Raw genomic sequence first — 138,604 nt, 5'->3', positions numbered from 1 at the left:
GCCTCGCTTGGCACCCAGGCCTCACTTCCGTACAAAAGAGTTGGTATAATCATGGTTCTGTAGAGCCACATCTCCGTGGCAGGCTTGATGTGACAACATCCCCACGGAGGCCACGGACGGTCCCGACACACAGCATCAGCTGCAACTACGCGCACATCCTCATCTTTCGGCATCCTCCAGGTTTGTCTGTGACACTACCCAAGGATTTGACAGTGGCCACCTGCTCAGTGTCCCAGCGGACAGGTGAATACTGATCTGGTTGTAATCTGGAGCTGGAGGCTGCTGGATGGGATGGCCAGGGACATAGTTTTATCTGGATTATAGCCAAATCCATGCTCATGGCCTCTTGCCTGACCAGATCGCCCGTCAGCTGCTGCGGCTCCCCAAACTGAGCCAACAAGACAACGTCACCGCCGTATTTGAGATCTGGAAGCAAAACAGAACAGCTCAAGGCCACTGACAACTGCCTCCTCAAGTGCATCCATCAACCAGCCCATGCCAGGGTTGAACAGTGAAGGTGTCAGGACACGGCCTCGCCAAGCTCTGGGGGAGACAGGAAACCAGGCTGTGCACCTGCCATGGACTGGAACGCAGCTTTCTGTTCCATTACAGAGCTCTTCTGTCAGCGGCATGACCTTGCAAGAGCTTAGGGAAGGAGACTGAAATGCAGCCTCTGTGTTGCTGTTGGGAGTCTGTAGTTCACTGAGTGATCCCTGGACACCACACGCTCCCAGGAGTAAAAAAAGGTTCCAGGTAAATAATGTATTAGGGAGAGAAGTTAACACAGCTAGGCTGAGGCCATCACCACCAGGCCGGCCCCCACATGCAGGGGTGGGTATAAAGATGCCTTGGAATGCTGACTATGTAGGGAAATATTGTCGTCCTTTTACAACACTCGGCTCAAAACCAGAGAGCAGCGGTTTGTGCACCATGGACACTAACAAAACCAGCGTCAATGCACTCAACGGGAGAAGGAGGCTTTGGCCTGAGACCATGGGCATAAAAAGTTTCATGTCTTTATTTCTGGGAGGCTGAGTTATCTGAGACTGACCCTACACCAGTTATTGCCATCGCCAAAAGGGACCAGCCCCACCTGCTGCCCCCAGGAACACAGAGATACCATTCGTAACTTGGATACAGCCCTGGGGGAGACGCTGTAGAGCCTTTGATAAAAGTGCTGTGGAGTGGAGCAAAGTCCCGAGCTCGATTTTGTACACGGCAATCGAATGGAAACCCTGTCCGGGGTCAGATGAAATAGGGACTGTGCTTGCCAGAGCTACTGCTCAGGATGAGACCCTACAAACCGTGATCCAGGCTATTCACACAGGGTGGCCAGCACAGCATATTCCTAAACTCCATCATCACTCACTCTCAGTACTAGATGGGATTTGTTTAAAGGCACCAGGATGGGGAGTCCTAAGGTGCTGCAGAAAAACCTCACATCTTCCATGGTTCCAGCCCAGGCCACCCAAAGAGTTCAGTCTCCTCCCAGCCCAGTAGAGACCAAGGTCACAGTCCAAACCAAGCACGAAATAAAGGAGTCTTTGCAGGGCTTCACTCTCAACCCCTCTGGCCTTAGCTCACCCCTCCTACCAGAGAACCCTCTGCTGCGGTGAGAAGGCCATCGGTAGCACCCAGCGACGAACAAATGGGCCCCTGTGAGGGCCTACCTTCCCGCCAGGGAGGCTTAAGCAGGCAGCAGCCCGGCTCAGCTGTAGCCACCCTTCTAGCCTGCCTGTGAACTGCGACTCCACAGTGCTTCCCAGCCAGCTCCCTGCGGAGCTGGGGGTCCCTTTTAGCCCCTCCCTTCCAGCCCGGCACCCACTGCAAGCGCCATGGGCGGATCTGACTGGGCTCCCAGCAGCAGCCATGGCCAGGTAGGGTTTGCAAACCTTCCCAAAGGTCCATGAAGGTCATTCAGGGATGGACAAATCGAAGAGACGTTTTCCACTGGCCTCCCCTGAACAGCAATGGTGAGGGTGGGTTAGGGTTTGTTGCATATGCCGGAAATAGAGACCCAGCCAAGTGCAAGAGCCCAGGTTGGTGGCCCAGGGAAAACTTGGAACAATGTGGACATGGATTTGTTCACCTTGTCTAGGGGGAAAAGACCCATGTATCCATTCTAGACTATTGGTCTCACTTCCCTGAGCTAGCCTGGCTAGGAGATACTACAGCTAACCAGGTGATTGTGCATACACCAGCTATGTTTGCAAGACATGGCATCCCTGCTACGGTGATGTTGGACAAGGGGCCATGGATTAGGGCCAGGAGTTTGCAGTGATGTCTGGGTTCAGACATGTAACCGCCAGACCCCATTAGCCCCAACCCAATACGTTGATGGAAAATGCCCAGTGGGACATAGGGACCTAAATGCCTTTGAGGCTCTGTGCCTTTAAGAGTTGAGCTTCCCAGACAGAGAGTCCGGGTGGGGTCTGTGGAGCTCTGTGGTTATGCCCAGCCAGCTGGAATCAGACATGGAATAAAGAGACCATTTGCAAGCTCCTTAAGCAGGACGTGTGAACACCACAAAGGAAGTGAATAAGATCAGAGGCTGAATCCTGGGCTGGTTACCTCACAGAAACCCTGTTGTCATGGGGACTGGAGTTCCCAGAACAAAGTCCTTCCCCCCAAGTGCCCCTCCCTGTTCTGGGGCAGAAGACCCAGTGACGATTCTTCCTTTACAGGGTGAATCTAGCCTGTAGGAAAGCTTGCCCATTTGGGGCAGAGGGAAGCAGCATCTCTTCACTTGCTGGGTCTTAGCTTCTCCCAATAACTTCCCACTCCTCTCCTCCTCCTCGTAGGCATGTCAGCTAGGACCTGTAGTCCAATCAGCTGCTCAGCGTTTCCCCACCTGACTTCACGCCCCGCTGCAGCCCCGACAGTGATCATGGCATCCCAGCATCCTGGAATGCACTGCCACCCCCATCTCCCTGTTTGCCCCCTCCTGAGCTCTGAGCAAGTGCTTGCCTAGTAGAGACGGGGATGTACCAGAAGCTGTTAAGCTGTAAGCAATTTGCACTGTATGTTTGTACAGCCCCTAGCACAATGGGGACCAACGGGATAGAGGCCTTTAGGCACTACTGCAATAGACGTGTTAAAGAAGAGGAAGATAGCCAGGTAGGTAGGTAGGTAGCAGCTGGGCTGTGGTGACCAGCCCTGTATACATAATAACTGTTCCCAGGAAATAAGGTAACATGCTTGCAAAGTGCACGTTGCCCCTGTCCCAGCAGATCGGCTCACAAAGAAGAGAACCTGCCACTGCTGGAGAGTGGCTCATGCAGTTACTTCCTGAGCGCCAGGAGTACAGGCCTGTGCTTTGGTGGGGACGGTCTCAGGTTTAAGCCCTGCGGATGAATCAGGCACTCAAGGTGATCACAGCTTAGGTGTTGAATTAAATGTTTCCGGAGGGCTGTGTCCATTTCTCCTGGTTGAGAGTCAGAGGCCCTGAGATCCCAGATGTGCCAGACCCTTTTTCATTTCTAATTTCCATTGTTTGTGAAACTCCCCTAGCAGCTGCAAAATTGTGCTGGACCCCCGCTAAGGATTCTCGCTGGTCTTACGTCACCCCCAATATTTCTTCATCTTTCCCAGGTTCTTCGCCAAGCTAGAAATCAGCACAGCTGGGTCGTTCTTCTCCTTGCTTCTGCCTCCCCGAGCCTGATCCCGGAGGGCTGGCTGCAGGGTGGGAAATGCTTTCCAGTGACGCCTTATTCACATGGTCATGGCAGACCCATCCTTGTGTGAAGCGAGATCCAGCTTCGCTTGGAAACCTTTGCCCAGCCCAGCTTAATCTGCAGTTACCAGCCATCCGCCACTTGAGGCCACTGCAGGGCTCTGGTTACTGGAGGAGAAATGTGAAGGTCAGAACAGTCTGAGGGTGTTCATCAGACTCTACACACACAGACTCACTTGCATGCAGCTCCCTGGGGGGGTGGGGGAGGCATGCAGGTAGGTGGCGTGGTGCGTGAGGGAGATATTGTGGTCTGGGTTCCGGGGGAAACTCTGGCTTTTGCAGAAATGCACCAAAGCAACGTTTACATCCGAGCAGAGCAGACATGGAGGATCAGTGTCTGAAAGAGAGAGCAAACTGCACAGGGTCGAGCTGCTCCCAATGTGGGATTTGAACCTGTGCGCCTGGTATTTCTAGGCAAGCCCGGCCTGATACTTTAACAGGGAAGTGCAATAACCCAGCTGGAGCCTGAAAGCTGCCCTTTGCCGCCACCCTCATCTCTAAGGGCAGCCCAGGGAGACGGCCAGCCCAGCGACCGCCAGTCCATCGTAGGAGCAGCCTGTCAGTGCTGGCAACATGTCTCCTTGTGTGTCCAGTGCTCTCAGGCCGTGTGTTAAATAGCAAACAGTGTGAACGGGCCTTCCGGCCACGGACGCTCTGGGCTGCCCCATGCTGCCATCTCCTTCCAGCACAGCTCTCACGCCTCCTTTCGGAGAAAAGGGCGCCCTGGGACACCTGTGCTCCACCGGACGTAGCAATCTGCCTGAAAGTCACCTTGGTTTTATGGTTGCTCAGAGCCTCAGATAGCTTGTGGCAGGGGAGCTTTGTAACTGGGCAAATATCAATTACGGGCAATGATCAGGACCTATGATTTATTATCAAGTTGGAGAATGCGTCTGAAATCAACAAGATGAAATTCAGCAAAGACAAGTGCAAAGTACTGCACTTAGGAAGGAAAAATCAAATGCACAACTACAAAACGGGGACTGACTAGCGAGGTGGCTGCACTGCAGAAAAGGATCTGGGGGTTTTAGTGGATCCCAAATTGAATACGAGTCAGCAATGTGATGCCATTACAAAAAAAGCGAATACCAGCGGGGTTGTATTAACGGGGTATCGTAGGTAAGAGACAAGAGGTCATTGTGTCGCTCTGCTTGGCACTGGGGAGGCCTCAGCTGAAGTACTGTGTCCGATTCTGGGCACCGCACTGTAGGAAAGTTGTGGACAAATGGGAGAGAGTCCTCAGGAGGAAGGACAGGACAGGTCGTGCTGGTGGGGGACGAGCACTATATGTGAAAGACAGCATAGAATAAAATGAAGTAAAAATCTTAAATGAACCAAACTGTACCATAGAATCTCTATGGATAGTAATTCCATGCTCAGCTAATCAGAATATAGCGGTAGGGATCTATTACCGACCACCTGACCAGGATGGTGCTAGTGACTGTGAAATGCTCAGGGAGATTAGGAAGATCCCGACCTGGGATATTCTATCTACTACCCAAGATCCATAAACCTGGAAATCCTGGGCGCCCCATCATCTCAGGCATTGGCACCCTGACAGCAGGATTGTCTGGCTATGTAGCCTCCCTCCTCAGGCCCTACGCTACCAGCACTCCCAGCTACCTTCGAGACACCACTGACTTCCTGAGGAAACTTCAATCCATTGGTGATCTTCCTGATAACACCATCCTGGCTACTATGGATGTAGAAGCCCTCTACACCAACATTCCACACAAAGATGGACTACAAGCCGTCAAGAACACTATCCCCGATAATGTCACGGCTAACCTGGTGGCTGAACTTTGTGACTTTGTCCTTACCCATAACTATTTTACATTTGAGGACAATGTATACCTTCAGATCAGCGGCACTGCTATGGGTACCCGCATGGCCCCACAGTATGCCAACATTTTTATGGCTGATTTAGAACAACGCTTCCTCAGCTCTCGTCCCCTAAAGCCCCTACTCTACTTGCGCTATATTGATGACATCTTCATCATCTGGACCCATGGAAAAGAAGCCCTTGAGGAATTCCACCATGATTTCAACAATTTCCATCCCACCATCAACCTCAGCCTGGTCCAGTCCACACAAGAGATCCACTTCCTGGACACTACAGTGCTCATAAACAATGGTCACATAAACACCACCCTATACCGGAAACCTACTGACCGCTATTCCTACCTGCATGCCTCCAGCTTTCACCCTGACCACACCACACGATCCATCGTCTACAGCCAAGCTCTGCGATACAACCGCATTTGCTCCAACCCCTCAGACAGAGACAAACACCTACAAGATCTCTGTCAAGCTTTCTTACAACTACAGTACCCACCTGCGGAAGTAAAGAAACAGATTGATAGAGCCAGAAGAGTTCCCAGAAGTTACCTACTACAGGACAGGCCTAACAAAGAAAATAACAGAACGCCACTAGCCGTCACCTTCAGCCCCCAACTAAAACCCCTCCAACGCATTATTAAGGATCTACAACCTATCCTGAAGGATGACCCAACACTCTCACAAATCTTTGGAGACAGGCCAGTCCTTGCCTACAGACAGCCCCGCAACCTGAAGCAAATACTCACCAACAACCACATACCACACAACAGAACCACTAACCCAGGAACTTATCCTTGCAACAAAGCCCATTGCCAACTGTGCCCACATATCTATTCAGGGGACACCATCACAGGGCCTAATAACATCAGCCACACTATCAGAGGCTCGTTCACCTGCACATCTACCAATGTGATATATGCCATCATGTGCCAGCAATGCCCCTCTGCCATTTACATTGGTCAAACTGGACAGTCTCTACGTAAAAGAATAAATGGACACAAATCAGATGTCAAGAATTATAACATTCATAAACCAGTCGGAGAACACTTCAATCTCTCTGGTCACGCAATCACAGACATGAAGGTCGCTATCTTAAAACAAAAAAACTTCAAATCCAGACTCCAGCGAGAAACTGCTGAATTGGAATTCATTTGCAAATTGGATACTATTAATTTAGGCTTAAATAGAGACTGGGAGTGGCTAAGTCATTATGCAAAGTAGCCTATTTCCCCTTGTTTTTTCCTACCCCCCCACCCCCAGATGTTCTGGTTTAACTTGGATTTAAACTTGGAGAGTGGTCAGTTTGGATGAGCTATTACCAGCAGGAGAGTGAGTTTGTGTGTGTATGGGGGTGGGGGGGTGAGAAAACCTGGATTTGTGCTGGAAATGGCCCACCTTGATTATCATACACATTGTAGGGAGAATGGTCACTTTGGATGAGCTATTACCAGCAGGATAGTGAGTTCGTGTGTGTGGTTTTTGGGAGGGGGGTGAGGGGGTGAGAGAACCTGGATTTGTGCAGGAAATGGCCCAACTTTATTATCATGCACATTGTGTAGAGAGTTGTCACTTTGGATGGGCTATCACCAGCAAGAGAGTGAATTTGTGTGGGGGGGTGGAGGGTGAGAAAACCTGGATTTGTGCTGGAAATGGCCCAACTTGATGATCACTTTAGATAAGCTATTACCAGCAGGACAGTGGGGTGGGAGGAGGTATTGTTTCATATTCTCTGTGTGTATATAAAGTCTGCTGCAGTTTCCACGGTATGCATCCGATGAAGTGAGCTGTAGCTCACGAAAGCTCATGCTCAAATAAATTGGTTAGTCTCTAAGGTGCCACAAGTCCTCCTTTTCTTTTTGCGAATACAGACTAACACGGCTGTTACTCTGAAACCAGGGAGATTAGAGAGGCTATGAAAATTAAAAACTCCATAACAATGGGAGATTTCAACTATCCTCATATTGACTGGGTACATGTCACCTCAGGACGGGATGCAGAGATAAAGTTTCTTGACACCTTAAATGACTGCTTCTTGGAGCAGCTGGTCCTGGAACCCACAAGAGAAGAGGCCATTCTTGATTTAGTCCTCAGTGGAGCACAGGATCAGGTCCAAGAAGTGACGATAGCTGGACCACTTGGTAATAGTGACCATAATATAATTAAATGTAGCATCGCTGTGGTGGGGAAAACACCACAGCGGCTCAACACGGTAGCATTTAATTTCAGAAGGGGGAACACGCAAAAATGAGGAGGTTAGTGAAACAGACATTAAAAGGTCCAGGGCCCAAAGTGAAATCCCTGCAAGCTGCATGGATACTTTTTTAACACACCATAATAGAGGCTCAACTTAAATGTATCCCCCAAATGAAAAAACACAGTAAGAGAACCAAAAGAGAGCCACCATGGCCAAACAACAAAGGAAAAGAAGCAGTGAGAGGCAAAAAGGCATCCTTTAAAAAGTTGGAAGTCAAATCCGAGTGAGGAAAATAGAGAGGAGCATAAACTCTGGCAAGTCAAGTGTAAAAATAGAATGAGGCCGGCCAAAAAAGAATGTGAAGAGCAACTAGCAAAAGACAAAAAACTAACAGCAGTTTTTTTTTAAAGACATCAGAAGCAGGAAGCTGCCAAATAGCCAGTGGGGCCACTGGACGATCGAGGTGCCAAAGGAGCACTCAAGGACGATAAGGCCGTTGCAGAGAAACTAAATGAATTCTTTGCATTGGTCTTCACAGCTGAGGATGTGAGGGAGATTCCCACACCTGAGCCAGTCTTTCTAGGTAACAAATCTGAGGAACTGTCCCAGATTGAGGTGTTCTTAGAGGAGGTTTTGGAACAAGTTTATAAACTAAACAATAATAAGACACCAGGACCAGATGGTATCACCCAAGAGTTCCAAAGTTCAATTTCAAATGTGAAATTGCAGAACTACTAACTGGAATGCAACCTCTCATTTCAATCTGCTTCTGTACCAAATGACTGGAGGAGAGCTAATGTGACACCAATTTTTTAAAATGTATCCGATGAAGTGAGCTGTAGCTCATGAAAGCTTATGCTCAAATAAATTGGTTAGTCTCTAAGGTGCCACAAGTCCTCCTGTTCTTTTTGTGAATACAGACTAACACGGCTGCTACTCTGAAACCTGTCAATTCTTTAAAAAGGCTCTGGAGGCGATCCCAGCAATTCCAGGCCGGTGAGCCTGACTTCAGTACAAGGCAAACTGGTTGAAACTACAGTCAAGAACAGAATTGCCAGACACATAGATAAACATGATTTGTTGGGGAAGAGTCCACATGGCTTTTGTAAAGGGAAATCCTGCCTCACCAATCTACTAGAATTCTTTGTGGGGGTATGTGGCGAAGCGGGACTGTTCTTAATGTTTCCTCTGAATATTGTGGGGGTGCCTCAGTTTCCCTTATGCAGTTCTTAAGTTCTTAAGTATCTAGGTGGTGTTTGATTGTTGCAGAGCCCTAGAGGGCAGGTGTGTGCAGGGGTCTGGACACAGAGAATGGCCGACACCCTGTTTCCTGGTGACTGATGGCCTGGGCCCTTCCCCCCTGCAAGGTGAGAGCTACAGGGTTGGAGAACAAAGGAATCAGGTGACCTCCTGGCCCGGGAAAGGGACAAAGCCCAGAGGAAGGGGGACTGGAGAGAGTTTCAATTTGGGGCTGGCTAGGGACGAGGAGTGAAGTGCAGATGTGGTTGGCTGGCTCACTGCCCACCCCCCACTAAATGGACCCAGCTGAGGGGTCCTGTTCTCTGCACCTACAAGCTCTGTGTTAGACCATGTTCCTGTCGTCTAATAAACCTTTTGTTTTCCTGGCTGGCTGAGAGTCACGTCTGACTGCGAAGTTGGGGTGCAGGACCCTCTGGCTTCCCCAGGAGCCTGCCTGGGCAGACTCGCTGTGGGAAGTGCACAGAGGGGGCAGAGGATGCTGAATGCTCCGAGGTCAGACCCAGGAAGGTGGAAGCTGTGTGAGCTGTGTGTCCTGAAGACAAGCTGCTCATAGAGAGGAGACTTCCCCAGAGTCCTGCCTGGCTTCATGGGGAGCAGTTCCAGAGCATCGCCCGGGGACCCCATGACAGGGTCAATAAGCATGTAGACAAGGGTGATCCAGTGGATATAGTGTATTTGGACGTTCAGTCAGCCTTTGACAAGGTCTCTGACTAAATACTCTTAAGCAAAGTAAGCTGTCATGGCATAAGAGGGGAAGTCCTCTAATGCAGTGGTTCTCAACCAGGGGTTCGGGGCCCCTTGGGGGGGCCCTGAGCAGGTTCCAGGGGCTCCGCCAAGCCAATGTTAGACTTCTTGTGGCCCAGGGCAGAAAGCCCAAGTCCCACTGCATGGGGCTGAAAGCTGGGGCCCTGAGCACCGCCATCTGTGGCTGAAGCAGAAGCCTGAACAACTTAGCTTCACGGTGTCCTCTGTGAGGTGGGGCCCTGAGCAATTGCCCTGTTTGCTACCCCTTAACACAGGCCCTGGCTTTTATATGCAGGAAACCAGTTGTTGTGGCACAGGGGGGTTGTGGAGTTTTGAAAGCATGTTTTGGGGGCCTCAGAAAGAAAAAGCTTGAGAACCCCTGCTCTACTGGACTGGTTAAAAGCTAGGAAACAAAGGGTAGGAATAAATGATCAGTTTTCAGAATGGAGAGAGATAAATAGTGGTGTCCCCAGGGGTCTGTTCTGGGCCCAGTCCTATTCAACATATTCATAAATGATCTGAAAAAGGGGTAAACAGTGAGGTGGCAAAATTTGCAGATGATACAAAACTACTCAAGATAGTTAAGTCCAAAGTAGACTGTGAAGAGCTACAGAAGGATCTCTCAAAACTGGGTGACTGGGCAACAAAATGGCAGATGAAATTCAGTGTTGATAAATGCAAAGTAATGCACATCGGAAAACATCATCCCAACTATACGTATACAATGATGGGGTCTAAATTGGCTGTTATCACTCAAGAAAGATCTTGGCATCACTGTGGATAGTTCTCTGAAATCATCCACTCAATGGGCAGCAGCAGTCAAAAAAGTGAACAGAATGTTGGGAACCGTTAGGAAAGGGACAGGACAGAAAATATCCTATTGCCTTGATATAAATCCATGGTACGCCCACACCTTGAATATTGTGTGAAGATGTGGTCGCCCCCATCTCAAAAAAGATATACTGGAACTGGAAAAGATTCAGAAAAGGTCAACAAAAATTTTAGTCTCTAAGGTGCCACAAGTCCTCCTTTTCTTTTTTTAAAAATGATGAGGGGTCTGGAACAGCTTCTGTATGAGGAGAGATTAATAAGCCTGGGACTTGTTCAGCTTGGAAAAGAGACAAATAAGGGGGGATAAGATAGAGGTCTATAAAATCATGACTGGTGTGGAGAAAGTAAATAAGGAAGTGTTATTTGCCCCTTCACATAACACACAAACCAGGGGTCACCCAGTGAAATTAATATGTAGCGGGTTGAAAATAAAGATAAGGAACAGCGGCAAAGAGTCCCGTGGCACCTTATAGACTAACAGACGTATTGGACCGTAAGCTTTTGTGGGTGAAAACCCACTTCGTCGGATGCATGTAGTGGAAATTTCCAGAGCCAGGTATAATTATGCAAGCAAGAATCAGGCTAGGGATAATGAGGTTAGTTCAATCAGGGAGGATGAGGCCCTTCCTCCATGATTGAACTAACCTCGTTATCCCTAGCCTGATTCTTGCTTGCATTGAACTAACCTTGTTATCCCTAGCCTGATTATTGCTTGCATATTTATACCTGCCTCTGGAAATTTCCACTACACGCATCCAACGAAGTGGGTATTCACCCACGAAAGCTTACGCTCCAATACATCTGTTAGTCTATAAGGTGTCACGGGACTCTTTGCCACTTTTACAGATCCAGACTAACACGGCTACCCCTCTAATACTGGAAAGATAAGGAAGTATTTCTTCACACAGTACACAGTCAACCTGTGGAACTGTCTGTTAGGGGATGTTGTGAAGGCCAAGACTATAACAGGGTTCAAAAAATAACTAGATAAGTTCATGGAGGACAGGTCCATCAATGGTTATTGGCCAAGATGGTCAAGGACACAAGCCCATGCTCTGGGTGTCTCTAAATCTTTGACTGTCAGAAGCTGGGACTTGACAACAGGGGATGGCTCACTTGATAAATTGTCCTGTTCTCTTCACTCCCTCAAAGGCATCTGGCCCCGGCCACTGTCAGAAGACAGGATACCAGGCTAGGTGGACAATTGGTCTGACCCAGTATGGCCATTCTTATGTTCTTAATTTTTAGTTCCGTGATCAGTTCCTCCTTATCTTTAGTACAAGCTCTCATGTAGAATTCCCCCGTGTTGGTTACAACACTTTTTAAGTTAGAAAATTATCACCTGTAACACTTAGAAATTCCAAGGATGTTTTCGTACTGGCAGCGTGAGACCTCCAGTATGTGTCACTCAAATTGAAGTTCCCCATGAGCACACAGATCAGCTGGTAAGGAAGTGGTCATCCTGTTCCCTAATGTGATTGGGTGGTCTGTAGGAGACACCAATTAGTACCCCCTCTTGTGCTTTATCTGTTAGGACACTGATCCATACGCATTCAAGATCATTTTCTTTCAAGTTATCAGTGACTCAGAAACAGGTAATGCTATTTTTGACATTGAGTGCCACTCCCCCTCCCCTTTGGCCCACTCAGTCCTTCCTAAATAGGTCATAACCATCAACTTTAACACTCCAGTCATGGGACTCAGCCCAGCAGGTGTCAGCAATACCGACTTGGTCACATTTACACTCATCAATGAGCAATTCCAATTTCTCTTGCTCGTTACCTGGGCTCCTAGCATTGGTGTAGAGCCAATTCAAGAATTTCCTCTCCTCGTGTCCTTTGGCTCCTTGGTTCATTCTGACAGGTTTCAGAGGAACAGCCGTGTTAGTCTGTATTCGCAAAAAGAAAAGGAGTACTTGTGGCACCTTAGAGACTAACCAATTTATTTGAGCATGAGCTTTCGTGAGCTACAGCTCACTTCATCAGATGCATACCGTGGAAACTGCAGCAGACTTTATATATACACAGAGAATATGAAACAATACCTCCTCCCACCCCACTGTCCTGCTGGTAATAGCTTATCTAAAGTGATCAACAGGTGGGCCATTTCCAGCACAAATCCAGGTTTTCTCACCCTCCACCCCCCCCCCACAAATTCACTCTCCTGCTGGTGCTAGCCCATCCAAAGTGACAACTCTTTACATAATCAAGTCGGGCTATTTCCTGCATAGATCCAGGTTTTCTCACATCCCCCCCACCCCCATACACACACAAACTCACTCTCCTGCTGGTAATAGCTCATCCAAACTGACCACTCTCCAAGTTTAAATCCAAGTTAAACCAGAACATCGGGGGGGGGGGGGTAGGAAAAAACAAGAGGAAACAGGCTACCTTGCATAATGACTTAGCCACTCCCAGTCTCTATTTAAGCCTAAATTAATAGTATCCAATTTGCAAATGAATTCCAATTCAGCAGTTTCTCGCTGGAGTCTGGATTTGAAGTTTTTTTGTTTTAAGATAGCGACCTTCATGTCTGTGATTGCGTGACCAGAGAGATTGAAGTGTTCTCCGACTGGTTTATGAATGTTATAATTCTTGACATCTGATTTGTGTCCATTTATTCTTTTACGTAGAGACTGTCCAGTTTGACCAATGTACATGGCAGAGGGGCATTGCTGGCACATGTACATTGGTCAAACTGGACAGTCTCTACGTAAAAGAATAAATGGACACAAATCAGATGTCAAGAATTATAACATTCATAAACCAGTCGGAGAACACTTCAATCTCTCTGGTCACGCAATCACAGACATGAAGGTCGCTATCTTAAAACAAAAAAACTTCAAATCCAGACTCCAGCGAGAAACTGCTGAATTGGAATTCATTTGCAAATTGGATACTATTAATTTAGGCTTAAATAGAGACTGGGAGTGGCTAAGTCATTATGCAAGGTAGCCTGTTTCCTCTTGTTTTTTCCTACCCCCCCCCCCCCCCCCCCAGATGTTCTGGTTTAACTTGGATTTAAACTTGGAGAGTGGTCAGTTTAGATGAGCTATTACCAGCAGGAGAGTGAGTTTGTGTGTGTATGGGGGTGGGGGGGATGTGAGAAAACCTGGATCTATGCAGGAAATAGCCCGACTTGATTATGTAAAGAGTTGTCACTTTGGATGGGCTAGCACCAGCAGGAGAGTGAATTTGTGTGGGGGGGTGGAGGGTGAGAAAACCTGGATTTGTGCTGGAAATGGCCCACCTATTGATCACTTTAGATAAGCTATTACCAGCAGGACAGTGGGGTGGGAGGAGGTATTGTTTCATATTCTCTGTGTATATATAAAGTCTGCTGCAGTTTCCACGGTATGCATCTGATGAAGTGAGCTGTAGCTCACGAAAGCTCATGCTCAAATAAATTGGTTAGTCTCTAAGGTGCCACAAGTACTCCTTTTCTTTTTGGTTCATTCTGTTCTCCACATCGTGATTTTGTGTTGAGTGCTCCAATCTTCCCTATTTTTACCATCCCCTTTTGCTGTTAGTTTAACCCCTTCCTGATCACTCCAGCCAGCCTGTTCCTGAGGCGATTGGTCCCCATTCTGCTGGGGTGAAGGCCATCCACCTATAATGTCCCCTCTCCCCATAGAAGGTGGATCAATGCACCACAAAACCAAAGCCCTCCACCCTACAGCACTTATCTGGCCAGTGATTCACGGCCAGAATCTTCTGCCTTCAGTCTTCCTTTGTTCGAGGGACAGGAAGGGTCTCAGAGAAGACGGCTTGGACATTCTTCTTCTTCTGCATGCCTCTGCGTGTCTTGAGGTCATCTACTCTCTGCGAGATATCCTGTGACGCAGTGATGATTTGACGACCACCCATGGAGCCTTGCCTGTCAACTTCAGAAGCTTATCTAATCTTAGTGACATCTTGTATCCTGGCCCCGGGAAACCAGCACACCATCCTATTGTCCACCTGTCCCTTGCAGAATGTTCTTTCGGTTTTTTTGAGCATTGAATCTCCAACAAGGATCATCTGCCTTCCTTGGACGGTTGCAGAACTTTTTGTGGATAAACTCTGTTTTCGTATAGGTTGGGAAGAGCTGCCATCTGCAGTTGTCCCGTACACCTCTCCGTTTCCTTGGACCTGCTGGATTCTGAGAAGTATATTCCATAGTTCCCATATTGAGGACCTGGTATTGATTGGAAACATCTAGTGTGAAATTCCTCCTGCTTCTCTTTTCTCTGGGGGCCACAGTCTATCTAGCCTTGTCTGTCTCCACCTGTGTTGAATGCTGCCGTGACCTCCTGCCTCTGGTGGTTACGAACTGCCAGGCCTCCTCTCTGATTCTCTCTCTTATCAATTTCTTTGTGGCCAGCTCCATTCTTCCTCGAACCTGGGGTACTGGTGTTTCCCAAACCTGCGGGTCTAGGAACTCCTCAGCTTCTCTGGTTCTTAGTATAGTATAAGCTTGCCTCTTCAGTCCAAGAATCTTTTCTTCCAGCACAGCTACCAAAATGCACTTCATGCACAGAAAATCCCTTCTGGTCTGAGGTAGGAAAGAGAACATGGCACATGTGTTGCAGGTCACCAATTGATGGCCATCTTGATATCACACTGAGCCCCTCACACTTTCTCCAAAGCTCCCCTGTTTGCAGCTCTCAAGTTCACCTAGCAAGTACTCTATACCAACTCTCCCTTGCTTAGTTCAGCTCAGCTCCGCCCCTCACCCCCATGAAGTGATTAACTACGGTGCTGATCAAAGCTCCCAGGCTCGCTCAGGGGCCTAGGGCCCAGTCACGCAGCCCATACACAGAGAATAACAAACAGTCAAACACACAACCCACAGACATGCACCAGTCCATGAAATCCCGCTATCTCCAAGCTACTCCCTCCAAAACTCTCCAGTTAGGTTTAGAAAACCTGACCTGCAAGGAAAGGATAAAAAACCTGGGTACGTTTAGTTTTGAAAAATGGGAGGCTGAGGGGGGACCTGATAACAGTCTTCAGATCTGTTAAGGGCTGGGGGTGGGGACCGGCTGTGCTCCGGGGCCACTGAGGTCCGGACAGGAAGCAACAGGCTCAACTTGCAGCAAGGGAGCGTTAGGTCAGAGATTAGGAACAGGCTGGGGAGTTAAGCTCTGGAACAGGCAGCCCAGGGAGGCTGTGGGGTCCCCGTCCCTGGAGGGCTGGAAGAACAGGCTGGACAAACCAGGGCTGGTCCCGGGTTCCTCGGCCCTGCCCCAGCGTGGGACGATGAGGTCCATGGCCTCTCCAGGCCCCTCCAGCCCTGCATTTCTATCACTGTATCCACTGTTTCTCTCACTGCCCCTTTGCAACAGAGCCTCCCGGCTATCCCAGGGACTGCCCGGCGACCCACCGCCATGACCCCTTGGTATGGGGTGACCAGGTGTCCGGTTTTGGACATCGCTGCGGCATGTGCCCTGCGGTGAACAGTGGTCTGTCTGTCATCCCATCGCCGGCTCCAGGAATTGGAGGTGTGTGTATCCCCGTCTCCGAGTGCTGGGAATGGGGCTGCACCCCCATCCCCCCTCACTGCATCCCTCCCTGTTCCCACCCCCTGTCACTGCTTCCCTCCCCGTTCCCACCCCCCTGTACCCCATCCCCCCTCACTGCATCCCTCCCTGTTCCCATTCCCTGTCACTGCTTCCCTCCCCGTTCCCACCCCCCTGTACCCCATCCCCCCTCACTGCATCCCTCCCTGTTCCCATCCCCTGCACTCCCATCCCCCATCACTGCATCCCTCCCCGTTCCCACCCCCTGTACCCCGATCCACCCTCACCGCATCCCACCCCATCTCAACGCCCCTGCACTCCCATCCCCCTCACTGCATCCCTCCCCATCTCAACATCCTCACACGCCCATCCACTGTCACTGCATCCCTCCCCGTTCCCACCCCCCCGCACCCCTATTCCCTGTCACTACCTCCCCTCCCCTTTCCCACCCCCCCCGCACTCCCATCCCCTGTCACTGCATCCCTCCCCATTCCCACCCCTCCACCCCCCCATCACTGCATCCCTCCCCCATCCCATCTCACCCTGCCCCCCACACCTACCCATCCCAGCCCTGTACCTCTTACAGCACTCTCCCACCCATCCTCTCCACCTCCCAGAGCCGCTACCCCCATGTCCCTCACCCCCCACAGCCGTGCACCCCATTCACCTCCGTACACTGCTGCTCTCCCATTACGTCCCTATACATCCCTGTGCCCCCCACATCCTCAGGCACCTGTAGCCTTCTGCAGTGAGGGAGATAGGGTGCAGGGGGGTTGGGACATGGAGGGATGCAGTGAGGGGGATGGGAGTGCGGGGGGGTTGGGACGGGGAGGGATGCAGTGTCCAGGGGGATGGAGGTGCGGGGGGGAGGGGGAGGGATGCAGTGACAGGGGGACAGGGGGATGGAGGTGCGGAGGGAGGGATGCAGTGAGGGGGATGGGGTGCGGGTGGGTTGGGACGGGGAGGGATGCAGTGTCCGGGGGGGTGAAGGTGCGGGGGGGGAGGGATGCAGTAGGGGGATGGGGTGCGGGGGGATTGGGACGGGGAGGGATGCAGTGACAGGGGGATGGAGGTGCGGAGGGAGGGATGCAGTGAGGGGGATGGAGTGCGGGGGGTTGGGACGGGGAGGGATGCAGTGTCCGGGGGGGTGGAGGTGCGGGGGGGGAGGGATGCAGTGGGGAGGATGGGGGTGGTTGGGACGGGGAGGGATGCAGTGACAGGGGGATGGAGATGCGGAGGGAGGGATGCAGTGAGGGGGATGGGGTACGAGGAGGGATGCAGTGTCCGGGGGGGTGGAGGTGCGGGGGGGGAGGGATGCAGTGAGGGGGATGGGGTACGAGGAGGGATGCAGTGTCCGGGGGGGTGGAGGTGTGGGGGGGGAGGGATGCAGTGAGGCGGATGGGGGGGTTGGGACGGGGAGGGATGCGGTGACAGGGGGATGGGGGTGGTTGGGACGGGGAGGGATGCGGTGACAGGGGGATGGAGGTGCGGAGGGAGGGATGCAGTGAGGGGGATGGGGTGCGGGGGGGTTGGGACGGGGAGGGATGCAGTGCCCAGAGAGGTGGAGGTGCGGGGGGGGGGAGGGATGCAGTGAGGGGGATGGGGGTGGGGGGGTTGGGACGGGGAGGGATGCAGTGACAGGGGGATGGAGGTGCGGGGGGGGAGGGATGTAGTGAGGGGGATGGGGGTGGGGGGGTTGGGACGGGGAGGGATGCAGTGACAGGGGGATGGAGGTGCGGGGGGGGGAGGGATGTAGTGAGGGGGATGGGGGTGGGGGGGTTGGGACGGGGAGGGATGCAGTGACAGGGGGATGGAGGTGCGGGGGGGGAGGGATGTAGTGAGGGGGATGGGGGTGGGGGGGTTGGGACGGGGAGGGATGCAGTGACAGGGGGATGGAGGTGCGGGGGGGGAGGGATGTAGTGAGGGGGATGGGGGTGGGGGGGTTGGGACGGGGAGGGATGCAGTGACAGGGGGATGGAGGTGCGGGGGGGGGGAGGGATGTAGTGAGGGGGATGGGGGTGGGGGGGTTGGGACGGGGAGGGATGCAGTGACAGGGGGATGGAGGTGCGGGGGGGGAGGGATGTAGTGAGGGGGATGGGGGTGGGGGGGTTGGGACGGGGAGGGATGCAGTGACAGGGGGATGGAGGTGCGGGGGGGGGAGGGATGCAGTGAGGGGGATGGGGGTGGGGGGGTTGGGACGGGGAGGGATGCAGTGACAGGGGGATGGAGGTGCGGGGGGGGAGGGATGCAGTGAGGGGGATGGGGGTGGGGGGGTTGGGACGGGGAGGGATGCAGTGACAGGGGGATGGAGGTGCGGGGGGGGAGGGATGCAGTGAGGGGGATGGGGGTGGGGGGGTTGGGACGGGGAGGGATGCAGTGACAGGGGGATGGAGGTGCGGGGGGGGGAGGGATGCAGTGAGGGGGATAGGGGTGGGGGGGGCGATGGAATGCAGCGAGGGGGGCTGGGCGATAGAACTACATCTCCCAGCATGCCCCGCCCGGGGAGCCTCGCTGGGGCGCGGCCGGGACTACATATCCCGTGGTGCCGCGGGGCGGGTACGGCGGCCGGCAGGCGGAGCCGGGCGGGGCAGGCTGGCGGGGCGCGGCCGGGACTACATATCCCGTGGTGCCGCGGGGCGGGTACGGCGGCCGGCAGGCGGAGCCGGGCGGGGCACGCTACGCTGGCGGGGCGCGGCGAGCAGCGGGACGCGGCGCCCGGCGCGGCGGGGCCCGCAGAGCCAGGCATGGGCGAGCGCGGCGCGGGCGGCTCCCGCCGCAGGCGGTCCGGACCGCGGCGGCCCAGCGCGGGCAGCCCGGCCGAGGGGGAGCCCGAGCGGGAGGCGGAGCCGCCCCGGGGGGGCCCGGAGCCGGCAGCGGAGCCCCCCGCGGAGAGCGACCCCGACAACTGCGGGGACTTCAGGTAAGGGGGGGCCGAGAGCCCGGGCCCCTCCCCCCGCGGGGGGTCACGGCCCCTCCCCATGGGGCTCCTGTAGCTCGCCTCCCGCGGGGGGGCTGGGCACTAGGGAGGGGTCGATGGGGCCCCCATTGTCTGGTCCCCCCCCCCCCGGTAGCCCGAGCCCCCACGGGGCCCCTCCCCACGGGCCATGGCCTCCGCGACTCCCCTTTGCGTGGGTCCAGCCCCCCCCCCCCGGTGTGCCTTTGGGCCCCTGTGCCTGGGGTCCCCCCCACATGGTGACCCCTTCCAGCTGGGGTGACGTCTGTCCTCCCTTCCAGCAATAGGACAGACCTCGTGCGGCCCCCACATGCCAGGTCCTGCCCCCCCCCCCGCTCCCTAGCGGCCCCCCGCGCCGGGAGCGCGCTGGTGGTCCTGTGTGGCCTCGTACCCCGAAGTCTGGCTCCCAGCTGGCCCCCGGAGGGGCTGTGTGTGACCCTGATGTGAGGGTTGTGGGACCGGGCGTTCACTCTTGAGCCGAACGATGCCCAAGGCTGGCGGCGCCGTGTCGCCGCTGCCGCTGTGTGTCTGACTCACGCGGTTGTGCCCCCGGAGCAGATAACTGTGCCTGCAGATAAGCCCCGAGCATGGTTCAAGGCCCTTAATTAAAAGTCCCTCTGCACAGAGTAGGTTCGTCCCCGTGCTCTGACTGGGTCACGGGGTTGGTGTCTGACTGTGCAGTGCGTCTCCCCTCTTTGGCTTCCACTTTGTTTTATGCCCGGATTTCTAATCTCGGTCTTGCCTTGGCTGCTCCTCTTAGTGTCGTGTCCTGTGTGCGTCCTCTGTACTCCGCTCCCTTCCCAGCCTGCTCCAACAGGGGAGCACCGAGGCTCCTGCCTGGAAAGTGTGGTGAGAGGCGGGGAAGGGGGTCGGCCTTCTAAGGGGTGAAGGATCAGCGTTGTGAGGGAGGCTGGCCCTGACTCGATCAGACCCCTTGCGGCCTCGCCCCAGCTGGACATGTTGCCATTCATCACTTTGTTTACCTTTTTCTGCCAGTTTCAGGCCACATGGCAACACTTGTATCCAGGCTAGCCTGCCTGAACTTCCCTGACATCGTATCCAATGCTGCCCTAAAGCCGGGCTGCTAGAACAGGGCTACTACCTTGCTCTTGCTCACTGCTGGGTTTGATAGCATGTGGGAGGTCATGCCACTTGTCAGGCAGGAGGCCTTTGCTGTAAGGGGTTCCCAGGCCGCAAAGCATGGCCCACATCTTAGTATGGGGCTGGTCTCTTGGGACCACACCCGGAGACCTAGGCTCCCATACTGTGATGCTGGCATTTTTAGAGCCTCTTCTGTGTATTTATAACCTCCTCTCGTGCAAATTGGCACTTGTAACCAGGGAGGAGAAATCAGCATTGACTGGCCAGCTTTCCATGGCTCGTCATCAGGGAACCTCTCCAGGGGCTGCACCAACTGAGTGAGATTGTTTTCAGAGTAACAGCCGTGTTAGTCTGTATTCGCAAAAAGAAAAGGAGGACTTGTGGCACCTTAGAGACTAACCAATTTATTTGAGCATGAGCTTTCGTGAGCGACAGCTCACTGCTTGTGATGGTGGGGGACAGGGCTCTGCAACCCTGGGGCTCACTTCCAGTGCATGTCTTCCAATGAAGTATGCATCTGATGAAGTGAGCTGTAGCTCAGGAAAGCTTATGCTCAAATAAATGGGTTAGTCTCTAAGGTGCCACAAGTCCTCCTTTTCCTTTTCTTTTTGCGGATACAGACTAACACGGCTGTTACTCTGAAACCAGTGTATGTCTTACATTCCTAAAGCTCCTGCTTCAGGGCTTCAGCCAGCCATAGCAGTGGTCAGGAAGGGATTCTCTCGCCGCACCCCCCTGTGTGATGAAGCAGGACTGTTCTTAATGTTTCCTCTGAATATTGTGGGGGTGCCTCAGTTTCCCCTATGCAGTTCTTAAGTATCTAGGGGGTGGGGTAAGGGTGTATGATCGTTGCAGAGCCCTAGAGGGCAGGTGTGTGCAGGAGTCTGGACACAGAGAATGGCCGACACTCTGTTTCCTGGCAACTGATGGCCTGGGCCCTTCCCCCCTGCAAGGTGAGAGCTAAAGGGTTGGAGAACAAAGGAATCTGGTGACCTCCTGGCTCCGGGAAAGGGACAAAGCCCAGAGGAGGAGGGGTGGGAGAGAGTTTCAGTTTGGGGCTGGTTGGGGATGTGGAGGGAAGTGCAAACATGGTTGTCTGGCTCACTGCCCCTCAAAATGGACCCATCTGAGGGGTCCTGTTCTCTGCACCTACAAGCTCTGTGTTAGACCATGTTCCTGTTGTCTAATAAACCTCTGATTTACTGGCTGGCTGAGTCACATCTGACTGCAGAGTGGCGGGGCAGGACCCTCTGGCTTCCCCAGGACCCCGCCTGAGCAGACTCACTGTGGGAAGCGCACGGAGGGGCAGAGGTCAGACCCAGGAAGGTGGAAGCTGTGTGTCCTGCAGACAGGCTGCTCACAGAAAGGAGACTTTCCCAGAGTCCTGCCTGGCTTCGTAGGGAGCAGTTCCAGAGCGTCGCCCGGGGACTCCGTGACACCCCCGCCCTGGTGTATTCTGAGAGTGTATCTGCTTTCTCTGAAGCCTCAGGGAGGGCCATGGCAGGAGATGGGACATTGGGCAGGGTGAGCCAGTGCTCTGAGCTAAAAGAAAAGGAGGACTTGTGGCACCTTAGAGACTAACCAATTTATTTGAGCATGAGCTTTCGTGAGCTACAGCTCACTTCATCGGATGCATCTGAGCTGGCACCAAGTGTCCTCTCTCTTAGGTTCTTGCCTGGCTGGTTCTTGCTCACATGCCAGGGTCTCCTTGATCTATACGTGGGCATGGGAAGGGGAGTGTCTCTTCTCTGCTCTCCCCCCATGGCCCCCCTGGTCAGACTGGCAGGGAACTCGGGGTGGGGGGTTGCCTTCCCTGTAGTGTGTGGGTCACTTGCCAGAATTAGCTGGGTGTCTCTCACTGAATCCATTCCCTGCCACTGGGGAGCCTCGGGCACCAGTGCCCCTTGGTCCCTGCTGTTCTCTGCCTGTGACACACACCAGTCTAGTCTGCTGTGGGTCTCCTCACCATAGCTGGGTTTAGGGTGCGGGTGGCCTGTGATGTGCAGGTCAGACTAGGTGATCTGGTGGTCCTGTCTGGCCTGACACTCAGCCTCTCAACCCTCCTGATAGTGCTGGGTGCCCATGGTGCTGGTCTCTGGATGTTAAGTGACTTTGTTCTCTTCTCTTGCTGGGTGTGAAGTCCAACTCCCTAGGGTGTTCTGTGAATTCACTAGTGGTGGGTGGGGGGAGGAGTTCCCAAACTGCTGGCACGAGCCTGTTTAAATGAACGGTTTCTTCCCAGGTCCCCAGACAGCATGGATGATGCCAGTTTTCGCTCTACAAAACGGCATCCTCCACTCAGTGTGACCTCCTAACATAGTGCGTGTGCAGTCATGCGGTGTGGAGCAAACGAGTGTCCTCTGCCCACCAGGGATTGCTGTGGCCCCTCTGCTGATGGCAGGACCCCCCTTGCCAAATGCTGTAGAGACCCCAGAGCGATGGGTGCTGTAGCTGTGCCTGACGGACCATGACAGTAAGGGCAAGGCTCCCGGCGTGGTCTCAGTTCTGACAACTGGCATGCCTGCCCTCTCCTCTCCGCCTCTCGCTCATTCCTGGCTTTGCTGGGTGATACAGCAGAATCCTGGGAGGTGTCAACAAGACTTGATTTGTCCCTTGAATTTCTCAAGGATTCCCCGAGCTGGTCTGTCAACGGCGATTTCAGAAGTTCTCTCCAAACTGTACAGATCCAGTCTGTGCTGGAAACTGGGGCATCTCTCCTCCACCTTGTGGCCTGGGACAGTGGTACCAATGGGTGGCCTTCCTAGGGTGGGGACCCAACATGTCAGCTACTGTCCATTTACCCTCCATGCTGGTCTTAGTCCTGTCTCCCACCCCGCATGGGAGGAATCATCTGCTCCCACCCCCTTTCTGGGAGAGGGGAGTTTGGCTCGTATGCCTTTCTCAGCCAGCAGAGAGGCAGAGGGAGTGAATCTTGCCCTAAAGCAGAAATGCCAGCAGTGATCCAAGGCCCTGTCTCTTCCCAGTTAGTGTCAGGGAGGGAATGTGGGGAGGTGCAGTCTCAGACCCCACGGGTGTTAGAGATTTTACAGAGGGAGCATGAGCCTGTACAGCTGATGTCAGCCTCCAGCAGGCAACTCACCTACAATAGAACCCAGCTGTGAGGCTTGCTGCCAAATCTGGAGTGCAGAGAACAAAAGCGCATGACTGTATCTGCTGCTTCATCTTGGGCCCAAGCAGGCCGACTTGTGTGCAGGAGCTGAGCTGAAGGTCTAGGATCGGTCTCGCCGGGAGACCGCCGTGGCATTTCTGTAGCTAATTGCTGGCAGTAGTACCAAGAGGCTGCAGCCCAGATCAGGGCCTCGCTGTCTTAGGCCCTGTGTGAAGGCAGCACCAGCCAGCCTCTGCTCTGAGCTCAGGCTGGTCTTAGGCCTGGAGAGAACAAGCGAGTCCCTCCTGGAGGGAGGACAAGTGACTGCATAGTTACTAGCCATGTGTACAGCTTGCTGCTAGCCTTCTGGAGGATTCCAAAACACGTCTCCCCTGGCCCCCATCACTGCAGTGTCTGAACCTCTCAACCGTTCCTGTCTCTCCTCCCGCCCCCTGTATGTCAGGGTTGGGCGGTTACCCCAGTGTGCAGCTGGAGAGCTGAGGCTTTGAGTAGGGGACTTGCCAAAGATCACCCATGGCCTGTGGTGGAGAGGGAAATTGAACCTGTAGCCCTAGGCTTGTGCCTGCACCACTGGGCCATCCCTTGTCGCTCACTTTAACAGCTGGAAGCCCATATGGTTGTGGTGTTGTGGAATCAATGGATTAGACAGACAGCTGCCAGGAATGGTCTGGTTATTATGTAGTCCTGCCTTGAGTGCAGGGAATGGGACCAGCTGACCTCTCGAGGGCCCTGCCAGCCCTACACTTCTGTGATTCTATGTGGCTTGCTTCATCTGCCACTGAAATGCAGCCTTCTCTGGGGTGTTGCACGATGGTGTTTAACAGCACAGTGGAACACGCAGTAAAGAATCTTGCGTCCAAATGACACTGCAAGGGTGAGGGGTGGGGGGAGTAACCAGGGTTGGCGTTCCCCTGGGAATTCAGGGAAACACTGCTCCCTACGGATTGCCGTGGGGTCTCTCGAGACTGGTCAGATCGGCCGTTTTCTCATCTGAAAGACGGCAGCGCTAGCCGAGCAGTTCGGAGCACACCCGCTGTGATGCTGGCTGGCAGTCACCCACCTGCACCCTGGCGGCTCTCAATGTTCAATCCGGCACAGCCGCAGCCGGCTGCCGCTTAGCTCAGGAGCAGATGGAATCGCAGTGCAAGGGGGGACGCTTGCGGGCCACGGCTCATTTAAATGCTAAGTGTCACAGGGCTTGCAGCAGTGCAAGTGTTAATTGTTGTAAGCCACAGCCTTGGCTGTCTCACCTGCTTGGCAAACACGTGGTCTATAACCTGTTCTCTCCTCATGGCTGGCTGGCCACTTCCTGCTCTGATCAGGTTTGGAGAGCAGCCAGCTTTTAGAGCAGTCTCCGGTGCAGCATCTGGGGGCAAGGTTGAGCGTAATCTAACAGGGCACATATATCCCCCTTGCTGGAGGTGCTGCTCCTGGCCACCTGTGGAGGAAGGTTGCAGGGAGAAGTGTCATTTCCTCCATCACCAGAGCTGAGAACTGACAATTCAGTGTCCCCTGGCTTTGCTGAGGGGGAGCAGTGGCCGGGACTCTGCCCTGAGGACTTTGCCCTCACCCCTGTGCTGTGCAGAGGAGGACCCCAGAGGGGGTGGGAAGCAGCCAAGACTCCAAGTGTCGCAGCCTGGCACTAAATGGTGCTGAGGTTAGTGGTAGAAGGGGAGCTAAATGTCTGCAACAAAGCCCAAGTGACTGAAATGTGCCGTGCTGGGGTCTTCTGTCAGCCCCTTGTGCCACAAGCCTGGCTAGAGAGGCAGCCAGTGAGAAGAGCGCAGGGGGCCCTTTGCTTCTGGGGGGATAAGGCCATTTCTTCAGCTGTTCAGTGTCTCTGCCTGTCTGGGACTAGAAATATGGGCATAGGGCAGGAAGGTGGGTGTCTGGGGGGCAGTAAGGCCTAACCTCAGGCTGGCCACTGGAGAAGTAGGCCTAGGCAGGAACAGAGCTAAACGTGTGGGGGCTGGCTAGTGCTGGTGGGCTCAGCTGACAATGCTGTGCGAGGTGAGGTGAATCCAGCATGCTCCATGAGGCCTGGGCGGTGAAAGGCTGATGGGTGGTCGGACTTCGCTTCTCTTGGCAGGGCAGGCACTGCCTAAGGGCAACAGGGAACGGGTGTCGGGTACGAAGGAGCCATTCCTGCAGAGCCGCCTTCACAGGAGCCCTGGGGCATCGGCTCTGTGACGCCAGAAGCACCCGACTGCGGCACAGATGCCTGTAGTCCAGCCGGGAGAGACACTTACCTGTGTCATGATCAAAAGAGCATCTGTTGGTTGGGTCAGCGGGTGCAGAGCCTGTTCGAGGATTACAGGGAAACTTCCACCCTGGAGAGCGAGTCCCAGCCAGGAAGGACCTAACAGGAGAGGAGTCCAAAACCCTACTGGAAGCTGCAGTGCTGAGGATGGCCACTGACTTTCTAGCCTAGTGTGGGATCCTTAATCGTCTTACCGGGACAGTCCAGAAGAGTCCCAGCCCTGGACTCGGAGGCCTCTCGCTGTAGTTCAGGATTCCTAATCCCGTCCCCACCTGATTGTATCTTTCTGGCTCCGAATACTCCTTCGATGGCTCCCTGGGGACATACCCCATGTGCTGCACAGAACACGGGCACAGGTGATTAAAGGTGGCGTGTCTGTGTCCTAGGACGCCTGGGCTCCACTTCAACCCTGGAGACGCACTGACTCGGAGCAAGTTCTGTACCTCTGGCTTTGGCTCTTAAGGAGCAGACACCAGCTCTAGAAATGTCAATTCAGTCTGACTGAATTGTGTCTAAAATAGCAACCAGAGTGCGCACAAGGGGGTCGGTTTGGCCATCTAATAGAGGTATCGTTCTGTACAGTCAGCCAGACACTCCTCTCCCTGGTTGGGTGACTACCCAGACTAGAGGTAAATCTCTTCCCTCCTCCCTGCACTCACTGCAGCCTTTACTGCCCCGGCTCTTGCTCACATGGGTTAGCCTGCCACTGCAGGAGAAAGTTGAGTGTCTAAATTTGGTTCAAACCACATCTAATTTCAATGGAAAAACCTTGTAGGGCTCTAAACTGGCTACCACTCCTCGCTGCTGTGTCCTAGACCCGCAGTGGTGGCTCTGTGTGGCTGTTATGGAAAGGCAAGTCCTCATCTGGCCTCTACCAGTGCAGAGGGGCCTGCTGTCTGCCTTCCCACAGTCCCTGGCTGCGTGCATCTTTCACCGAGCCCTGGATGGTGAGAGAGCAGGCAGCAGCATAGCGTTCAAACGCAGAAGAGTTCCTGAGTGTTGGACCAGGAAAAGGGGCGAGCTGGATCGAACCACACAAATCGGAGTCTGAACTCCCAGCAGCCGGCAGACTCTCACTTGTCAGCCTCTCTCGCTCCTAGTAAGAGGCTCAGCAGGGCCCTTAGCAGTGGCGAAACTCGGTGGGATATCCCTGCCTTAATCCTGGGGATAATCCCAGCTCAAGTACTTTTAGGTAAGGTGATACAGAAGTCGGTTCCCTGCCAATCTGGCTTGGGCAGAGACCTGATGCCAAGTTCTGGCCCCAGCTGATCTTAAAACCCTTGCCCCTGGCCAGGTAGCTGCCATGAGCTGGATTTCCAGCAGACTGGAGTGCCCTGGGCAGGTGCAATCACTGGCCCCAGTCGGATTCCTTGTGCAAGCACAAGAGCCTCTAGCTGCTGCTTCTCGTCTGACCTCCGACTCTCGCTATACAGGACACTTTGGAAGTCCTGGCTCTGCCGACCAGTCCCATGGCCTATGCTGTGCAGGCCCAGAGTGCCAGCCCCATGGCAGGCACACCCCTGCCCTGAGGAAAGGGGGCCATTCCCCCACCACAGGCTACAGCTCGGCTAGTGGTTACCCACGTTAAATACTGCACCCCTGTGAAAGCAGGGCCTCTTACGCCCTGTCCACACGATTCAAACAAGCCTTGCAACCTCCTGGGGCTGGGAGGCCTTGAATCAGCACGATACCACCTTGGGCATCTTCCAGCTACGTGGACCTGTTTGACGTGCAGCCTGGAGGAGGGGTCTGGCTGCTTCCCTAGAGCCGTGACCACGGCACGTTAGGACTGGGTACCACCGTACTCCCGTAGGGCCTGTGCTGCGTGTGGCCGTGTATCCTGGTCCCTGCAGCAGCTCCCTTGGGTGGTGCAGACCTGCCCCGGTTTGCCGCCTGGCGCCCGCACTAGCAGCAGTGCGTGGGGTTCACTAACACTGTTGGTGAAACTCCTCTCCAGGGCTGGGCTTGCACGTAGAGTGGGGCTCCCAGGGGAGGGAATAGCGAGCTCTGTCTCACCGCCTTGCTGCCCAAGCAGGGCTCCGACAGCTGGCCTGTCCCCAGGACAGGGGATTGGGACAAGCATCCCCGAGCCATCACTGATGTGGATGGGGCTCTCCGTGGTCCAGAGCAGGCTGACAGCCAGTGAGCGGGAAGGGTCTTGCTCCTGCTTCCTATTGGCTAGTGGCACGCTCCCCTCCCCGCTCCAGCCCAGTGAATGGCTCCTGAGGCTGGCCAAGAGGCTTAACCTAGTAGCTTAAGAGGTTGTGATTAATGTTAAAGTAACAGACTCCTTGCTTAATCTCTGGGCGTCGGTGACATTGTACGGGTTACGCAAGGGACCGATTGTGTATGGGGTGGGAGAGAGGTGCTTGGCCATGGGTCGCTGCCCCATTGCAGGGGACTGGCCACCCTGAACCTGCGGGAAACGGCACCCCGCTGTGCTGCTTGCTCAGATCTCTGGCGACTCCCGCGGCTCTGTGGAGTAGCTGAGCACTTTCCAGCGGTGTACTTAGCGGGGTGACTGATCTGCTGTGTGTGCTCCCATCTGCTGGGGAGCAGCGCGTGCCGTGCGCGGTCTTGCACAGGTAGAGATTTTGATGTCTCTGCTGCTGTGTATGTCAGCAGAGGTTGGCCCGAGCAGCACCCAGAGCAGAAGGTGGGGAGGTTTGGGGTGGCCCATAGTTCCTGGGGGGGGAGTTCGTTCTGCTCTCAGGAGCAGCTCCTGAAAAAGCTGTCACTCCTAGGAGAGCCCCATGGCGCTGAAGGAGCCAGTGGTCAGCCAGACTCTCCTCCCACAGCTTGAGGCTCTGTGGGGCTGTCTACACAGTAAACCACCCGTGGCTGGGCCATGCCAGCTGACTCAGGCTCATGGGGCTCAGAGCAGTGAAACAGCCCCACAGCCTATCGACTTCCGGGCTTGGGCTGGCGCCCAAGTTCGGGGACCTTCCCACCTCACCAGACTGGGAGTCCAGGCCTCCAACCCAAGCCCAGCCGTCTACTGCAGTTAAACGCCCCGCGGCATGGGCCAGCCGTCCATGTGTAGTTGCTGTGCAGACAGACTTAGATGTGCCGGGCTCAGGTTATTCCCAACAGCTCGGGAAGTTTCAGTTCCCTAACTCTACAGCAGACAGTGCCAGGTTCTCCGCACCTGCCCTGCTGCACTGCCTGCGAGCCCCCAGGGCCCGTTCCGTCCTGTTGAGGTGGCCAACTGCCCCAGTAGGGTGTGGACACTGCCCACTGAACTGGGACCCACCAGCCATCCTAGGACAGTCATCAGATAGCGGCTGTCTGGCTGCCCCAGCGTGGTCCAGATTCCAACCTGTTGGGTTAGTGTGTGGCCTCCAATGTGCAGGTCGCACAAGATACCTGGTGGGTGCTTCAGGCCTCAATCTGACCCAAAAAGTCTAAACCTCTTGTGACCATTCCTTTAGCTTCCTGGTCCTCCGCTCCTGGAGCTCCCCATGAAGCTCCCCATGGGTGTGACTAGCTCTGTGGTCCCTGGGGCAGGTTCCAGTGGCCTGCAGGGCTATGTGGTGGCCAGCTCTGGTTACCAGCTGGGCCATGCCAGGAGAGGGCAATAGCTCCCTCACTCTGCACACGAGCGGTAGCTGTCGTGGTCACGGGTTGGCCTGGGGGATTGGGAATGGGAGGGTGATGTCCCAGTAGGACGTAGCTTGCCCGCGTTGGAAGCTGGAGTGCTGTGATGCGCTGAAGGATGCCTGCAGCTGCTGGGGGCTGGAGCCAGCAGTGGGAAGGGGCTCCCTTGGGAAAGATGGGGTCCTTGCCTGTCACTGGGGCTTGGATAATCTGCTAGGGTCTCTGACTTCTCCCTCCAGGTGTCACAAGGCGCAGGAGTCTCTGCTCAGCTCGTCCAGTGGGTACAGCAACTACCGAGGCATCCTGAACTGGTGTGTGGTCATGCTGGTGAGTGTGAGCCGTATCTGGGCCGTTCGCACTGCGGGGGGTGGGGGACAGCTTCTCCCCACCGTGCCATGGTGTTACTCCTCCAGAGTGCTGAAGGCTGGTGGCTTGGCTTGGCACCTGGGGGCCAGCCTGGCTCTCTGGCACCTGCTCCTCTGGGTGCTAATGCCCAAACATACTGGCTGGCTGTGGCTCCCCTGTCTTGTGCAAGAGACTGCTTTCACGGAGCAGAGCAGCTGGCCACGAGCCAGCTAGCCGCTGCACCTGTAACAGCCTAGCCCAGCCCTCGGTGCAGGGCAATTCTCGACCAAATTGCACCCAAGTGGGTATCGGCAGCAGTGCAGTGATGGAGCCTGTCTGCATGCAGGGGACTGCTGAGGAGCCGTGCAGCAGCTGAAGGTAATCTCCTGCAGCCCAGACCCACTCCGGCAGGTTTCCGAGCTCGTTCGGGGAGTTGTGTGACTGTCAGGAACAGGTGACAGCTCGCAGCAGGTCCGGCTGAGGCTCTTCAAGTTACTGGCTGTTCCTGGCTGGCCTCATGGGAGATCACAAGCTCTTGTGACTAGAGTGAGGGACTAAATCAGGCCCCACTAGGCTCTAGTCTCCGTTCCACCACTGATTTGCTGGGCGCTGGGAAAGCCCCATCCCCTCTGCCTCCACTTGGTGATCTGGACAATGGGGGTTAATACCCACCCATGCTGAAAGGGTTTGACACACAGCTGCCAGTGCAATCCTGCCTCGGGTCTGTGCGTGGGCCACATCTGAACACTATCTGGAATCTCGCGTTGCTTTGAACGTTCTCTCCCCCGGTCCGTGTAGGGGCTCTACGGCCCCGAACGCCAGCTGCGTGGCGTCCCGCACAAGTACAATGCTTAAGTCTGCACCACAGTTCAGCTCGCATGGTCTCCCCTGGGGGTCACATCCCTGGCCGTGCACACGTCGAGTGTTGGGACTGAAGGTGCCCCCGTGACAGAAGCCAAGGGCTGGAGCTGTGCTGAGGCAGCATACGACTATCGGCTCAGCCCCGGGGCTTGGGGATGGGGTGGGAGGACCTGGAGGGGGCCCAGTCAAGGGCTAATCTAGCCAATGAAATGGAGCATCCAGAGGAGCGCTGGACAGGGCTGCTGTCTCCTAGCCCATAGGGGAAAGCTAGCTCCAAGGACCTCTCACCACTACAGTTCAGCTCTATGTGAGTGCAGCGTGGGGGCCAGGAGCCAGCGATGTTGGCAAGGAGCCACAGCTTAATCCTTTGACTCTTGCATAACATGGGTCAGTGGCTTAGGCCTGTGGGATCCCAGCTTGGCACACTAGCAGGGGCACGGCTGGCCTGGGCAGAGCGGCACAGCTGAGGCAAACAGCATGGCGGGGGAAGTGAGGGCCAGCGCCCCTTCCCCCAGGCTGCATCTGTGCAGCCAGGACAGGTGCACCGGGGCCCTGGTTAATCCGGAGTCTGGGTTTAATTTGATTTGCCTGGGAAAGGGAGCAGAAGAGACGTGGCTCTCTATTGTCATAGAATTCACACTTGCTCATGGCATGGGGCAAACTCCCCATTGCTGTGTACAGTGGCAGAGCTGTCAGGCCCCAGGGGCAGCCCCATCCCTGGGAAGGGGATCCTGCCTTGTATGTCCTGCTGGCCCAGTGAACTAGTGAGTGCTCTGCATCTCACCCCTCCCCGACCTGCTGCCACCCTCCCTGCCCCAGCATCTCCTCCTCCTCCTCCTCCTCATCCTCCTCCCTGGCAGAACGGCCCTGGGCTCCATAATGGGCACAACTGTCTACACCTGCTTCAGCACCCGACTGCCCCTCTTCCCCCGGCAGCCAATGGCCTCTGACACCTGCATTGGGGCCTCTGGTTTCTCTAGTGGCCTCTGACTCAACCTGGGTCCAGCTGGGATCCAAGGACCATGACTGCACCCAGTGGCCTAGCAGGACTTCGATCCCTGCCACCGTGCGCCTGAACCAGCCTGGCAGCTGCATAGACGGGATCTCCTACTAGCCCCTGAGGAGCTGCTAGAAGAAACACTTGCTGGCTGAAGGCCTCTGACCCTTTCCAAAGGGGACTGGGGAGTGCGGAGAAGCCGGGATCTGCAGTAATGTTGTGGCCCCTTATCTTGCTCATGACTCACGTCCTGTGCGAGCAGTAGTCCTTGCATCACAGGGTGAGAAGTCAATACAAGCGTGCCCGTCTAGATTGGGACACCGTGGAACAGGAGGCGGGGAGGAGGGAAGAGGCTCTTGGCAGATCTGGAAATGACCGTGCAGCAGTTACAGAAATGCCTTCCTGACCGCGCAGGGCCAGCAGTGGAGGCTGTTAACCCTCAGTTCCTCAGGCACGTGAAGTCTCCTGGCTGTGGGGGACAGAACATGTTCTGTAGCTTCCCACCCCAGACCCGACCAGCCAAGCAGGGCCAGGGCAGACCCCAGAGACCCATGTCCCTGTGCTGGACAAAGCTGACTAGCTTTCTGGCCAGCCCCTTCTACACAAACCCCTGCCTATGCTGGGATTCTCCCCAGCCCCAGTCTGGGGGCTGCACCTAGACCTGACTAACCCCTGCGAGGCTGGGTACAATCACCCAGCCCTGTGGCCTGGAACGTGCCGGGGCAGCCGTATTGATCCCACGACAGGAGTGTGGCCTGTGAGACCCCTGACAGCCCGCTGTTGTGGGGAGGGGAGGTGGAACAGCCTGTGGGGTCTCTCCTGGTGAAGGGGGGTGAGGCTCGAGCTCTTGCAGAGTTTGCCTGTCTCCTTCTTGCCTCACAGGCGCCCTGTGGCAGGAAACTTGGTGCCTAGCCAGTACGTGCTCGCCCGCAGCAGGGTGCTTTGTGCCAGGGCTGCTTGTTCCCAGTGGCTCCCCAAGCAGCTGCGGTAACCAGCCCTCAAGCTGCTGGCATGGCGCCCGTCCCTGTTGCTTCACTGCCGGGTGACCTTTGGCTGTGTGAGTGCCGAGCTGAAACTTGAGCAGCAGCAGGGTGGGGCTGGAAGGGTGTTGGAGCGGCTGCATTCGTAACCCGACTTGGAGCTGCCAAGTGACTGACTCCAGCAGGGTAATCCCTGTGCAGCAAGGCACCTTCGTGCAGTTAGGAAACAAGGGAGAGCTCGGAGCCGAGCGACTGAGCCAAGGAAGCCTCTCCAGGCAATGACCTGCAGTGCAGGCTCCCGGGGCCGGCTGCCAGAAGGGGCTGGGGGGTGGCTCTGAGGTCGGCTGTAGAAAGTGGCTGTCCTCTCCAAGTCGGAACAAACAGGGAGCAAGTGTGGGAAGAGTCTGAACTCCCAGTTGTGCAGGGGGGGACTCGGTGCCTTTGGGGAGGAACCCGGCCGCATATGACCGTGCCCAGCCACCTTGCCCGAGTGTAGGAAATGCAGAAACATGCGCTTGCTCAAAACTTCCTGAACTCCCGGGGTAGGTACTGTCCTGGAGCAGGCTCTGGCTGAAGTGACGTGTCTTGGGCACTGGCAAACCGGCCAAGCTGCTGCTCAGTATTGGGCAGCCAGGTTCCACAGGGCTCAAATGCCCCAACCTGACTCTGGGGCCACATCTCCCCTTGGGGCTCTGATCTCGCTCAGCTGCCTGCCTGGGAGCCAGCAAACGCTGGGCCTGTCTCCCAAGCCGCTGGAGGGGGCAGGTCCCTGCCCCCCAGAGAACCGTGGATGGCCTGGTTTGCACCCCATGGACCCAGCAAAGGTGCCAGTCACTTCAGTCTGTGACTTGCAGTGTGGGCTCTGCTGCTCTCCATCGAGAGGGCAGGGCGGGATTTGACTCGTATTCTGGCGGGCTCTGCTGGGCACAGCATAGCTGCACCCCAAGCTTGCAGTGAGACCCGCTGAGGCCTGTTGGCTACTTAAACTTGTTGCCCTGTAAGTGGGGATTGTGGGGCTCCCTTGGGCCTGACCCCATGCCCTGCGGAGCAGCCTCCGAGGCTCCACTGAAGGATTCGGGCCTGTTACCAAGGAGCTAGCACCCAGCACTCTACAGCACCGGCGAGGCCTGATTGGCACCAGGGACAGACCCGTGGCCAGACAGCTGAGGTCCTGCCTGGCATCGACTGAGCTTGCAGGGGCAAAGGCCTGTCTCTTCTGGGGGGCAGGATGGGAGAAGAAGGGAGCCCAGCGCAGTCAAGAGCAGCAGGCTGCTCTGGGATGCTTCTCGGGGGTGAGTCTCTCTGAAGGGCAGTAACAGGGTCTAACCCCCCGCGCCCCTCCCCAGCCTGCCACTGGGAGTCTGGATCCAAGCCTACTGGAGGCCCTGTCTGCTGAGCCGAGCCCTGTGTGGAATCCTCTCCCTTTCCTTCCGGAGCCGTGCGCAGGCTCCGAGTTCCAGTCACTCCCTGAGTAACCCTGGCTCCTTCTCTTCCAGGTCTTGAGCAACGCCCGGCTCTTCCTAGAAAACCTCATCAAGTAAGTGCTGACCCCTCCTGCTCCGCACCAGGGCCAGGCTGCGGGGGTGCTCTGGCTGGGCAGGGGCTGGCTGCAGACACGCTCCCACAGCAGAGCGTGATGGGACCCGATCACCGATGGGACGAGCAGCAGGGGCTGCTGAGTCAGCTGCTCACAAGTTCTGTCACGAGCTAAAGGTGACCCACAAATCAGTCCCCCTGCCCTGGGTCCTGCCAAACCCCTTCTCCCTGCCCGCCTGAGCCGCACACCAGACGGACCAGTCATGCCATATGGGGCGCGCCACCCCGGACCGGCTCCGGGCGCCGTGTGGGAATGAAGCTGGAGCGCAGGCTCGGAGCGGGGCCTTGCTCTGGGGTGGCCCGGAGCAGCGGATGGTGCTTGACGGGGTTCTGCCTACACTAAGGGTGCAGACTCCAGAGCTCCTGGCGAGCTGCTGCAGAGCCGCCCTGAGTGTGTCGTGGCTGGTCCCCCTACACGCTCCACGGGGCTTGGGAGCGAGGTGGGAAGGTCCGAGGGGAGTTGGGAGCTCCCTGTACCAAGGCCTAGAGGAGAGGGTCCGTGCTCAGGGTGCATTCCGCACTCGGCAGCGATCTCTGGGTGCTCGAGTGCCCAGACAGCACTGTGTCCTGCCCAAGCTTTCAGGGCAGGGCCTTGACCAGTGACCCTGCTCAATGGGACCCTTCTCCTGGCCCTGGCTAAGCTCTGCCTCAGGCCAAGGGCCCTGACTCCTGTGCCCGGGAAACGTCTCGGTAAGCACCAAGGCCAGGCAAGGGATTGGCAAATGTCTACATGCCTCCTAGGAGCATGTGCTGGCTTGCCAGCCCTCCTCCGCCCTGGCACCCGGCGGAGGCAAGTGCATGGCTCTACGCTGGCACCTGTTGGTATTGGTGCCCGAGGGGCGACCTGCTCCCTGCAGGCGTGGGGCTGCACAACTAACCCAGCCTGCTGGGTGCTGAGCTTGAGGAGATTTGACCTTCAGCCCCCAGGGCCTGGACCCTGTAGTGCTGGTCATGGGCAGTGAGGTCTGGCCGCGTTCCCCCAGATACCTGGCATGGGCCCAGGGAGTGTCCCCTCCTGCCAATGCCCCGTCCGTCTGCTGCCCCAGGGCTTGGGAGCCTGCCCCTGCAGTAGCCGGGGCCACCATGCACATGCTAAGGGCAGGGGTGCCACCACGTGGTACTAACATGTACTGCAACTTCTGAAAGCCGCTCCCCATTCTCACCTGTCGGAGGGCCAGGCCCCTTGCCCCCTCCCCGGAGTGGGAGCTCTGACAATACATCATGGCGCTTTCCTTACATCTGCAGCTTGGGACGGTCCCAAGCGCCACTCGGGCCTGTAAGTTCTCATCCTGGGTCACTAACAACCAGCTGCTGCGTGGGCTGGGCCAGTCCCTCGGGCTGAGTGCGGGCTTGGAGTCCCGCTTTGGAACTGGGCCGGGCCTGGCTAGCTAAGGCCACAGCCTCTGGGTGTTGCTGGGCCTGGCAAAGTGCTCCGTGTTCCCATGCCCATCAGGACTGTATGGGAGACCACTGCAGACTAGCTCCGAGATGGGTTCTGGTGGCCTGACACCCAAGAGGAGTCCTGGGAGAAAAGCCAGCCCCTCTGAGCAGGGGGGAGAGCCCCTTTCCCATGCCCAGACTTCTCACTAATCTCTTCCCGAAGGCTCAATGTTTTCCAAAGGCTCCTGAGTGCTAACGAGTAGCTGTGTTAATGGCTGGAGGCCTGCACCTGGAGGGAACAGGTGGCGGCTGAGGGAACGAGCCCTGGGGCAGAGGTCCTGGTGGAGGATGTTCTGGGGATGCCGGCAGTGCGTTGCTCCCGCCTGTTGTATGCCAGGCGTGGGGCAGGGCTGAATGGTCCATGTCTGTGGCGGGTGGGAGGAGTGGAACCGCTCTCCGTACAGGGACCTGCTGCTGACAGATCCCTGGCATAACCGGACGCAGCTCTTCCACATGGGCTCGATCACAGCGGGGACTGAAGCCACCCGGGCACCAGAGCCCCGAGCAGCACGTCAGACCAGTGCTTCCCTCTTGCTCACCTGAGACACGTTTCTCTTACAGATACGGTATATTGGTGGATCCAATCCAAGTGGTCTCCCTGTTCCTGAAGGACCCCTACAGCTGGCCCTCCTTGTGCCTTGTCATTGGTGAGTCTGCAAGAATCCCTGCCCAGTGAGCTGAGATGGGCCCCATAGGAGCTGGCTGCCTCCTCCCTGAGCAGTCTGGAGATGGGACAGGCCCGCGGGACCCCCCAGCCCATCCCCAACAGGCCAGGGCAGGATTGGGCCCTTCAGAGGGCTCTGTCCAGCCCCTCAGCATCACCAGTGTTGGGGCTCTTGCTCCCCAGGGGGGTCACAGCCTGACAAACCCATGAGGAAGGCCCTCCTCCTAGCTGAGCCTGCTCGAGCCCCAGGCCTGCCCTTCATTCACCAGCTGCTGCTCCCACGGAGCAATCGGTGCCCAGATCCTGTCCCCTCCTCCCCTGCCCAGAGCACTAGCGGAGGAGGGGGGGTCCAAAGGATTTGTCCACCTTCCATTGCAAGCGTTCACGCGAGGGCTGGGCCCTCTGCGGTTAACCCACCTGACCTTGCAGACAGTCTCCTCCACCTGCCTCTTGGTGCTGAGCTTGGACAAATGCTGCCAGAAAGCCCCATCGCTGGGAATGAGATCCTTGGCTCGTGTGGGGCAGCCTGGTGTCTGGGCAAGACGCGCCTTTAACCACATCCATCTCGGACCTGCTCCTGGCAGCTGCATTGGCCTTCTCTTCGTTCCCAGTCCGTCGCTAGCTGTCAATCACCTGTCTCGAGCTGGCAGGGCTGGACTGGGCTGGTTGCCGGTGTGCTCTCTGGGGTCCTTCGGGGACACAAGTGCTGTCACGAGGGAAGGTCCTGAGCCAGAAGGAGCTAATGTTGCCTAGGATGGGCGCAAGAGGTCTCCCTAGAACGGCCTGCAGTAGCGATGCAGGGGGCCAACTCCTAGCCTCTGCCCTCTCCTTGCTCAACCCCCTCCCTTCTCCGCCCCGAGAGCAGAGCTGAGCGCTCTGACAAGCCACGACCCCTGTTCTGGGGGCGGTGGGACTCCAGGGACGCTGTGAACCCCTCTCTCATGGCATCTCCCAGTGCCTTCCTGCTCCCCCGAGCCTCCTGTCCAGTCTCTACTGCCCTCGTGCCGGGGTCACCCTTCCTGACCCTGTGCACTGGCTTCCTATCTGCTGCCCTGCGCTGATCTTTCAGCCTGCTCTCCGAGGCTCCGCAAGGAGCAAGGCAGCCGAGCTGGATGCAGCGTATCGCCAACTCTTCACAGCCGAGCTGGGAACTCGAGGCCGTCTCCTCCTGCCCCTGGGCCCGGCTGCTGGCAGCAGGCCCTTGCCTGGCAGTGATCAGAGGTCTCCAGTGCCCTGGGCGACGGGACTAGGTGCGCTAACTGTCTCTTTGCTTACAGTGGCCAATGTGTTTGTGCTGGCTGCTCTGCACACGGAGAGACGCCTGGCAGCGGTGAGTCCCTTCCTCCTGGGCTCTCTTGGCCACGCACGGGTCACACTTATCCTCTGTGGCTGCGGCTGCTGGGCTGCTCTCAAGCCTGTGGCCGGGGAAATAGGAGTCTCCAAGCAAATGCATGGGTGGAAGGGGACTTGAGGATAAGAGCAGGATGATCAAGACTGGTCCTCTGACACCAGGCTGCAGGCGTGGCACTGACAGGCCAGACTAGGGGGGCTCAAACTGGACCCAGTGAGCCCCCGAGGGAATCCCCTGGAGTGCTTGGGAGGGAGGGAGGCTCTGGACTGGCCTTTGCACCAGATGAAGGGGGTGCCCTGCTTTGTCCTCAGTCCTGAAACCAGTAAGTGTCTGTGGAGCACTGACTGGAGCCATGCTCTGCCCTGGCTCCATCTCCTATGAGCATCCAGTGGCAGCCTTCTGCTTGTTACTTGTGGGGGTGGGAGAGCAGCCTGGGGAGAAGTGAGCGGGGGTTAAGCTAAACCTGACAGGTGGAACAAGCCCTCAGGCTGCAGCCCCAAAGCCCCCACTCCCTGGCCCGAATCTTACTTGGCTGGCCTGGTCTCCAGCAGCTGCTGTGTCAGCATCTCCCAGCACAGCTGCCTGCAGGCCCGGGGAGCAGTGCGTGGTCTGTGCTGGGCCCTGCTCGGAATACCTCTCCCCAGGGGATCTTTGGAGCAGAAATCGAACCAGGGCACCTCTCCTTCTCAAAGCCTGAGCCCAGGGCCGCAGCCACTAGGGGGTCAGTAGCACTGTGGGGCACACTAAGCTGTTCTGGGCCTGGCCTGTCTGAGGGGCCGTGGGGCATGTCCCAGGGAGGGAGCGGCTGCTGCGATTCCTGTTCCCAGGTGGCCGCCCCGGCACCTAGCTCTGGCGGAAGCCACAATGAGGCCTGCAGCAAAGCAACCGGGCGGAGGGTGCATGCTGCCTTTTCCGGCTGTGCCGTGCCCCTGGGGCAAGCTGAGGGGAGAGCTGGTCCGTCATGGGTGGGGGGGGGGGGCACAGGAGGGGTAGGACAGAGGGCGCGGGGCTGTTGTACTGGCCTCATGGGTCTCCTGGCTCCCCGCAGGGCTCCCTCTCGGAGAAAGTTGGCACGGCGCTCCATGCTTTCAACCTCCTGACCATCCTGTGTTTCCCAGCGCTGGTGGTTCTGATGGTCTCCTCCATCACTCCAGGTAGGTGGTGGCCCCTCCTGGGCCCTGGTGGTCAGCACTGGCTGCCTTCGGACATGGGCTCGCACTGCAGGGACCCCTGGGATACTGGGGTCTCTGGGCTCGCCAGGCAGGAGCAGGGTCAGCAGCAGCCTGCTCTGACCTCGACTCTGGTGGACTCTGGGGCTGGGGGCCCCTAGGGACAGGCTGACCCGGGTCTCTCATCTCCACTGTGTTAGACGCTCACTAACCAGGGTGGGGCGGGGCTGGGCAGGGCCGGAGAGTTGCCTGGGGAACGCCGTCCCCGCAGCAATGCCTCCCGGGTTGCTCACGCTCCTGGCCTTGTCTCTCCCCAGTCGGCGCAGTGTTCACTCTGTCCATCTACACCATCCTCTTCCTCAAGCTTTTCTCCTTCCGGGATGTGAACAAGTGGTGCCGAGCCCGGGGCCGGGCAAAGGCTGGGCGCGTGCGCTCAGGTGAGCTCCGGTAGTGGGAGGCACAGGTGGTGGGCCGGTGGCTGACGCTGTGAGCTATGCTACCCCGCGTGACTGGAGCAGCAGGGGCATGCAGCTGTTCCCCAGTGCCAGGAATGCTGCTGTGGCCTCCGCTTTGCCGGGAGGGTTATATTGCACGCTAGTGAAGACCCCCTCTCGGGCTTCACCGCCAGGTCTCTCTGTCTCGATGCACGAGCGCGGGGCTTGCCCGTTCCAGGAAGGGGAACAGACCTGGCCACAAATGGCTCTGCAGAGATTGGCACGGCGGCTGGCTTTGCCTGAGTGCGACTGCCATCTCAGCATGGGGGTCTCTGCTCCCTCCCATGTGACTGCCCTCCTCAGGGCGTGGGGCTGGTGAGTCTCAACCGCAGCCCTGCTGCCAGCTGCCTGGCCTTCAGGCTAATGGCTCTTCTCTCATCTTCCAGCTTCTGGGCCGAAGAAAGCCAATGGGGAGGTGGCGCAGAGCGGGGTGCACTATCCAGCTAACCTGACCTATAAAGGTAACTGGCCCTGAGCTCCTGGCCTGCAGCGTGGGGACAGTAGGCTGGGAGGTGTTTCTTGCCTAACACACCTGGACTTCTCAATTCTCTCCCAGAGCAAGGGCTTTTTCAGTAAGACCCTGCTGAAATCCCAGGGCGTGCCAGCTGGCCATGGGCACTGATGGCTGTGTGGAACTGGGCCCAGATCTCTGTCTCGGGAGCACAGGAGGCCAATTCAGGCTGGGGAGAACAGGGCTAACAAGAGTCACCTCCCATCACTGCCACAGTGGGACAGTGACCCAGTTGACCGGCTGCTCGCCCCTATCCGCAGCCAGCCTTCCCTCACCTGCTGGGAGAGCCCTGCTGAGGGTTTAGTGCCTGGGCGTCCCTGAAGGCAGTGGCCCTGCTCCATAGGGCTGTCCCAGGAGCTTGCTGACCCCCTGTACCCACCTCACCCGTGGTCGCTCTGGGCAGGCGGTGTCCATGCTGCTTGTTGAGAACCTCAGTGACTCTCTGCAGGGGCGCTGGGCCTGTCCCCGGGGTGACGCTGCTGGTCTGTTTCAGACATGTACTACTTCCTGTTTGCTCCCACGCTCTGCTACGAGTTGAACTTCCCTCGCTCGCCCCGGGTACGCAAGCGCTTCCTGCTCCGCCGGCTCTTCGAGATGGTAAGGCAGCCTCGGGCCCAGCTCCGGCCTGGATGGGGGCGCTGCGTCCTGCTTGGAGCGCTGGGCCAGTGGCAGTCCCCCTGGCTCAGCAGGCGCAGATCGTGGCCGGCCCAGCCCCTGCTCTCCTTCGGAGAGCAGGACAGAGCTGGCCGATCGGAGGGCTGGCAGCGGGTGGCTGCTACGGCACTGACTCTGCTCTGGAGAGTGGGCTGAGGCGGGTTCAAGGCTGGTGTCTCAGCAGAGGTCTCTTGACCAGGCCCTGGGGGTGGGCGGGGAATGCCTGTGGCTGTAAACACCCCGTTGTCCTAGCTGGTAGACAGCAGCGTGCCCGCTGGGGGGCGGACGGCCTTCGTGCTGCGGGGAAGGACACACCCCTCTAGCTCAGCGGATTCAACAAACCCGGCGTTGCTCCAGGACGCCCATCTCCCAGAGCAGGTTCCTGGCGTGGCCTGTGTGCTGCCATGCTGGGACACAGGCAGCAGGGGCTGGCTCAGACCAGTGTGGCCTGGTGCCCGGCATGCCAGTTCAGTGGGGTGGGCACTGAGGGACCCATATGCCTCATGGGCCTGTCTGCCAGATCCCTCCAGCATCTGACTGGCCAGGCATCCTGCATGGGCCTGTGCTGTGCAGGGGAGGGGGGCCTGGCTGATCTCACCACTGCTGCCTCTTTGTCTCTAGCTCTTCTTTATCCAGCTGCTGGTGGGGCTGATACAGCAGGTACGTGGCTGGAAACGGAGGTGAGGTGGTAGCCAGGAGCCCGCGGCCGCCCGCCATTGCCAGGCGGGCGTAGCCTGTGGCTGACGCAGCATGCGGTGCCGAGGGGCTGGTGCAGAGCGGGCTGGAGGCTGCGCTCTCCTGGCTGAATCGAAGCACGCAGATGCTGCACCATGTGACCGTCGCAGGGAACGGACTCATTAAGAACTGAGCAGATGCTGGTGTCTGGTGCGGTGGGGTGGACCCCTTAGGAAAGCAGGGCAGACACAAGCTCCCTGGTGAGCATCTGTGGCCAGTTTCAGAGTAACGAAGTCGGATATAGGCCCCGGTGGCATGGGGGACTTCAGGTGAGCATGCCATGGGGCAGGCTGGGATCGGCCAAGCAGTGGGGCTGAACAGGGGCAGGGACAGGCGCTGTCTGGTGGGTGACTTACCAAGCAGGTAGTGACCACAGCTGACCGTGCGGGATGTCCCGGATCTTGGGGTGAGGGGCAGGCTTGAGGGCTTGGTGCTCTGGGTGGGAGCAGCCTGACTGTCTAGAGCTAAACTTCTGCTTTCAGTGGATGGTCCCCACGATCCAGAACTCGATGAAACCTTTCCGGGTGAGTGACCTGCCTCCCTTTCACTGTCCGGTCCGGGCTACTGACTCCCTCCCCGCAGCTCCTCGACTCCTGCAAGATCCCTGTTGTGCATCTCTCCTCTCCTGCGGGGCCGTGGGAATGACCCCTCGGTGGGCAGGAGGCGGCTGTCTCCCCCTCTGGGGTTCCTGGCCACAGCCGGGCTCACGTGGGGCCCCACAAGGGGCGGCACCTCAGAGCTCTGTGGAGAAGCTTCATGCCGTACCGCTGGCTGTACGGTGGCCTCAGCTGGCCGGGATTGAAGGCCCCTCTCCCGGCTGGTGGCCAGTGCACTGGCTGACCTGTGGCATGCCCCACGGAGGGTGCATGCTTCCTTTGCTGTGTGTGCACTGAGGCCTGCGACAGGTCAGCAGGGACCCCATCCCTTCCCGCCAGTCTGGTGCCTAAACAGGCCTCGCCCCTGACAGAACCAGGCTGTGGGCGCCTGTATCTGGGAGGGAGCAGGTGGAGTCCTGAAACCAGCCTCTTCTCTGCCCCCTGCCCACTTGTCCTGGCCAGCTGGGACTGATGCGGAGCTCTCCTTTCAGGATATGGACTACTCGCGAATCATAGAGCGCCTCCTGAAGCTGGCTGTGAGTACTGCCGCTAGAATTCGCCTCATACCTCCGGGGCTGGGGACATGGGAGCCTTCCTGAAACCGGCTCCCAGCATGGTCTGGCTCAGCAGAACCTGCTCTTCTGTCCCCTGGCCTCTCATGGGCATTGGCTGGCAGCAATGCCAAGGGGCGGCTGGCTCAGCTCTCTAGCAGGGAATTCCCTGGAATGCCTCTGGTATGAGCTGATTCTTGGTGTCCGCCAAGGGCATGTGCTTGGTCTGTTCAGTCTGTTCCTTTCTCTGGGCAGGTCCCCAATCATTTGATCTGGCTCATCTTCTTTTACTGGTTCTTCCATTCCTCCCTGAATGTCCTGGCTGAAGTGATGCGGTTTGGCGACCGGGAGTTCTACAGGGACTGGTGGTGAGCAGTGACCCATTCGGGGGGCCCATGATGGGGGAGCTGTTGCTTAGCTCCAGACAGCTGGCCCCAGGCCCGTATCCCCTGCAAGGGGGGTGGGAAATCTCCTTGGACTCAACTTGCTATTGTGGCCAGCTGCAGGGAGCTGGTGGCAGAAGACTCTAGCTGCTGTCTCATCCCTGATGGGAGGCGGGACTGTTCAAAGCATGTAGCTATGTAGAGCAGCCATGTGGTTTCACTGTATAGCCCCTGTCCGGCTACCCACCCCCTTGAGTCCCCTGAGCCTGGGAAGATGCTAACATAACACTTCCAGTGCCTTCCTGCTGGGCTGGGAGCCCTCCAAGGAGCATGTGCGGGTGCTGCAGGGAAGAGGCGCTCCTGGGCTGGAAGAGGTACCATCCCATCTCAATGGTCTGTGCTGAATACCTCAAAGAAAGTTGGGGGGGAACCACCTCCAGCTGCCTCCTCGTGCCACTGTGCCATTGACCAGTTCCTCCTGAAGCATAAGGGTTCTGTGGTCATAGCCTGGCTCCCCGGGGGATGGTGGTTGCGTGTTGCTGTCCTCTGAGATCCTGCCAGAGGCCACAGCCCAGTCATGGGGGGTCACTCAGGGTCAGTCTGACCCCAGCAGACCATGTTGTCCCTGCCCGGGGACCCCCTGCCCGCACTAAGAAAAGGAGGACTTGTGGCACCTTAGAGACTAACCAATTTATTTGAGCAGCCAGACCTGCCTGGGAAGCCAGGCGCATGGGAGCTGCTGGACAAACCCTGCGGGTATTAGTCTGAGCGGCAGCTGACAATCAGGGTTGTACTTGGGGTCCCTTTGCCCCTTCCCCTCGTCTGGCTGAACATGACTGGCCAGGCAGCACGGGGTGCCCTTCCCTCAGCCTGGTCCAGCCGGGTCTCCTGGGACAGGGCTGCTGTTAAATGCACTTCCCGAACCTGTCCGCAGCCATAAACAGACACGCCTGCAAGGTCTGCAGCTGGGCTCTTGACCAAAGCCCGCCTCGGGGCTAGCTGGGGGCAGAGGGGAGTGGGGGGGCCTGTGAAAACTCACCTGCCCCAGCTGCTGGGCCTCTCGCTGGGAAGTCCTATGTGGCCCCACGGTGCTGACGTAGTGACAGTCCCCGCCCTGACGGCGTATGACAGGCTGTCGGGAGCTGACTGGCTGTCAGGAGCAGCGGGGCTGTGCTGTTCCCAGGTCTCCGGTGTGCCCACGGCTGGCAGGTTGTTGATGCCGGTTCTCTCCCCCAGGAACTCCGAGTCCGTGACGTACTTCTGGCAGAACTGGAACATACCGGTCCACAAGTGGTGTCTCAGGTACGGCTCCCCATGGGCTCAGCGTGGGCCTCCCAGCCCACTCTGTTGGGGGCGCGGCATGGCCGCCCCCAGCTGCATGTGCTGATCTGGCTGCCCTGTCACGGCCCACCCAGGATGGAGGTGAGGCCTGTGAGCTAATCGCTCAGTGGATAAAAGCCGACTAGAGAACACCCTGAGCTGGGCCCGGCAGCAGCAGGCTCCTGCTGGGGCAGTCGGCAGGGCTGATCAGCGTGTGAGGACGCTCCTGGAAAGGGGCAGCTCCGAGAACCTAGTTCCTTGTTCTCACCGGGCAGGGAGATGCTCCCAAAACTCAATCATCAGCTGCTGCTGCCTAGTTAAATAGCCAGTGCTGCTAACCTGGGCTTTCCCGACTGCTCTGCTCCCAGCCCTGCAGGGCCCACACGGTAACTCCTGATCTTGTGTTCTAGGCACTTCTACAAACCAATGATCAAGAGGGGGGTCAGCAAGTGGACCGCCCAGACTGCAGTGTTCCTGGCATCGGCTTTCTTCCACGAGGTTGGCACCCTGGCTTGCTGCCTACATGGGAGGGAGGGGACTCTTCGCGTCGGCTGTCGGTTTCAAGAGTTGCATAAAAAGAACAGTCATGGCCTGACGGGGGGGAGGGTAAAACTCAAACAGCAGCCTTCCCACCAGCCCGCCCTCAGCGGGACAACCAGCCACAGGGCGAGCCCTCGGTGCGACCGCACCTCAGTCTGCGTGCTGTCCGTGGGAGGAGGGGGGGCTGCAGAAAAGGCAAACTCAGCTCAGCGCTGTCCCCACGGGGACTGCTTCCAGGGGTCTCGTTCTGGGCAGCTGGTTCTAGGCTGGAGCAGTGCTCTGGCTTTGCCATCTCCTGGGCTGAGTTGGGTACCCATCCTGGGGAAGGGAGGACACGGGGCGGGTGGACTGTGGGTAGCAGGCTCAACCATCCCTCCCCACCCCTAGCTGTGGGGGTGGATCCTGGAGGGTGAGCAGTAGCAGCTCCTCACCTTGTGGGGCTTGGGGCCATGCGTGGCGCTGATGCAGAATCTTCTCTCCTCCAGTACTTGGTGAGCGTGCCCCTGAAGATGTTCCGGCTGTGGGCGTTCATGGGGATGATGGCTCAGGTAAGACCTGGGAGGTAGGGAGGTCACCTGCCTCCTTGGGTTTCTGATCCTTCAAGGGAATCTCCATTCTGGCATGCTGGAAAACAGCTCGTGCCCAGGGGCCTTCTCCACTGCACCAAACCGCATGGAACCGTAGGGAGACACCTGCCTAGTGTAAATCTGTTGGCTCGAGGCAGTTGACAATCTCCATGTGTCTTCTGTAACTGCCTCATTCAGTGGCTCCTTCCCAGTGCTCTGGCACCCACCCCCACCTTTGGACCCCTGGGCCATATAATGGGGCCTGTCTGTTTTGGTTTTTTTTAAAAACCTCCCCTCACATGGTATTTGTGCTCTGTTCTGCCCACTTACTCGGGTTGTGACAGCCTGTCTGAGGCTTGGAGTCCAAGCTCTGACTGCTCCTCCCTCCAGATCCCACTGGCCTGGCTTGTGGGAAGGTTCCTCAGAGGCAACTATGGGAATGCAGCTGTATGGATCTCCTTGATCATCGGGCAGCCGATAGCCGTCCTGATGTACGTTCACGACTACTACGTGCTCAACTATGAAGGCAGCCAGTAATGCATGTGGACTCCCTGTTCCTCCCTCTCCTTCCGGTGGTTGGCAAGGAGCCGACCAGGGGTCAGAACCCCCCACTTCCTGCTGCTCTCCGGAAGCCTCTGCGACCGACTGTAACACCAGCACGTGTGCGGAGATGTCATTGTCTAAGGAAGCTGCCTTGTCTTTTTATATGGGTGTGTAATCAATGGGGATGACTATTTTTGTGAATTGAATGTTGGATCAATGCAATATCCTCCCGTGAGAAGCACCAGAGAGGAGGAAGGGCCCTCCAGGTGCCACTGGCCCCTTCTCTCTCATCACTGGTGTTAACGCTCAGGATCAGATTGTTGAGAGGGCATTTCCCAGGCTCCTTTAACAGGGTGTTCAGGGCAGAGTTTAGGGCCTGCCCAAGGCAGCACCAACATCTTCTGAGGCCCTCTGGAGAGCTTGGCTAGCTGAGCCTTCAGAACGTGCTTCTGCGCCGATCGCCTCTAGACTGTTCCCTCAGTCTTGGCAGTAGGAGATGGGTACCTGCCGCCTCGTCCCTTGGGGCTGGCCAGCAGCAAGGCCTGGGCCTCCATGTAGGGTGTCGGAGCTTTAATGTAGTGGCTCCTTTGCTCTGACCGGTGCAGAGAGGCAGCCAGCCAGCTGGGAGCTGCCATGTTTAGGGCACTTTTAAAAGGACTTTCACTGAAGTCTCAAAGTTTGTTCCCATTCCATCCCATGTCCAGACGCTCTGGCTGCCTCCTCTTTAAAAGGCAGCTCTTGCAGAAGGGTCTCCCCCTCACACTGATCCTGCAGCCCTCCTGGGAATCCTTCATGGTACAGCCTCTCCCTTGGGCTGGCCCCTGGCTGCAGGACCAGCAGATGGCACTGGGCTCCTCAGGCATGCATCAGTACTTCCTGCTTCAGCCAAGGGGAACCAGGAGCTGCCTGCTCTTGTGTGAAGCTCCCTGTGTAGGGGAGTCATGACAGTTGCCTCTGGTTTCTGTACGGTGCACGGGTTCCACTTGGGCTCCTCTTGGAGCCCGCCGTAGTCCGTCCTCAAGCACTCCAAGTGCTAGGTGAAGCCTCCCAGGTGGCTGCATGGCCCTCCATGGCTGTGCTGTTTGGAGGTGTGACTCTGAGATGGCAGATGCAATCTGGATTTGTGTTGAATGTCCCCTTCAGGGGGCCATGACCTGTCCATGCAGGGGCCATAGTACTGTGTGGGCTACCCCTGTCTCCAGAAAACTTGCCTGCCCTAGCAACTTCTGACACTCTCTGTCTGTATCTGCCAAACCGTGAATAAAGCATCTTTTCCAAAACGGTCCCATGGGCTTTTTGCTGGGGGTGGGAGGAAGGGAGGCAGCTTAGCTCAAGTGACCAGGCCTGGTGCCTGCCATGGAGATGGGCTTTTCTCAGGGAAGGCCCCAACTGCTTCCCTCCCCCGGTAGTAGCAGCTGTCTCCTCTCCACGGAGCTGGGACCAGTGCAGGCCCATGGCTGCTCTCGCTAGTTCAATCTGCCTCCGTGTCACAACTAAGTGCGGATACAGTGGAGTCGCTGATGCCCCACGGCAGGCTAGCAAGAGGGAGCTGTTTGGTGCAGCTCTGTACCAAGGCCACATTTTCATTCAGTGTAGTAAATACAAACATAATTTAACCCCTGGATCTGATCAGCCAGAGCCCCCTGGTCCCCGTTCCAGACACAGCTCACATAATGTCTCTAGCTCCATCTGCCTGAAGGAAGGGAGAAGATCCCATAGCTAAGGCAGCCTCTTCAACCACAGGCCTCCGGCTTGTGCTGCTGCCATGGCTAAAGATCCCTGCCAGCCCGGACTTCCTCCACGGCAATGACCAGCAGGAGAAACAGGGGTGCTGCATCTGGCTTCTGAGTAAATGCTTATCCTCCATTCCAGGTCACAGGCCCTGGCTCTCATGGGGGACTTCAATCACCCTGACATCCCTTGGGAGAGCAATACAGCAGTGCACAGGCAATCCAGGTAGCTTTTGGAGAGTGTTGGGGACAACTTCCTGGTACAAATGCTGGAGGAACCACCTAGGGCCCGTGCTCCTCTTGACCTGCTGCTCACAAACAGGGAAGAATTGGTAGGGGAAGTAGAAGCAGGTGGCAACCTGGGCAGCAGTGACCATGAGATGGTCAAGTTCAGGATCCTCACAAAAGGAAGAAAGGAGAGCACCAGAGTACGGACCCTGGAGTTCAGAGGAGCAGACTTTGACTCCCTTGGGGAACTGATGGGCAGGATCCCTGGGGAGGCTAGTATGAGTGGTGTGCAGAAAGAACAGCAAATATGGCAGGCGACCAGCTTGGCTCAATAGAGAAATCTTGTGTGAGCTTAGATACAAAAAGGAAGCTTACAAGAAGTGGAAACTTGGACAGAGGGCTAAAGCCAGGTATAAAAACATTGCTTGAGCATGCAGGGATGAAATCAGGAAGGCCAAAGCACAGTTGAAGTTTCAGCTAGCAAGGGATGGGAAGGGTAACAAGAAGGGTTTCTACAGGTATGTTAGCAACAAGAGGAAGGTCAGGGAAAGTGTGGGCCCCTTACTGAATGAGGGAGGCAAACTAGTGACAGGATGTGGAGAAAGCTAATGTACTCAATGCTTTTTTTGCCTCTGTCTTCACGATAAAGGTCAGCTCCCAGACTGCTACACTGGGCAGCACAGCATGGGGAAGAGGTGACCAGCCCTCTGTGGAGAAAGAACAGTTTGACTATTTAGAAAAGCTGGATGAGCACAAGTCCCTGGGCCCAGATGCAAAGAGGATGGAGCTCGGCTGTTCTCAGTGGTGGCAGATGACAGAACAAGGAGTAATGGTCTCAAGTTGCAGCGGGGGAGGTCTAGGTTGGATATCAGGGAAACACTATTTCACTAGGAGGGTGGTGAAGCTCTGGAATAGGCTCCCTAGGGAGGTGGTGGAATCTCCTTCCTTAGAAGTTTTTAAGGTCAGGCTTGACAAAGCCCTGGCTGGGATGATTTAGTTGGGGTGGGTCCTGCTTTGAGCAGGGGGTGGGACTAGATGACGACCTGAGGTCTCTTCCTAATCTGCTGTGATTCTATCTCCTGTGGCTTTTAATCTCCGCTGTGGAAAGGCAAGGCGGGGTGCCCTATTGAAGGGGAATAATACTACCTTACCACTTGGTCACAAGGAAAGTAAGAGTGTCTGCCAAACTGCTAGCATGGAAGATGTGAAAGCCCCTCCAACCCCAGCTTCAAGGTCCACTAGGGTCCATCTTGGCCCTGTAGTAACTGAATGGGGGTAGCAGTTTACTACTCGTATGCACCTTACTTAGTCATGGAGCTAGGGCCAAACTCTCCTCTAATTACCTAACAAATTGCTGATTTTCATAGACGAACAATGCCATGAGTAGCTGCTTCCACTTGTACTCAAACCCTCTCCTGGAGGGTTAACCCTAACCCCTGCCCGTGACTGGAGCATGGGAGGTTGCACCCTGTATAAGGGGCACAAGGCTGGTGCAGATAAGGAGAGGGTGCTAGATGAGAACATGGCCCTAGGCTACCTAGGCCAAGTAAGACAGAGGGGGTGAGCTGCCAGCAGAACTGGGGAGGAGCCCTTATCAGTGACTGTCAAGCAGGAATCTGCAGAGCAATTAAGCTTTTCACTGCAAGAGCCTCCAAGCGATGCTGGGGGTGGGTGGGAGCAGAAGGGAAGAGCACAAGGAGCCCTGAGCATTTCAGGGCAGGGGCAGCTGTCCTGGGCCCAGGCCTGAGCAGTGGTTTTCAAACTTTATTTCTGGCAACCTAGTTGAAGAAAATTGTTGATGCCTGTGACCTAAGGGAGCTGGGGATGAGGGGTTTGGGGTGTGGGAGGGGCTCAGGGATGGGGTGTGGAGATGAGGCTGGAAATGAGGGTGTGGGAGGGGGCTCAGTTTTGGAGGACTGGGGCAAGGGTTGGGGTGTGGGAGGGGGCCAGGGGGGCTCAGTTTGGAAGGACTCAGGGCTGGGGGTGCAGGTTCTGGGGTGGGGCTGCAGAGGAGAGATTTGTGGTGCAGGAAGGGGCTCCAGGTTTAGGGGGGCTCAGGGCTGGGGCATGGGCTAACCTCAGTCAGCGTCACAGTGGGGGTGCTAAGGCAGGTCCAGCTGCAGGTCCCACTCCTCAGTGGAGGCATGCAAGCAGCTCCCCTTGGCTCTCCCCTGTAGGCACCGCCCCCCAGCCCCCATTGGTCAGCTCCCAGCTGGTGCTTGGGGCAGGGGCAAAGTGGAGCCCCATGGCCCCCATGCCTAGGAGCCGGACCTGCTGCTGGCCACTTCTGGGGCACAGCGCGGTGTCAGGACTCACCTGCCTTACTTACCCGGGCAGCACCACGGATGGGACTTCTAACGGCCGGGTCGGCAGGGCTGACCAGTGTGACCCAGTGACCCGTACTGGGCCACGACCCACAGTTCGAAAACCACGGCTCGAGGGAACTGGGGGCGCTGCCCTGCCCAGCAGCCCAGCGCGTAGCGACAGCCTGGCGTACACTGAGTGTGGGACTTGCTCGTGTAAGGTACAATAGCCCCACGCTGGCAGCAGGCATGGGGGGGTCTCGCCTTCCCTGGAGCCAAGGGGGCAGAACACTAGGGCCACAGCTGCACCAGCCAGAGGATGGGTGCTGACCCCGCCTGGGCCGGGGCACACAGACCAGCTGCTCTCAGGGGGCATTAGTGCCTTCGAAACCATTGTACACGTGCCTGAGGGACCCAGTCAGCACCTGCCAGCCCCTTCATTCTAGTGCAGCAAGAGTTCTCCCCCGACCAGCTGCCTCCAAGGCCCCCATCCCTTGGGCGCGGCAGGAGCCAGGAGTCATCTTTGGCACATGCTGGGCCGTGTCAGGAGAGGGGCTATGGGGAGACGGACAGCGCAGGGGGCTGGGGGGAGACAGGGGCTCAGTAGGGCTAGTGGGGCAGGGGCTGAATGGGGGTGGAGGCGCCGGGGTGCAGAACTACATGGGGACAGAGGGTGACTGAGTGGAAGCACAGAGCTATGGCGACAGAGGGACAGGGACACAAGGTTGGCTGCATGGGGGCAGGGAGGGGGTACAGAGCCACATGGCAATGGGAGAAGTGGGTGGCTGAGTGGGACATGTGGACATGGGGTGCAAAGACACATGGGGATAGGGGCAGATGTGCCTGACTGAACGGGAGAGGCTAGGGGTCATCCCAGGGCCTGCATGGGAGAAGCTCCCTAACAGTCCCTCTCTGCTGCCCCCCAAAAAAACCCATTCCAGACTTTTCCCACCCACACCCAACAACCCCCCAAGTTCTCACTCAGGCTCCTTCCCAGCAATTACTTCCCTCTTCCTCTGCCCCTCCGTTACCCCAACTCCCCCCGTCTTTGCACAGTTTCTGGGGGCACGGGAGATACAGTTCTGTGTTTAAATGCATCGTTACCAGAGTTCTGTGTTAATACACCTAGTAAGGAATCTATTTGTCAAAAAACATTTCCTGAATCTTTGTTGTCGCCTGTATCGTTACAGCCACGCTTGCTGACAGGTATTTTGAAATGAATGACCAGCAATAATGGGACGGGTGTTAGTTTGACAAATAAAATATGCAGAATTTGAAAATAGCGTGTGCAGAATTTTTTTATTTTTTGGCACAGAATTCCCCCGGGAGTAACTAATGGAGGGGGCAGCGGAGGCAGAAACCAACGACATACACCCAGCGGACTGGGCTGGGGCCCCCTCCTCTCTCCTCACACAGGCAGCACTAGGGGGAATTCCTGAAAGAACAACAGGAGTAAAAGAACCACAGGGCCATTAATACCACCCCAGAGGGGAGGACAGACCACAGCCTCGGCCCTGTGGGACGTTTCAAACCCCAGTGGTCCTGTTGGATTCTGACAAGTGGGCAGGCACAAGCCGAAATAGGGGCTGCAACCCGGCCCACTCAAGGTAGGCATGTGCCAGGGTCTCCCTCAGGCCAGAAAATGGACAGGCGTCAGGGATGGGCGAACCGCGCCAGGTACATGCCCATGCTCACTGCTCTGTGAAGGAGCCGCCAACTAATATCCCTGGTGGTCCGTGGCATCAAGGTGGAATATAGGCCGGCCCACCGGGGTTCCTCACCCTCAACAGACCCCACCACTTAGTGTCAGGGCAGGACACGAGGATGAGGAAATGGAGAGTATGGAGCATGAGCGTGTACAGATGTGCCCTTGGCACGGTTCGGAAGCAAACCGGCTGCAGGTCACACAGCCGGCACGGGGTTTCAAATCCCTGTGGTAAGCAGGTTCCACCCTGTGTGGGACACCAGCGTAAAAGACTCTTTGCCCTGCCAGGGGGACACACACAGGCCATGGGACCAGCATTTACCCTTCCTACTGCTGACCGTTAAGATAGCATCAGCTAATTCTTGCCCCTCTACCGCTGGGACACCTGCTCTCCTTCTGTCTTGGGGGTTGAGCAAAGAGCTACAGGGATGGTTCGAGGGCTGGAAAAGCTGCTTTAGAGAGACAACTGAGAAGCTGAATCCTATCGCAGAGAGGATTAAGAGGTGACTTGAGCATGGTCTATAGTGGGTAGAAGACTTCTTATAGCTGAGGGTTCTTTAATCTGGCAAAGTCAGAACAAGAACCCACGGGTAGAAAATGAAGTTAGACAACTTCAGACTAGGAATAAGGTGCAAAATTTCCAAAGGGAAAGTAAGTATCTATTGGAACAACTGACCTGAGGACACAGAGAATCCACCATTGCTTGGCGTTTCAATCGAGACTGGACATGTCTAAAGAAAATGCTCTTCCTCCACCAAACGCTGGGGCTTGAGGCAGGAATTACGGGGTGAAATTCTATAGCCGGTCTATGCAGATCAGACTAGATAACACAATACACTCAAACTCTATTACTGCCCCTGAAGCTCCATAGGAGGACTTGAGACTATGCCTGCTTGTTTGGGAGGGCAACCCGGACCACCTGCCTCAGCTAAAAAAATTTAGCAAAAAGTTGGCAGCCTTCCCCCGAACAAATTAAGTCCAAGGCATCCACAGTCCTTCCTAGAAGTGCCAGGAAACTGTGGCAGCCATCGATTGGAGAAGACAGCAAGTGGCAACAGCCTCAGCAGGTCTCACTGCTCTGCACCGTCACCCCAAAAATCTTCCCTGGACAGAGGTCACAGGGGGCAGATCCCTCCCTGCCCTGGGAGGCATGAACGTAGTGGGCTCTGTGAGCCGACTAAGGTGTTCTGGGTGGATCTACCTGCGCTGAGGAGATTACAAAGTGCCCGGCTGCTGAGAGGGGTCCTGGACCAGAGGCTTTTTGCACCTCAGGCTCACTATCACTAGTGGCAGAGAGGTCACCTCTGAAAACTCTCAACGCTGAGACCTCCGCTGCTCACCACTGTCTCCAGCCCCAAACTCTGGAACAGCTCGCAGGGAAAGGTTCCCTGAGAAGACACGGGGTTGAAGAAGGCTTCACTTTATAGCAACAGCTCCCCTCTAGCTGTTCAACCAATGAGTTTGCCGGAGCAGGTGTTTCAGATTCCAAAGCCAAAAAGCAGCAAGGCCCTATCAGTGCTGCAGCACGGCATCGGGACACCAGCTGGAAGCGACTGCTGCCTGGTCCCTGGACCGGTGCTTCCTCCCGGCCTTGGATTCTGAGGAGGGACACAGCCATCAGGACACAGCTGGCCAGGGCTCAGGCTGTAAAACTGCTCTGCAGATGTTTGGGCTGGGGCTGGAGCCCGAGCTCTGGGACCCCGCAAGGGAAGAGGGACAAATGGGACGATGCCCAGTGCGAACACTACGCGCTCAGCTCCCTTGGCACAGCCTAGAAAGCAGACAAATACTAACCAATCGGTACGTTCCGATGGAGGTGAGTGAGCGAGGGGACACGCCAGGGGATTCCAGCTCACTGCCTATGACAACAGAGGGAATGAAGGATAGTTGGGGGTCAGATGTCTAACAATGTGGGGGCAGGTGTGTGCCCATTCCTCATGGGCCCTACCAGCTGGAAGGTTCCCAAGAGTGGGAGCCACACTGGCACAGGATCAGCCACAAGTTACAGGGCTGGATGCAGGAACCACCAGGGTGTTGCTCAGGCCTGTTCTATGCAGGAGGCCAGACTAGGTGATCAGAACAGTCCCTCTTCTGGCCTTAAAATCCGAGTTCTCCCAGAAGAGGCATGACTATGCTCAACCCTTCCTAGTGGCCACCGCCCAAGACACACTCCCTGCCCAGGATACACCAAGCCACACAGAGGTTTTTGCTCAAGTCCCTGGCCCCAGACCAAGCCACTGGCCATGCTGTCCTGTTAGGGACATAGAAAATAAATTTTATTATCCATTTTAAATTTCTACATTGTAGTTGCATCACTAACCATGATCCTCATGAGAAGAATGCAGCTAACTCTTTACCCCGACAGACAACAAGATCAGCCTTTGGCCATAGCCAGAGAGTTTGATATCGTTACCGCACAGAGGGAAAAAGGAACCTATGGTTTTGCTCTTTTTTCATACTCAACAGAAATACGAATAAAATTCCAGAGAGCGCCCCCGGTTCCTGCCCTCTGGAAAGCTGCGGCTCGCAGGTGGCAGAGCGGGTCAGCGCTTGGAGGAATAGGGCAGGAGCGTACGAGGCAAGCGCAGCCTTGGTGGGGCTCGAAGCCAGAGGCTGAGAACTGAGTTCAGGGCTGCACTCCAGCTGCAGCAGGAACTGGCGACCCCAGAGCGTTTGGAGAGGAGATGATGGGCGATGCGGCCAAGCTGCCAATGGGCTGGGATGCAGACATTGAGGTAAGACCTGTGCCAGGGAGAGGGCAGAGAGTCAGGCCAGCAAAGACAGCAAAGGAACAATGGCAGGGAGGGAACAGGCCAGAGGCTGCTCCTCATGGCCCTCCCTACCCCACTCTAGAGCAAAGGCAAGGTCCCCCAGAATGCCAATCCAGCTCCCTGGAGAGGCAGTCAGGTGGGTGGTGTAGGAAAGGCAGTCCTTCCCATCTTCCCTGACCGGAGTCACTCCTCCTCAGAGCCTTTCATTCGAGTACCACAGGGCTCCAGAACACAGGACCCTACCTGCCAACATACTGGAGGAGCTGACAGGTGTGTTACTGGCTGACAGTCCAGCTGAGGGGCCCATCCTGGCTGGATCTTTCGCTATGGGATCTGCAAGGGAAAGGGTGAATGAGACGAGCATCCACGCTCACAAGAGACTCCAAACCCATGGAGAGAGCTGGGTGCTTTCAGAGGGTCTCCCTCACTGTCCTGGATAGCCTGGCCACACAGCAGGCCAATGGGGGATGCTGGCAGGTGGCCACAGACAGGAGAGAAGCCACACCCAGGATACAAAGGTGAAGCTACACCCAACGTGGGGGAGGCAAGTGGGAAATCTGGGATGCTCCACTCCCGTAAGAGCAGCCCTTCCATGAGACGGGGACCACACACTCACTTTGTCGGGTGCCCCCAGGAACGCTGGATATCAGCAGCCACGAAAGAGAACAGGACAGACTCATTCCTACAGCAGTAACGTGCCTGGGGCTCGAGACAGGAGGTGACTCACTCCCTGCCCTGGGGAGTTCATCTTTTCCATCGGACACTGACAACACAGCAGTGTCAGCAAAGGGGAGGGAATCCAGCTCTTGACACAGGGAGCAGCATGTCTAAGGCAATTTGCTTCACCCGATACTGATGGATAATGGTTGTTTTATGGGTGTGGTGCCTGGGTAGAAACGGGCAACGCTCGAGCAGGGGGTGGGGAGAAAGGAGAGTGAAGATGGCTGAGCAGGAAGAGAGAAGGGCAGAGGATCAAGAACTGAACCCTGGGGGCTGCCAGAGGGGCCAAGAGACGCTGCTCAGCAGTCGAGCAGGACCAGGGCGGAGTGGGCTGCCGAGCAGGTGGCACCAAGGAGGCTGCTGCCCGCACACGGGAAGGCGCTGGCCACGCTGTGGCCAGAGTGACACTTGCCCAGGAGACCGGGGAGGCCCCGGCAGTGCACAGCTCGAGGGTGGGGCAAGGACTGAGATCCGAGGGCTGGGAGAGGGAAGGGAGGCAGCCAGGACAGAACGGCGGGAGGAGAGAAGGCGGTGCTGGCATTTCTCCTACGCACAGAAGTACGGGTGCTCCATGGCCTCCCGGGCAGTGAGCCGCGTCTGGTGGTCGTAGCGCAGGAGCTTGTCCAGGAAGTCGAGTGCCTCTGTGCTCACGAGGTGCTGGTTCTCACTGTGCACGAAGCGCTCCCACCGCTTGCGGGAATGTCTGCAAGGGAGACAGACAGCCTGGAACCCTGCTGCTGCACCCTAGCCCATGCCCCTGGAGCTCCCCCCACACTAACGCACGCCCCAGCCATCCCAGCAGGGCTGCAACGCACCCCAGGCTCTCTGCAGCCCCATACACAGGGCCCTACCAAATTCACAGTCATGAAGAACATGTCACAGACCGTGAAATCTGCTCTTGTGTGTGCTTTTACCCTATTCTATAAAGATTTCACGGGGGAGACCAGCGCTGGGGGTCCTGACCCAAAAGGGAGTTACGAGGGGGGGCCCAAGGTTATTTTAGGGGGGGTTGGGGTATTGCCACCCTGCCTTCAGTGCTGGGGGGCTGAAGGGCGGCGGCTGCTGGCCGGGCACCCAGCTCTGAAGGCAGCGCCCCGCCAGCAGCCGCACCAGACCAGGCCACCCTCCCTTCTGCGCTGCTGCTGATGGCGGCTCTGCCTTCAGAGCTGGGCTCCCGGCCAGCAGCCGCTGCAGTGCAGAAGGGTAGCAGTACAGCAACCCCCCCCCCCAACTCCTTTTTGGGTCAGGACCCCTACAATTACAACACCCTGGAATTTCAGATTTAAACAGCTGAAATCATAACATTTATGATTTTAAAAATTCTATGACCATGAAATTGACCAAAATGGACCGGGATTTTGTAGGGCCCGACCCATACGGCTTGCACCCTCCCCAGCATGGTGACACCCCCGTGAACTGTGCAATACTCTGCTTTCCCCGCAGCTGAGACACCACCTTCAGCGCAGCACCCAGTCAGAAACCCTAACTCCCCGAGATGGAGGAACAAGCCAGCCTTACTGCTCTGCTTAATCCCAAAGAGCACACACTTGGTCATCAACTCCTGCTTCTGTTCTCCCTCCGGGTGGCTCTACACAGTCAGCCACCAGGGGGCAGGAAACTGTTCTGGAGGTGCAGGGATGTGGTTATCGCAGCTTCATTTCTGCAGGGAGCTGAGGTCTCATCTGAGGGGCTAGAGAGAACCCAGAACTCGGGCCACACAAATCCCTTAACTCCCCTGAACACAGATGCTGCCCTGAGTCAGAATTTGGCCAGGCACAAGGGCTACCCCATCATCTCTGTGTCCTGAGAGCTTTAGTGTCTCGGTTTTATTACTAAACGAGTTCTTCTGTGAACCCTGCTGCAACAGCCACCTGGAATCATGGGAATGGAGCTTCCAAACTGCAGGGTATTAGATACACCGATTATAGCCTCTCCCGCCCCCCATGTATCTGACCTGCAGTCTCTCTGAGAGACGTCTCTAAGTCGCGTGGAAAGGGAGATTCCCTGTATTTGTCCTAGACAATGTTTCAGCTTTGTCTAACGTAATGAAAGTTTACCAATGAAATCCAAACCCCAGGGCCTCACTTTTACGTCTCCCGAGAAAACAGCCGGCACCCCAGCACCACACTGGGGGATGGTACACACTCAGAGGGAAGAGTCCCCCACTGAGTCACCCTTACCCCTTCCTGCACCCCCCTATATTTGTGGGGGAAGCCAGCCTCAGTTTATCTTTTTGGATCTTGACACAGGGTGGGACATCACCACTAAGGCTGCGAGTCTGTCACGGATTCAATGACTTTCCAGGACTTCCGTGACTTCTGCAGCAGCCAGTGCGACTGACTCCAGGGCTGCCCGGGCAGTCCCTGGGCCAGCTGCACTGACTGCTGCTGGGGCAATCTCAGGCCACCGTGCCACCCCCCACTCCTGAGCACCAGTGGCATGCCACCAGCTGCGGTCCCAGGCCGTGCACCCCCCACCCCACCCCACCCCCACCATCGAGCACCAGCGGTGGCCCCGGGCTGCTCACTGCCCCGGAACACCTCTCCCCAAGATTCAGTCAGGGGCATATAGTACAAGTCATGGACAGGTCGTGGGCCGTGAATTTTTGTTTACTGCCCGTGACCCGTCCATGACTTTTACTAAAAATACCTGTGACTAAATCTTCACTTTAATCATCATCACTCCCTGCAGCAATAGCTAAAGGCCACAGATTAAGAGGCCAGAGTAAAGCTCGCCTTGCCTCGCCTCACCTGCTGGAGAAAAGGCCCCTGGGGTCAAGCATGGCCAGTACAGTGAGACTGCGAGTTACATGCACTGGGGCACAGCTGGGTCGGGAAATCCTTAGGGAGATTCAGGGAGGGAAGGAGAGCAGGAGACAGGAACTCCAGCTACCATGGCACTGCAGCCGGCACCCACCTGCCTAGGATGTCATTGAAACGGGGATCCAGCTCTATGTTGTACTTGTCAATGTAGTCGTACAGATCCTCCGTTCCCAGCACTTTCGCGATCCGCACAAGCTGTGGGAGGGGAGAGAAAGAAGAACCACTAAATCCAACGGCCCGTATGCAAATCCAACCCGTGCAGCCAGGGTCACCGGGCCACATCTGGGCGGTACATGATTTTGCATACCAAGCCCAGCATCTGCGACCCAGCGGCAGAGCACAGAGACAGAAAGCGAGGCCTATCTGCAGTCCAGACCTCCCATCCCTGCAGGCTGGCCTTGCACCACTTGACTGCCTGACCCTGGGAACCTCCGTGCTAAGCACTGCAGGGCCAACACAGAGACAATGTACACGGTGGGGGGGGGGCTCTGCCTTGGAAACAGAGCACGTCTGTAGGGATCACCCCACCCTTCCCAACATTCCTCTGGGGGCTGCCCACTAACGGCAGATTTAAGGCACCCCAGTGAGGTGCCATACACCAGGCTCCTGCTTTCAGAGGTTAAGAGGGTGGGTTACAAGGCCTTCGGTCAGCATTCAACAGAGACGGACCATTAGCATCACTAATGCCAGCACACCCATGTTTACTGCTGCTCCCCCTCACTCAGAGGAGAGGGGAGCCCAGCGTAGGCCTCCTGAGGGCCCACGAAGGACCCTGGACCTGCGGGGTATCTGCAGAGAGCAGTGAGGGGTCTCTGCTCAGCTGCTGCTGACAGCAGAGGTGACCGGCCAGCTGAGACAAGTGAAGGGATACAAGGTACGGGGTGCAGGGGAGGTCCCAGGGCCTGGCTGACAGCAAGGTTTGAAAGGGCACTATGATTTCAGCTATGTCGACACTACAGAGCTGATGCCAGAATAGCCCCCTAGCCTGGACACCGACAGGAAGAGACTTCCAGCCGGCGTAGGAACCCCACCCCCCGGAGCAGCGCTAGCTGTGCTGACAGCCGCTCTCACCTGTCGCCAGGGCTGCCCTTGTCGGCACAGCTGGTCGGTTGGCAGCACAGCTCTGGCGCCAGGGCAGGGGTTATATCACAGCCGTGCCAGGATACACCAAGGCCAGGAGTACGCCACACACTTACCTGGGGGTAACTACATCACTGAGGGGTGTGAAAAATCCACCCCCCGAGCGACGCGGTTACACCGACCTAGCCCCCGTACACAGCGCTGCGGGCGGCAGAGCGTCTCCCATCAACACAGCTCCCGAGGTGGAGCCGAGCTGGTGGAGAGCTGCCTCCCGCCGGCTTAGCGCATCTTTGCCAGACACGCTACCGCGGGCAGCTCCACCAGTGCAAGTTTGCCGTTTAGACTTGACACTGGGGTTTGTCAGCCAAGACTGCCCGGCCCTTCGCTCAACCGGACGGCGCCTCTCCGCCTGTTCAGCGGGAGCAGTAACTTCTGAATGCCTTCTCCAGGCCATTTCAGGGAGCGCTCTCGGCTTCAACGGGCAGAGCTCGAGCGGCGTGGGGGAAGATGGGGGGAACACAGAGCCTCTGCCACCTGTTTAACAGAGCCACAGTCTCGAGCACCTTGGCAGTTGTCTATCGCTCAAAGAGCCAGGCGATGGCTGCCGTTAACACCCCCACCTCAGCCTCGCCCATCCTTCCGACAAAGTCGTTCAGTGTGTCAACACGTTCATCTCCCAAGAGAAACTACAGTGGTGGGAGAAGTGGGTACACACACGGCCCCTGGCATGCTGGAGGGGAGGGGCTGGGCTGGAGGGAGTCGCTGAAATACACGGGGTATGGGAGGGTGGTACACAGGGAGCTTATGGGGGGGATGGAGGGATTCAACAAGCCCCTGCTACGTGCAAGGAGCTCAGCCCACCGAAGCAACAAAGGGTGTAACCAGGGCTTAATTTGTGCCAGGGCTTGCCAGGGCTGAGCCCTGGCACCTCTGAGCCCCGACACCACTGGGCTTGTGGCTTCATGTATGAAAATAAAACAATTGCTTGAGCCCTGGCCCCCCCTTCATTACAAACGAAGCACCGGGAGCATCCCCTAGTTATCCTCGGGCGACTTGCACACATGAGGCTGCACGCACTGGTTGGATACTGTAGGGCTGCTTGGGCAGGTGGTTATTGCCCTGGTTCTCTGGAGGGCCGGTCTGCTGTCCTCGGATTGCTCCGGAGAACTGGTGGCTGGTCTGTATGGCAGCGGGTCTGCTCTAGGGTTGCTTGCAAGTGCAGGGCTGCTGGAGCAGGTATTTTAGAGAACAGAGCACTGAAGCATTTCTTTAGGCCCCTCTCTCATCCACAGAGTCCGACCTGGTTTGTACAGAAAGACAGCTAGAGGGGAAAGGAGGGACTGTGTGGGCTCCTGCGCCCTGACACCCTCAGCTCACCTGGTCATAGTTATCATGGCCGTGGAAGAAGGGCTCCTTCCGGAAGATCATACTGGCCAACATGCAGCCCAAACTCCACATGTCCAAGCTGTAGTCATACATCTGGAAAAGCCAAGGGGAGAGAGGTGGGAGGCAGCAGCAGCTCCAGGCACTCCCAGCCAGCTACCCCTGGCTCCGGAGAGCGATCATGCCCCGCCCTGCAGCACCACAAACCCCAAGGAGATCAGCCTCTGGCAGAGGACAGGGGCTGTCAGCTTGGCTGACAGCTCCAGTTCCAAGATGCCATTAGCCCAGGGAGCTCAGTCTCTTCTTCACAGGCCTGGGTTTCACCTGCATTTCATGTTCTCTCTTCTACCACCTTCCTTTCTCCTCCCAGAGGAGCCCACCCGGCGGTGTTGCACTCGTTTATATTCATTGCTTCACTTGCCTTCCCCACTCACTCACCCGCTCAGCATGGCCTCATCCTGGCCAGGTCCCCTCCCCTCCATTCATGGTAACCCTTTCACCCCTTGGACAGATTCCAGTTTGGTGCCACAGTCTCTCTTCTCTCTGAGAATCAGCCCCAATCTCTTAACCTGCAACACCCCTTCCTAGGGGAAAGCTGCCCAGCCAGCGCTCAGCCCTGCATGGTGTGTCCGGGGGGACAGAACAGCTGCACTGGACCCTCTGCAGCCCCACCTTCTGCAAGTGTGTGTGTCCACTCCCCACAAGGAGACTCAGAGGAACAGGAGCCCTCTGCTGTACAAAGGGTGCACAATCACTGCAAGGACTGACACGGCCAGCAGCTGGCACTGTTCACCTGCTGGGCTTCTTAACGTACCTGGTAGTCTACCAAGAGCTCCGGTCCCTTGAAATACCTCGAGGCCACGCGAACATTGTACTCCTGCCCAGGATGATAGAACTCAGCCAGCCCCCAGTCTATCAGTCGCAGCTGTAGTGGGAAAGAGACAACGCCATTACCGGGCCAGGCCTTGAGCGTCCTGTACACCCAGCACTCTGCCCTTCCCCAGCGGGATCCCAAGGCCAGGGAGACTCTGGAACTGCAGCAGAAAACCAGAAACTTTGCTTTTTCATCTGCTGTGATAATTGGGCCTACAAATGTACCCGACTTGTGAGTGTACCTGTCAAACCTGTGAGAAAGTTTATGAAGAGTCACAGTAACCTAGAACCACAAATGCTGATGGGAAAAGGCGCAAATGGAGACAAAAACTGAATTAGCACAAACAAAAAGGGCCCCTGGCTATAACTCAAGGACTGTGTTAAGATCATGCCTGGTAACCAGGAGAAGGGTGGGACCCGAAATCAGTGAACAAAATTGGAATGTCAGAAATTAGGCCTAATTGGTGAACAAAATAAGGAGGGGAAGGGAGGGGAAGGGTGGGGTTTTCCACCCATTTCTCCCTTTTGGGGTCCTCAAAAGGAGACTTTTTGGGGAAAAGCTGACCTCTGTGACGCTGACTGCAAGACGAGAGGAGGGGAAAACGAAGCTTCACCATCATGGCTGCTGCCCCCACAGGCTACTGGGACCCCACTCGCCTTCATCCTAACCCAGAGAGATGTCCTGACCAGGCCAGGCCAGGCCACAGGGAAACTGATGACATCACCACCTCCACAGACTCTCGCTAAATCCTGAACACTTCGTCTCCCCCTCTACCCCGACATGTCCTTTTCCTTCCCTGCCTTATTTCTTCTCTTTCCTAGCCCTCTCCTTTTGCCTTCTGTCTAATAAGAGTCTAACCTAGTCAGACAAGACTGAATATTTTGTGACCAGAAGGGCAGCTAAATGCAATGCCCTGAACAGCCCGATGCTGCTACAAAGTTTGTCAAGTCTCGGAGCAGCTGATCAAACCGTATGCTGTGCTTGTGTTTTCCAGCCACGAGGTTGCAAGTCAGAGTCAACATCAGAGACAGAAGCTGCATTTGCTATCTTTGCTGCTCTTTTCATTCCCCTTGCGTGTGTGTTTGTCTTCATTTATCTTTCACGAAATGGGATTGGACTTTAGCAGCAGCAGCTCCAGCCCATCTCTACCGACTTCTCTCTTCCCCAAAAGAACAGTCATTACGATCTTAACACCAGCTAAGAGGCTGTCAGACCAGGGGCATTTTCCTTCTAAAAAATCTCTGTCCAGCTAAAGGGAAAGGGAACAAGGGATATTATTAAAATGAAAGCTTTACACCTAACACCTGACATTTCAAATGCTTCAAATGGTTTTCCTTTTTTTCTGTATCCTTCATGAAAGGTTAAAAAGCACATCAGTGGGGTATTTGCCACGGGACTAAGCAGGCAGCTCTCTGCATACCAAACCCCAAACCTTGTTTAACACTGTTTAGTGTTGGACAGTTTCAGGGTCATGTTACACCTTTGACTCTTTGGGCCTATTTATTCCATCTGAATTAACACAACACATCTGAGGATCTCAAAGCACTTTCTAAATGTGAACAAATTCCTAACAAGCTTCACAAACAGCCCCTTGAAATAAGTCAATATCAGCCCCAGTGGGGAAATAACTTGCCCAAAGCCCTGCAGTAAGTCAGAGGCAGAGCTGGGAAGGTGCTATGGATAAACTGAAGGGAAGCTGACCAGTAACAAAGTGACCCGGAGCAGGTGGCCTCACCTCCCCAGCAGAAGGAAGTGGAAAAGCACGGTCCCTGAGAGGTCGGGTAGAGAGAGAACATTCTTTCCCTGCTAATGATCACAGGAGTTTGCTGGCAATAGGTGGTTTTGCCCTTGACACACACCACTCGAGAATGACCAGCACGGCTCTCTGAGCAACTTCCCTTTGAAGTCCAGGGTTTTTTCCAAGGTCCCAGATGGCAGCTCACTACAAAGGCTCTGGAAGCAATCTAAAGTTACATTTACAAGCCCAAGTTACTCACAAACAGGTGGCAAATAAAACAAAGTTTACTAGATACAGGTGTCGTTTTTATGGGCACCTGTATCCCCAGACAAACAGGGGTGTTGAGGCACAGCTGCACATTCATCACCCCAGGCTGGAGCCTGCTGGAGACTAGCTACATCAAGGGCTGGTCAGTCTCCACCCAGGCAAGACTCCACTCAAACCCACTCGCTGCCTGCATACCACCAGCCCCCGTTTTCCCACTGCTGCCATGTCCCTCACTATAGGAAGTGGGAGCCTGATGTAAAACACGGCGAGAGACTGGAACATAGCACCGGGACAGGGCTGTGAGCACATTAGCTCCAAGGGGGTGGTGTCTCAGAGCAGCACGAACTCAACCGCCTCCTCCAAGGGAAGCAACGGTATGAAAACCACAGCTGAGCAAACTGCCGCTAAGTTTATGATCAGGATAGGCAAGGTGAGTAAATGAGCCTGAGGGAGCACAAAGCAGAAGCATGAGCAAATATGCACACGAGTGTGCAAGAGGAGGACTGTTTGCTCTGCTATTTTCAGGAGGTTTCTTTACTGGGACTTGGAAGCCGAGTTTGGAAAACAAAGCTAATGGTCTCTGCTCACTGCTGCATCAGATACCGTGGGTGGGCCTAGAAAGGTCAGATCAGCAGCCACTTCTTTCCTCATCACACTACATCAAACACACACAACTGAGCTATCCGGTGCTGCTCAGCAGCGTCTCGCTCACCCACCCTAGCGCAGAGGCTGGGAAAGAAAGGTACAATTCAACTGCGGGATTTTTGTGGGCCAGCAGTCAAGCCAGCCTGTGGCAGGCCCCATCTTACCTTTCTGTGCTCATGGTCTATCATGACATTGTGTGGCTTGACATCTCGATGCATGACCCCCATACTGTGACAGTAATCCAGTGCCTGGGAACACAACAACAGAGGAGGTGTCACGTCACTGACTAGCAAATCCCCCTGCATACCTAGACACAGTAAGTGCACAGAGATACCAAGTTTAAGGTTTGGCAGCAGGGAGAGATTCACGGGCTGTGCTGGGAATTAGCCATGCAACCTCAGGAACTTCATGGGCTGAACACCCAGGCAGCAGGAAGAGCCATCACCGTTTCACTGACATGAACCCCGAGATCTGAGCTCCACACGGTCTCCGGGCTCTGTTCAGGAGTAAGCCCTTTTACTGCCCCAGATAAGCCCATAGGATTGATCACCCAACCAATACACTCCCATCTCTTGCTTCCAAAACACAACCATCCTCTCTGCATTCCTGCAGGAGGAAAACAACAGTCCTTTGTTATCGAAGTCATTCAGAGGTGGGCTCTGCCAGGATGCTCTATGAAACATCCCAGTCGCCACAGATGGTATTAAAGACTATAAAGTGGTCTGCACTTTGGCTGCCCCTGCTGCACTGTTGCCAGTTCGGGTTCCCAAGCTGACCCTTTGTGACGATGTGACCCAGCAGGGAGGGGGGAGTGTTGACCTGGGAATGTGCCCTGGGGATGGGAGACCTGAGAGCCTATCACCTGAGCCAGGAGGGGGACGGGGAGGTAACACCTCTGCCCAGGAATGTGAAGACAGGCTGCAGAAGGGAGCCTGCTGGGGGGGTTTAGTTTCAGTTTGGGCCTGGGTGGAGGAACACAGGGAACCCCAGGGCTGGGGTCTAAGCTCCCTGCTCCCCCAGAAGGACTTGACTGAGGGGTCCAGGGTGTACCCACAACCTCTGTTTTGGACTGTGTTCCTGATGTCCAATAAACCTTCTGTTTTACTGGCTGGCTGAGAGTCTCAGTGAATCCCAGGAAGAGGGGTGCAGGGCCTGGACTCCCCCACACTCCGGGACAACTGGTAGCAGCAGTGGGATGTACTGCACCCCGTGAACGGCACTTCCTGCAGTAAGTGACTGGGGAACAGTAAAACGAAGGGGGAATGACGGGGACCGGGCATGCTGAAAAGTCAGAGAGAGACGGTTTCAGGGGGCGGTTAACCCCTGGGAGTGTGTGACCAGAGAGGAGGACTTTTGCAGTAACAGGGTCCCCTGGGGGATCGCAGCGAGCGGTCCCAGGGGCGGAGGAGTCTGCAGCTCGACCCTGGCGAAGAGTCGGTGACCTCAAGAAGGACTGGCACACGAGGGGTTCTCCTTGGAAACGGCAGGGAGATGTACGCTAAACGCCTTAAGAGCGACCTGGTGGAGCAGTGCAGGCAGAGGGGGCTGCGCATCGGGAGGTCCACCAAGGAACAGCTGATTGCCCAGTTGGAGGAGAGGGATCGCTTGGATGACCCGATCCCTGTCCCTGAGGGAAGCCGCCCGGTGGACGCAGCATGGGCCCTGCGGCCTGACCAGGCTGGGAGGGGTCAGACTGCTGTCCAGGACCTCCCGAGACCCTTCCTACCTATGCCTGGGGGAGGGGTTGGGGGAAGCCCAGCGAATACCGAGGGCACCCTGACCCCGGCAGCCAGCAGGGGATCCTCCCGGCGGAGCTCCCCATCACTGGAGCGGATGCGGCTGGAATGGGAGAGGGAGATGAAAATGAGGGAGCTGGAGGATCATGAAAAACAACGTCAACATGAGGAGAAACAATGTCAACATGAGGAGGAGGAGAAGGAGAGGGAACGTCAGGAGAAGGAGAAACAAAGACAGCATGAACTGGAGCTGGCCAGACTGAGGAGCAGTGGGGTCCCGGCTGCGGTGAGTGCGGGGGGACCCAAGACTGCAAGGAGCTTTGATAAGTGCTTCCTGGCCCAGCAGAAGGAGGGGGAGGACATAGATAGCTTCCTGACGGCCTTTGAGAATGCCTGTGAGATGCACAGGGTTGACCCTGCGGACAGGCTCCAGTTCCTCACCCCCTTACTGGACCCCAAGGCTGTGGAGGTGTACAGCCGAATGACAGGGGTGGAGGCAGGGGACTATGAACTGTTCCAACAGGCCCTGCTCCGTGAGTTTGGGCTGACCCCCGAGATGTACCGGAGAAGGTTCCGGAGTCAGCGTAAAACACCTGAGGTCACCTACCTACAACTGGTCAACCGGCTGCAGGGATATGCCCGCAAGTGGACAGCTGAGGCCCAAGCTAAAGAGGACCTGCTTGACCTAATCGTACTGGAGCAACTGTATGAACAGTGCCCTTCCGACCTGAGGCTGTGGTTGGTGGACAAAAAGCTAGAGAACCCCCAGCACGCAGGGCAGACGAGTTTGTGAACAGTCGGTCAGGGGGTAGCCGGGAGGAGTCCCAAAAGGACAGGCCCCCCCGATGCAGAGAGAGAGTCACCATGGGGCCTCCCAGCGGGGAAATAGGGAGAACCCCCTCCAAAGGGGAACGCCTGGCGTCAGGCCCCTCCGACCCGCTCGAGGGGACCAACGTGACCTGAGCTGCTATCACTGTGGCCAGAGAGGCCACGTACGGACCCAGTGCACCGGGCTCAGGGACAAACTGAGAAGACCCAATCTACCCAGGGTTAACTGGGTAGGGACTCAGCTGGACGAGGGGCAGATGACCCAGGCAAGGGGGGCTGCCAGTTTACCACCTGCTCAGGAGGGAAGAGTACCCCAGGCCAGCTCCGCCAGAGGGCTGGAGGCTCTGGACTCAGGGTGCTCGGTTTACAGGGTGGGCGCGGGGCTGTCCCTCCGGAGAGAGTGCCTTGTTCCCCTGGAGGTGGATGGGAGGAAGGTCAATGGATACTGGGATACGGGCGCGGAGGTGACGCTGGCCCGGCCCGAGGTGGTGGTCCCAGATCAGGTGGTGCCCAACACCTACCTGACCCTGACGGGGGTGGGCGGGACCCCATTTAAGGTGCCCGTGGCAAGGGTACACCTGAAATGGGGGGCCAAGGAGGGCCCCAAGGATGTGGGGGTACACCACCATTTGTCCACTGAAGTTTTGATGGGGGGAGACCTAGAGGACTGGCCAAGCAACCCCCAGACTGCCCTGGTTGTGACCCGTAGCCAGAGCCGGCGAGGGGCACTGCACCCTGACCTTGGGGAGGGTACCACACCCGAGGCGCAGGACCCTACCCTGGTGGGGAGGGAGCGCCGAGGGGCACGGCTCAGAGAGGCGGAGGCCTCAGACCTGGCCACTGAGGGGGAACCGGGCCCCATCCCTTCCTCAGCCGCTGAGTTCCAGGCCGAGTTGAGGAAAGATCCCTCTTTGCGGAAGCTCAGGGACCTGGCCGACCTCAGTGTGGGACGGACCATGAGGAGAGGCTGCCAGGAGAGGTTCCTGTGGGAGAAGGGGTTCCTGTACCGAGAATGGGCTCCCCCAGGGGAAGTAGAGTCCTGTGGAATCAGGAGGCAGCTGGTGGTCCCCCAGAAGTATTGCCGCAAGCTCCTGTACCTGGCCCATGACATCCCCCTCGCAGGGCACCAGGGAATCCGGCGCACCCGGCAGAGGTTGCTACAGAACTTTTACTGGCCCGGGGTCTTTACCACGGTCCGGCAGTATTGCCGATCCTGTGACCCCTGTCAGAGGGTGGGGAAGGCCCGGGACAAGGGGAAAGCGGCTTTGAGACCTTTCCCCATCATAGAGGAGCCTTTCCAGAAGGTGGCCATGGACATCGTGGGGCCTCTCAGCAGGACGACCCCGTCGGGGAAGAAATACATTCTGGTGGTGGTAGATTTTGCCACCCGCTACCCCGAGGCAGTGCCCTTAGCTTCCATTGAAGCAGACATCATGGCAGATGCGCTCCTGACCATTTTCAGCCGAGTGGGGTTCCCCAAGGAAGTCTTGACAGACCAAGGCTCCAACTTCATGTTGGCCCTGCTCCGGTGCTTGTGGGAGAAATGTGGGGTCCGGCACGACTGGGCCTCAGCATATCACCCCCAGACCAATGGGCTGGTGGAGAGGTTCAATGGGACGCTAAAGATGATGCTGAAAACTTTTATGAACCAGCACCCGCAGGATTGGGACAAGTACTTACCTCACCTGCTGTTCGTGTACAGGGAGGTACCCCAGGAGTCTACTGGATTTTCGCCTTTCGAACTGTTATATGGAAGGAGGGTGAGGGGCCCCCTGGACCTGATGAGAGACGAGTGGGAGGGGAAGGCCACTCCCGATGGAGAGTCAGTGGTGGAGTATGTCCTGATCTTCCGAGAGAGACTGGCTGAACTCATGGGCCTGGCCATGGAGAATCTGGCCAGAGCCCAGAGGAAGCAGAAGGTCTGGTATGACCGCACGGCGTGGGACCGTGCCACCGGGGATCAGGTGATGGTTCTCATCCCCGTGAGAAAGAACAAACTACAGGCCGCCTGGGAGGGCCCTTTCAAGGTCGTCAAGCAGCTCAATGAGGTAAACTATGTGGTGGAGCTGTTGAACCGGGCGCACCACCGCTGGGTGTACCATGTGAATATGATGAAGCCATATTATGCCAGGGGGAATGTGGTGTTGGCCGTGTGTGGACAGTAGAAGGAGCAGGGAGATGACCCTTTAGTAGATCTATTCCCTGGGACCAGAGCTGGTGCCCCCCTGGAAACAATTCCCCTCTCGGATCAGCTAACCCCTGCCCAGCAAGCTGAGGTCAGGGGGGTGCTGCATCCCTACCGACAGCTGTTTTCCAACCAGCCTGGACGCACTAATCTGACTGTCCAACAGGTGCTGACAGGGTCGCACCCGCCGATAAGATGCTCCCCCTTCCGAGTCACAGGGAAGACTGCTCAGGACCTGGAAAGAGAGGTCCAGGACATGCTGGCTTTGGGGGTGATCCAGACATCACTCAGCCCTTGGGCCTCGCCGGTGGTGCTGGTCCCCAAAAAGGATGGGTCAGTCTGGTTCTGTATGGACTATCGGAAGCTCAATGCCATCACTGTATCTGATGCCTACCCCATGCCCAGGCTGGACGAGCTCCTAGACAAGCTGGGGGGAGCTTGGTACCTTACCACCATGGACCTTACAAAGGGCTACTGGCAAGTGCCGCTGGATGCAGATGCCCGGCTGAAATCGGCCTTTATCACCCCTCTGGGGCTCTAGGAGTTCCTGACCCTGCCTTTCGGCCTCAAGGGAGCGCCGGCCACCTTCCAGCGCCTGGTGGACCAGCTACTGAGGGGGATGGAGAGTTTTGCCGTTGCGTATATTGATGACATCTGTGTCTTTAGCCACACCTGGGAGGACCACGTGTCCCAGGTTAGACAAGTGCTGGACCGACTCCAGGGGGCTGGGCTGACTGTAAAAGCGGAGAAGGGCAAGGTGGGGATGGCTGAAGTATCTTACCTGGGCCATCGGGTGGGGAGCGGCCGCCTAAAGCCGGAACCAGCCAAGGTGGAGGTGATCAGAGACTGGCCCGCTCCCCACACCAAAAAGCAGGTCCAAGCCTTTATTGGGATGGCAGGATACTACCGAAGATTTGTGCCCCACTTTAGCGCCATCGCCACCCCCATCACTGAGCTATGCAAGAAGGGGAAGCCAGACAAGGTGGTCTGGACCGAGCAGTGCCAGGAGACTTTCCGGGCGCTGATGGAGGCTCTGGTCAGTGGCCCAGTTCTGGCAAACCCAGACTTTGACAAGCCCTTTGTGGTGTTCACCGACGCCTCAGACACGGGACTGGGGGCGGTGTTAATGCAGGAGAATGAAAAGGGGGAGAGACACCCCATCGTGTACCTGAGCAAGAAGTTGCTACCCCGGGAGCAACACTACGCAGCCATCGAGAAGGAGTGCCTGGCCATGGTGTGGGCCCTCAAGAAACTAGAGCCCTATCTCTTCAGGCGACACTTCACCGTCTACACCGACCACTCTCCCCTGACCTGGCTGCACCAGATGAAAGGAGCCAACGCCAAGCTCCTGAGATGGAGCCTGCTCCTGCAGGATTACGACATGGACGTGGTCCACGTGTAGGGAAGTGCCAACCTGATAGCGGATGCGCTGTCCCGGAGAGGGGGCCCCAAACTTCCCCAGGTCACTGGTCACAGTGACCCCGCTCAGTTCAGTCTCGAAGGGGGGAGAGATGTGACGATGTGACGCAGCAGGGAGGGGGGAGTGTTGACCTGGGAATGTGCCCTGGGGATGGGAGACCTGAGAGCCTATCACCTGAGCCAGGAGGGGGACGGGGAGGTAACACCTCTGCCCAGGAATGTGAAGACAGGCTGCAGAAGGGAGCCTGCTGGGGGGGTTTAGTTTCAGTTTGGGCCTGGGTGGAGGAACACAGGGAACCCCAGGGCTGGGGTCTAAGCTCCCTGCTCCCCCAGAAGGACTTGACTGAGGGGTCCAGGGTATACCCACAAGCTCTGTTTTGGACTGTGTTCCTGTTGTCCAATAAACCTTCTGTTTTACTGGCTGGCTGAGAGTCTCAGTGAATCCCAGGAAGAGGGGTGCAGGGCCTGGACTCCCCCACACTCCGGGACACCCTTGGCCCAGGGGTTAGTGCTCTGCAGCACCGTGCAAAACTCCCAGGTTCAATTCTCAGTCCCAGACTCTCACTGGCCCAGCCCAGTGCCGAGGGTGAGACCTAGGTTTCATTTCTCTCTTGCTTCTCAAGCCCACGCATTCAGATATCCCTTCACAGGGGCCTCCTGTGACCAAGGAGCTGCGCAACGGGATTCCAGCCAGTCAATGGCGGCAATGCGGGACCAGGTGACACCTAGATAAAGCGCTGACACCCCCACTTCACGCTGGCCAGTCAGCTTAGAAAACCCCATGCAAGCCCCACGCTGGCTGCTTGCATCTAACACCAACCCTGATACTGGGCCTGAAGCGGGGAAGGAGGATGGATGGCTTATCAGGGTCACAGGACCTCAACGAGTCAGTGACTTTGGGACCTCCACATCCTGAGACATAGTCCCACTCACCAGCAAACTCTACAGCCTGCTTTATCTGCCCGGGCTGGGATTTACCCGTGAGCGCCTTGTGTTGCTGCTCAAGAAGCCATCATGTGTGGCTAGCAGGCACCAGCTAAGTGGCTGCTGTTCCCTGCCTTTGCATTCTGACTACAGGGAGGAGACGTAGCACCTCACCCCAGATCACTTCCGATTTCGAGCACCCCCCATCACCTTAGGAAGTTAGGGTGCGTCCCCAGGAAGACAGGCGAGGTCCCTGCCCTGCTGCAGGAGTTCCTCTGTCTCGGGGCACTCACCTTTAGGATTTCATACATGTAGAATCGAATGTCGAAGTCAGATAGTGTCTGATACAATTGCTGCAAGCAAGGAATGGGAGAGCAGTTACTGAAACGCCCCCACGCTTGTGCACAGCATCTTGTCGTCTCCTGTAAGAGCTCTGGGGCAGTGACATGCACGTCTATTGGCATGACAGCACCACTGCACACCACGTAGCAAGTCAGGGGCTCGCTAGCCCCCTGCACAACCGCAGGAATTGCACACACAGAGGAGAACTTTCGTGCCCAGACCTCAGGCCCTGAAACTCCAGGCCTGGCCAACCAACTGGGAATGCTCCTGGATGGGGCCCAGGGAGAGAAGCAATCTCGAAGGACTGGGTCCAGACTCAGGCCATTCTGGGCTCTTAAGATGGTAACCCTCACCCTGGTACGTCTCTAGTGCACAGCCCACAGGGCCTGCTTCGTGCCCCAACTGTTACAACCAGGAACGATCAATACCAGGGATCTCAAACTCAAATCAACACAAGGGCCACATGAGGACTAGTACATTGGCCTGAGGGCCTCATCACTGAAACCTTTTCATACAACGATACAAAAGTATAGTCAAAAATGAAAACAATGAAGAGTAATATAGTGTGCTATTAAAAGTCAATGTATTATCTTTTTAAAAACTGTAATGCGAAGAGGGGTTTTAATAAAATATAAACACCTGTAACTATTCCTTATGCGGTCAGTAACACAGATGATGATCCACACTAACAGTCTATCAACATCGCTGTAATGGCAGGAACTTTTAAAAGTAACTATCCATACAAAATACACTGCCACTTTTAACAAACATTCTTCCTAACTACGCACAGCAAAGAATCATACATGCTGAACTTCATACCTCAGACTGCTTGTCTAGTCCATGAGGCCCCGCCCCTGCCCCGCTTCTTCCAACTCCTTCCCCAAAGTCCCCGCCCCAACTCCGTCCCCTCCCTGCCCCTATTCCAACCCCTTCCCCAAATCCCGGCCCCAGCCCCGCCTCTTCTCTGCCTCCTCCCCAAGTGTGCTGCGTCCCTGCTCCTCCCCACCTCCTGAAAAGTCCTAAACAATGCCAAACAGCTGTTTGGCTGCAGGAAATGCTGGGAAGTAGGCAGAGGGGTGCACTCGGGGGGTTGGGTTGGGGGGGAGCTTGGCTGCCAGTGGAGTCGGCCCATATGGCGGGCCGAAGGAAATAACTCTGCAGGCCGCATGCAGCCCACATGTTTGAGACCCCTCATCAATACCAACAGAAGAGGAACTGAACCCACAAACTGGTCAACCTCATATTCCATGGATGCCTTCATCCGCACTCCACTACTCCCAGATCGTGAAATGGAGGTAGAGCAGATGGCCCAAGATGCTCCTGTCCTAGGCCTAGGAACAGGGAAAACTTGGTCCTACTAGATCCTGGCACTGAGGATGGAGTGAGAACATCAGTTCTCAAACTGCCCTGCACCGTGACACCCTTCTGACAACAAAAATTACTACACGACCCCAGGAGGGGGGACCAAAGCCCGTGGGGGATGGGGGGCAAAGCTGAAGCCCAAGGGCTTCTGCCTTGGGTGGGAAGCATGTAACCTTAGCCCTGGGCAGTGGGGCTCAAGCTTCGGCTTCAGCCCTGGGCAGTGGGGCTTGGGCCCTGGACCCCAGCAAGTCTAACGTCAGCCTTGGCAACCCCATTAAAATGGGGTCGTGACCCACTTTGGCGTCCCGACTCACAGTTTGAGAACCCCTGAGGTAGAAGAACCAGGATGGAAAAAGAATGCACGACAGTGCTGAAACAACCCACAGAGGGCAGATGGCACCTGTCTGAGACAAGTCAGAGATGAGCCCCTTGGCACACAGGAAAGAGAGGGGGTCTGACTGTAACATCAAGGAGACACTGGGGTTAAAGGACACTTCCCACTGAAAATAACACCAATGGGGACAGAGAGGGGCCTAACCACTACGTCACTCTCACAACACATACTAATAATAGAATCATAGACGATTATGACTGGAAGAGACCTCAGGTGGTCATCTAGTCCCACCCTCTGGTCAGACACACTTGTTTTTCCATTGTGAACCCGTTGGAGGCCTTGTCCCCGGGTCCGAATAAAATAATGCTCATTTGGCCAACTGCATTAGGTGCCTGTCAGCTTCCTCAAAGCATCACATACAGGCCCCTGCCAGAGACAGGACACAGGGCAGAGGTAGGCTACCCCTCTGAACAGTGTAACAGAGCTGGAGGGATACCAGCAAGATCAATCCAGTGCAGCAATTCCTATCCCATGCATCAAGCTCCTGGGTTCCTCCCCCAGATTTTAAGCCCCTTCAGTCAACAGCAAGAGCACATCCCTGAGGGGGTCGGTGATGACTCCAGGTCACAGAGTCAGCATTTCTCAACCCACCTGCACTGAAGGGTGACAGTAACCATTTCTGTGGCCTTGTTGGGCTCGGAAGCAGAGGCCCGCTCGAGGCCTTCCCCTCCCCTGCATGAGGCAATGAGGGGCTGGGCACAGAAGTTATGTACTGGGCAGGAATCCGAGCATGACCTGATATTACAGGGAACATCTGCAAGTGGCTGGAGGTCACTTACCTTGAAGTCTGTGTTGTTGACATGTTCAAAGACCAGGGCAGGCGTGCGAGACTGTGAGGCAGCACCAGCCATTCCAAGGCAGAGAAAGAAAAGAAAGTGGTTTAGTCCTGCACACAGACAACAGAGCCAGCCAGGGGTTTAGCAAGGCAGATACAAGAAGCAGGTCTCTTGCCCTGTTTAGGGCCCAGAGCCCTTCACTAGCCACAGTGTGCTCCCATCTCAGTAGTGCTCTCCCTCTCAAAGGGTCCTGAGGAGCTTCACACGCAGCGTTACACTGCACACAGCTACACTAGAGAACTGGACTGGAAAGCCACCTGCGCCAGGATCATCTCCAGTTGTGTGTCTAGTGCCCAGCGTTAAGGTATTCCACACACCATAACACAAAAACGCACATGCACACATAGATATTAATCACTTCACCAGCCAATGAAATGCAGCCACCTCTGGGGTGAGATGCAGCAAGTACTTAACAGCAATACTACAAAGCAGTTTAGGGCAGGCATGAAGGAAAACGCTGCATCCAACTGAGGTCTGATTTATCCCAGCGGTGCCCACCAGCACTGCTGCGGTCAGTGTACAGCTCTGCTCCGAGACGCCACCTGGTGGCTCCCAGCTTTGCCCTCTTTTGGCAGCTTCCAGATCCTGCATGCTCAGCTTTCACATGAAAAAACAACTGTTTGGTTGCCAGAAGCACACATTTCCCTTTGACTCTCCAACGCCAGCCAGACTCATCCTGTTTCCCACATCACCACTGGGACTAAGGCGCCTGCAGCAGGAACCGAGCTGGCAAGTCTGCTGTTGATGCACAGGGCAGAATGGAACCCTGCTCACTCCCAGAGTTGCCCTGGCTCGGTGGGGACGGGAGGAGTAAATGCTCCTTTGGCCAGTACCAGAGGCAGGTGTGACAGACAAAGGAGGCTGCCATGGGGCATAAGAAGTGAACAGTTATTCTATTGTCACTTTTCTGATCGTAACCTCACTTTAAGCCCAGCCAGTGCTTCCAACATGAACCCCTCTTTGCAAGGGGTCAGCAAGAGCATGCCATGCTACAAAGATCACATCTGTTCCCTTATTGTAACGTGCTACATTAAAGGTGTCAGTCCAGGAGCAAGTGTCCAGTTCAAGACAACCAGCCCGTCTATAAAACAATCCAGAGCCAGAGCCTGAATAGTCCTGTTTCTCCACCATTCCCAGCGAAGCCGTCAGCTCAGCCCATGCCAAGCGTGGGAAGTGCCACCTAAAGCACAGACAGAAGCATTGGGGTGCAGTATCCTGTAGCCTCACTTGTCCATTAACAAACTAGAAGGGCTCCTAAGGGGGCACCTTCAAAATCAGCTTGTTATTGACCTGCAGGTTAGTGGGCAAGGCAGAGTCGCCCACCAGAGACCCACAAAATGGGACAAGAGAGCAGATGCTCCAAAGGGGAAACATCTCAGCTAATATAAGGTGACCTGGGGATACTCACTCCCCCCCGGACACAAAACCTCCTTTACCTGGGTGCTAGAGGGCTGCACACAGGCCCCGCCTGTTACCCCCAAGGCTCCTGAAACAGCCAGAGGGATCACTGCAGCAGTGGAAGAGTCTTCCCCCACCACCCATGACTAGAGGGCTGAACATATGGCCCTGACAGCTCTCCCTGCCCATAACTCCCTGTATGGGAGGCATGCTGCTGCCACAAGGCCAAGAAACATGTTCCAGCTCAGCCACAAGTCACTGGGCTTGATGTAGGAATCACTGGGTGAAACCATGGCCGGCATTAGTCACTGCAGACTAGGCCACTAGGATTCCTTCTCATCTTCAACCCCTTCCCTTCCAGCCCACGCTCCTTACCACGGGGTCTTTGACTATATCTAGCAGACTGATAATATTGGGGCCTCCTCGGAGATTCTCCAGGATCTTAATCTCACGCTTGATTTTCTTCTTTTTTACTGGCTACAAAAGAGAAAATAAGAGGGTTACCACCAGACAGACCTCACTGGACCTGTTTGCCACAATGACTTGGGCAGACAGCAGGGAAAACCTACATGGAGGATATGGGCTGAAGACAGCAGACCCCATCTAGTCTCTGAAGTGCTTTTCAGTCTGCACTCCTCCCCACGGAGAAGGGAGCTGCCGTAACACGTTGTGTGTGGTGTGGAGCCATTGGAACAATGAGCTGCAATCAGGTTTCATCGTCCTGGGAGTGAGGACACAGTTACTGTTTCTCCTCTGGGCGGTGGGTAGCTGCACTGGTCTCAGCTTGTGGATTTAGTGCTGGATTGGCAGGGCTGCTGTGACGTACTGAGATGGCAACTGAGGAGCCTCAATGCTCACCCACCACAGCATTCATGAACTCCACACACAGCACCACTGAGATGCAGCCATCTCGGGGGAGGGGAGCAGACGTTTCGGCCAAGTATATCATAAGAACGGCCATACTGGGTCAGACCAAAGGTGCCAGGGCCAGGGACCCCAGAGGGAATGGACAGAACAGGGAATCCTCCAGTGATCCCTCCCCTGTCGCTCATTCCCAGCTTCTGGCAAACAGAGGCCAGGGACACCATCCCTGTCCATCCTGGCTAACAGCCATTGACGGCCCTGCCCTCCCTGAGCTCACCTCGTTCTTCTTTGAACCCTGCTCTAGTCATGGCCAACCTCTGCTGCTACTTTAGTTTTAGATCACAGCAACAACAAGGCCTGGTGCATCTGGTAGTGAGTGAGTGAGAGTGAGTGTGTGTGTCCCGTAGCACCTCCAAGTGGGGCAGAGACTGGCACATGTTAATAGACACCCCGCCCAACCTCAGAAGCTATGTCAGTGAGTGCCAGGTAAGTGGATGGTGGAGAAGAGAGGCAAAGAGGGCACATGTGGGGTTTAAATATGAGGAGGAGCACAGAATTTCCCTTCAGTCACCGGGGAATGTGCGCTGATCTTCCTGCCTCTCCCATGGACTCTTCATCACATCAGCTCTCTGAGCTGCGGGTAGGGAGAGGAGGACAGGACAGACAATGAAAAGTTCTCCCTTCCTGTCTCATAACTACAGCCTTCCTCAGCAAAGGATCCATCACCCAAAGATCAGTAGCACAGACCTCAAATGCACAGGGAAAGGGTGAACAAGAAGCACCAGGAGGGGAACAGGATGGGGTTCAAGGCCCCCTGCCCAACATACCCACCTTAAGGATTTTCACCACAACTTTTTCATTGTTCGTGATGTTGATGGCTTCAAAGACTTCACTGTATTTGCCACGGCCAAGTTTCCGCACAAGCTGGTAGTCATCTTGGTTGCTGTACAAAAAGAGAAGATGAAGGAGGAGAACCCAGGTCAGAACCAAACACTGGGTCATTTTCAGAGAGCAGTTCTCCCAAAGATTCTGGTGAGGGCAAGAGAACTGGGAGCTGTTCTATAGCATATAGTGCTTCACAAATGTACCCACAAATCCTAGACCTGGTGAAAAGCAGCTGCCATTGCAAAGGAATACTGCTCTCTTATATACCTCAAAAGGACTCAAAGGGCTTTATGATTAGATACTAACAGAGAACACTTCACTCACCACTGAAATACAACCTTCTCTGGGATGGGACACAACAGCTTGTGACGAAGTGGGACTGTTCTTAATGTTTCCTCTGAATACTGTAGGGGTGCCTCAGTTTCCCCTATGCATTTCTTAAGTCTCTAGGGGGTGGGATAAGGGGGTGTAATTGTTGCAGAGCGAAGGGTCAGTGTACATAAATGGCCGACACTCTGTCTCCTGGCAACTGATGGCCTGGACTCTTCCCCGCTGCAAGGTGATAACTAAAGCTGTTGGAGAACAAAGGAATCCGGTGACCTCCTGGCCCAGGAAAGGGACAAAGCCCAGAGGAGGAAGGGCTGGAGACTGAGTCAGTTTGGAGTGGCTGAGGAATTGCAGGGAAGCCCAGACGGGCATCTGGCCTCCCTGCCGCTGCCCCACCACCCCAAGATGGACCTGACTGTGGGGTCCTGGTCTCTGTACCTACAAGTTCTGTGTTAGACCATGTTCCTGTCGTCTAATAAACCTTCTGTTTTACTGGCTGGCTGAGAGTCATGTCTGACTGCGGAGTTGGGGTGCAGGACCCACTGGCTTCCCCAGGAGCCCCATCTGTGCAGACTCGCTGCGGGAAGCGCACAGTGTGAGAAGGGGATGCTGAATGCTCTGAGGTCAAGCCCAGGAAGGTCGAAGCTGTGTAAGCTTCTTGCCCTGGAGACAGTCTGCTCACAGAGAGGAGGCTCCCCCAGAGTCCTGACTGGCTTCGTAGGGAGCAGTTCCAGAGCATCGCCTGGTGACTCCGTGACACAGCTGCTTAACAGAGTGTAAGTTCACAAGTGTGTGCGCAGATTATTGCTGGAAGAATGCAGCTACCCAGAACCCTGAGGGTAAACACTTCCATGCTGAAGAAGATGGTTTTGGCAATTCAAAAACTTGGCACTCTTCCCTTTGAGAAGCAGATGGAGTCAGGGCTCCTTGAGTCTATTGCCAGCTCCGCCCCCCAGCTACTGAGTAGCCCTGAGGAATACGTCCCCTCTTTGTGCCTCAGTTTTGCCATCTACAAAATGGACAGTTGTGGGCTGTGAGGATTAATTCTTTCCAAACTCCAACATCGACTGATGGAAGGCACTAAAGGAGGGCAAAGATTTACATAGTACTTGCAATGCAATGCTGCCCTCCTCTGTGCAGGGACCTGTCCATTTCTATTGGTCTATAAAGGGTCATGCACGTGTGGAGCACTGTAAAAATAATCTTAACAAGGGGGAATCAGGAAATAATAGGATAAATACCACCCAGAGAACCTGCATTTAAGCTAAATCATCAGGGCCTCATGAAATTCACCTGAGAGGACTAAAGGAACTAGCAAAGCATTGGCAATTATTTCTGGTAAGTCAGGGAGGAAACGCATAAAGCCTCCAAAGATCTGATAAGAGTAAACACGATGGGGAAAGAAAAGGAACAACAGGCAGAGAGTTTGACTTCATACATTGCAAATTACCAGAGTCAATAAAAGGAACTGATCTCTCAACAGAGTAAAACACGGGGAGACAAGTGGACAGCATGGACAAACAAACCAACCATGTCAGGCTCAGCAAATGAAGGAAACATAGTGGGTTGTGTGTGAGAGACAGCAGGGATCAGTTCTTGTTCAATGGGAAACAAGCACAGGGAAGGTCCAGGTCAGTACTAGGAAAAGGTTCATTCTAGGAACAGTCTGAGTGGCAGAACAAGCTGCCAAGGAAGGACATAGAATTATTGTCACTGGAGAGACGCGAGGTTTTGGATTACGCTCCCCGGGGGCTGGCTGGCTCAGGAGCTTAGGAATTGGACAAGGAACCTTTCCTCTCCAGGTCACTGGTCCCAGTCCAGGCTGTTCAGCGGCCGGCATATGAAACGGGGCGGGGAGTGCGGTATATCTCAGTCCCGTTCCCAGTGGACAGAACAAACCCAACACTGCAGTTAGCACTGACTGTTGCCAGTCCCAGCACAGCAGAGCAGGCCTGGTACTAGCTCACATGAAGTTTAAGTTAAAAGCTAAAGCTTATTTTACAGATTTACCTTTAGTCATTAGCACTCAAAGAGCAGCCCACTTCCCCAGCGGTGAGAATTCCCACACTCCAAACCAGCCACTCACAAGAGTGGCTAAGACTCTCCAGACGAGGGTCCTTTTTCAAGCTTACCACCAGCTCCACTGATGCTAGGAGCACTGGGAACCCTGCTATAGGGGCATTGCTGGCTACCAAGAGCATTTTCAGTGCTGTGCCATTTAGATCTGCTCTGAGTGGAGTGACAGGACTTGGTGCTTGTAACGGGGTGGCCACCCACTCCTGCCTGGAAGGGCTCAAAAGAGCCCTGGGAGAGGACCGGGGCTGGGAGCCTTAGGCTGGGCTGATTGGGAGGCAGGTTCAGCTGTGCCCACGCCCCAAACAGACTCCGCTGACCCTATAAAGGGGCTGCTGGGCTGAAGCTCAGGAGACTCTCCCTAGCTTCTGAGGGGGAGGGACCTGGCTGCAGGGACCTAAGCAGAGTACCTAGACTGGAGCAGGGCTGGGGAAGGGCCTGAGGAGCTGGGGAGCTCCAGTCAGGAAAGCCCCAGGCTGCGGCCTAGCATTAGGCCCACAGGTACTGGGGTTGCAGGGGACAGCCCAAGGTCAGACCGAGGCAGCAGGTCCAAACCCAACCTTGCCTGTGATGAGTGGCTTACGCTGCAGTCTGCCCCAGGGCGCGGGGGCTAGCTGGTAACTGGCAGGAGCCTACGACTGAGGCGAGGTAGAGATAGGGGGTAGGGGTTCCCCGGGGAGGGGAGACCCTGCAAGTGAGGGGTTACTGCCAGGGGGCAGCACCCTGGGGTACAAGGGGCACCGGGTCTGGGAGGGACACGGGGGCCCGGCATAAGCAGGACACCGGCCTGCAGAGGGCACTTCAAAGCTGGAAGTAGAGCTAATTCCCAGGACACCAGGAGGTGGTGCCCCCGGGGTGAGTCCCGCACGCTTACAGTGCTGAAAATGAGAGAAGCCACCGGATGCCTATCTATACATAAAGCTAACAGACAGTCCAGCTCCACAGGTGTTAGCAATGATGAGAAAGTATCCAAAGCGCAGACAGAGCTGAAGAGACCAGCTCAGAGCAATAGGGGCTTCAAAATTTGTTACTATAACTTGATTTTAATCTTCTTTTAAATTATAAAAACCTACCAAAGCCAGAATCCTCAGTAACTCCCCCTATTGACTATGCTCTGCAAATCCTAATCACAGCATTAGGCACTTGGGCCAGTGTTTGCAAATGCACGGTGCTTAAAGCTGGACACCAAAATGAAAATGGCTGAATTTTCAGAGGTGCTGGGGACTTCGAATGGCAGGTGCTCAGCACCTCTGAAAGTTAAGCCACTTATTGCTAGTGTTCTATCCACTAGGCAGTGTGACCTAGTAGAGTGTACACTGGACCAGGACTCTGGAGACCTGGGTTCTTCACCCTGCTTTGCCACTGGCTTGCTACTTCGGCAAGCCAAAGCCTCTCTCTGTGCCTCAGTTTCCCCATCTGTAAATTGGGGATAATAATAACGATACACGATTCCTCCTTTCTAAAGTGCTTTGAGATCTAGTGATGAAAAGTGCTAGGTAAGAGGTAGGTATCATTATTATTAAGGTGCTTAAATATATATTTCAGAAGCCTAACTTTAGGCCCCATTTGAAAATATGGGCCATTGATATTATGGTGTTAAGCAACCTAGAAATACCACAAGCCAGTTCGCAAGTAATCTGGTAAATAAGTTTTGAGCCCATGGCTCAAGAAGTCCCTGGGGTTTCCCTTGACACCAGTCATACCCCCATTCCACGACGTGTGACTCGTAGTCCCAGTACTCGCGGGGTCTCTGAGTGTTCACATCCGCATAGACCCTTGCTCGACTCGGCACTGGGCCCGACATGCTTCCACAGACAGAGGGTCAGCACCTCAATCACCCTAAAAAATATAAATACAAACCAATTGGAATGAGAATCAAACTCACCAGCATAAGGAAAGAGGAGGATAAGCATGCATGAACAGGAAGGGGTCTATGGAAAAAGGACACCACACAGAACTGGCAGTGGCTTGTATTTCCAGGCCAGAGGCTAGACACGTACCCAGCTGCCAGTGGCACTGTGCTCTACTTCTGCTCCAGCACCGGGAAGAACCGGCCTCTCACCCCTCTGAAACATCACCCGCTCAGGTCAGCAGCACTGCAGCATGTGTGCAAGAGAACGAAGGAAGCCCACACTCCCACTGCTGGCCAGATTCTGGCCTCCTCCCGGTGACAAGACCTCGGGTGTGCAGAACTGACAGCCCTTTTAGCCTCTGGCAGCACACACGCTCCTCCCCCCTGTCCCAAGCACACTCACTATCCACCCAGGGGGCCAATTAAGTGAACAGCACAAACCTCCCTCCACGGGTCTCCAGTTTCAAGAGCTCCACAGCAATTAAGAACAAGCGCCACCAAATCCTCACTGAACCAGTTAGCTGCCGTCTGGAAAGCTGCTTCCCCAAAGGAGAAAGCTTTTTCTAGGCTCTTCCTTTTTCTAGCTGTCAGTACCGAACCAGGATATAGAACACAAGCAGAGGCAACACTCAGATCTGTCTCAAGACTGGAGGGTTTACGTCAGGGCAGCTCCCAAACCACCCAACCCAGAGCACTACTGGCAAAGGCCACATCTTCTGAGCCTAAAGTACAGCAGGTCACAGCTATCCACCCTGTCTGTCAGGAGGACAGCCTGCAGAGATGAACCCCACATAATGCTCCATTACGGCCACAGCAACCCAAATGACGTACTGGCTGACAAATTCTCATAACTCCTCACTCTGATTAGCTTGAGTGATCCTCCATCAAGGAGCCTACCTTCCTGCTCAGGCATCATATGGTAACTGGTCCCTTCTCTGGGCAGGAAGAAAAGCAAGAATGGCCTCAGGGCAGGTAACCACACTCTTTCCTCAGGGTCAGGGCGAGCAGTTCCTTGACTCTCCCCAGGCCTGCTGAGCCAGGTCACATCTGGTTTAAATGCATCCTCCGTACACTGCACCTGTGTGCTGAACATCCAGCACGACCAGGAATAATTAAGGTGTCCACTGGCTCAAGACCCAGGAACAAGGGGCTTCAGTGAAACACAGTAACCATCATGACCCTGAAAGGGGCAGAACCATAGCTCTGGGCAATTAGTAGGGACGACAGGTAATATTCTTTCAGAACTCACAAATGGACTCAGAGAGTCACCAGAATCTAACAGAGTGGGGTACCCAAACTTTGCCATACTAGGGACTCCACTGGCAAGTTGCCAGGAGCTCACAGCCCCTACTGAAATTGCATAAAATGGAAACATCTATAAAAAGGGATACAGTGACCAAGGAAACTACAGTTCCCAGCACCCAAAAGATGAAGAGTGAACTCTGCATGATGAGACCTGCAGTCTCTGATCCTGCCAAGCAAAGTGGATAAAAATCAATGATTTTTTTTTTAATCTGACTTTTTAATTTAAATTGGATTTTTTTGATAAAATGCTTTTTGAGGAAAAAACCTATCTAAAGATAGTTTTAATTAAGATACATTATAGTTCAAAGATATTTCATCATGGAATAGGGATTATAAATTCTAATTGTATAGTATGAGACAATATATTCATGTAATGTTTAAGAAAAGTTTTGTAAATGAGTTCCAATAGTTCATGGATTAGGGACCCAATCTTATGCGGTTCCAGGGGCTTCTATATAGATTATTTAGCGTAAATCTTTCTATCTACCCAATGGGACGCAGTGCTCAGTCAAGAAGATACCATCAGAGATGCTTAGTTTTGCGGTTCTCAAACTGTGGATTTGTGTCTCCAGAGATAACATGCTTGTTAACAGCAAAAATGTTTGAAAATAAATAAATAAAATATAGAGGTAGGATGGATTTGATTTAAATCAAATTTATTTAAATCAGGATTTAAATCACTAGTTTAGGAAGACTATTTAATCATGGATTTCTACATAAAAGTGCATTCTTGTTGATTATACCCTTAATACATATCCTTCACAACTCAGAGATAGATGTAGGTTTCATTTTTAGAAGGTACACACTTTTAAAATGATTTATTTTGAAAACTTTTCAGATTAGTTTTACAGCTATATCAGAAAATGAATGATTGTTCGATTATTTCATTTACCGAAGGTAATTGAGGCAGACAGTTATGAAGTCATTGGGAGGTGAACTATCTCCAATTCAACAGGTTAATCATTAATATTTGGCAGATTTTCTTGCCGTGCAGTATTACGAGGAGAACATCACCAGACAGACATTTAAATTATTTTATTTAACTAAAACTACAATGTTATGTATTCTGGATTTTTTTCTTCACCAGCAAAAACATAATATTTTAACAAAACAAGCATATGAATTTTTGAATTTAGTTAAACATTAAAGTTTTTTAAAATCAGGTTTGTTTTTCTTAAAACTGTTTTTAACTAAAATAGTTCAATGAAATATTTTTTAAAAAAAATTAACTCGACTATGTCAGCCAGGTTAACATGAGAAACTTAAAATATTGGCTTCGGCAGCTGACTCAGTCGTCTTCACCTTCATTTTCCTGTTTGTTCATAATCTGGAAAAGAAAACAAAGCCTTCCTGCTTCTTCAGGTCCCAAACGACTTCTCAATTTGGAATGAGTTAGTCCAAAGGAAGAAAAATATTCTTTTTACACTGGCAGAAGAAGCTACTGCTGGTAAAAGTGAGATGATCACTTCAACAGTCTCTGAATCCAAGTGCTTAAGTCACGTCCACCAGTTCTCTGCTGTGACTTTCTTTAAAACATCATCAGCAAACATATTTATTGAATGGTTCACCGTTAGCTCTGAAGTTTATTATAGTGGCATTATGGAGGGATGATTGCTGGATGTCCATGTCATCGCCATCTCCTCTTCTTCTCTCTTCTAAATAATTTCTTCTCATCTTGGATACATTTGCAGCATTGTCTGTGACCAAGCTGCGTAGTAGACATTTGAATTTTTTTTCACAGTTTGTTATAGCTTTTACTGCTACTTCTTGTAAGTATTCTGCTGTGTGAGCATTTCCTGATGGATCAATTGTTTCTGTAAGGAAGACATTCCCTTCTTCTGTTTTCACACAAGTACATACAACAGGATCATTGTGGACATTGCTCCACCCATCAAGATTCAGGTTAACAATTTCACCATGTAGGTCTTTTGCACACTGCTCAGTTTCTTTCATACACTTTATCCAGCAATTTGCCTGCGACATCTGCTCTGTTGTGTAGACTGTATCCTGGTCTTAATGACTTAACCATGTTAATGAAGTATGGGTTCTCAATGATACGGAAAGGAGACTTTGTTACATAAACAAATTGGGCAATTTTTTCATTAATTACCTCTTTTTGTAATCTGCTGGTTCTTATCACTAACTTTACCTATGGTTGTTTCTGGACGATGGAGGTTTTTTTTCTCTTTGCTACAGGTGCTATACTGTAGCTGTGAGACATGCATGATGTGACTGAAACACTGTCGTTGGCAGAGAACTCTGAAACTATAGAAAATGATGGTGATCTTGAAGGTGGAGAGTCTTCAGAATCCTGTATGTTGAGGATGGATTCTCCTAAACAAAATAAGTCAATGCAGTTATTTAATTATTACCATACTGTTCATTTAGTGTTACTCATTGCATTCGGACAGGTTTCAGAGTAACAGCCGTGTTAGTCTGTATTCGCAAAAAGAAAAGGAGGACTTGTGGCACCTTAGAGACTAACCAATTTATTTGAGCAGAAGCTTTTGTGAGCTACAGCTCACTTCATCGGATGCATGACTTCATCGGATGCATACATGCATCCGATGAAGTGGGCTGTAGCTCACGAAAGCTTATGCTCAAATAAATTGGTTAGTCTCTAAGGTGTCACAAGTACTCCTTTTCTCATTGCATTCGCTGACACTCAGCACTACTGTAAATGTGAAATTGTAAAAGGAAGATCTGCCTATTTCAGCTCTTCATTTTTTATCACAACTGCATCTAAATGACAGTACCATAGAGTAACAACTGTATTTTTTGCTCAAATATGAGAATTCAAGAATAGTCCAGAAGAAAGACAGGCAGTCCTAAAGAAAGAAGTATGAAATAAAAAAGTTTACCAACCTGAAGATCCTGCATGTTCCGACATGTTCCTTTCATCATCTTCAATGCAGCTTCCTCCTGAGAAGAAACATTTCTTCTGAAACTTCTCCTGATGTTTCATTCGGGCAACCAGGCCTTGCATTTCTTTGTTGCACTGTTTGCATTTTGCACGCATGCCTGTCTTATCCACAGGTAGAGGAACTTCATTCAAATATTCCCAAACTGGGTCCCTTTTCCAGCCTGATGCCATTATAGGTTTTCCCTTCTAGTGAGAGAATGGTATGGTAGATATCAAATCAATGAAGGCTACACTCAGAAATACCTCGAGACTTCTGGAATATGCTGCTCAAAACAGTTTCAATTTTGTTTCTACTGCCTGTCCCTCCCTTCTCATATTTATCTCAGGACTTTTTCTCCTTCTCCAGATCTATTCCGCCCCCAACAATCTTCTATTCATTGTACTTTTTGAAACTTTGCACTTTTAGAGAGATATAAGGGATTGACTCTGTGTACACAAATTTGCAGAGGGACAATAGGGTTGAGGCCTGTTATTTCTCACCTCTATATATTATTTATTTATTTAAAACATTTTTGCTGTTAACAAGCATGTTATCTCTGGAGACACAAATCCACAGTTTGAGAACTGCAAAACTAAGCATCTCTGATGGTATCTTCTCGACTAAGCATTGAATCCCATTGGGTAGATAGAAAGATTACCCTAAATAATCTATACAGAAGCCCCTGGAACTGCATAAGATTGGGTCCCTAATCCATGATCTATTGGAACTCATTTACAAAACTTTTCTTAAACATTACATGAATATATTGTCTCATACTACACAATTAGAATTTATAATCCCTATTCCATGATGAGATGTCTTTGAACTATAATGTATCTTAATTAAAACTATCTTTAGATAGGTTTTTTTCTCTCAAAAAGCATTTTATCAAAAAAATCTGATATAAATAAAAAAAATCTGATTTAAAATTTTTTTTAAACGGTTGATTTTTATCCACCCTGATAAAAAATATTCAGAACACCGACATTAGAAGACAAAATGCCATAGCCCACATATGTTTGTTATTTTAGTTTAAAAATCCACCACACATTTGAGCCTCGAAGTTGAAATTGGGAGCGAATTTCATTGTCGGGGAGCTTGGTTAGCAACCAGCTGCTGCCAGAATTTTTAAGTTAAACTTGGATAAACCAAAAGGCCTGTCAAACCTGATCTCAATGGAGGGGTTGGAAACCCAGGATATGTGACATTAGAAGTTCCCCTGGAGAGGGCCATGTTTGTTGGGGCCTTTAAAAGTAAGTAATAAAATAGCTAAAATTAATAAGAGGAGATTTCTTTTCAAGCTGTTAGTTTAAAAAAAATTAATAACTGGGATGGGGTGTTGGGATTTCTTGTTTATTTCACTAGACTTGCATGTGAAGCCTAAAGCACTTGACAACATGCTGCAGGAATTGAGCCTACTTGGCTAGAGGTTGGAGCATACAGAAACACAGGCATTGTTATATTGTATCAGACCAGGGAAACATCTTGTTCAGTATCCTGTCTCTCCCAGTGGCCGGTACCAGATGCTTCAGAGGAAGGTGGACAGTTATGGAATAACCTGCCCCTTGGGGTAGTTTTGTCCGAACCCCAGGTAGTAAGTGGTTGGCTTATTCCTTGAAGGAGGATTTATGTCCCTCCTCTATTTTTTTCCTCCCTGTCTGTTGTAACTGTAGTTGTTCTCCATAGTAACGTCTAAGCTCGTGGTTTTCAGCTTTTCCCATATCTTGAGTCCATTACAATAGAAACCAATATTGGAACCCCGTTCCAGTCTAGCCAAGAGTGGTCACAACCCCAGGTTTAATCCTGCTAGGCTCTTGGCCTCAGAGATATTTTGTGACCGTGAGTTCTACAGGTTTATCATGTGTATTCCCTTTTATCAGTTTGCTGCCTTTCAGTTTCATTGACTATGGGCCTGTTTTTGTATTATTTGAGAGAGTAAATAGGAGTACCCAATTTACCTTTTCTACACTATTTGTTATTTTATACACCTTTGTCATTTCCTCTCTAAAGTCAACAGTCTCAGTCTCCCCTGTCCACCCTGGCCTCCCACTGATTCTGCTATGTCCTTTCTGAGATGTGATGAACAGAACTGAACACAGTATCCTAGCAGAGGAGGCCTCACTGGTTTATTGAATGGCAGGATAATCTCAGTATTTCCCATCTGATTCTTTGTAGAGCCTAACATTTTGTATACTCTCCCCCCAGAAATATCTTTTTCGTGAGTAGTTACGGATGCGAACTAATAAGATTTTTCCATGTCTTATTTTGAATCTCCTTAATTGGCTCTTTGTAAAGATGAAAGGCAATATGATCTAGTGTAGGGGTGGGCAAACTTTTTGGCTCGAGGGCCACATCTAGGTATGGAAATTGTATGGCAGGCCATGAATGCTCACGAAATTGGGGGTTGGGGTGCAGGGGGGGCGAGGGCTCCAGCTGGCGATGCAGGCTCTGGGGTGGGGCTGGGGATAAGGGGTTGTGGGTGCAGGAGGGTGCTTCAGGCCGGGACTGAGGGGTTCGGAGGGCAGGAGGGGGATCAGAGCTGGGCCAGGGGCACAGGAGGGGGTCGGGGTGCAGGCTCTGGGGGGCGCTTATCTCAAGCAGTTCCCAGAAGCAGCGGCATGTCCCCCCTCACAGAGGCATGGCCAGGTGGCTCTGTGTGCTGCCCCGTCTACAGACGCCATCCCCTGCAGCTCCCATTGGCCAATGGGAGCTGCGGGGGTGGTGCTTGGGGTGGGGGCAGGATGCAGAGCCCCATGGCTGCCCCTATGTGTAGGAGCTGGAGGAGGGACATGCTGCTGCTTCCGGGATCCGCGCGGACTCCCGACCCCGCTCCCCAGTGGGATCTCGAGGGCTGGATTAAAACGTCTGGAGGGCCAGATTTGGCCCCTGGGCCGTAGTTTGCCCACCCCTGGTCTAGTGGTCTGAGCATATCATGGAAACCCAGAAACTCTGATTCTAGTAATCCCAGCTCTGCTCCTGTCTCACTCTGTGATCCTGGACAAGTTGCTTTACCTTTGTGTGCCTCGGTTTCCCAAACGGGGTAATACCTAATAACTACTTCATGTGCGGCTTGTGAGGTTTACTTAGTGTTTGCCCAGGGTACTGCAAATGGAAAAGCATTATGTAAATGCTGTGTGTTTGTGCTTTCTGTCACCTTTGGGTGGACAGACGCCTTTGAGATGTGCCATGGAATTTCTTGTAGTTGATTTGACGATTGGATTTCCTAGAGGAATAGAGCCCAGGATTTTGTGTGTTAAAGAATATATTTTTCTAAAACATAATCTGTGCTGGCTGTGAAGTTTTTGCTAGTTTCCTGTTGGGCTGGGAGATCAGGACAGTTGTTAGAAGCCTACCAACACAGCAGCTGAGTTCAAAATAAGGAAACAAAAATGTCAAGGGCTGACAGATACATGTCCAATCAGAGGTGGGACAGGCCATCCTGCCTTGACCTCCTTCAATGAGTATGTATATGGTTTCTGTAGCCTATGAGTGTTCTGCAGTGCTAAGCACTTGGACAATAGTGTCTCTTTGAGCCCTTCTCCAGCTGTGTATGTACAAGCTCCGAGTAGGAATGGCTCCATGGAACATACGTGGCCTAATATGACTTACAGCGTGACTCGTTATTGTCATTGTCTTCGTATTCAGTACAGAAGCTTGGCACCAGGGTGGACTTGGTTTAATCATGGATTTCTACATAAAAGTGCATTCTTATTGTTTGTTATAACCTTAATACATATTCTTCACAACTTGGAGATAGATGTACATTTCATTTTTAGAAGGTACACACATTTTTAAAGTGATTTATTTTGAAAACTTTTCAGATGAGTTTTACAGCTATATCAGAAAAAAGATTGTTTGGTTATTTCATTTACTGAAGGTAATTGAGGCAGACAGTTATGAAGTCATTGGGAGGTGAACTATCTCCAATTCAACAGGTTAATCATTAATATTTGGCAGATTTTCTTGCCGTGCAGTATTACGAGGAGAACATCACCAGACAGACATTTAAATTATTTTATTTAACTAAAACTACAATGTTATGTATTCTGGATTTTTTTCTTCACCAGCAAAAACATAATATTTTAACAAAACAAGCATATGAATTTTTGAATTTAGTTAAACATTCAAGTTTTTTAAAATCAGATTTGGTTTTGTTAAAACTGTTTTTAACTAAAATAGTTCAATGAAATATTTTTTTAAAAAATTAACTCGACTATGTCAGCCAGGTCAACATGAGAAACTTAAAATATTGGCTTCGGCAGCTGACTCAGTCGTCTTCACCTTCATTTTCCTGTTTGTTCATAATCTGGAAAAGAAAACCAAGCTTTCCTGCTTCTTCAGGCCCAAACAACTTCTCAGTTTGGAATGAATTAGTCCAAAGGAAGAAAATATTCTTTCTACACCGGCAGAAGAAGCTACTGCTGGTAAAAGTGAGATGATCACTTCAACAGTCTCTGAATCCAAGTGCTTAAATGACGTCCACCAGTTCCCTGCTGTGACTTTCTTTAAAACATCATCAGCAAACATATATTTCTTGAATGGTTCACCCTTAGCTCTGAAGTTTATTATAGTGGCATTATGGAGGGATGATTGCTGGATGTCCATGTCATCGCCAACTCCTCTTCTTTAGCAGTTAAGATTTGACCCTGGTACCCAGTATTGAGACTGGTTTCAGAGGAACAGCCGTGTTAGTCTGTATTGAGACTATTTGGAAGAAAATGAGCTGGAGATGGTGCTTGTCTCATCAGTTTTTTTAATGCTTGTAATTTAACTCTGTCATTGCATATTTCTCTATTTTAAGATCTTGCTCGGTTCCTTCCAGATTTCAACAGCGTCCGCCATAAAACAGCGATTTCCCTGCATTTTATTCAAGGCCCCGGAAACAGGCTTCAGGGTGCTCAGCACGTGTTCAACGTTTCTCTTAAGACCAATGTTGAGAACTTTGGCTGTGTATAATGATGCAGCCTCTGGTGGGACACTACTGAGAGTATCAATTCAGGACAGATTGCTTAGAGCAGGGCAGTCACAGCCCAAGGCTGGGGTTTCTTCACTATTCAGACACACGAAACCAGCCAAACAGAGAGAACTTCGGTCTCACCCCACATACAAGTCATACAAGCAGTTGCCTGAGACACTCCAGTTTTCCAGTACCAGTGTCACTCCCTGTAGGGACGAATGGTTATGAAAACCAATACCTCAGTAAAAGAAAAAAGGTTCTCCCGATCCCCAAGGACCAAGGCCCAGACCCAAATCAATATACCAGTCAGATCTTACCCACAAGTCATGCTGTTCCCAATCCTTTAGAATCTAAAATCTAAAGGTTTATTCATAAAAAGAAAGAAATATAGATGAGAACTAAAATTGGTGAAATGGAATCAATGACAGACAGTAATGGCAAAGTTCTTGGTTCAGGCTTGTAGCCGTGATGGAATAAACTGCAGGTTCAAATCAAGACTCTGGAGTACATCCACCGCTGGGATGGGTCATTCAGTCCTTTGTTCAGAGCTTCAGTGTAGCAAAGTCCTCCAGAGGTAAGAAGCGGGACTGAAGACAAAATGGAGGGGTTTCCTGGGCCTTTTATATCCTCTGCCATGTGGAAGAAAACCCCTTTGTTCTGCCTTTGGAAAATCACAGCAGCAAGGTGGAGTTTGGAGTCACATGGGCAAGTCACATGTCCATGCAAGACTCAGTTCTTTACAGGTAGAGCAACCATTGCTCACATGCTACCTTGAACGTTCCCAGGAAGACTCCTCATATGTGGATTGGAGTCTCCCAAAGTCCATTGCCAGTTAAGTGTTTCTTGACTGGGCACTTAATCTGAAGACTCCCCTCAATAAACTGGCCAAATGCTTCACTGGTGCTACTTAGAATCAAACACATTGAGATACAAGTACATAGCCAATATTCATAACTTCAAATACAAAAATGATACACACATATATAAGAACATAAAATGGCCAAACTGGGTCAGACCAAAGGTCCATGGAGCCCAGTATCCTGTCTACCGACAGTGGCCAATGCCAGGTGCCCCAGAGGGAGTGAACCTAACAGGTAATGATCAAGTGATCTCTTTCCTGCCATCTATCTCCACCCTCTGACAAACACAGACTAGGGACACCATTCCTTGCCCATCCTGGCTAATAGCCATTAATGGACTTAACCTCCACAAATTTATCCAGTTCTTTTTTAAACCCTATTATAGTCCTAACCTTCAAAACCTCCTCAGGCAAGGAGTTCCACAGGTTGACTGTGCACTGAGTGAAGAAGAACTTCCTTGTATTTGTTTTAAAGCTGCTGCCCACTAATTTCATTTGGTGGCCCCTAGTTCTTCTATTATGGGAGCAAGTAAATAACTTTTCCCTATTCACTTTCTCCTCACCACTCATGATTTTATAGACCTCTATCATATCCCCCCTTCGCCTCCTCTGTTCCAAGCTGAAAAGTCCTAGCCTCTTTAATCTCTCCTCATATGAGACCCATTCCAAAGCCCTCATCATTTTAGTTGCCCTTCTCTGAACCTTTTCTAATGCCAGTATATCTTGTTTGAGATGAGGGGACCACATCTGTACGCAGTATTCAAGATGTGGGCATACCATGGATTTATATAAGGGCAATAATATATTCTTCATCTTATTCTCTATCCCTTTTTTAATGATTCCTAACATCCCATTTGCTTTTTTGACTGTGACTGCACAGTGCGTGGATGTCTTCAGAGAACTATCCACGATGACTCCAAGATCTTTCTCCTGATTAGTTGTAGCTAAATTAGCCCTCATCATATTGTATGTATGGTTGGGGTTATTTTTTCCACTGTGCATTACTTTACATTTATCCACTTTAAATTTCATTTGCCATTTTGTTGCCTAATCACTTAGTTTTGTGAGATCTTTTTGAAGTTCTTCACAGTCTGCTTTGGTCTTCACTTTCTTGAGCAGTTTAGTATCATCTGCAAACTTTGCCACCTCACTGTTTATCCCTTTCTCCAGATCACTTATGAATAAATTGAATAGGATTGGTCCTCGGACTGACCCTTGGGGAACACCACTAGTTACCCCTCTCCATTCTGAAATGTTACCATTTATCCCTACCCTTTGTTCCCTGTCTTTTAACCAGTTCTCAGTCCATGAAAGGATCTTCTCTCTTATCCCATGACAACTTAATTTACATAAGAGCCTTTGGTGAGGGACCTTCTCAAAGGCTTTCTGGAAATCTAAGTACACTGTGTCCACTGGATCTCCCTTGTCCCCATGTTTGTTGACCCCTCAAAAGAACGCTAATAGATTAGTAAGACATGATTTCCCTTTGCAGAAACCATGTTGACTTTTGCGCAACAATTTATGTTCTTCTCTGTGTCTGACAATTTTATTCTTTACTGTTGTTTCAACTAATTTGCCTGGTACCGACGTTAGACTTACCGGTCTGTCATTGCTGGGATCACCTCTAGAGCCCTTCTTAAATATTGGCGTTACATTAACTATCTTCCAGTCATTGGGTACAGTAGCTGATTTAAAGGACAGGTTACAAACCACAGTTAATAGTTTCACAATTTCACATCTGAGTTCTTTCAGAACTCGTGGGTGAATGCCATCTGGTCCCGGTGACTTGTTACTGTTAAGTTTCTCAATTAATTCCAAAACATCGTCTAGTGACACTTCAATCTGTGATAATTCCTCAGATTTGTCACCTACAAAAGACGGCTCAGGTTTGGGAATCTCCCTAACATCCTCAGCCATGAAGAATCATAGAATCAAGACTGAAGCAAAGAATTCATTTAGTTTCTCTGCGATTACTTTATCGTCTTTAAGTGCTCCTTTTGTATCTCGATCTTCTAGGGGCCCCACTGGTTGTTTAGCAGGCTTCTGATGTACTTAAAAAACATTTTGTTGTTACCTTTTGAGTTTTTGGCTAGCTGTTCTTCAAACTCCTTTTTGGCTTTTCTTATTACATTTTTACATTTAATTTGGCAATGTTTATGCTCCTTTCTATTTACCTCACTAGGATTTGACTTCCACTTTTTAAAAGATGCCTTTTTATCTCTCACTGCTTCTTTTACATGGTTGTTAAGCCACGGTGGCTCTTTTCTAGTTCTTTTACTCTGTTTTTTAATTTGGGGTATTCATTTAAGTTGAGCCTCTATTATGGTGTCTTTGAAAAGTGTCCATGCAGCTTGCAGGGATTTCACTCTAGTCACTGTACCTTTTAATTTCTGTTTAACTAACCTCCGCATTTTTGCATAGCTCCCCTTTCTGAAATTAAATGCCACAGTGTCGGGCTGTTGAGGTGTTCTTCACACCATAGGAATGTTAAATGTTGTTATATTATGGACACTATTTCCAAGCAGTCCTGTTATAGTTACCTCTTGGACCAGATCCTGCGCTCCACTCGGGACTAGATCGAGAGTTGCCTCTCCCCTTGTGGGTTCCTGTACCAGCTGCTCCAAGAAGCAGTCATTGAAAGTATCGAGACATTTTGTCTCTGCATCTCGTCCTGAGGTGACATGTACCCAGTCCATATGGGGATAATTGAAATTCCCCACTATTATTGAGTTCTTTATTTTGATAGCCTCTCTCATCTCCCTTAGCGTTTCATTGTCACTATCACTGTCCTGGTCAGGTGGTCGATAATAGATCCCTACTGTTATATTCTTAGTAGAGCATAGAATAACTATCCGTAGAGATTCTATGGAACATGTGGATTCATTTAAGATTTTTATTTCTGGCGGGACCCAACTGCGAGTGCCAGTTCAGGTCAAATTGCTTCAAGCAGGGCAGTTACAGCCCAAGGCTGGGGTTTCTGTGCACACCAAGGCAAACCAAACCAGCCAGACAGAGGACTTTGGTTTTACCCTATTGGCTAACCACAAGTCACACAAGCAATTCCCTTAGACACTCCAGTTTCCCAGTATCACCACCAGTGCCACTCATTATGGGGACAAATGGTTGTGAAAACCAATACCTCAGTAAAAGAAAAAAGGTTCTCCTGATCCCAAAGGACCAAGCCCCGGACCCAGGTCAATATACAAATCAGATCTTACCCACAAGTCATGCTGTTACCAATCCTTTAGAATCTAAAATCTAAAGGTTTATTCATAAAAGGAACAAGATATAGATGAGAGCTAGAATGGCTTAAATGGAATCAATGACATCCAGTAATGGCCAAGTTCTTGGTTCAGGCTTGCAGCAGTGATAGAATAAACTGCAGGTTCAAATCAAGTCTCTGGAGAACATCCCCAGCTGGGATGGGTCTTTCAGTCCTTGGTTCAAAGCTTCAGTGTAGCAAAGTCCTCCAGAGTTAAGAAGCAGGATTGAAGACCAGATGGAGGAGCTGCAGCAGCTTTTTATATTCTCTTGCCATGTGGTCTGTCTTTCTTTGTCCCAAAGACAAGCTGTCCATCCCATGGCCTGGAAAAACCTCAGAGTTCTGTCCACAGGCAGGTCCCTGCATACCTTGCTGAGTCCCAAGGGGTGTCTGCCTTCTCTCAATGGGTCAGTTGTATTGCTGATGGTCCTTAATGGGCCATCCAGCAGGCTAGGCAGAGCTGACCCCAACTTGTCTGGGGAGTCACCCAGAAGCATAGCATAAGTTTGAAATACAGACAGTATAGAGCCAATATTCATAACTTCAACTATAAAAATGATACACATAGACAGATAGCATAATCATAATCAGCAAACCATAACCTTATCTTAGACACCTCATTTGACCCTCTTTATATAAGATTTGGTGCCACTACAGGACCTTCAAGTCAATAATGTCACAAAAGGCTACTGTTGTAGAAATTGTAAAAATACTTCCATAACAACCACTTTGCAGCAGCTGCTCTGAAAAGAGTGGGAGGAACCAAGCTCACTCTCCCACAAGACGTGAGATGGAACTCAGTCGTGGACTGTTCTGAGCACTGTAACAAGAACTGGCCTAATCGGATGACAGTTTGTGAAAAAAATCGTGAAAAAATAGATGGCCCTGTCATAGCCAAAGTTCTCAACATTGGGCTTAAGAGAAACATTGAATACATGCTGAGCACCCTGAAGCCTGTTTCCGGGGCCTTGAACAAAATGCAGGGAAATCGCTGTTTTATGGCTGACGCTGATGAAATCTGGAAGGAACCGAGCAAGATCTTAAAATAGAGAAATATGCAATGACAGAGTTAAATTACAAGCATTAAAAAAACAAATGGGACAAGAACCGTCTCCAGCTCATTTTCTTCCAAATATTCTCAATACTCGGTACCAGTGTCAAATCTTAACTGCTGAAGAAAAGGCGTTGGCGATGACATGGACATCCAGCAATCACCCCTCCATAATGCCACTATAATAAACTTCAGAGCTAATGGTGAACCATTCAAGAAATATATGTTTGCTGATGATGTTTTAAAGAAAGTCACAGCAGTGAACTGGTGGACGTGACTTAAGCACTTGGATTCAGAGACTGTTGAAGTGATCATCTCACTTTTACCAGCAGTAGCTTCTTCTGCCAGTGTAAAAAGAATATTTTTCTTCCTTTGGACTAATTCATTCCAAATTGAGAAGTCATTTGGGACCTGAAGAAGCAGGAAAGCTTGGTTTTCTTTTCCAGATTATGAACAGACAGGAAAATGAAGGTGACTGAGTTAGCTGCCGAAGCCAATATTTTAAGTTTCTTATGTTGACCTGGCTGACATAGTCGGTTTAATTTTTGCGTTTTTTTTAAATATTTCATTTAACTATTTTACTTAAAAACAATTTTAACAAAAACGTGAATGTTTAACTAAATTCAAAAATTCATATGCTTGTTTTGTTAAAATATTATCTTTGCTGTTGAAGAAAAAAAATCCAGAATACATAACACTGTTGTTTTAGTTAAATAAAACAATTTAAATGTCTGTCTGGTGATGTTCTTCTCCTAATACAGCATGGTAAGAAAATCCTCCAAATATTAATGATTAACCTGTTGAATTGGAGATAGTTCACCTTCCAGTGACTTCATAAATATCTGCCTCAATTACCTTTGGTAAATGAAATAACCAAACAATCATTCATTTTCTGATATAGCTGTAAAACTAATCTGAAAAGTTTTCAAAATAAATCACTTTAAAAATGTATAGTGTGTACCTTCTAAAAGTGAAACCGACATCTATCTCTAAGTTGTTAAGAATATGGTTATAACAACCAACAAGAAGGCACTTTTACGTAGAAATCCATGATTAAATTGAGTCTTCCTGGCTAGTGATTCAAATCATGATTTAAATCAAATCCACCCTGTTTTTTTCTAGTATCCTCCAATACCCCTTCCTCACTGCAGAAATGTCCAGAGTTTTATCTGAAAAGTGCCAATGTGGAGGGATCCCAGACCCTCTGCTGGCCACCAATTCAACCACCATCTGCTGGAGTCTGGCCAAAATACCAGCCTCTTCAACCACCCTGGACCTTCCTCTCTGAAAGGGGCCCGCACCCGCAGCGCACTGACAGCAGAAACCCCTTCTCCTCTCATCTGGATGGCCCAATCAGCAACAGTCCCTGGAAACATGACACTCTGCTTCCCTTCCCATAAGATCTGCACCAGTGCCACAAGCAGGAATTTATGATGCATATTTGTTTCCAAGGTAAGCGATATCAGACCCAGAAGGCTCAACCTTGATGGAGGAAAATCCCTTACTCTAGGGGCAGCCAAAATCTGGCCAAGGGCAGCCCTCCTGTTTAACCAAGATGTGGCCTGTGGAGAGTAGAGGTCCTACAAGCAATCCTCCATCTGGATTCTAATGTCCTGGCCTTGTTCTGTACTCTCCAGGAGCTACACTTCCATATGAAAGATAAAGGCAGCTGCAATCTGCTCCATTTTATAGAAATTCAGTGCAGCCCTTGACTCCTCTAGTAGTTAACAAATGCACCTCAGCCGCCCAAAGTTTGGACACCACCCCTCTGTCTTATTCACATGCATTCAACAGCATCCAGCCTGAGCTGCCCTCTGCAATAAATGACCTCCCTCTGGACTGCTACCCAGAGATCAGGAGGGAGAGAACTGTCACTGCCTCCTTCAATTCCAACTCCACTTGTGCAGACAGACATTAGCACAAGCACTTGCTTTTCATGCACAAGGGAGTGTTTCAGCACTAAACCACGTCTGGCTGAACAAGGCCTCAGGACTACACTGGTAGGCAGAACCGCTCCCCCCCCACATCCCCACCGTCCTATCCCCACAATACCCACCCGCCTCCAACTGGCTACTCCAAACCCTGGGGAGGAAGCACTTCAATGCCCAATCTGACCCACTGCCATTCTGTGCAGAGATCAACATACCACTGGCCTCAGCATCTGACAAGCGAGAGGCACAGCACAAAACTGGGCAGGTCTGAGTATTTCCATACACGTTCAGTCCTGCACTCCTACAGCATTACACTGCCCCAGCCTCCACGCTTAACACACGAGTGTGTCCAGAGGGTGCGGAGGGTGAGAGCAAAAAGCTGCAGTGATGTCTCTAGTCCCCTCACTTTCCATGTGCAAAGTGGCCACGCCAGCCTCCTTCAAGCCGGCCCCTGAGCGAATCCTTGCTGATCTCCACCACAGGACTGGATCTGCACCTGAACCCCGGTTCTCTTGATCTTTTGTGCAGTTATCCTGCAAACTCTTCAGGGCCAGGACCACACCTCCTGAGTTTTGTAAAGCGCAACGTGCCTTTAATGGCACTATGTAAATATGCAACAACCACAACTCTTGTGTGCAGATAAATAGGGTGATAACGCACAAACCATCCTCAGAGACACAGAAGGAGAGCGGGAGAGATTCCTGTCCCAATCCTCAGCACCAGACAGCGAACCACAGTGATTCTAGCAGTGTGGTATCATAGACTCATCATAGAATATCAGGGTTGGAAGGGACCTCAGGAGGTCATCCAGTCCAACCCCCTGCTCAAAGCAGGACCAATCCCCAATTAAATCATCCCAGCCAGGGCTTTGTCAAGCCTGACCTTAAAAATATCTAAGGAAGGAGATTCCACCACCTCCCTAGGGAACCCATTCCAGTGTTTCACCACCCTCCTAGTGAAAAAGTTTTTCCTAATATCCAACCTAAACCTCCCCCACTGCAATTTGAGACCATTACTCCTTGTTCTGTCATCTGCTACCACTGAGAACAGTCTAGATCCATTCTCTTTGGAACCCCCTTTCAGGTAGTTGAAAGCAGCTAACAAATCCCCCCTCATTCTTCTCTTCCGCAGACTAAACAATCCCCGTTCCCTCAGCCTCTCCTCATAAGTCATGTGTTCCAGTCCCCTAATCATTTTTGTTGCCTTCTGCTGGATGTTTTCCAATTTTTCCACATCCTTCTTGTAGCATGGGGCCCAAAACTGGACACAGTACTCCAGATGAGGCCTTACCAGTGTCGAATAGAGGGGAATGATCATGTCCCTCGATCTGCTGGCAATGCCCCTACATATACATCCCAAAATGCCATTGACCTTCTTGGCAACAAGGGCACACTGTTGACTCCTATCCAGCTTCTTGTCCACTGTAACCCCTAGGTTCTTTTCTGCAGAACTGCTGCCAAGCCATTCGGTCCCTAGTCTGTAGCTGTGCATTGGGTTCTTCTGTCCTAAGTGCAGGACTCTGCACTTGTCCTTGTTGAACCTCATCCGATTTCTTTTGGCCCAGTCCTCTAATTTGTCTAGGTCCCCCTGTATCCTATCCCTACCCTCCAGCGAATCTACCTCTCCTCCCAGTTTAGTGTCATCTGCAAACTTGCTGAGGGTGCAATCCACACCATCCTCCAGATCATTTATGAAGATATTGAACAAAACCGGCCCGAGGACCGACCCTTGGGGCACTCCACTTGATACCGGCTGCCAACTAGACATGGAGCCATTGATCACTACCCCTTGAGCCCGACAATCTAGCCAGCTTTCTATCCACCTTACAGTCCCTTTATCCAGCCCATACCTCTTTAACTTGCTGGCAAGAATACTGTGGGAGACAGTGTCAAAAGCTTTGCTAAAGTCAAGGAACAACACATCCACTGCTTTCCTTCATCCAAAGAGCCAGTTATCTCGTCATAGAAGGCAATTAGATTAGTCAGGCATGACTTTCCCTTGGTGAATCCATGCTGACTGTTCCTGATCACTTTCCTCTCCTCTAAGTGCTTCAGAATTGGTCGAGTGGGTGCAGTCAGAAACCAAGAGGACTGCAATGGGCCTCAGTGCCCTACCCTGAGCCATCACCCAAGGAGGCAGGAAGCTGCTTATTAACTGCTCCACGCGTGGCTTCAAAGCCTGAACTCTGAACAGAAAGAACGCAGTTTGCTTAGTTCAAAGGAGCGTAGCTAAGAAGCAGGAATGAAAAGCCTGCGCTCAGCACTCGCTTATCTCTGCTTTCCCATTCAGCAAGCACAGCACCAGGCTGGAGCAGCAGAGCTCTGCCAGCCAGACCCACCCAAGCCCTGGTTAGGCTCCATCCAGAAGCAGGGGGTGGGGAAGGATTTCCTAAGAGATGAGGGAGGAGCATTTTCCAACAAATGCCTGTAGCCTGAGGGCACTCTTCCCAGAGCCCAGCTCTCTGCAACCACCTCCGAATTAACTGCATGGTGGGACCCAGGAGGGCTTCCCCCCCCAACTTCTGTGTAGCAAAAAGACCTACAGGGGCAAACTCAATTCAGCTGCCCTTCTCTGAGGAATGAGACTGCAGCACCAGAATGCTGCCCAGCCCAGGGAGCCCTATTGCAACTGAGAATTGCACTAAATTTGAGAGATCTCAAACAAGTGACACCTGCCCTCACCTTTGATGTAGTCCATGAACATCATTGCTCCCAGCCTGCAATGTAGCCCAGCTACCCAGATCGAGACACTGAACGCTGGGACCTGCAGGCATGAGGAGGGCAGTAGTCTGGCTGCTCATCTATTCGACATTGGTGAGGCCTCATCTGGAGTACTGTGTCCAGTTTTGGGCCCCATACTTCAAGAAGGATGTGGATAAATTGGAGAGAGTCCAGCGAAGGGCAACAAAAATGATTAGGGGTCTAGAACACATGAGTTATGAGGAGAGGCTGAGGGAGCTGGGATTGTTTAGCCTGCAGAAGAGAAGAATGAGGGGGGATTTGATAGCTGCTTTCAACTACCTGAAAGGGGGTTCCAAAGAGGATGGCTCTAGACTGTTCTCAATGGTAGCAGATGACAGAACGAGGAGTAATGGTCTCAAGTTGCAGTGGGGGAGGTTTAGATTGGATATTAGGAAAATCTTTTTCACTAAGAGGGTGGTGAAACACTGGAATGCGTTACCTAGGGAGGTGGTAGAATCTCCTTCCTTAGAGGTTTTTAAGGTCAGGCTTGACAAAGCCCTGGCTGGGATGATTTAACTGGGAATTGGTCCTGCTTCGAGCAGGGGGTTGGACTAGATGACCTTCAGGGGTCCCTTCCAACCCTGATATTCTATGATTCTATGTTCGGTGTATCTGCTAGGTGGGCTTGTTACTGCAACCAAGAGTCAAACTCTGGGGGGGTCCAGAGGCAGTGGCTCTCTCCAGTGACCCCAAAAGCAAGCCTGCACTCAGCCGGAAGTGACTCAGCACAGTTCCGAATCACTACAGCCTTGTAGGCATCCATTCTTTAAAGGGTCATCTACACAGCTGTGTCAGCCCGGGAGCCCCAAACCCTGTTGGGAATTATTTCCTTTCTGGCACAGGATTGGCCTAAGTATCTCCCCAGGCAGGAAGAAGGTGGTGTCCCCAGCCCCCTCTAAGAAATTCTGTTACAATTCCTCCCCACACTGTGGGACCCAGGACTGACATTGGGGAAGCACGTGTGCTTCTCATTCCCATGTCTCAATCTTAGATAAACCCCTGAGGTAAGAGATGGATGAGATCTGTCTATCTTAGGGTTCTTCACTGTCACCCGACATGGAAGGATTCCAGCACTTCCATGTGAAACCAACAGCAATAGTGAAGTCCCCAGTAGACTCCATGGAGTATCTGGCACTTCTCTCTCACTGAGGTCAGAGCTCTGCTTGGGGTAATACTTTTGTTTTGCCTGGTTGATTTGTTTGTAACAAGTTTTGTTTGGGTAGGTGGGACTGTCGATGTTCTGAGTCATTCTGATGGTGGAACGGCTTTTGCAAAGAGAAGGCTTTGCAGTGTTTCACAGAGACAGTCTGACTCTGGCTCCCCTAATCTGCTCTGGAAGTTCATTGCATAGCCAGTGTCCCTTGACTGAACACTTTGTCCCCGGCACTCACGTGCTTCACCCTGGGCTTTGTGACCAGCATGGTCCTAGAGGAGCAGCTGTCGCAGTGGTTCATAGATGAAAATTCTGTCTTTAATGTAGCTGAGGCTTGATCCATTAATTCCTTTGAAGATTAGGAAACTGAGATCAGAAGATGACTGGGAGCCAGAGGAAGGATTTGAGCACGAGCCTGATGTGCTCATGGCATCTCAGACAATGGAAGAGGCAGGCAGCCTCATTCTGTACCAGCCAGAGCTCATGCACTATCTTTACATTCAGCTTCAGATGCAGTGAATCACAGTGATCCAGCCTGAAAGTGATAAATGTACAAATCACCGCGGGCAGGCCCTGGCCTGGAGGAAGGGACAAAGTTTCCTAGCAAGATGGAGGAGAAGGAAGACATTTTACACACACAACCTGGTTATCCAAACATAGTGAGGAGCCAAACAGGATCCCAGGGCTTCCCGCCACCTTGAGGAATGGGGGCAGCCCATCTTCGATTATTTCTGAATTGTATTGCAGTAGTGCCTAGGAGCCTTAGTCAGGGACCAGAACCCTACTATGCCAGGTACATAACGTACAGCCAGAACAAAAAGATGGCCCTGCCCCAGAGATCTTACCGTATAAGACAGGGTAAGGTCACCAGCCCGAAAGCACTTCAACTTTACATCCACATTTAACCAAGCAACAATCTGCACAGGTTCATGAGGTGCGTTTTGCCTGAAATATGGAATCTGCATCCCAGAGCCATGGCCCTAGGAGTGATCCTGCCTCCCCTATAGATGCTGACTCCTCTGGCTTCCTGACTCTCCCATGTCCATGGCGCGGGTGAAAATGAGGAGGAGATGGTGCCTGTGTAGCAAGAGCTACATATGCAACCATTTGAGATGATACCAAAAGGAAGGCTCACATGTAAATCAACAGCACACATTTGTTCTTCAAAACTCTGACGGGAGGTGCAAGTACTAAAATTCCACACGAGAGCTTAAGGAGCAAGATAAGATTCAACCCACGTGAAAGGAAAGGAAAGGTAGTTCCTTTAAGTCTGATTCACGGCAAAATAGGACGTCAGATTGACAACTTTCAGAGTAACAACTGTGATGCACTCACTGAAATGACCCAACCGCAGCCAAGTGAGGAGACATGGTTAAGGCTGAGGTGTGAATATTAACTCTCAGCTCCTGACTTTTGTGCAATTAAAATCTCATAATGTGGCAGTAACGGGGTTTTTTTGGCCATACAATTCCCATTTGTAACTGAATTATTTAGGGTAGCATGGAGGCAAAATGGACGGGAATGAAGGGAAATATAAGCAAAATATCAGGACAACTCTTCTGACAACTCATGAGAATAACATGAGGGGGAAAGGAGTCCAGGAGAGCTGGCTGTATTTTAAAGAATCCTTATTGAGGTTACAGGGACAAACCATCCCGATGTGTAGAAAGAATAGTAAATATGGCAGGCGACCAGCTTGGCTTAACAGTGAAATCCTTGCTGATCTGAAACACAAAAAAGCAGCTTACAAGAAGTGGAAGTTGGACAAATGACCAGGGAAGAGTATAAAAATATTGCTTGGGAATGCAGGAGTGAAATCAGGAAGGCCAAATCACATCTGAAGTTGCAGCTAGCAAGAGATGTTGAGAGTAACAAGAAGGGTTTCTTCAGGTATGTTGGCAACAAGAAGAAAGTCAAGGAAAGTGTGGGCCCCTTACTGAATGAGGGAGGCAACCTAGTGACAGAGGATGTGGAAAAAGCTAATGTACTCAATGCTTTTTTTGCCCCTGTCTTCACGAACAAGGTCAGCTCCCAGACTGCTGCACTGGGCAGCACAGCATGGGGAGGAGGTGACCAGCCCTCTGTGAAGAAAGAAGTGGTTCAGGACTATTTAGAAAAACTGGACAAGCACAAGTCCATGGGGCCGGATGTGCTGCATCCGAGAGTGCTAAAGCAGTTGGCGGATGTGATTGCAGAGCCATTGGCCATTATCTTTGAAAACTCATGGCGATCGGGGGAGGTCCCGGACGACTGGAAAAAGGAAAATGTAGTGCCCATCTTTAAAAAAGGGAAGGAGGAGGATCCGGGGAACTACAGAGCAGTCAGCCTCACCTCAGTCCCTGGAAAAATCATGGAGCATGTCCTCAAGGAATCAATTCTGAAGCACTTTGAGGAGAGGAAAGTGATCAGGAACAGTCAGCATGGATTCACCAAGGGAAAGTCATGCCTGACTAATCTAATTGCCTTCTGTGACAAGATAACTGGCTCTGTGGATGAGGGGAAAGCAGTTATCTTGCTCCTTGACCTTAGCAAAGCCTTTGACACGGTCTCCCACAGTATTCTTGCCAGCAAGTTAAAGAGGTATGGGCTGGATGAATGGACTATAAGGTGGATAGAAAACTGGCTAGATTGTCGGGCTCAACGGGTAGTGATCAATGGCTCCATGTCTAGTTTGTAGCTGGTATCAAGCAGAGTGCCCAAAGGGTCGGTCCTCGGGCCGGTTTTGTTCAATATCTTCATTAATGATCTGAAGGATGGCGTGGATTGCACCCTCAGCAAGTTTGCAGATGACACCAAACTGGGAGGAAAGGTAGATACGCTAGAGGGTAGGGATAGGACACAGAGGGACCTAGACAAATTAGAGGACTGGGCCAAAAGAAATCGGATGAGGTTCAACAAGGACAAGTGCAGAGTCGGACAGAAGAATCCAATGCACCGCTACAGACTAGGGACCGAATGGCTTGGCAGCAGTTCTGCGGAAAAGGACCTAGGGGTTACAGTGGATGAGAAGCTGGATAGGAGTCAACAGTGTGCCCTTGTTGCCAAGAAGGCCAATGGCATTTTGGGATGTATAAGTAGGGGCATTACCAGCAGATCGAGGGACGTGATCGTTCCCCTCTATTCGACATTGGTGAGGCCTCATCTGGAGTACTGTGTCCAGTTTTGGGCCCCATGCTACAAGAAGGATGTGGAAAAATTGGAAAACGTCCAGCAGAAGGCAACAAAAATGATTAGGGGACTGGAACACACAACTTATGAGGAGAGGCTGAGGGAACTGGGATTGTTTAGTCTGCGGAAGAGAAGAATGAGGGGGGATTTGATAGCTGCTTTCAACTACCTAAAGGGGGTTCCAAAGAGGATGGACCTAGACTGTTCTCAGTGGTAGACTGTTCTCAGATGACAGAATGAGGAGTAATGGTCTCAAGCTGCAGTGGGGGAGGTTTAGGTTGGATATTAGGAAAATCTTTTTCACTAGGAGGGTGGTGAAGCACTGGAATGGGTTCCCTAGGGAAGTGGTGGAATCTCCTTCCTTAGAAGTTTTTAAGGTCAGGCTTGACAAAGCCCTGACTGGGTTGATTTAGTTGGGGATTCGTCCTGCTTTGAGCAGGGGATTGGACTAGATGACCTCCTGAGGTCCCTTCCAACCCTGATATTCTATGATTCTATGACCCTGAGATATATTAGTGCAGCAGAATCCTCTCTCCAGGGAAGGGAGGGAAGCCCTAGACTGAACAAAGCACTACAGAATAGATTACACAGAACAGTACTTCCCTGGCCTAAGGGGATAAGACTGCACGGGACCCTACAGACTTCTCCCTTTCTGATTTCTACGAGTACAATGAATTCTGCTGGGACCATCTGCTCCAACCAGAAAAACAAAGGGAAACAAAGGTGTCTTTCTACTCGTTGGTATGCCAGGAGCGTCGTACTAGGGGAACTTGGGTTGGACGTTGCTGGACAGCATGTACAATTCCAATTTAAGGCTCATGAACTGAAGGCACTTGGTCCATAAACTTTACAAGAATGTTCTCTTGTGTGAAAACAGAGCAGACCAGCTTCCTGTGTAAGCCAGAGGCTCTCCTCAGAGGAAGGGCTGACAAGGCAAGGGGAAGGTTATAATTCTTAGTTATCATTAAGATGCATGGTCAAAAAGACCTCACCAACTTCTACAGTGCAGCCACAGTTTCCCTCACATTCATTAATCTTAGGTACTTATATGGCCCCGATTATCATAGTATCTAAGCGCCTCACACACATGAACATATTTATTCTCACACACACCCTGTTAGACAGGGCAGGGCTAACACTCACATTTTACAAATAGGAAACTGAGGCACAGAAAAACTAAGTGACTTGCCCAAGATCACAGAGGAAGTCCGGAAACTGAACCCAGGTCTCCAGAGTCGCAGGTAAGCTTCCCTCACATTTCAAATTAACCTCAGGTCCATGGGGACCAGCAAGTACTACCCCTTATATAAGGGTGTAACTGGATCTCCCATGTCACGTAAGAAGATTCCATGTTCTCGCACTCTGTCTTCCCTGTTGTATAGAGTTAAACTACAAGAAGAGGGGGTGGGGGATGGCCTGCCTCTTGGTCTTTTGCCAGGAGACTGAGCCCACCAGATGACCGGATGGGAAGCACCATCAAGTGCAAGAGGGGCCTGGCAAGACTCAGATGCTGAGCAAAACTGCAGCAGCTTAACTCATTGAGAAAATGAGCCGTACACCATTGGGGCATGAGCCACTCCCATTCAAACTATAAGGGGAAGGAGAAATTTAAGAGACCCTCACTGAGATGGTGGGACTGAAATCCTAATGCTGGCCTTCTGTGAGCTTAGCAAATGGACAGTGTGGTGGTATAAGATAGCCAAGAAAGCTGGAGTTGTATTTCACTGAGGATACATGCTCTGTCAGACCCAGAGTAGTCTATCCTCCACCAGGAACTCATGCCGGATTGCTCCCTATAGTGTAATTAATCAGTGTCTTTCCCCAAATCAGTGTTTCCAATCCCAAGACCTCTGCAGGTTCTCCCATGCTGCTAATCAGAGGGAACAGGTTTCAAAGAGCAAGGAGTAGAAAGGCTGAAGTGCACAGGGGTAGAGGTAACAGACAGTGACCACAGTGGTTCCATAGGAACCACCCCTTTAGGAGTCCTTTTCCCTGAACTTTGAGAACCCCATCTCTCAGGACTACTGCTACAAAAGAGCCTGTTGGGATGGGGTGGGGCAGGGGGGGGTCCTCATGTTTATTTTCTCTCCTTCAAGCAGCAGGTCAAGCTTAGCAGGATGTGGAATGCCCTGGGAAAAGGGGCTGCAACATACACAGACTGATACCTGCATCTGATGAGCATATATGCAGTTGTAAACTTCATCCTCTCTGCCTTGAAGGTCAACAAAGGGTGATTCTGGTGACCTAGCATCAATCGTCAAACAAGTTCTCTAACGGTGACACCGGATTCCTTCTGGGCCCCAACACCAGGGCGACAGAAGACTCAAGCATTGTTCATAATTTCTAGATTGTTGGGCAACACTAACCAGTACAAGTGCTGTGAACCTTACACATTTTTTCGCCCTGGCCAGCTGCCTCTCAACTGGCCAGTCCTCCACAGTTCACAGCTGAGAGATGCCAAATCAAAGGGTTAGAATTTAGATCATTACTGGAACTATTCTGGACTGTGAATCACCGCATAAAACCAGAATGCTTCCAGTCAGCTCCAGAACCTCACCCCTCTCAAACAATACAGCTACCAACCTACTTCTCAGAGAGTCACTTGTATCCAAAACAGCCTCTCAGAACACCAAGACCCAAACAATAGACACAGGCCTGACAACAACACTTTTCTTCTCTGAACTCAGCCCATTTACACAACTGAAACCTTGAAACCACTACAAAAGAACCCAAACCATGAGCTGCCACTGTAACCCATGCCCTTGGCTAGTGAAAGAGACTCAAGACTATCTGAGATTCTTAACAATGAAGTTTTCTTTCACTTTTGGAGAAGTAGCTCTGGATAGTTTTAAGTCACCAAGAAAAATATTCTCTGAAGCCCTGTTTTTTTTTCTTATTTCAGCTCCACCAACAAGGAATCATACTTAGATTTCAAATAATTGCAGTTTAAACATTTTAGTATTCCTCCCTTTGAAAACTGCCTCTTGGGTGAGCTAATGTCAAAACCTTGCTACAGTTCACACGTTGTGGTATAATGTGATTTCACTGAGCGCACAGACAAAAACATCAGATAGTGAGACATATACAATATCTCCCTTTTGAAATATTTGTAAGTATTTTAATCTCAACAAGTCCTTAATTGATTCAAGATGTTCAGAAAACAGTCGTGGTGGCAATGAGACTTCACTGTAAGTCTTTGAAAGCTTGAGGAATTCTATGGTTCTTGTGGGGGAGATTACAAGGGGGATCAAAATCAGCCTTATAAAGGGGCAGTGGTGGCAATCAAGGACCCTGATTCTGCACTGCGATGCCCACAGACAGAGCTCTGGTGGACACAGAACCCAACGATACAGCACCTCCTACACCATGCTGAGGCATTGAGAGCCAGTAGCTGTAGGGGAAAGTACCGCAACACGGGAGTTTGGACTGGTAGCTCAAGTCAGGATTCCTAAAGGCATTCCTAGCTCTGCCACCAACTCCAACTGTGACCTCGGATGCCTCAGTTTCCTCATCTGTAAAATGGGGATAATGATAGTTACCCACCTCACAGAGATGTTTTAACAAGTCACAAGGGAATGTTTGCAAAGGAGTTTGAGACCCTGCACAGAAATGAATATAGATTATGATTTACAGTTGTAACTGGTGCAGAGCCGAAAAGCCTCCCTCAGGGATCAGGGCTTACAGTGCTAGGCGCGGTGTTCAGACAGAGCAACGAAGACAGGTATCAACCTGGAGTAATGTTGCAGTACAATCCTCTTCGGGGGGCTGCACAGAAAGTAAAATGACTTGTGCCCTTTATGATCCACAAAGAAGAAACGAAAGTCAATGCTGCATATTTTTTCCGCTTGTTATTTTCCATTGGAAATTCATGTCTCATCTGCCCCTTTCCCCTTAGAGCAGAGGTTCTCAAACTGAGCTCCGTGGATCACCAGTGGGCCACAAGCTCCATTCAGGTGGTTCACGGATAGTTCCATCTAAGGTGCACGCCTGGGCAGCTGCACATGAGAGAATGGCGGGCCACCCACCTAATTAGTGGAGCTGCGAAGGCCTGGCTCCACTAATTAGGTGCCTGCACCCCGGAGAAGACGCACATGTAAGGTGAGATGGTGGCCTTGGGGGGACTGGTGGGGCGGGCAGGGGCAGTGGGGTGAGGAGAGGGGATGGGGGCCAAAGAGACGACTTTCCCCTGCTCCAGGGTTGCGGCTACCAGGGAGAAAAAGCCCTCCTTCCCAGCCCCAGCTCAGGGGCTGCTGCGGCAGGGGAGAGAGGGCACATCCGTTGCATTAGAAAGGTAGGGCTATGGATATTAAAGTAGTTGTGTGCTTGTATCTCTAGAACAAAAAAAGTTAATTATTATTAAGGTTTTTTAATATAGCACTTTCATCCAAAGCGCTTTACAATAGTTAGCTCATGGTACAAACAACATTTGGAAAGATCATTAAGTGGTCCGCTGAGCAATTTTCAAATGGTCCGCAAAAGAAAAAGTTTGAGAACCACTGCCCTAGAAGATTCTGTGAAGGTCTAGGAAACTGATAAAATTACACCAGCGAGGCCATCCAGTTAAACCTGAATGGGGAAGTGATTTTTATTCAGTGCTGCCTCAAGCTCTGCCCCTTTGTCCATCTACGTTAACACCGATTAATAAGCTCCTCTCTCAACGCTTGGCTTTGTTAAAGATTCAACAGCCCCAAAAGTCCGCCAGAAGAACTAGGTATCAAAACACTTGGACATTCCAGATATTTCTAAAGTTAAAAAAAACAAACCCTAGAAAAACATTTTTAAAAACCCTTTCAGGCATTCTCTACACATTATGAAAGCCCAGTTGAGTGGCCACCTTTAATTGAGATTTCAACCAAGGACACTCCACTTGCCACAATAAATATTAAAAATAAATAAGAACATAAGAACAACCAGACTGGGTCAGACCAAAGGTCCATCTAGTCAGGTATCCTGTCTTCCGACAGTGGCCAATGCCAGGTGTCCCAGAAAGAATGGACAGAACAGGGAATCATCAAGTGATCCATTCCGTCGCCCATTCCCAGCTTCTGACAAACAGAGCCTAGGGACACAATCCCTGCCCATCCTAGCTAATAGCCATTAATGGACCTATCCCCCGTGAATGTATCTAGCTCTTTTTAAAATGCTGTTACCGTTTTGGCCTTCACAACATCCTCTGGCAAGGAGTTCCACAGGTTGTGTGAAGAAATACTTCCTTTTTTTCTTTTAAACCTGCTGCCTATTAATTTCATTGGGTGACCCCTAGTTCTTGTGTTATGAGAAGAAGTAAATAACACTTCCTTATTTACTTTCTCTACACCACTTATGATTTTATAGACCTCTAGCATATCCCCCCTTATTCGCCTCTTTTCCAAGCTGAAAAGTCCCAGTCTTATTAATCTCCCCTCGTATGGAAGCTGTTCCAGACCCCTAATCATTTCTGTTGCCATTTTCTGAACCTTTTCCAATTCCAGTATATCTTTTTTGAGACGGGGCAACCACATCAGCACGCAGTATTCAAGGTGTGGGTGTACCATGGATTTATATAGAGGCAATAGGATATTTTCTGTCTTCTTACCTATCCCTTTCTTAATGAGCCCCAACAGTTCATTTTTTGACTGCCGCTGCCCATTGAATGGATGTTTTCAGAGAACTATCCACAATGACTCCAAGATCCCTTTCTTGAGTGGTAACAGCTAATTTAGACCCTATCATTGTATATGTATAGTTGGGATGATGTTTTCCAATGTGCATTACTTTGCATTTATCAACATTGAATTTCATCTGCCATTTGGTTGCCCAATCACCCAGTTTTGTGAGATCCCTTTGCAGCTCTTCGCAGGCTGACTGGGACTTAAGTATCTTGAGTAGTTTTGTATCATCTGCAAATTTTTTCACCTCACTGTTTACCCTAAATTCAGGTATAATAATCAAATTGACATTTTATAGCCCTGGAATTCAGAATCTCCCACCTATGTCAAGTCCTGTTACACACAGATTCAGAGATTCAGAGATGTTAGCAACAAGAAGAAAGTTAAGGAAAGTGTGGGCCCCTTACTGAATGAGAGAGGCAACCTAGTGACAGAGGATGTGGAAAAAGCTAATGTACTCAATGCTTTTTTTGCCTCTGTCTTCACGAACAAGGTCAGCTCCCAGACTGCTGCACTGGGCAGCACAGCATGGGGAGGAGGTGACCAGCCCTCTGTGGAGAAAGAAGTGGTTTGGGACTATTTAGAAAAGCTGGACGTGCACAAGTCCATGGGGCCGGATGCGCTGCATCCGAGAGTGCTAAAGGAATTGGCGGCTGTGATTGCAGAGCGATTGGCCATTATCTTTGAAAACTCATGGCGATCCAGGGAAGTCCCAGACGACTGGAAAAGGCTAATGTAGTGCCCATCTTTAAAAAAGGAAAGGAGGAGGATCCGGGGAACTACAGAGCAGTCAGCCTCACCTCAGTCCCTGGAAAAATCATGGAGCATGTCCTCAAGGAATCAACTCTGAAGCACTTAGAGGAGAGGAAAGTGATCAGGAACAGTCAGCATGGATTCACCAAGGGAAAGTCATGCCTGACTAATCTAATCGCCTTTTATGATGAGATTACTAGTTCTGTGGATGAAGGGAAAGCAGTGGATGTATTGTTTCTTGACTTTAGCAAAGCTTTTGACATGGTCTCCCACAGTATTCTTGTCAGCAAGTTAAGGAAGTATGGGCTGGATGAATGGACTATAAGGTGGATAGAAAACTGGCTAGATTGTCGGGCTCAACGGGTAGTGATCAATGGCTCCATGTCTAGTTGGCAGCCGGTATCAAGTGGAGTGCCCCAAGGGTCGGTCCTCGGGCCGGATTTGTTCAATATCTTCATAAATGATCTGGAGGATGGTGTGGATTGCACCCTCAGCAAGTTTGCAGATGACACTAAACTGGGAGGAGAGGTAGATACACTGGAGGGCAGGGATAGGATACAGAGGGACCTAGACAAATTAGAGGATTGGGCCAAAAGAAATCGGATGAGGTACAACAAGTACAAGTGCAGAGTCCTGCACTTAGGACAGAAGAACCCAATGCACAGCTACAGACTAGGGACCGAATGGCTAGGCGGCAGTTCTGCAGAAAAGAACCTAGGGGTTACAGTGGACAAGAAGCTGGATAGGAGTCAACAGTGTGCCCTTGTTGCCAAGAAGGCCAATGGCATTTTGGGATGTATATGTAGGGGCATTGCCAGCAGATCGAGGGACGTGATCGTTCCTCTCTATTCGACATTGGTGAGGCCTCATCTGGAGTACTGTGTCCAGTTTTGGGCCCCATGCTACAAGAAGGATGTGGAAAAATTGGAAAACATCCAGCAGAGGGCAACAAAAATGATTAGGGGACTGGAACGCATGACTTATGAGGAGAGGCTGAGGGAACTGGGATTGTTTAGTTTGCGGAAGAGAAGAATGAGGGGGGATTTGATAGCTGCTTTCAGCTACCTGAAAGGGGGTTCCAAAGAGGATGGAGCTCGGCTGTTCTCAGTGGTAGCAGATGACAGAACGAGGAGTAATGGTCTCAAGTGGCAGTGGGGGAGGTTTAGGTTGGATATTAGGAAAAACTTTTTCACTAGGAGGGTGGTGAAGCACTGGAATGGGTTCCCTAGGGAGGTGGTGGAATCTCCTTCCATAGATATTTTTAAGGTCAGGCTTGACAAAGCCCTGGTTGGGATGATTTAGTTGGGGCTTGGTCCTGCTTTGAGCAGGGGATTGGACTAGATGACCTCCTGAGGTCCCTTCCAACCCTGATATTCTATGATTCCAAGGCCAGAGGAACCATTGTGATCATGTAGTCTGACCTCCTGTATATCACAGACCATAGAACTTCCCCCAAAAAATTCCAATAGCAGATCTTTTAGAAAAACCATCCAATCTTGATTTAAAAATGGCTAGTGACAGAGAATCCACCATGACTCTTGGTAAGTTGGTCCAATGATTAATTACCCTGTCAAAAATTTACACCTTATTTCCAGTCTGAATTTGTGTAGCTTCAACTTCCAGCCATTGGATGTTAGACCTTTCTCTGCTAGACTGAAGAGCCCATTGTTAAATATTTGTTTCCCAGGTAGGTGCTTACAGAGTGTAATCAAGCTATCCTTTAACCTTCTCTTTGTTAAGCTAAATAGATTGAGCATGTTGAGTTTATCACTGTAAGTCAAGTTTTCTAATCTTTTAATCATTCTCGGGGCTCTTCTCTGACCCCCTCCAGTTTATCATAATCCTTCTTAAACTGTGGGCACCAGACCTGGACTCAGGATTCCTGCAGCGGTCACACCAGGGCCAAATACAGAGGTAAAATAACCTCTCTGCTCACACTCAAATTTCCCGTTGATGCATCATCTAGCATGACTCGCCATAGGCGTCCTTCTTAAGTGAAAGCTTTGCAACTACGGCCCTGATTAAGTAGCAGCCGTTGCCATTCAGCAGCAAGAAGCCCAACTGGTTCCATGGGAACAGCCTTTTGATATGAGGCATAATTAATTATAAAAGGGAAAACAAACTTGTGGCGCAAGCCTGTGACACAGACAAGTGAAGACAAGAGAAGTTCAGCAGGATCTGCTCCTTCACATACCCTCTCTCTATTTCCTCAGGAAAGCTATGCCTTCCTCTTTGGCTTCTTATCCATCACACATTCACTATGGTATTCGGACTGCATCTACACTGACCCATGTCTCGTCTTCAGTGAGGGGGCTGGGGACTGACTAAGTTTCCCAGCTACAGTGACTGAGGCAGAGAGAGACTGAAACACCTGTCCAAAGTCACAGCCTGACTGCAGGGCACAGCCCAAAGGGGGACAGGCCGCTGCAGTGCAGTGACAACAGCATGTTGGTCACAGTGCACTCGCACTTCTTGTGTGAGCAGAAGAACAAGGTGAAGCTGCCTAAGTATTCCACTTCTTGGCTGCTCCCCTCACACCTGGAGAGAAGCAGCCATGTTAGGGAGAAGGAGGTGGGAGCAACTCAGGAACAGCGCATAAGCAAATCGTGTAGGGGTCCCAGGACAGGGATAGCAGGGGGACTGCAGGTAAGGAGTGAGATACTTGGCACACCTGGGGGAGCATCCCAGGACTGGCAAAACACTTCCATACATATTACAACCTGTAACAGTATCAACTCTCCACTCCAGGTCAGACAGGTCACAGTCTCAGACTCACTTTCCCTTTGAAAGGACGCTGGTAGAACATGGCCCAGGTCATTGACATTGATTTCATATTCTCCAGGAACAGAAAGTTATTACCTTGAACCTTGGTTAATCTATAGCCCAGATACTGCCTTGAGCTGTCCTGGGAGAGGCAGAGAAAGGCGTGAGCTGCATTCCAGACAGGTGGGGAGGCCAGCTGGGCCGGGCAGAGCTCGCTGCAGCAATCCGCTCAAGAGGAAAGTGCTTCCACGTCGCAGCTATCCGTGGTTTCCATCCGTCGGCACAGAGAAAAGTGATGGGCTGCAGGGCCTCCCAAGAGCCAGGGGCTCACAGCATTGCTCTGTTCCTAAAAAACAGAAGCAACAGGCATTTCCATAGCACCCTCCACCAGCAATCCCCAAGGGCGGGGCAAACACATACACAGGAATCAGAGCAGCCCTGACATGCAGCTACCTCGCCAGCGGGACACGGCAGCTGTTTAGCAGCACATAGCAACAGTGCCCAGCAATTTACAACAGATAGTAAAGGAGAATTCCATAACCAGTTGAAATCAGAGGGGAAATTTTAGGGAGGCAAAATTAAATTACTTAAATTGAATTTTGCAGGTGATACTGAGGTGAATAAGCTGGGTTTTTGAGGAAAGTACCATCATACCTTTAATATCCACAAATGGTCAAGCCCTTGATTTGACACCTTATCCACAAGCTAGCACTTCCATCGGCCTCCTAAATCTTCACTAGGCGTTGGGGTCAATCCTGACTTGGAATAGAGCATCCTCTGCTGAGTCACACAGCCCCTCCCTGCAGCATAACATCCCGTAGTACCACAATGGGGTATGAACGTTATTCCTGACTAGAGGAAGAAAGAGAACCCCTTTTGAGAGAACCTTCTCCATTACCAACACCACCTCTGGCACCACCTAGATGCTTCTCGGAGATCTCCATTCCAAGCACTGATCAGGCCGGACTCTCCTTTGCTTGCAGGAGCAAATGTGTTGGAGTGGTTTCAAGCGCATGCACAGAAAGCAGATTTCACTGAAAGCAAGTCTGCTTAAGACAAACATTAATAGAGTAGGGGAAGCGACAGGTGACGTTATAGCTAGAAAGCCTGTAGGCTTTAGATGTCCAAAGTCACACACCCATAAGTGCCTTGCACACTTACAGGACTAGAGAAATAATCCAGCAATAGACCCATCTAATACAACACAATCCACGATAAACTAGAGAGGGAAAACTCTGAGCCCCAGAGCAGAAATCCACTGAGCCAGTATTCTTTCACTACACTGGAATTAAGCTTTGTTTATTCTGTCCATAGAATCACAGAAATGTCAGGCTGGAAAAGATCTTGAGAGGTCATTACATCCACGTCCTGCACTGAGGCAGGACCAAGTAAACCTAGACCATCCCTGACAGGTGTTTGTCCAGCCTGTTCTTAAATGATTGGGATTCCTCAATTTCCCTTGGAAGCCTATTCCAGAACTTAGCTGCCCTTCTAGTTAGAAAGTTTTTCCTAATATCTAATCTAAATCTCCCTTGCTGCAGATTAAAACCATTACTTCTTATCTTTCCTTCAGTGACCATGGAAAACAACTGATCACCATCCTCTTTACAGCAACCCTTAACATATTTGAAGACTCATCAGGTCCCGCTGAGTCTTCTCCTCTCAAGACTAAACATGCCCAGTTTTTAACCTTTCCTCACAGGTCAGGTTTTCTAAACCTTTGATCATTGTTGTTGCTCTTCTCTGCACTCTCCACTTTATTCACATCTGGTGCCCAGAACTGGATACAGTACTTCAGTGGAGGCCTTCCTCAGTACCGAGTAGAGCAGGACAATTACTCCCCACATCTTACCTATGACACTCCTGTCATTAAGCCCCAGAACGGTATTAGCCTTTTTTGCAATTGCATCCCATTGACGACTCATATTCGTTTTGTGATCCAGTAGAACTGCCAGATGCTTTTCAGCAGTACTACTGCCTAGACAGTCAGTCCCCGTTTTGTAGTTGTGCATTTGATTTTTCCTTCCTGAGTGCAGTACTTTGCACTTGTCTTTGCTGAATTTCATCTTGTTGATTTCAGACCATCTCCACTTTGTCAAGGTCATTTTGAATACTAATCTTGTCCTCCAAAGTGTTTGCAACCCCTCCCATTTTGGTGTCATCCACAAATGTCCATGTCTACTTTTAACGACAGGGGGTAGCCAAACGTCACACATTCTCAAGCTGCAATAGCCACTCGCCAGAGGCCCAAGAGTCCAACAGGCCTGCAGTAAAACAAAGAAGCCCGTGGAGCCTGAAAGCCCGAGCACACAGCGAGGCCTGGAACACTCGTATCAAGATGGAGCACAGCATGCTGGGAGCTATAGCATCCAAGGGCTGCTGCTTGGGGCCTCACTTAGCACATGAGTGACGCTTTTGGATCCTGATTAAAACCCCGGCTACCAAGCGGGCTTGCCTGGGACTGACAGCTGGGAATGAGGCCGTATGATGGTAGGAGTCACGGGTAGAGCTGGGAAATGTGTCCTCCACGAAAAACTAGGCCAGTCCTTTGAGATCATGAAAGCCCCTTCCAGCAAGGCCAGAGAGGAGATCCCCCCACTATCCCAGCAGCACCAACAGAAGAGAGGCATGGGTGGAGAGGATGTTCTCGAACACTGACCACCTTCCACAACAGCAGCAGGAAGGAAGGGCAAACAAGATCTTCCCTCTGGTGTCGGGGGGTGGGGGTGTGGCAGGGAACACAGGGAGACGGGAATCTGCCCCAACACTATCTCACCTCTCCACTCTCATCAACCGCCTTCCCCACAACCACCAGGGGGACACGCCCAGTTCAAACCACCCCCTTCCCACACCAGCACCAGGAGGACTGGGGCAGGGGACACCCCCCCACACAGACCCTTGCCCTGAGGGTGGGAAGTGGGGGTATACAGAGGGGAGCTCCCCTCACGCTGCCCCTCTTCCTCACAGCACCAGTGGGTAATACAGCCTGGGAAAACTTTCTCCACACTAGATCAGCACCCCATAGCACCAGGGAGGATCGGGGCGGGGGTTCCCCACACTCTGGTTACCACCCCTATGGCACTGGGGGGACGGCGGAAACCTCCCCTCACACTGCACCCTCCCTCCACAGCACTGGAGAAATGGGGGAAACCACACTCAATGCTGCCCCTCCTCCAACAGATCTGGGGGGAACCTCCCCTCCCCCCACAGCCCCAGGGGCAGATCCGGGGGAACCTCCCCTCCCGCCCCCCACAGCCCCAGGGGCAGATCTGGGGGGGGGAACCTCCCCTCCCGCCCCCCACACCCCGGGGGCAGATCCGGGGGGGGAACCTCCCCCCCACACCCCGGGGGCAGATCCGGGGGGGGAACCTCCCCTCCCGCCCCCCACAGCCCCAGGGGCAGATCCGGGGGGGGGGACCTCCCCTCCTGCCCCCCCACACCCCGGGGGCAGATCCGGGGGGGGGACCTCCCCTCCCGCCCCCCACTCCCCGGGGGCAGATCCGGGGGGGGACCTCCCCTCCTGCCCCCCCACACCCCGGGGGCAGATCCGGGGGGGGAACCTCCCCTCCCGCCCCCCACTCCCCGGGGGCAGATCCGGGGGGGACCCCCGGTGGGTTCCCCGCGCTCCGGGCGGAGGCCGCAGCCGGCTCCTCACCTGGCCGGGCGGCGGGGGGCGGCGCGGGGGGGGTCTCTCCCCGCTCCTGTCGCGGGGGGGGGCTGCCCGACCCCGGCCCGCTGGGGGTGACAATATGGCGGCCGGCGCTCCCGGGCAGCGGCGCCGTCGGAGCGGGACGGGAGCAGCAGCTGCCGGGCCGGGCCGGGCCGCCAGAGGGCGCTAGGGCCTCGCTCGCGGCCACTTCCGCATCCCGCCGGCCCGCACCATAGAGAGCGGGGGAGAGACGGCGCCGGGCCGCGGCCGCCTGGTACGTCATGGGACCATAGAGCGTTGGGCCGCGGGCCCCGCGCCCGCCGCTGTCAGGGGCGCCCCCCCCCACTGCTCCCTAGTGCTGGGCGGGGGCACTGGGTCAGCCCCCAATGAGGGGGGTGCCCCCTCCTGAACCCCCTTCCCCCCACTGCTCCCTAGTGCTGGGCGGGGGCACTGGGTCAGCCCCCAATGAGGGGGGTGCCCCCTACTGAACCCCCTTCCCCCCACTGCTCCCTAGTGCTGGGCGGGGGCACTGGGTCAGCCCCCAATGAGGGGGGTGCCCCCTCCTGAACCCCCTTCCCCCCACTGCTCCCTAGTGCTGGGCGGGGGCACTGGGTCAGCCCCCAATGAGGGGGGTGCCTCCTCCTGAACCCCCTTCCCCCCACTGCTCCCTAGTGCTGGGCGGGGGCATTGGGTCAGCCCCCAATGAGGGGGGTGCCCCCTACTGAACCCCATCCCCCCACTGCTCCCTAGTGCTGGGCGGGGGCATGGGGTCAGCCCCCAATGAGGGGGGTGCCCCCTCCTGAACCCCCTTCCCCCCACTGCTCCCTAGTGCTGGGCGGGGGCATTGGGTCAGCCCCCAATGAGGGGGGTGACCCCTACTGAACCCCCTTCCCCCCACTGCTCCCTAGTGCTGGGCGGGGGCACTGGGTCAGCCCCCAATGAGGGGGGTGCCCCCTCCTGAACCCCCTTCCCCCCACTGCTCCCTAGTGCTGGGCGGGGGCACTGGGTCAGCCCGCAATGAGGGGGCTGCCCCCTACTGAACCCCATCCCCCCACTGCTCCCTAGTGCTGGGCGGGGGCATTGGGTCAGCCCCCAATGAGGGGGGTGCCCCCTCCTGAACCCCCTTCCCCCCACTGCTCCCTAGTGCTGGGCGGGGGCACTGGGTCAGCCCCCCAATGAGGGGGGTGCCCCCTACTGAACCCCATCCCCCCACTGCTCCCTAGTGCTGGGCGGGGGCACTGGGTCAGCTCGCAATGAGGGGGGTGCCCCCTACTGAACCCCATCCCCCCACTGCTCCCTAGTGCTGGGCTGGGGCATGGGGTCAGCCCTGACTGAGGGGGCTGCCCCCTACTGAACCCCTTTCCCCTTCAAAATCTCCTCAGGCAAGGAGTTCCACAGATTGAACTGTGTGCTGTGTGAAGAACTTCCTTTTATTTGTTTTAAACTTGCTGCCCATTAATTTCATTTGGTGGCCCTTAGTTCTTTTGTTATGGGAAAGTAAATAGCTTTTCCGTATTCGCTTTCTCCGCACCACTCATAATTTTATAGACCTCTAACATATCCCCCCTTCGTCTCCTCTTTTCCAAGCTGAAAAGTCCTAGCCTCTTTAATCTCTCTTCATATGGGACCTGTTCCAAACCCCTCATCATTTTAGTTGCCCTTTTCTGAACCTTTTCTAATGCCAGTATATCTTGTTTGAGATGAGGGGACCACATCTGTATTCAGTATTCAAGATGTGGGCGTACCATAAATTTATATAAGGGCAATAAGATATTCTCCATCTTATTCTCTATCCCTTTTTTAATGATTTCTAACATCCCATTTGCTTTTTTGACTGCTGCTGCACAGTGCGTGGATGTCTTCAGAGAACTATCCACGATGACTCCAAGATCTTTCTCTTGATTAGTTGTAGCTAAATTAGCCTTCATCATATTGTATGTGTAGTTGGGGTTATTTTTTCCAGTGTGCATTAATTTACATTTATCCACTTTAAATTTCATTTGCCATTTTGTTGCCCAATCCCTTAGTTTTGTGAGATCTTTTTGAAGTTCTCCACAGTCTGCTTTGGTCTTCACTATCTTGAGCAGTTTAGTATCATCTGCAAACTTTGCCACCTCACTGTTTACCCCTTTCTCCAGATCATTCCCTCCTCTTGTTTGTTATGCTCACTTTTTCTGTCTTGTTTCAAGTCAGGCTGTAAGCTGTTTTGAGCAGACTCCATCTGTGACTTCCTGTGAGTGTGCAGTGCACCCAGTCCTAGATGGCCCTATGCTAACTGTGATAACGTGTTTTACACAGTATAAATAATAATCCTTTATAATCCAACCTGGAATTGGTTTAGAATTATAATAACCCCTTAAATTAGATCACAACTAGAAGAACAACAAGCGCTCCATAAATTCAGTGTGAAACTATGTAAATCTGGGGATTAAAACATATTTTGATATCCTCTTCTCTTGAGTTCAGCGGGCTTCTCCCTTCACTTGGTCATAATCCAGCAGGAATTCCATAGAGGCTCAGATTCTTTCTGCACCTATGAGGGTAGGAGAAAATGAAAATGAGGGAAGTAAATCTTCACAGGTTTGGCAAGAAATGCACAAGTTTAGATGCACCCTTTACAAAATGGCAGACTGGGATGGACAACACAAATAGACTGGGACACAAACCATAAATCAGATTTGACACACCTGATGGTGTTTCAGGGAACTGGGGGAGGAGGGAGCAGACCAAGTGAGCCAGGGGTTTGAGCTGGGATATGCAGGCCGGTGAAGTGGGAGGGGGCAGGAGACTGAAGCTATGCAGGAGGTCTGGGGTCAGGTAAAGCAGGGTTGTGAGGGAGGCCTGGGATGCGGGAGAGCACAACAGCTCTGCGCTGCGGTATCAGGACTCAACAGGCTTGGCTGGCCCTGCTGCCTTGATTCCCCACCGGACTGAAGCAGCAGGACGATGGGGAGCTCTTGAAGTGCCCATGCTGGCTCCTCCAGTGCTGCTGCCATGATAGCAATGACGAGGGAAGCGGAGTGTCTGGGCACTGGTGCCTGGAGGGCTCCTCACTGCACTACTTCCCCCATGTGACAGACCAATGCCTCCCTGCAGACGTACTGGCCACCCACCCCATGATATCCCCACATAGCCAAACAACCACTCTCCCCTGCTAATCTCCCTGTACTCTTCCATGGCTGTTCTCCCTTCTGGATCCCCCTAGAGCCATTTCCCCCACCCCCAGGCACCCTATAACCTCACACACACCTCCCAAGCTCTCCCCACTGTGCTGTCCCCCTGGGAGCAGGGTGATGACTGGAGTGTGGGGGAATATGGGAAATCTGGGGAGGTGGGGGCAGAGGCTAGGGAATGCAGGTCAGATGTGGGAGTTTAGTGCTTCTGTTGCTGCCTCAGCTCCCCCTTGCACCAAGACAGCAGCAGTGTGAATAAAGGGGTTCACATTTTCAAAGGGGTTCACAAATTGATGGACCTCGGTTTTTGGGAGCCCAGCTTGAGATACCATGGACCTAGTTTTCAGAGGTGCTGAGCACCCACCAAATAAGTGAACATTTTTGAAAATGCAGGTCTAAGGGACGGTCCTCCTGCAGCCAAGAGTCTCCTGGTGCCAAAGAAGTTTACACTTTGAACCAGAGATGGAGGGGTTTTCCCCCTGCAGATCGAAAGGGTCTCCAGTACTAGGAAGGATTCCCACACAGGGAGAAGACCTCTAGACTTGGGGCAAGAGTCTTTTCTGGCACTGAACTGCATCCAACAGCAAAACACATCCTAGGATGGGAAATGTAGGCTGAATAGCAGGAAATGCGGCCAGGGATATGAACTCAGCTTTGGAGCAGGCTCCCAAGGGGCCAGGCAAGAGCCCCATCAGGTGAGACATTTAAAACTAGAACGGAAATAGTGGTAGAAAATGTACAATCGGGGGCAGTACAGTTGTACCCTGTCTCTGCGGATGGGCTGGGACCTAGTAGGACCTTTTCATCCCTAACTTCCATTAGCCAATGGGAAGCCCCTTTGGGCAGTGGCAGTGAGAGAGGAGAGTAGCTGCAAAATTGATGGGGTGGAAGGCCCCTTAATCCCAGTGTTGCAGGGAGGCAGAGGTGTCTATGCTCCAGTCCTGATGGAGTGGAGAGGGCAGGTGCTGAAAAAATAGAAATATCCAATGCAAATATTGGGGAAACAGACTTCAGGGAGAGAGGCGCCGGGCAATGCCCCGGGGAGCGCGGACCTGAGCCAAGGCCAAGGAGAGAGGGTCTGGAGCAGGGACCAAACCTAAAGGCCGTTCTCCTCCTGCACCCTGCATGTGCCAGAGACCAGGACTCCACCCCATTAAACTGGCTTCTTTTACGAAGCCCTGAGATGTGACTGCAGCCCAGCGCTGAATCCTCACAAAACAGCGAACAGCCTCTTCGGATAAACAGGCCAGCAGCATCTTGAGACTTGGGCTGGACTTGTCCCAGCCAGTGGATTTTCCCCGGCATGGCTCTGTCTGCCTGGCGCGTACTAAGAGCTGCTGCCTTTCTCCGTGCTCCGCGCAACGCTGCACGCACTCTGCTCACTCGCACCGAGGCTGGAATCCCATACAACTGTCCGGTTTCTGAGGAACAAAATTAAAATTCTGCAGTTCCGCCTCTTGGGTGAGATTCCACACGGCGCCCTCACCATGAGGGCAACGGGCAATGGGCAATGCACACGGGGCAGGAAAATCCAAACTCTTCGTGCACGTTGCTGGGTTCTACATTCAACCGAAGCTGCTCAGGAAAGAGTTCTGAGCAGCAGGGATGACGGCTCAGTGCAAATACCCGGCCAACGTGCAGCTGCGGCAGTGACCAAAGCAATGCTGGCCCCCTTCCTGCCCAAGCAGCCCCCTGTGTCCAGTTTTGGGCCCCACACTACAAGAAGGATGTGGATAAATTGGAAAGAGTCCAGCTGAGGGCAACAAAAATGATTAGGGGGCTGGAACACATGACTTATGAGGAGAGTCTGAGGGAGCTGGGATTGTTTAGTCTGCGGAAGAGAAGAGTGTGGGGGGATTTGATAGCTGCTTTCAACTCCCTGAAAGGGGGTTCCAAAGAGGATGGATCTAGACTGTTCTCAGTGGTAGCAGATGACAGGAGGAGGAGTAATGGTCTCAAGTTGCAGTGGCGGAGGTTTAGGTTGGATATTAGGAAAAACTTTTTCACTAGGAGGGTGGTGAAACACTGGAATTCGTTACCTAGGGAGGTGGTAGAATCTCCTTCCTTAGAAGTTTTTAAGGTCAGGCTTGAAAAAGCCCTGGCTGGGATGATTTAATTGGGGATTGGTCCTGCTTTGAGCAGGGGGTTGGACTAGATGACCTCCTGAGGTCCCTTCCAACCCTGATCTTCTATGATTCTATGAATATCCAGGACTTTGCCAGGCTGCTTCTGTTAGGAGGAGAAATTGATTCTACAAGTCCTGAGGTGGGGGAGGTGCCTGCCCCCAGTCCCTGAGGTGGGGGGGATTGAAGTGCGGGAGGGGCCTGTGCCCCAGTCCCGGAGGTGGGGGGATTGCAATGGGGGAGGTGCCTGCGCCCCGGTCCCGGAGGTGGGGGGATTGCAGTGGGGGAGGGGCCTGTGCCCCAGTCCCGGAGGTGGGGGGGATTGCAATGGGGGAGGTGCCTGCGCCCCAGTCCCAGAGGTGGGGGGATTGTAATGGGGGAGGGGCCTGCACCCCAGTCCCGGAGGTGGGGGGATTGCAATGGGGGAGGGGCCTGCACCCCAGTCCCGGAGGTGGGGGGGATTGCAGTGGGGGAGGTGCCTGCGCCCCAGTCCTGGAGGTGGGGGGATTGCAATAGGGGAGGAGCCTGCGTCCCAGTCCTGGAGGTGGGGGGGATTGAAGTGAGGGGGTGCCTGCGTCCCAGTCCTGGAGGTGGGGGGGATTGCAGTGGGGGAGGGGCCTGCACCCCAGTCCCGGAGGTGGGGGGATTGCAATGCGGGGGTGCCTGCGCCCCGGTTCTGGAGGTGGGGGGATTGCAATGGGGGAGGGGCCTGTACCCCAGTCCCGGAGGTGGGGGGGATTGCAATGGGGGAGGGGCCTGCGCCCCAGTCCTGGAGGTGGGGGGATTGCAATGGGGGAGGGGCCTGCACCCCAGTCCCGGAGGTGGGGGGGATTGCAATGGGGGGGTGCCTGCGCCCCGGTTCTGGAGGTGGGGGGGATTGAAGTGGGCCTGTGTTATGCAGGAGGTCAGACCAGATGACCACAGCCATGATTTTTAGCCAACAAGCTCTGCCTTCCAGGTCTCACCCTGCACTGTTACACCTTTGAGGGCACTGCCCTGACTTCTGGCCACATGCCGTCGATATTCCCAAGCATTTACTCAACACAGCCTGAAATGAAGGTGTGACAACGCACCCCATATTCTTCACAGAGATATTACGATACGAGTCTGGGATAATTATGATGTATTTTATGCAGGATAGGTCATGTCAGAGATCGTTGGAAAGATTATGATTTACCAAATATGAGTATCCTATTTGTGTGCATGTATCGTTTCTGTATCTGAAGTTAGGAATATTGACTATGAATCTGTATCACAAAATGTGTTTACACCTGGGGAACGCCCACTAGGCAAAAGGCTCTCAGTCTAGATGGCTGGCTGGGAAGGACCCATTCAAATTAATGAACCGTTTGGGAGAACAATAGGCCTTGGAAGATTATTGCCCATGGGGGGCGGGGTAGCCTTCCTGAGGATGCTACTAACGGCCTCTGACTCATGGCTGCTATGACTACAGGGACATGTGATCAGGTCACCTGGTGCTGGTCTCCATCTTGGGATACCAGTGTTTTTCCACTGGCTGGTGTGGGCACCAAGCTTTGAAATAAAGGGTTCCCGCCATATGCAAAAGCTACATAAGGCAGGGGAGTGACATCATCATGGTTCTTCACTGACTCCCCACCCAAAGAGACTCCTGGAAACAGCTGAGGAACAAAGACTGAGCTGGGGGGAAACGACCCAGGCCAGAGGGATTTTAAGCCTGTGACTGGAACACCTGGGGATTCCAAGCTGTGAGTCCGCGTGGCTTGCCCCTTAAGAACGTGCAGCCTGCCGGTATCATTTAGGGTGAGGATCTGCTATTCATAGCCAATCTCTTTAGTATATTAAGCTTAGACTGCATTTTTTTATTTGCTAGGTCATCTGCTTTGATCTGTTTGCTCTCCCTAATAATCACTTAAAATCTATCTTTTGTAGTTAATTTGTTTTTGCTTTGTCAAAAACCTGTGTGTGGGGGAGTCATAACTCGGGGCAGAAAGCTGTTGTATATTCCTCTCCACATTGAGGGAGGGGGAGAATTTCATGAGCTTACACTGTACAGTTCCCTGTTCGGTATAATTTTGGGTTTACACTCCAAAGGGGTGTGTGTGCCTGAGGAGCTGGGAAGTTCCTTAGCTGAAGCCTTCCCATGCAGGGCTGATCACAGTGTCTTTATGTAGCTGCAGCTGGGTGTGTCCCTGCCTGTATGGGTGCTGGAGGGGGCTTGAGAGCTTGTCACAGCAGTGCAGTGTAAAAGGAGCCCAGGCTGGTGGGTCGGGGGGCTCAGTGGTACGCAGTTCCAGGGGGCACCCCGGAGAGAACCCGTCACAGAAGGATTTTATTTTAATTTTCTTGCAGTGACAAACAGATTGAGTTAAAAATATCAAGATATGGAACTCTAAACAAAAAAGTACCATTTGCTGCATCAGAAACACTGGTTGGTGTGGGAGGAGGTTTAGTTTTTCTCCACAGTATCTTTCTGTATCTATCCTCTGGAGCAGCATGGGGAGGTGCCCATCACATCTGGAGCTAGTCCAGCTGGAGGACATGGTCACAGGAAGTAAAGCTCATTGTCATTCCATGGGTTTTCAGGAACAAAAAGTTTCCTCTTGCGTAGCTGAAGAAATAGTGGTAAAAGGCAGTTGCTAGGCTGCTCAAAGTGATCAAGTTCTGTGCTCTGGCTTCATCATCTGAGCCATTTTCCTTGGCAACAGCATGTGCGGCCACTGGCATGTCCTCTGAGTTTATGTCCTCTGAGTTTCCGAATCACCACCACAGTCTATTGGCCTTGCTGGAAAAGACAAAAGCAGTTTGCAAATGTACTAATTCCTGTTCCCTGTGCACTGCGTGCGCTCCATAATGTGGTCCACCAAGTCAGTAAACAGCTCAAGAAAACTCCTTCTGCCATGACGCCCACAACAGGGAGTCCAGTCAGCCCTAGTGTAGCCATCAAGGAGAAGAGCAAATGCTGAGCTGAAGCACAGACCTGGGCACCTGCCCCATCTAAACTCCCCCCACACCTCTGTGAGCGCACAGCCCTCTATAGCCCATCTTGGGACATGGGGGGGTGCAATTCTGATGTTGGGGACGATGAACCATTAGAACAACTTGCTGGGGTCATGGTGGGTTCTTCATCACGGGCACCTTTTATACAAAGATTCGAGATCTGGGGATTTTAGGGGATTTAGAGCTCTGCTCTAGGGATTGCTCTGGGGCCGGTCCCTGGCCTGTGCTACACAGGAGATCAGACTGCGTGATCACAACGGTCCCTTCTGGCCTCGGAATTTATGAATCTCTCTTGCTCCTTGGGGCTCAGTGCGGGGTGAGCTCAGAGCCCATCTAAGCCCGGCAGGTAACTGACCTTCCAAAGACCGGGGTAATGGGGTGGGGGAGCTCACATTCATTTGCTGGCACCGCCGCCCCGGTCTTGCATGCCATCCAACTTCACTCCTTCCAGTCCCCCCTCTGGACCGATTCCTTCCAGCAGTGACCGACTCTCCAGTCCACTGCCCTCTTCCCAGACTCAACTTCCTCCAGCCGATATATTACCACCTAAAAGCTGCATAAGGCATCCTAAAAGAAGGTGAACTACCCAGCTGTGTATCCTGTATCATGCCCAGAAGCACCCCCATCCTCTGCTACGTTTTGGAAAAGACAGGGGTTACTTTTTCATCTGCCTGTGAAGCATCAGCCACATACACGACCCCGTGGAAATAAGAACCTTGGTGCTGCTGGAAACGAGAGGACAAGCGCTCTGCCAAATCCTTACAGCGTGCGCTAAAGAGAGCCGCTGCTGAGGGATTTCCTTATCTAGAGGTAACACCTCCGGAGCCCAGCGCTGTGCCCTCCTTTCTTCTCAGCAAGGCACAGCAGGTTCAGGAATCAGAGTTTCTCTACGCAGGGATCTGTTCTGAGAGCTCCCAAGACTGAAGTGGGTTTTCACTTTCTGACGTTCATTTGTAGCTCCTGGCATCAGAGCTGTTTGTTTCAACAGACGAGACCAGCGCATCCTCCATGACTGAATGAAATGAAGTGAAGCTTAAGGGACTTCGTTTGTGGCCCATTGTGCTCTGGTTATCTTGATATCGTCCCTATCTTATTTAGGCAGAACAGCCTCTCTCTTTTATACACTGGTCTTTCACTCCAAGTTTTGCTAGACACAAGATTTTCCCACACAGCTATAACCGTACACAGTGTTGCTGTATCTTTACGTATCTCATGAAGTAGGGCCAGAATTTTCAAAACCTTTTGCAGATGAAAGTATCTAGCTGGGCAGGTACAAAGCTCACTTGGGTGCTCAAGGCACTGTCAAAGCCACGTGGCAGCTAAGCTCTTTTCCAAGCACCCCTGGGTGCTGAACACAGGGAGCAGAACCAGGTCTAGCTCCGATGTCAGACACTCATTTTTCATTTCCAAACACCCCGGGAATCCGACATGCACAGCAAACTGCCAGTGAGATCTGCGTCGAATAGGAATGGTGCTTTGCATTTCTCTAGTGCTTTTCATCAGAGGATCTAAAAGAATTGCCAGCGACGAAGTCATTCTCTGCATTTTCCAGAAAGGGTAACAAGGGCCAGGAATAGAAACCAGGACTTCCAGATTCCTGCTTTAACCACTGGACTAGCCTCCAACCCCTCAACCTCCCCCCCCCCAGCCTTCCAGTGATTTGAGCTGGTGCAGCTAACAAGCTGAGTAACTTGAAGAATCTCAGCTAAACCTGCCATTACTTCCTAACTCTCAGGGTGGTTAAGCACGGGAGTAAATTGCTCAGGGAGGTTGTGGAATCTCCATCATTGGAGATGTTTAAGAGCAGGTTGGACAAACACCTGTCAGGGATGGGCTAGATAAGACTTAGTCTATTACTTACAAATTTCCTGGTGCCCTGTGCAACTGCGTGCTGCCCCAGCCCCTGCTCCGGCTCTGCCGCAGCCCCAGCTCCGGCTCTGCCCCAGCTCCGGCTCTGCCCCAGCCCCGCCCCCACTCCCCTGAGCTCTGCAGCAGGGCTGGACCTGTACTCACCAGCAGCGGGAAGTGCAGCGACCCGGCCCCAGCCACACCACTGGTGAGTGCTGCAGGGTGGTTTCCCCCCGTCCCCAAGCCAGCCCCACCCCTCCACAGAGGCCTGGAGCAAGTACCCCCGCCGCACACCCCCCCCCGCAGAGGCCTGGGGCCTCCACACACACACCCTGTGGGGGGGGGGGCTGCATAGGGCCCCAGAATTGCTGGGGACAGCTCTGCTCACCACAGTGACAGCAAAACCAAAGGCAGACTCCCATCAGATACAGAATCAGTGATTACAGACGTGAGAGGCACAAAACATAGTCTGAACCCAGAGAGCAGTGACCATGCGGCCAGTAGGACAGAGAAGAGCTTGAGACCCTCTCTACTCCAACGTCCCAGACATTAGGGGATGCGCAGGAGAGTACCTCAAATTATCAGGGATCAGAAAGCGCCTCTCATCAACAAGCAACAAGGGAAAACTGTGTCTGACATGGGAGAACAGTGACATCGCACAATGGAGCAATCTATCACTAGGTTAGGAATGAGCAGTGATGACAAACGAACAAGGGATCAGACCTGTACCTGCTCCCCATAGCCAGACCATGGGCAGATCTTACAGACCCCTGAGGAATCTTTTACACATTGGCAACACCTTTAGTGGCAACACTGTAGTCTGTAACTCATCATTTAAAACAGCTTCTGTACCAAATGGTTGGAGGAGAGCTAATGTGACACCAATTTTTAAAAAGGCTCCAGAGGTGACCCCAGCAATTACAGGCCGGTGAGCCTGACTTCAGTACCGGGCAAACTGGTTGAAATGATAGTTAAGAACAGAATTGTCAGATGCATAGATAAACATGATTTGTTGGGGAAGAGTCAACATGGTATTTGTAAAGGGAAATCCTGCCTCCCCAATCTACTAGAATTCTTTGATGGGGTCAACAAGCATGTGGACAAGGAGGATCCAGTGGATATAGTGTACTTAGATTTTCAGAAAGCCTTTGACAAGGTCCCTCACCAAAGGCTCTTAAGCAAAGCAAGCTGTCATGGGATAAGAGGGAAGGTCCTCTCAGGGATCAGTTACTGGTTAAAAGATAGGAAACAAAGAGTAGGAATAAATGGTCAGTTTTCAGAATGGAGAGAGGTAAATAGTGGTGTCCCCCAGGGGCTGTACTGGGAACAGTCCTATTCAACATATTCATAAATTATCTGGAAAAAGGGGTAAACAGTGAGGTGGCAAAATTTACAGATGATACAAAACTACTCAAGATAGTTAAGTCCCACGCAGACTGGGAAGAGCTACAAGGGGATTTCACAAAACTGGGTGACTGGGCAACCAAATGGCAGATGAAATTCAATGCTGATAAATGTAAAGTAATGCACATTGGAAAACATCATCCCAACTATACATACAAAATGATAGGTTTCAGAGTAGCAGCCGTGTTAGTCTGTATTCGCAAAAAGAAAAGGAGGACTTATGGCACCTTAGAGACTAACCAATTTATTTGAGCATAAGCTTTCAAGAGCTACAGCTCACTTCATCGGATGTATCCGAAGAAGTGAGCTGTAGCTCACAAAAGCTTATGCTCAAATAAATTGGTTCGTCTCTAAGGTGCCACAAGTCCTCCTTTTCTTTATACAAAATGATGGGGTCTAAATTAGCTGTTACCCATCAAGAAAGAGATCTTGGAGTCATTGTGGATAGTTCTCTGAAAACATCCACTCACTGTGCAGCGGCAGCCAAAAAACATAGAATCATAGAATATAAGGGTTGGAAGGGACCCCAGAAGGTCATCTAGTCCAACCCCCTGCTCGAAGCAGGACCAATTCCCAGTTAAATCATCCCAGCCAGGGCTTTGTCAAGCCTGACCTTAAAAACCTCTAAGGAAGGAGATTCTACCACCTCCCTAGGTAACGCATTCCAGTGTTTCACCACCCTCTTAGTGAAAAAGTTTTTCCTAATATCCAATCTAAACCTCCCCCACTGCAGCTTGAGACCATTACTCCTCGTTCTGTCATCTGCTACCATTGAGAACAGTCTAGAGCCATCCTCTTTGGAACCCCCTTTCAGGTAGTTGAAAGCAGCTATCAAATCCCCCCCTCATTCTTCTCTTCTGCAGGCTAAACAATCCCAGCTCCCTCAGCCTCTCCTCATAACTCATGTGTTCCAGACCCCTAATCATTTTTGTTGCCCTTCTCTGGACTCTCTCCAATTTATCCACATCCTTCTTGAAGTGTGGGGCCCAAAACTGGACACAGTACTCCAGATGAGGCCTCACCAATGAGGTACTCTAGATGAGACCTCAACAAACAGACTGTTGGGAACCATTAGGAAAGGGATAGATAATAAGACAGAGAATATCCTATTTCCTCTGTATAAATCCATGGTACACCCATATCTTGAATACTGCATGCAGATGTGGTCGCCCCATCTCAAAAAAGATACGTTGGAATTGGAAAAGGTTCAGAAAATGGCAATAAAAATGATGAGGGGTATGGAACGGCTGCCATATGAGGAGAGATTAATAAGACTGGGACTTTTCAGCTTGGAAAAGAGGCAAATAAGGGGGGATATGCTAGAGGTCTATAAAATCACGAGTGATGTAGAGAAAGTAAATAAGGAAGTGTTATTTACTCCTCCTCATAACACAAGAACTAGGGATCACCAAATGAAATTAATAGGCAGCAGGTTTAAAAGGAAAAAAATACAGTATTTCTCCACCCAACGCACAGTCAACCTGTGGAACTCCTTGCCAGAGGATGTTGTGAAGGCCAAGACACTCATAGTGTTCAAGAAGGAACTAGATGAGTTCATGGAGGGTAGGTCCATCAATGGTTATTAGCCAGGATGGGCAGGAATGGTGTCCCTGGCTTCTGTTTGCCAGAAGCTGGGAATGGGCGACAGGGGATGGATCACTTGATGATGACCTGTTCTGTTCACTCCCTCTGGGGCCCCTGGCACTGGTCGCTGTCGGAAGACAGGACGCTGGGCTAGATGGACCTTGGGTCTGACCCAATCTGGCCGTTCTCTTGTAGAGTTTGCCATGCCAATAAAGTCCATTGCCAGCCAGGCTTTGAAATGTGCAGTGCAATATACAGCCTGCAGAGGGCAGCACAACAGCAGGACTGAGCCATTGGAGCCCGGGCGACAGGTTTGGGTTCCAGGAGCGGGGCTGGGCTGAGCTTAGCTCGCTCAGGCCGGATCCTCTGCAGACACAGCGGGGCCAGCCCCATGGCTCGGCTGGGATCGGCCCACCGCATGGGCGGGCGGGTTGAAGGCTGACATCTGTGCAGGGAAGGGCGAGTCAGCCCATGGCTCGGGGACAGGATTCAGGGCGGCCCAGGTTTGTGCAGCGCCCGGTGGGACGTGGCGACGTAGCTAGGGACGGAAATCTGGGTGGACCCCGATTTATGGCGGACGGGCAATGACCAAAGTTCTGTCGTCCCGGCCACCGATTTCTATTGTGAATGCGTTAAACCAATTAGCCGCCGAATACATTAGCTAGAGGCGCCCGTACATCTTCTGACCATGTTTTCAGTCGACAAAAAATAGATTCGGCGGGAATCTGCGGTAAATGTACTTAGAAGCACAGAGCCAGCAGTGCCGCCAAACCAGCAAGAACAGAGTTACTTTAAATTGTAACCAATTCGTAAACTAAATGAAAGTCAGTGAATTACGACAGTGACAGCGTTCTCTTGTCTCCACTCCGCCTGTCTATAGGACATGGCCTCAGGGCTTGCCGGTCAATATGGGAGTTACAGTGTGGTGATGCGGAGAGCGCACGGGTCTCTTTCAAACAGGCGAGCCAGCGTATTCCGGTGACTCGTCACACGGCTGTTTTAATCTCGCGTCTGTCTCCTGTACTGCTGGCTGCTGGGAGCAGGAGGAAAAGGCAGAGGTTTTAGGGGATTGCCGCTTGCCCATCCCCTAAAACCTCTGCCTTTTCCTTAAGCAAAGCAAGCTGTGGGCTCAGAGCCGGGATAGCGGATGCCGGCTGTGCCAAGCACAGTGAGCAGCCAGGGAGACGAGGGGGCCCTGGGCAGAGGGCCCTGCCCAGGGAGACGTCAACAAACAAGACACCTTGCAGCCAGATGCGGAGGGGGGATGTGACCCCGACGGGGGGCTGATGCTGGGGAGAAGGGCCCTACCCCCCAGCGCCTGAGGGTGTGCGGCCACCACCAGGGCAGGTGTCCGACCCTCGGTATCAGCACAGCCAGGGCCTGGGCAGGGGCCTGGGACGGGTGAGGAACAGCCTGCGAACTCTTCTTACATCCCAGAGCTGGCTGGTCGCGGTGTCCCGTTGCCCGCATTGTTTCTTCAACCTTTCCCGTCTTTCCTTATTTTTCTGACTGTTGCTGGTTTGAACTTAATGCCAAGATCAATGGGTAAAGGAAGCGGCCAGTGCAGAGAGAGGACCCCGGAGCGGGGACCCCCTGTCCCAAGTGACCCCCGACAAGCCTGGGGGGTCCAGCCCCCCAGGAATCCTGGACCCAGCCTTGTCAGGGTTACAAGGACCCCGCCCGGGAGAGTCCTCGAGGTCAGGCAGGCCTCCGGGTGAAGGGAGTGGGAGCGAGGACTCAGTGCCTTTTGCCAGCCGATTCCACCAGGGCACTGCAGGAGCCAGGAAAGTTCCCCACAACAGCGGGGCCAGCCCCTGGCTCACAGGTGTGTGTGAGAGGATCCCCCAACTCACAGGTATGTAACCATCCCTCGCCTTCCTCTCGTGCTTCACTCAGCAGTGACCCAGGTAACAACCCTGCCACTTAAACCACCATCACTGGGCAGCTGAGTTCACAGCCCCCAGGAGCAGCTTCCCCTCTCGGGCTGCTCCAGCCGCGCGGCACGAGGGTTGGCCACCTGCGTGTCTTTAACGCAAGCTGAGATGCTGGAGCACAAGACGGCAACCTCCAAAGATGCTGCCCACCTGCCAGGCTGCCACAGCAGCCCCCTGACTGGCTCCCAGCGGGCGGAAGGGCCAGTCCCCTCACTAGTGTCTGTCTGTGTACGGGAAAGAGGGGTGTGCTGGGCGCTGGCTTGGCAAATGATCCCTGTTTATATAGCCCCGGTATTCCCCCATTGCTACCTCCCTGGCTCGTCTCTCTGCGGGGCTCAGTAACCCGGGGAGTTTCTCTGCCTTTCTCGCGTTGCCCTCACTCAGAGCCCTTGGGGGTTGCCTGGCTCGGGAGCCCCACCGCTCCGAGGGGGTTGAATCAGGGGAAGGGGAGCTGCAGGACACATCCGGATTGCTACTCTGCCTCCGCCCAGGGCCAAGAGGCCCCCTGGAACCCAATCCGGCTCCACAATCTCCTGAGTCATTCCCCCGCAGGATCCTTCCCCAGAACAATGGCCCATTGAGCAACTGCGGCCCCGTGGCAAAGAGCCCCTTGTTCTGCCAGCCCCAGCCCCAGGGGAGGAATGTCGCTAAGTGCAGGGCTGTCGATCTCACGCGGGGACGTTGCCAAGGTGCTGTCAAGCTGCACCTGCCAGCTCAGCCAACGATCAGGTGGCTCTGCCTTTTTAATCAGGCTCCCTGTTCTTAGACTATCGGCTTTCTGCCCCCTGCAGCCGTTTCCCTCCCCGCCGCCCTGAGGGGGAAGCCAGGCAGACGAGGGAAGCTCACGCCGTGAGACAAGGGCAGAGCTGGGCCTTGAATCCAGGCCTCGGGACGCCGAACCCCCCCACCCTCTGCAGGGAGGAAGGACGTTCGTGTGACGCCCAAACAGCTGCACTAGAGCGATCCACGGATCAGTGCAGCCAGCGCCAGGCCAGCCCCCGGGAGGTCACCAGCGCCCCCGGCCAAGCCGGGCGAGGCCCACCCCGTACTCGGCTGCGACACCGCAAGAAAGGCCACGTGCAGCAGGCAGCAGTGCTCTCCCCTTGATTTCTGACCCATTGGCCCCGCGTGATGCCAGGGCGGGCTGGGAAATGTGGAAACCCAGACCCTGGGCGAGCCATAAGGGGCCCACGGTGGGTCCGTCTGGAGGGTGCATAGCACTGCTGTGGGGCGCCCTCAACTGGTGCCACTCCCCCCTCTGGCCACACCAGCAGAGGGGAGATGTGGGGGCTGGGCTGGGCAGGCGAGAAATTCCAGGAAGAGGGAAGCATGTGCCAGTCTCTTATCCCAGTCCCAATGTCCATCTTGGGACCCTCCTTCTCCAGGCTTAGGGAGGGGCTGGAGTGGAGGTGGCCAGGTGGCCCCTGAGCCGGCTCAAGCCAGGTCCAGAAGCCGGCAGTGAGCTACCCACGGGTCTCTCTGCAGCTGCCAGATACGCAGCCCTTCTCATGGAGGGCTCTGGCTAGCGATGGAGGTTTCTATGATGTCCTGCTTTGAAGGGGACACTGGCCCCATCCCACAGGCAGGACTCTGTGATCCCGGAGGAGAGGCCAGGCCCCAGAAGCAGCTGTTCCACTTTGGAAAGAGCTGAGGGTGCTGGGTTGGGGTTATCCCCATCTTGCAGATGGGAAAACTGAGGCAAAGAGCAGGGAAGAGATTTGCCTGTGACTGCACGGCTGGGAACAGAACCCAAGAGTCCTTACTCCCAGCCCCTACTCTAAGCAGAGATCCCACCACTCCCTGCCTAGAGTTGGGAATGGACCGCAGTGTTTGTGCAATAGGCAGGAGGGAGGGAGCTGGGCTCTGCTGGGCAGGGAAATGCTGGCAGGCCCGCTGAGATGGGAAGGGCCGTGCTGCTGGCGTGCTGCTCCTTGGCCACAAGTGCACCCACAGGGTACATCGAGGATTGATGGGGCAGCACCATGCAGGCAGGAGTGGCCAACCCAAGGTTTCGGGGGGGGAGGATTTGCTCCTTCCACCCCCCGCCCCCCCGCATCCTCTCCTGCTCCCTCCCAGGGTGCAGGCAGCCTGCTAGCACTGCACATGGTGTGAGGCGAGCCAGACGCCCGTCGGCCTCCTTGTCCCCCATGGGCCAGGCCTGCGGTGACCCTGTGTGCCAATCCCCCAGCTCCCTGCGCACATGGCGAGAGGCGAGAGCTGATGCTCGGGAAAGGTTTATGAGCCAGGCGGGGAGCCCGGCTGCCTTTCATCTGTTACAAGCCAGGCCCCGATGATGCCGGCTCTGCTGCCTGTTGGAAAGCACCCCGCAGAGAGACTGGGGCTGTGAGTCATGGGGCCAGGGCCCTGCCAGCCCCCACCCCATGGGTAGGGGAGAGGTCCTGCAGGCAGCTCCCAGGGCGATGGGGGCGGACAGCCCAGGGCACTGGGAACCCAGCCATCTGGCTGAGCCCTGGGACTGTAGCTGCCGCAGCCGGGAGTGGCAAAGCAGAGCTGAGACCAGGAGACCAGGGCCCCACTCCCCGCACCCGCAGCCTCAGCCCCCGCCTACCCTGCGGGCTTGGGCCCTGGGCAAGGATTTTGGGGTGAAGTCACTCTGGGACACATGTGGGCGGAAGGATGCTCCGTGGCTGGCGGACAGCGGTGGGGTGCCAGGACTCCTGGGTTCAGTTCCCAGCTCTACCCCCAAGTTGCTGCATGACCATGGGTGAGGCTCGTGGACCCGGATTAGTGGCTCTGAGCCCATGGAGAGGGGCTGTGAAGCAGCAACAGTGCCTGGGGAGAGTGGGGCTGACTGAGCCTGACCCCCTCTGAGGAGGCACAGGCAGGACTGGGAGCTCTGACTCCCCCAAGCGGCTCACAGCCACTGGCTGGGGTGAGGGGAGTGGTCCTGCCTTTGGCTACCAGGAGACTAGGGCACTGCTTGCAACCCCTGCTAGGATTGTGGCTGGAGCCTGTGCTCTCCCCTTGTGCACCTGCACAGGCTCCCCTCCTCCTGCCTCAGTTTCCCCCGTAAAGTGGGGTGATGGGTCCTGACCCCCCGCCAGCAGGCTCTGAGGATGCATTCATTGTCTCCCTGGGGCTCACGCACAGCACTGAGGTGCTGAGCAAAGATCCTTCTTCATGGGGGGGCTGGCACTGCCTGTCTGGGAGATGGGAGATGTCACCGCAGGGGATTTTATTCCCTCCCTTCCTTCGGAGAGCCGTGCTCCTGGGCCTCCCCCCTGAGAAAGGGGTAGCCAGGCATAAAGGCACGTTGGAAGGAACACGCTGGGCTCCAATTCACTGCGATCGCTCAGGACAGGGTCCTCGGTGCCACAGGGGGCAGCTCCATGACCCCTGCTCGGGGTGCAGCTGCGGTCAAGAGAGCTGACAAGCAGTAGCCAAAGCAGGGACTGCCCCCTGACCCTCTTCTCTGCTGCATTCCCCTTCCTTTTCTTCCCCTTTACCTGATCCCCCACCCCCACAACATCAAGGAACTCCCATGCAGTTTGCTGCCCCAGCATTGTTCACTGTGCCGGTGTGTATGGCCGGCCTGTTATCTTGTCTGTACAGCGCTTTGCACGATGGGGCCTATTCTCTCCCCATAGGCACAACTGTAACACACACGATTAATAATAAATAGGGCTGTCAATTAATCGCAGTTAACTCACGCGATTAACTCCAAAAAATGAATTGCGATTAATCTCACTTATTACGACAGGATACCAACTGAAATGTATTAAATATTTGTGGATGTTTTTCTACATTCCTCAATATTGATTTCAGTCAATCACAACACAGAATACAAAGTGTCCAGTGCTCACTTCATATTATTTTTATTACAAGTATTTGCACTGTAAAAATGAGAAACAAAAGAAATCTTATTTTTCCGTTCACCGCCTACAAGTACTGTCGTGCGATTTCTTTGTCGTGAAAGTGCAACTTACAAATGCAGATTTTTTTTGGTGACAGAGCTGCACTCAAAAACAAAACAGTGTAAAACTTTAGAGCCTACAAGTCCACTCAGTCCTACTTCTTATTCTGCCAATCGCTCAAACAAGTTTGTTTACATTGATGGGAGATACTGCTGCCTGCTTCTTGTTTACAATGTCCCCTGAAAGTGAGAGCAGGCGTTCGCATGGCACTGTTGTAGCTGGCGTTGCAAGGTATTTACATGCCAGATATGCTAAACATTCGTATGCACCTTATTTCGGCCACCGTTCCAGAGGACGTGCTTCCATGCTGATGATGCTCGTTAAGAAAATAATGCGTCAATTAAATTTGTGACTGAACTCCTTGGGGGAGAATTGTACGTCCCCTGCTCTGTTTTGCCCTCATTCTGCCATAGATTTCATGTTCTAGCAGTCTCGGATGATGACCTGGCACATGTTCATTTTGAGAACACTTTCACAGCAGATTTCACAAAACGCAAAGAAGGTACCAATTTTAGATTTCTAAAAATAGCTACAGCACTCAACACAAGGTTTAAGAATCTGAAGTGCCGTCCAGAATCTGAGAGGGATGGAGTGTGGAGCATGCTTTCAGAAGTCTTAAAAGAGCAACAGTCTGATGCGGAAACTACAGAACCCGGAACAACCAAAAAAGAAAACCAGCTTTCTGCTGGTGGGATCTGACTCAGATGATGAAAATGAACATGTGTTGGTCTGCTGCTTTGGATCGTTATCGAGCAGAACCCGTCGTCAGCATGGACGTATGTCCCCTGGAATGGTGGTTGAAGCATGGAAGGACATATGAATCTTTAGCGCATCTGGCACATAAATATCTTGTGACGCCGGCTACAAAAGTGCCATGCAAACGCCTGTTCGCACTTTCAGGTGACACTGTAAACAAGAAGCGGGCAGCATTATCTCCTGCAAATGTAACCAACCTTGTTTGTCTGAGCGATTGGCTGCCCAAGAAGTAGGACTGAGAGGACTTGCAGGCTCTAAAGTTTTACATTGTTTTGTTTTTGAAAGCATTTTTTGTACATAATTGTACATTTGTAAGTTCAACTTTCATGCTAAAGAGATTGTACTGCAATACTTGTATTAGATGAATTGAAAAATACTATTTTTTTTATTTTTACAGTGCGAATATTTGTAATAAAAATAAATATAAAGTGAGCACTGTGCACTTTGTATTCTGGTTGTAACTGAAATTAATATATTTGAAAATGTAGAAAACATCCAAAAATATTTAAAATAAATATTATTCTATTGTTGTTTAACAGCTCAATTAATTTTTTTAATCACTCGACAGCCCTAATAATAAACAACAACAACATGTCCGAGTGCTAAGGAACAGGCTGGAGAATGGTCCAACCCCATTACACGTTGATGGGTCCCCCTCCCCTGGTAGCCGGGCTCCGGGCTGGTCTCACATAGAACTAGAGGGGGCTCAGAGAGGGGCAGCAAGAATGAGTATGGCTCTGGAAACACTCTCCTATGGAGAGAGATTGAAAAGATTTTAATCGCTGAGCTCCTTGGGGTGGGGCTAGCATTCAAGTACAGAAAAGGTTGTTACAAGGAGGAGGGAGAAAAATTGTTCTCTTCACCTCGGAGGCTGGGACAAGCAGCAGTGGGCTTAAATTGCAGCAAGGGAGGGTTAGGTTGGACATTAGGAAAAACTTCCTAACTGTCAGGGTGGTTAAGCACTGGAATAAATTGCCCAGGGAGGTTGTGGAAGCTCAGTCATTGGAGATGTTTAAGAACAGGTTAGACAAACGTGTCAGGGATGGGCTAGATAATACTTAGTCCTGCTGTGAGTGCTGGGGACTGGTCTAGACAATCTCTCAAGGTCCCTTCCAGTCCTACGGTTCTATGATTCTGTGTTTGTGCAGCCCCTAACACCTAGCCACCTGGGCTGTGGTTTCTAGGTGCTCCCATAATAGCTACGGGGAAGTCCTAAGAAGAAGACTGGGCTAGTTACCGTACAAAGGAGCTGCACAGAGGAGCCATGATGATAGCCTAGAGCATACTGACAAGGGACGGTCGATGGAACTAAAAGGCCTGCCACCCAAAGCCGACCAAAGGAAGCCATTTCCTGCACAGGCGGCACAGCTCACTGCCGAGTGGTCAGAGTTCATTCAAAAACACAGGGAGATCAAACCTCGTGCTTCCTGGCTGACATTGCGGTTTGGAAGGAGAGACTTTGGTGGGGCCAATTAACCTGTCTGTCCTCCACGGGGTTCTTAATCTGCAGCGCCTGCTGCTGCCCCACTCAGAGGCAGGACAGCGGGCCAGAGGGACCCTGGGGCTTGCCCCAGTCTAGCCAATGTCCCCTGCAAG

The 138,604-nt window shown here is 52.9% G+C and overlaps 2 protein-coding genes and 1 long non-coding RNA gene across 5 annotated transcripts; 2 read left to right on the top strand and 1 right to left on the bottom strand.

Moving 5' to 3' along the window:
* Positions 1-18,830: 18,830 nt before the first annotated feature.
* Positions 18,831-46,718, top strand: DGAT1 (diacylglycerol O-acyltransferase 1). Its single transcript, XM_048837263.2, has 17 exons — positions 18,831-19,021; positions 29,382-29,469; positions 33,822-33,862; positions 35,923-36,008; positions 37,303-37,355; positions 38,425-38,530; positions 38,863-38,982; positions 39,426-39,500; positions 40,044-40,147; positions 40,826-40,864; positions 41,422-41,463; positions 42,027-42,071; positions 42,342-42,454; positions 43,706-43,771; positions 44,200-44,287; positions 44,815-44,877; positions 45,286-46,718. Exons 1-17 carry the CDS (start codon positions 18,846-18,848, stop codon positions 45,430-45,432), a joined length of 1,452 nt encoding a protein of 483 aa, XP_048693220.2. The 5' UTR covers positions 18,831-18,845; the 3' UTR covers positions 45,433-46,718.
* A 6,940-nt stretch (positions 46,719-53,658) lies between these two features.
* On the bottom strand, positions 53,659-117,435 carry LOC125630889 (casein kinase II subunit alpha). 3 transcript variants are annotated; one of them, XM_048837101.2, is made up of 14 exons: positions 117,279-117,435; positions 113,720-113,969; positions 80,981-81,116; positions 76,824-76,935; positions 75,504-75,605; positions 73,674-73,724; positions 71,090-71,149; positions 63,869-63,952; positions 60,995-61,105; positions 60,175-60,276; positions 57,812-57,912; positions 55,450-55,598; positions 54,419-54,508; positions 53,659-54,146 (listed from the first exon to the last, which is right to left on the bottom strand). In XM_048837101.2, the coding sequence occupies exons 3-14, from the start codon at positions 81,079-81,081 to the stop codon at positions 54,031-54,033; spliced, it is 1,179 nt and encodes a 392-aa protein (XP_048693058.1). In that variant the 5' UTR covers positions 81,082-81,116; positions 113,720-113,969; positions 117,279-117,435; the 3' UTR covers positions 53,659-54,030. The 3 variants fall into 3 exon arrangements, with proteins under 3 accessions (XP_048693058.1, XP_048693059.1, XP_048693060.1); XM_048837102.2 differs by lacking the exon at positions 71,090-71,149; XM_048837103.2 differs by lacking the exons at positions 71,090-71,149; positions 73,674-73,724.
* Positions 117,436-120,692: 3,257 nt separating this feature from the next.
* LOC125630913 (uncharacterized) lies at positions 120,693-124,469 on the top strand. The gene is made up of 2 exons (XR_007354823.2): positions 120,693-121,140; positions 123,527-124,469. It is a non-coding gene; the product is annotated as an uncharacterized LOC125630913 (long non-coding RNA).
* Positions 124,470-138,604: the final 14,135 nt, after the last annotated feature.

This window comes from Caretta caretta, chromosome 2 (genome assembly GCF_965140235.1).
Source record: "Caretta caretta isolate rCarCar2 chromosome 2, rCarCar1.hap1, whole genome shotgun sequence".
NCBI classification, from domain to species: Eukaryota; Metazoa; Chordata; order Testudines; family Cheloniidae; genus Caretta; species Caretta caretta.
The sequence above is the reverse complement of the archived record's forward strand: the minus strand, read 5'-3'. Positions and strand labels throughout refer to the sequence as shown.

Bases quoted from the DNA above. Each gene is read 5' to 3' on its own strand.
- DGAT1 (XM_048837263.2), top strand. From the start codon at position 18,846: ATGGGCGAGCGCGGCGCGGGCGGCTCCCGCCGCAGGCGGTCCGGACCG. The intron at 29,470-33,821 runs GTGAGTGTGAGC...CTTCTCTTCCAG, and splicing joins ACTGGTGTGTGGTCATGCTG to GTCTTGAGCAACGCCCGGCT. The intron at 38,531-38,862 runs GTAGGTGGTGGC...GTCTCTCCCCAG, and splicing joins GGTCTCCTCCATCACTCCAG to TCGGCGCAGTGTTCACTCTG.
- LOC125630889 (XM_048837101.2), bottom strand. From the start codon at position 81,081: ATGTCGGGCCCAGTGCCGAGTCGAGCAAGGGTCTATGCGGATGTGAAC. The intron at 71,150-73,673 runs GTAAGTGACCTC...CCTTGCTTGCAG, and splicing joins TCAACAACACAGACTTCAAG to CAATTGTATCAGACACTATC. The intron at 60,277-60,994 runs GTACGTTAAGAA...TGGCTTTTCCAG, and splicing joins AGCTCTTGGTAGACTACCAG to ATGTATGACTACAGCTTGGA.